This window comes from Entelurus aequoreus, linkage group LG13, assembly GCF_033978785.1.
Source record: "Entelurus aequoreus isolate RoL-2023_Sb linkage group LG13, RoL_Eaeq_v1.1, whole genome shotgun sequence".
In the NCBI taxonomy this organism is placed as follows: domain Eukaryota; kingdom Metazoa; phylum Chordata; class Actinopteri; order Syngnathiformes; family Syngnathidae; genus Entelurus; species Entelurus aequoreus.
In genome coordinates, this window is record NC_084743.1 from 69,925,135 (window position 1) to 70,042,159 (window position 117,025).

General features: G+C 38.7%; 5 protein-coding genes across 8 annotated transcripts in view; 2 read left to right on the forward strand and 3 right to left on the reverse strand.

The window, feature by feature from the left end:
- Window positions 1-1,210, forward strand: part of LOC133663042 (thiamine transporter 2-like) — a 14,167-nt gene extending 12,957 nt beyond the window's left edge. The window contains exon 7 of the mRNA XM_062067223.1: window positions 1,055-1,210. Within this exon, the coding sequence (XP_061923207.1) occupies window positions 1,055-1,210 (156 nt within the window). The remainder of the gene's footprint in view (window positions 1-1,054) is intronic.
- Window positions 1,211-11,220: 10,010 nt separating this feature from the next.
- On the reverse strand, window positions 11,221-75,041 carry LOC133663668 (arf-GAP domain and FG repeat-containing protein 1-like). 4 transcript variants are annotated; one of them, XM_062068350.1, is made up of 13 exons: window positions 74,909-75,041; window positions 74,610-74,784; window positions 36,983-37,076; window positions 29,863-29,978; window positions 29,071-29,236; window positions 27,443-27,599; window positions 25,206-25,325; window positions 16,059-16,209; window positions 15,898-15,977; window positions 15,593-15,700; window positions 12,307-12,459; window positions 12,067-12,161; window positions 11,221-11,999 (listed from the first exon to the last, which is right to left on the reverse strand). In XM_062068350.1, exons 2-13 carry the CDS (start codon window positions 74,774-74,776, stop codon window positions 11,940-11,942), a joined length of 1,467 nt encoding a protein of 488 aa, XP_061924334.1. In that variant the 5' UTR covers window positions 74,777-74,784; window positions 74,909-75,041; the 3' UTR covers window positions 11,221-11,939. The 4 variants fall into 4 exon arrangements, with proteins under 4 accessions (XP_061924334.1, XP_061924336.1, XP_061924333.1 ...); XM_062068352.1 differs by adding an exon at window positions 18,820-19,035 and having other exon boundaries at window positions 74,610-74,939; XM_062068349.1 differs by having other exon boundaries at window positions 74,610-74,937.
- A 3,444-nt stretch (window positions 75,042-78,485) lies between these two features.
- mrpl44 (mitochondrial ribosomal protein L44) lies at window positions 78,486-87,512 on the reverse strand. Its single transcript, XM_062068703.1, has 4 exons — window positions 86,945-87,512; window positions 82,324-82,792; window positions 79,005-79,183; window positions 78,486-78,929 (listed from the first exon to the last, which is right to left on the reverse strand). Exons 1-4 carry the CDS (start codon window positions 87,118-87,120, stop codon window positions 78,755-78,757), a joined length of 999 nt encoding a protein of 332 aa, XP_061924687.1. The 5' UTR covers window positions 87,121-87,512; the 3' UTR covers window positions 78,486-78,754.
- Window positions 87,513-87,973: 461 nt separating this feature from the next.
- LOC133663964 (dynein axonemal assembly factor 1-like) lies at window positions 87,974-98,705 on the forward strand. The gene is made up of 2 exons (XM_062068704.1): window positions 87,974-89,248; window positions 97,715-98,705. Exons 1-2 carry the CDS (start codon window positions 88,363-88,365, stop codon window positions 98,335-98,337), a joined length of 1,509 nt encoding a protein of 502 aa, XP_061924688.1. The 5' UTR covers window positions 87,974-88,362; the 3' UTR covers window positions 98,338-98,705.
- Window positions 98,706-100,743: 2,038 nt separating this feature from the next.
- LOC133663664 (tubulin alpha chain-like) lies at window positions 100,744-115,726 on the reverse strand. Its single transcript, XM_062068335.1, has 4 exons — window positions 115,568-115,726; window positions 107,913-108,135; window positions 107,652-107,800; window positions 100,744-101,927 (listed from the first exon to the last, which is right to left on the reverse strand). Exons 1-4 carry the CDS (start codon window positions 115,568-115,570, stop codon window positions 100,956-100,958), a joined length of 1,347 nt encoding a protein of 448 aa, XP_061924319.1. The 5' UTR covers window positions 115,571-115,726; the 3' UTR covers window positions 100,744-100,955.
- Window positions 115,727-117,025: the final 1,299 nt, after the last annotated feature.

Here is a 117,025-nt window from a genome sequence, read left to right on the forward strand (position 1 = left end):
TCAAATTAATGGGGTAATCGACGCTTTCTCGGTCCGAATAGCTCTAGATGCGTTGAAAACAATAGGAAAATATGACGGAGTGAACAACTGACAACGTCACGCTACTTCCGGTAGGGGCAAGGTTTTTTTTTATCAGAGACCAAAAGTTGCGAACTTTATCGACGTTGTTCTATACTAAATCCTTTCAGCAAAAATATGGCAATATCGCAAAATGATCAAGTATGACACATAGAATGGATCTGCTATCCCCGTTTAAATAAAACAATTTCATTTCAGTAGGCCTTTAAATTTGAGCAAAACAACTAAAAAAATAATCAGAATGTTTTTACGCCCTTCAAAAACTGACTTTTATGTCCTGTTTGACTTTGAAAAAAATTTATAAATATTTTTTGATGTATTAATATGACTTATTGTGCACTTTTTTCAGATTCATATTTATAATAGTTTTGTATTTTGTTTGGGTTTGAGGTTTAGTCTTTATTTAATTCCATTTTACTAGATTTTCTTTTTATTGGTTCTGTTGCTACAATAGCCCTTCAAATAAAGAGATTAATTCAGTTAGCTTTATCATGCAGCATATATAAATGTGTGTTTGATATTAACAACATGAATCATTTGGTAATCGTTTTAGGGCCAAATAGATAATGGAAATTGGACTTCGATCGGTAGGTCGTGAGTTGAAACCCCGGCCGAGTCATACCAAAGACTATAAAAAAATGTTACCCATTACCTCCCTGCTTGGCACTCAGAATCAAGGGTTGGAATTGGGGGTTAAATCACCAAAATGATTTCCGGGCGCGGCCACCGCTGCTGCTCACCTCACCTCCCAGGGGATGGTCAAATACAGAGTGTAATTTCACCACACCTAGTGTGTGTGTGTGACTATCAGTGGTACTTTAACTTTAATTCTAATATCTTGATAAAGAGATGCTTGGCTTCCCCAACCCAAAATGAAAGCAGTTGATGTGGACATAGTGACACCTAGCGGCTGTCATTCAGCATTGCACAGTGTGAAAACTGCAACACAAATGAATTCTTGTTCTTTTCTCTCCAGTTCATCATCTATGGGAGCTACCATGCTGCCATCTCTGCGCTCTTTATGATTCGAGGGGTCTACACCGTTTGTGCAACGCCTAGCTCTCCAGGACCATCAGATATGGAAAAAGAGCGTGATGACACTGCAGAGGTCATCTATGCTGAATCTTTCTGAGCAAGAACAAGCAGTATTTAATAAGTATACCTTGGACTTTGGGGTATCGTCATCAAAAGGGGTCGTATTATGATTTTTTTTTTCTACATTTGAAACACTTCATTGTGGTCTACTTAACATGCAATGGTGGTTCTTGGTGGACAATTTGCATAGATTTTGTTTTACAGACCTATTTGTAAGCCATATTTTTGCTCCCTATGAAAACAAGCTGTTTTGAGATGCAAATTGTCCTTGCACTTAGGCGTGGAGACTGTTTCTACAAACATTTGTGAAAGAATGACTTCCAGCATGGAACTGTCATAGGATGCCACCTGTGCAACCAATCCAGTCGTGAAATGTCCTCGCTCCTGAATATTCCAAAGTCAACTGTCGGCTTTATTATAAGAAAATGGAAGAGTTTGGGAACAACGGCAACTCAGCCACCAAGTGGTAGGCCACGTAAACTGACAGAGAGGGGTCAGCGGATGCTGAAGCTCATAGTGCAAAGACTTTCTGCACAGTCAGTTGCTACATAGCTCCAAACACAGCGAAAACACAGCTATAAAGGACACGCATACAGTACATGAGTACTGGGGTCCCTGCTCTATCCCTGTGTTAATTTGGGGGTCTTTGACCTGGAAAACTAACTGGACAAAACATGGTCATGAGTTGTATGCAGAGGTGGGTAGTAACACGCTACATTTACTCCGGTTACATCTACTTGAGAAATTTTGGGATAAATTGTACTTCGAAGAGTAGTTTTAATGCAACATACTTTTACTTGAGTATATTGATAGAGAAGAAACGCTACTTTTACTCCGCTCCATTTAACTACATTCAGCTCGCTACTCGCTACTGATTTTTATCGATCTGTTAACGCACGCTTTGTTTGTTTTGGTTTGTCAGACAGACCTTCAAAGTAGGATCTATGGCATGCCTGCGTTTCACCAATCAAATACAGTCACTGGTGACGTTTGACTCCGTTTCACCAATCAAACAGAGCGGTCATGTGACCGCCGCAGAAACAAAGTTTCAGCGGCAAAACAACAAGCTTAAAGGACTACTGAAACCCACTACTACCGACCACGCAGTCTGATAGTTTATATATCAATAATGAAATCTTAACATTGCAACACATGCCAATACGGCCGGGTTAACATATAAAGTGGAATTTTAAATTTCCAGCTTAACTTCCGGTTGAAAACGTCTATGTATGATGACGTATGTGCGTGACGTCAATCGTTGAAACGGAAGTATTCGGACACCATTGTATCCAATACAAAAAGCTCTGTTTTCATCTCAAAATTCCACAGTATTCTGGACATCTGCGTTGGTGAATCTTTTGCAATTTGTTTAATGAACAATGAAGACTGCAAAGAAGAAAGTTGTAGGTGGGATCGGTGTATTAGCGGCTGGCTGCAACAACACAACCAGGAGGACTTTGACTTGGATAGCAGACGCGCTATCCGACGACCGCATCGATGATTGGGTAAAGTCCTTCGTCGCTCCGTCGATCGCTGGAACGCAGGTGAGCACGGGTGTTGATGAGCAGATGAGGGCTGGCGTAGGTGGAGCGCTAATGTTTTTATCATAGCTCTGACGAGGTCCCGTAGCTAAGTTAGCTTCAATGGCGTCGTTAGCAACAGCATTGTTAAGCTTCGCCAGGCTGGAAAGCATTAACCGTGTAGTTACAGGTCCATGGTTTAATAGTATTGTTGATTTTCTGTCTATCCTTCCAGTCTGGGGTTTATTTCTTTTGTTTCTATCTGCAGTTAAGCCCGATGCTATCACGTTAGCTCCGTAGCTAAAGTGCTTCGCCGATGTATTGTCGTGGAGATAAAAGTCACTGTGAATGTCCATTTCGCGTTCTCGACTCTCATTTTCAAGAGGATATAGTATCCGAGGGGGTTTAAAATACAAATCCGTGATCCACAATAGAAAAAGGAGAAAGTGTGGAATCCAATGAGCCCTTGTACCTAAGTTACGGTCAGAGCGAAAAAAGATACGTCCTGCACTGCACTCTAGTCCTTCACTCTTACGTTCCTCATCCACGAATCTTTCATCCTCGCTCAAATTAATGGGGTAATCGTCGCTTTGTCGGTCCAAATCGCTCTCGCTGCTGGTGTAAACAATGAGGAAATGTGAGGAGCCTTTTAACCTGCGACGTCACGCTACTTCCGGTACAGGCAAGGCTTTTTTTATCAGCGACCAAAAGTTGCGAACTTTATCGTCGATGTTCTCTACTAAATCCTTTCAGCAAAAATATGGCAATATCGTGAAATGATCAAGTATGACACATAGAATGGATCTGCTATCCCTGTTTAAATAAAACATGTCATTTCAGTAGGCCTTTAAGCTTACATGAATTCAATGTCAAATTTGAGGAAGCACATTGCGGTAAGTAACATTAGTAGATATTTTGGCTGTCACCGTAGGCTGATGTTAGCTTCCTTGCTATGAATCACTGTCAAATGTACATCGTGTGGGGACATTTATTAACGCACTGCAGCCTCATAGACAGACAAGACACACACACACACACACACACACACACACACACACACACACACACGCATGCATAGAAACACCAATAGTGCACAGTGTGTTCCCAGGTGCAGCCCACACCTATCAGTTTATGGTTTGCGTAAAGGCTAACTTGTTATTTTCCTTTGTAATCTCTGCCTACTGAGCCTATGGTGCTTTTAAAGGCCTACTGAAACCCACTACTACCGACCACGCAGTCTGATAGTTTATATATCAATGATGAAATCTTAACATTATAACACATGCCAATACTGCCGGGTTAACTTATAAAGTGACATTTTAAATTTGCCGCTAAACTTCCGGTTCGAAACGCCTCTGAGGATGACGTATGCGTGTGACGTAGCCCGGCGAACACGGGTATGCCTTCCACATTGAAGCCAATACGAAAAAGCTCTGTTTTCATTTCATAATTCCACAGTATTCTGGACATCTGTGTTCGTGAATCTGTTTCAATCATGTTCATTGCATTATGAAGAAGGAAGCTGAGCAAGCAAAGAAGAAAGTTGTCGGTGCGAAATGGATGTATTTTTCGAACGTAGTCAGCCACAACAGTACACAGCCGGCGCTTCTTTGTTTACATTCCCGAAAGATGCAGTCAAGATGGAAGAACTCGGATAACAGAGACTCTAACCAGGAGGACATTTGACTTGGATACACAGACGCCTGTAGAGAACTGGGACAACACAGACTCTTACCAGGATTACTTTGATTTGGATGACAAAGACGCAGACGTGCTACTGTGAGTATGCAGCTTTGGCTTTTTTTTGCGTATGTACGTAACTTTTTAAAAATATATAAGCTTTATGAATCTTGGGTTAGGTGAACGGTCTTTTGGGCTGAGTGATTGTGTGTGTTGATCATGTGTTTGAATTGTATTGGCGTGTTCTATGGAGCTAGGAGCTAGCAGAGGAGCTAGCATAACACGTACCATACCTACGTGCGCGTCACGTACGTAACTTTTTAAAAATATATAAGCTTTATGAACCTTGGGTTAGGTGAACGGTCTTTTGGGCTGAGTGATTGTGTGTGTTGATCAGGTGTTTGAATTGTATTGGCGTGTTCTATGGAGCTAGGAGCTAGCAGAGGAGCTAGGAGCTAGCATAACAAACACGCAGGTGTTATTATGCAGGATTAATTTGTGGCATATTAAATATAAGCCTGGTTGTGTTGTGGCTAATAGAGTATATATATGTCTTGTGTTTATTTACTGTTGTAGTCATTCCCAGCTGAATATCAGGTACCGTGAGTATGCAGCCTTGGCTGCTAAACATTCGATAACTTGACCGTATGTGCGCGTCACGTACGTAACTTTTTAAAAATATATAAGCTTTATGAACCTTGGGTTAGGTAAACGGTCTTTTGGGCTGAGTGATTGTGTGTGTTGATCAGGTGTTTGAATTGTATTGGCGTGTTCTATGGAGCTAGGAGCTAGCATAACAAACACGCAGGTGTTTTTATGCAGGATTAATTTGTGGCATATTAAATATAAGCCTGGTTGTGTTGTGGCTAATAGAGTATATATAGGTCTTGTGTTTATTTACTGTTGTAGTCATTCCCAGCTGAATATCAGGTCACCCCCGGCTCTCACAGCATCTTCCCTATCTGAATAGCTTCAACTCCCCACTAGTCCTTCACTTGCACTTTACTCATCCACAAATCTTTCATCCTCGCTCAAATTAATGGGGAAATTGTCGCTTTCTCGGTCCGAATCTCTCTCACTTCATGCGGCCATCATTGTAAACAATAGGGAACTTTGCGTATATGTTCAACTGACTACGTCACGCTACTTCCGGTAGGTGCAAGCCTTTTTTTTATCAGATACCAAAAGTTGCAATCTTTATCGTCGTTGTTCTATACTAAATCCTTTCAGCAAAAATATGGCAATATCGCGAAATGATCAAGTATGACACATAGAATAGATCTGCTATCCCCGTTTAAATAAAAACAATTCATTTCAGTAGGCCTTTAAGTTATTGTGGCTCAATTTGCCTTAATTTTTTTATGTTAATGTATTATTATTTAATATATATTATTGTTTTAGTTGCTTAAGAGATATTCCTGGCTCTGAATTTGCTCATTGCTATTTTTATGTTTTTGTGCATTATTTAATAATAATAATAATGGATATTATATTTGTTGCCGTCATCATTAAACGAACAGGTTACTCATCAGTTACTCAGTACATGAGTAGTTTTTTCACAACATACTTTTTACTTTTACTAAAGTAAATATTTGGGTGACTACTCCTTACTTTTACTTGAGTAATACATCTCTAAAGTAACAGTACTCTTACTTGAGTACAATTTCTGGCTACTCTACCCACCTCTGGTTGTATGTTTTAGCTGCACATATGCTAACTTTAGCCCCGCTATAAATTCATAAGTGACCATAAAATGTGAATCGTTCGTGGTCCACAACATAATACCTTCATATATGAGAAATTACTCACCAGGTACTCATTACTTTAGTAAATGTTTCACTCTTACTCACAGAAAGTGAACAAATAAAAGTCCCACGCACCTTTAATGGCACAGCTAATCAGACGAGGTGGAGTCCAGGTGGTGCGTTCACGGGACTGCTGGCAGTGGGATATTTTTCATTTACTTAAATCTACCCTGTTACACAAAAATGCTCGTAAAAGAAGGTTACTTTGTGTAAGTGTCATATATTTCATATTTTCCTAGTATTATATTTGCAGCGATCTTGGGTGGTACACAACGATGCTCAGAGGCACTTTGGCTTGCAAGGAACCTGACCTGACGAACAATAAACTCAACACTAATGATGTGCGATACTACTGATTCTCTGGGTAAAATTCAAGCTGGTGTCGGCGATACCGATCCGATACCGGTACTTTGTGCAAATATGCGTAATGTGTCTGGTAAATTTTAATAAGTAGTGTATTTCAATTTTCTGCTCTTGGGGAATCATCGTCAAACGCTAAAAAAATAACAGGCAGAAACAAAAAATAGCATAATTCTGCACTGAATGTGGTATCTTAATGAAATTAAACTCTGTATGTAGTATCTCCAAATAGCCTACAATAAAAGTATACATTATAATAGAGTGACTCATTTTATTTGCCAGTAATTTTCTTGCTTGCGCATTAACTAGACTGAAGAAAAAGTAGTTCCCGCCAATTGTGTTTCATTTAGACAAGATCTGTTTCTTTACAATATGTACCTGTTAATGATATACAGCAGGGGTGTCAAACGTACGGCCCGCGGCCTGGATCATGCCCGCGAGCAGGTTTTATCTGGCCCGCGGGATGAGTTTGCCAAGAATAAAAATTTGCCTACATTTTTTAATAAAATAAACCTTTGTTCTAAATGTGTCCACTAGATGTCACAATAGCAATTCTTAGCATCTTTGTAGATTATGCTACATATGTAAAAACAAAAAAATAAACCACATGATGTTAGTGCACGAGTCGAGGAAAATGAGCAAACTACAAATAACATACTCTCATTTGATTTTGATTTTTTTTTTTTATCATGAGGTAGAATACTATTAACTACAACATGTAAGTGTAAAAAAACAAAACATTATGATTTGTACAAAATCCAAAACCAGTGAAGTTGGCACGTTGTTTAATTTGTAAATAAAAACAGAATACAATAATTTGCAAATCCTATGAAAACTTATATTCAATTGAATAAACTGCAAAGACAAGATATATGTTTGAACTCAGAAACGTAATTTTTTTTGCAAATAATTATTAACCTAGAATTTAATGGCAGCAAAACATTGCAAAAAAGTTGGCACAGGGGCAATTTTACCACTGTGTTACATGGCCTTTCCTTTTAAAAACACTCAGTAAACGTTTGGGAACTGAGGAGACCAATTTTTGAAACTTTTCAGGTGGAATTCTTTCCCATTCTTGCTTGATGTACAGCTAAAGTTGTTCAATAGTCCAGAGTCTCCGTTGTGGTATTTTAGAATTCATATTGTGCCACACATTTTCAATAGGAGACTGGTCTGGACTACAGGCAGGCCAGTCTAGTACCCGCACTCTTTTACTATGAAGCCACGTGGCTTGGCATTGTCTTCCGAAATAAGCAGGGGCGTCCATGATAACGTTGCTTGGATGGCAACATATGTTGCTCCAAAACCTGTATGTACCTTTCAGCATTAATGGTGCCTTCACAGATGTGTAAGTTACCCATGCCTTGGGCACTAATACACCCCTATACCATCACAGATGCTGGCTTTTGAACTTTGCACCTATAGCAATCCAGATGGTTCTTTTCTTCTTTGTTCCGGAGTACACGACATCCACAGTTTCCCCAAAAAATTTGAAATGTGGACTCGTCAGACTACAGAACAATTTTCCAATTTGCATCAGTCCATCTTAGATGAGCTCGGGCCCAGCGAAGCCGGCAGCGTTTCTGGGTGTTGTTGATAAATGGCTTTGGCATTCTATGCATAGTACAGTTTTAACTTGCACTTACAGATGTAGCGACAAACTGTAGTTACTGACAGTGGTTTTCTGAAGTGTTCCTGAGCCCATGTGGTGATATCCTTTACACACTGATGTTGGTTTTTAATGCAATACCGCCTGAGGGATTCAAGGTCACGGGCATTCAATGTTACGTGCAGTGATTTCTCCAGATTCTCTGAACCTTTTGATATTACGGATCGTAGATAAAGTTAAAGTACCAATGATTGTCACACACACACTAGGTGTGGCAAAATTATTCTCTGCATTTGACCCATCACCCTTGATCACCCCCTGGGAGGTTACGGGGCAGTGGGCAGCAGCGGCGGCCGCGCCCGGGAAGGGTGAAATCCCTAAATTCCTTGCAATAGCTCGTTGAGAAATGTTGTTCCTAAAATGTTTGACAATTTGCTCACGCATTTGTTGACAAAGTGGTGACCCTCGCTCCATCCTTGTTTGTGAATGACTGAGCATTTCATGGAAGCTGCTTTTATACCCAACCATGGCACGCACCTGTTCCCAATTAGCCTGTTCACCTGTGGGATGTTCCAAATAAGTGTTTGATGAGCATTCCTCAACTTTCTCAGTCTTTTTTTCCCACTTGTGCCAGCTTTTTTGAAAAAATAACGTTTTCCAGTTCGAACGTTAAGTATCTTGTCTTTGCGGTCTATTCAACTGAATATAGGTTGAAAAGGATTTGCAAATCATTGTATTCCGTTTTTATTTACGATTTACACAACGTGCCAACTTCACTGGTTTTGGGGTTTGTAAAACAAAAATTAAATCCGGAACATATCTTTGATTTTCCATTGCGTTTCTTTTTGGGTTTTTTAAGTCCTGCTATGTATCATAAACTAGTGGTCAATATAATAACAAGTAATGAGTCACTGCAACACTATTAAAAATGTTTTTTATATATATATTTATATAAACAGCACAAATATACAAGATAGTCGTACATCAATATAAATGACTGGTTTGGTCAAATCTTAAAATTCATTTTTATATATATATACACACCATATATTATATACTGTATATATATATATACACACACAAATTAACTTAAATTGTCTTCAAACCCAATGTTAAGTGGTTCATGAGCCACTTCGACACGGATGTAGAAGACATTGTGAAAAGGGCGGAGCCTGGCAGAAAGTCCATAGCACGTAATAATGCAGCATTGAATTATTCCTCGCTTCCATGTCTTCCCAAGAGAACATGCATTATATCTCTGGTTGGACTGAAAGTATTCTGCACAAATAATTTGGTTCTTACAAATACAGCAACTGGCAGTACCCCTTGGCTTCTCCGAGCAATGGTGCACTTATAACAAATCTTCCGTTCATTACAAATACTGATATGCACACAGAATGGATTTCCTGAAAGAAAGAATATCCCTAGATTCAGCATGAATAGTGACTATACTGCTTGCAATAACTTTTTCAGCCTTTGATGAGCCACTGTAGTGCGAATGAGGCGTACAGTATTCACAGGTTAAATAGAGAGCAGGGGTTCCAGTCTTCCTTTGTGCACTCACCGTCACATTGTACGTTAGCATACTGTACGTCAGAGGTGTCCAAAATTTTTAAAATTGGGGGCCGCATAGGGCTAAATTTGTTTTGCCAGGGGCCGGAAGCCGACTGCATGTAAAGTAACAATATATACACATACACATTCATGTATGTATATATATATTTATATATATATATACACACACGCGTGTGCTTGTGTATACATATACTGTACACACATACATGTATATATATACACACACACGCATATGTATATATACACACATACACATTTATATATACACACACAGGCATACATATACATGTATATATACATACATATACATGTATACGTATATACAAACATATACATGTGTATATACACATGTATAGATACATACATATACATGTATATATACATACATATATATATTCACATGTATGTATACATACATACATATATATACACATACATATACACTACCGTTCAAAAGTTTGGGGTCACCCAAACAATTTTGTGGAATAGCCTTCATTTCTAAGAACAACAATAGACTGTCGAGTTTCAGATGAAAGTTCTCTTTTTCTGGCCATTTTGAGCGTTTAATTGACCCCACAAATGTGTGCTCCAGAAACTCAATCTGCTCAAAGGAAGGTCAGTTTTGTAGCTTCTGTAATGAGCTCAACTGTTTTCAGATGTGTGAACATGATTGCACAAGGGTTTTCTAATCATCAATTAGCCTTCTGAGCCAATGAGCAAACACATTGTACCATTAGAACACTGGAGTGATAGTTGCTGGAAATGGGCCTCAATACACCTATGTAGATATTGCACCAAAAACCAGACATTTGCAGCTAGAATAGTCATTTACCACATTAGCAATGTATAGAGTGTATTTCTTTAAAGTTAAGACTAGTTTAAAGTTATTTTCATTGAAAAGTACAGTGCTTTTCCTTAAAAAATAAGGACATTTCAATGTGACCCCAAACTTTTGAACGGTAGTGTATATATACATATATATATATACATACATACATATATATAAATACATATACATTATTACACATATATATGTATATATATATATATACATACGTATATATATATATATACATATATATAAATAAATATACATATATATGTATATATATATATATACATACATATATACATATATATACATACATACATATATACATATATATATATATATATATACATATATACATACATACATACATATATATATACATATATACATACATACATACATATATACATACATACATACATATACATACATATATACATATATACATACATACATACATATATACATACATACATACATACATACATACATACATACATGTACATACATGTACATACATACATATATATATATATATATATATATATATATATATATATATATATATATATATATACATATATATATATATATATATATATATATATATATATATATATATATATATATATATATATATACATACACACATATACATATACATACACACATATACATATACATACATGCACATATTATATTAATGTAAATAATGAATATGGTCGGATATGAAGAGTATGTGAAAGTCGACTCCTACCTTGTTTACTTCCGTGGGGACCTCCTTTAAGTTTTGTAATCAATCAGAAATATCAAGCAGCTAAAAGGCGGCAAACATGGCTAAGTGTGGAGAGACTGTTTTGCATTATTTCCAACATGCATTGCAGGGGATTTAAATAGGTGTAAACTTTAATTATGTGTTGTGTTAGGACGTTTTTTATAATATCTACAAAGTTCCGTGTGTGTTGACTTTTTCTGTTACTTTATTTACGCCATGAGTGGGAAAGGTTGCTCAGATTGGGTCATATATAAAAATGCTGTGCTGTATACACTTCAACATGCAATTCATATTCATTAACCTGAATTACGCACGATGCCCACAAGATGGCAACACAGTGTTAACAATTATACTGTCAGATATTTAAAATTAAGTTGGAGGCACCCTGCGGGACAGATTCCTTATTAAACTATTGAAGTCTCGCGGGCCAAAATTAACACCGTCTGGCTGTGGTTTGGACACCCCTGCTGTACGCAGTGTCGCCTCATACCCGTCAATCTGTGTCAACCCTCCATGCAAACGTGTTTTTAAAGCTACCTGTGAAACAAAACAGTGAAGTAGCTGCAAGCCTCAGCAGTCGACCTTTAAAAAGAGCTAAGTGGATGGAACGCTATAAGAAGGGATTCGTTGAGGAACCTCCTGTTGGATATTGCGCAGTTGGACCTGCGCCCTGCAAGAGATACACAAGTCAGTAACTGTTTTTACGACAGGATGGATTCTTATGACTTTTCACTGACCAAAAAAGGGTTGCTGGACATCATAGGTGCAGCCATCGCCTGGCCAAAAGGAGTCCCCACTGGCTTGCCCTGGCCAAAGACTGAAAATCCTCCACCTGCAAAACACTCAGTTGTTGGATTTGCAAGTGCAGAATTTTGAAAAATAATATACACGTATAATAAATGTAAGCTGGAATGTGATGCGTCTTTTTTTATTCATGCAGCGATGGCTACTTGTGCACTGTGCGCACACGCACACACCATTGGTTTGCTGGGGATACGGCGGCGGTTGGGAGAAGGGCCCCTGGCCAGGAAAAGGCTGCTGAAAGGTTCCACTAAAACTGGTGGGGAGGTTGTAGGCTGCAGCGTTGCCAAATCCAGCAGGCATGCTCAAGGACGCTGTGCCAAATGCGGCTGCAAACACAGCAGGACAGCAGCAGGTTAAATGGGTATTCTGAGTTTATTTTATTTTATACACTTTTAAGGAACCTGGGAACTAAATGTCAGGTATAGACGGTTGGATTTTCAAAGCAGTTAAGGGTAGCTGCTACATGATTATGTGATAATTGGTTACTAGGGGTGTGCCAAACCAATATTGTTGTCCAGAAAAAAAATACAAATAAGTACCGTATTTTTCGGAGTATAAGTCGCTCCGGAGTATAAGTCGCACCGACCGAAAATGCATAATAAAGATGGAAAAAAACATATAAGTCGCACTGGAGTATAAGTCACATTTTTGGGGGAAATTTATTTGATAAAACCGAACACCAAGAATAGACATTTGAAAGGCAATTTTAAATAAATAAAGAATAGTGAACAACAGGCTGAATAAGTGTACGTTATATGACGCATAAATAACCAACTGAGAACATGCCTGGTATGTTAACGTAACATATTATGGTAAGAGTCATTCAAATAACTATAACATATAGAACATGTTATACGTTTACCAAACAATCTGTCACTCCTAATCGCTAAATCCCATGAAATCTTATACATCTAGTCTCTTACATGAATGAGCTAAATAATATTATTTGATATTTCACGGTAATGTGTTAATAATTTCACACATAAGTCGCTCCTGAGTAGAAGTTGCACCCCCGGCCAAACTATGAAAAAAACGGCGACTTAAGAGTCCGAAAAATACGGTAGCCGATTATATCAGCTTGCATGTAAAATCTCCTATAGAAGCACAAGCAATCTTGCAGCCTGTTTACTTGTGCAAAGCCAGTTAACATCTAAATGTACTGCAATAAGCACACAAAGTTGGTCTTTTCTTGTATTTTAGTCAAGTCATTTACAAAAATTTAAACATGATAGGCTATAAGTTACTAGGAGCTAGCAGATACACAACGGCTAAGCACACAGGCTAGACAATAAGTTTTTTTAATTGAATAATATTGTAGTCTAAAATAGAGGTGCACGTTTTTGAGAAAAAAACCTAATTGGGATTTTGGTCTCCAAAATTGTGATTGCTATTTAAATTTTTTTATACATAAAACTGCAAAAGTAGCGAGTGAAGGAAGACATCAATAAAGTACTATCTATCTATGTTAATTTTAGACTGTCAATCAACATATTCTTGTCTCAAGGTGCCACACATTAAAACAATACGCAATAATATACTTAAAAATGTTTTTGGCTTTATGCAGACAGACTCAGAGCTTTTGTCAACATCATGCTCTTAAACTGAAGAAATAACTGATAAAAAAATATACAATGTAATGTGATGTAATAGATGATATAAATTTGTATTTCTCATTACTGTACAATTGTTTATTATTGTACTGCAATTGGAAGGTAAGTAATATTGTCATTCTAAATAAATAAACAAAATAATAAAATAGACTATTTTCTGGAAGCAAAAATCTTAATCTTAAAGTGCACTTTTTTTCCTAGTTGAAAAAACAAAAAGTAACACGTTGTCTTTTTGTTTGTTGCTATCATACGATCACGGCATTCTCACTCTTCCGTTTGTGTTGATGGGCTCATATTGCCCATTTGATTTGAAGCTGAAATATTTTCACAACGAGGCATTTAGCTTTGTAATCAGATTTTTTTCCTCCTAATTTTTGTTACTTTGTGGAACTTCTCACTGGCGAGTCGCGAGTAGTGAGGCGGTCTGTACGAGCTTCCGGTGTGTGTAAAGTTGGTGCCCCACTCTCCGTACGCCAACACATAGATTGTGGATGACTGAAAAGAGGGCTCACTGCATTCAGTTAATTCTACTGTTCAATAAACACGCTCAGGTGCTGAGAGCAATGAAAAGAGCGAGACGTTTTGCTCCCTGTTTGGAGCGAAAGACGAACAAATGCGAGAGGCTCAAAAATTCTGATTCGCCACCAAGTCTGTCACTCAAATGCAGGTGACAGTGGAAGAAAATTAAAAAAAGAAAAAAATCCCCAGCCTCTTGTCGTTACGTTATCACACCAATTAAAACCTCGATGTTGATTAATCGTTCAGACCTAGTGTAAAACATGACATTTGTCAATATAAACAAGTATCAAATATTTATAGTTGCAGAACATCTAGTAACAAATGTGTCTGCATCGTTCAACTTACTGCTTCATGAGCTTAAACTAAATAAACTATTGTGACCATTTGGTGTAACAAAAAAAGCAAATTACCACTCCACTTCAACTTACAGAAAGCATTACTTCATTTCAGAGGGTTAATAATAAATAGGTTAGTGTTTGTACAGTAATTAAACTTGATCAAACATTTTTTAACATTCCACACTACAAAATAATATAATTGTGTATGATTAGTGCTAGTATTGGACCAATACTCAACGCTCCAATATCGGTATTGTATCGGTAGTGAAAAAGTTTGTATCGGGAATTCGGAAGACACCTACCGTTTACTTTTTTTAATACATCCGCCCAATGCAGTGTTCCTTACAGATCAAATAAAGGTTTCATTCACTGGAAATGTCAGCTGAAGGTAGAATTATAAAAGCTGATATTTTTGGACAACAATGTTTTTTGTTTTGGGGGTTTTTAAGCACAACAGCTAAAAGTTTCTGGCCAGTGACAGCCATGACTGGACGAGGGCTACGAAAATGCAAATTGGCACACATGTGAGGGCAACTTTATTCTAAAAGGGCATTTATCAAATTCAGGGCATGATCTCACTGCTGCATAGCTTACCATTAAAGTTCGCCAATTCTGCTGTGCAAAAAAAATAAAAACTGAGGTGGCATTAAAAGGATGGATGCAGCACGCAAAGCTCGAACTCGAACACACAACGGGCTTGTGCAAAATTCCAAATTTAATTGAGCAAAAGAGACAAGCGGTAGAAAATGGATGGATGGATAGATGTCCCGCAAATTCCAATTCAATGCCATGCATTGAATTGAGTTTACAAAATGGAAGTAGAATTGCAATTAAAATTTGAATTGAAGGACATTCCATAAATGACTGTTTTATATGTTTCACAGAAAAATAACTATGAACCTCATGTGTACATTATGTTTTTATCATTGGAAAAATTCAACATTTGGAATCTTGTACAATCCTGACACGCACACGAGCACACTTTGACAGACCTGCTGCGGCCACACTTGCGACTCTGCTGTTGATCTGGAATGGGTTGGCTGGTGCTGGTGCTGGTGCTGTGGCGACACCAGCCGCTACAAAGGGATTACTTGACTGGGCTGTTAGGACAGATAAAGTCACAACGACCTCAAAGGACAGAGTAAGGAGTATGTCCTATCACACAATCATACGGACTAACTATCTCCTTTATCGTAATATATCTGAATCTTTCTTACAGGATCACAAAGAGACTCCAATTTCAGAATATTTGTGCAGCATAAGTGTCTCAATAAAAAATGCTTGTAAGATCTCTCACCCCCAAATCCTTGAGCCATACCAGGTAGGACCTGTTGTGCTTGGGCTGTGGATACTCCAGGTTCGGAGCTAAAAGCAGCCCTGCAGTGAGACCAAACACCAATTAATGTTGTTAAAAATGTCCATAATGACAAGTGTGTTGCAGTAAGTATGGCCCCTCACCCTTGTGTGCTGCTGCTGTTGTTATTGTAAACACTAGAGGGGGCAGGCGGGCCAAAAACTGTATCCAGCTCAGCTAAAGCAGCGTAGCGGTCCCCTCCTGGTCCAAGCGCTCGATGGTTCTGAGGCACCCCGGGTGGAATAGTGGTACCTCCTGAGAAAGAAAGACATGAGTCGATTAGGACTCAATTCAACCACTCAAGGGTGTTTGTTTCCATGTTTAAGATCAAAAAGAAAAGTCTGGAAATACTTACTTACATATTTTGAAAAATCCAAAAATTTTCATCACAAAAGTCAACTTGCCAAATGAAATAAAGGAGCCGATGCAGATCTTTTTTAAAGCACCTTGTGCTCCAAGGCTTGATGTCCACCAACAGGGTGGTTTTGGGACTATTAGGTCCAAGCCAAGTCCCTCTAAAAGTGTGACCAAACCATGGCTGTGATGCAGAACAGAACTTGTCCAACATGGCAAATCAGCCTGACTTGCATGTTGCAAAATATTTGAATGGGGAACCTTAATTCTCTCTCCACTTTATTATTAGCCTACTTTTATTGTGTGGGATTTCTCCTTATATGAGCAATCTTAAACGGGAACTGCACTTTCTTTGGAATTTTGCCAATCATACACAACCCTTATGTAACACAAGACCGTAAACTGACCGTAGACTGGAAACTGTATCATGATATAAGTTTTTATATTGGTTGATATTGATAATTATTGTTATTTTTTATGACTTATTTAAGCCTGCCCATAAATACAGTAATACAATTTCCAACTTACCAACGGTGCTATTTATCAGTGGAGAAGGTAGGTGTCTAGTAGCCAGGTGGTAAAAGAATTGTAGTAAATTTGAAGGTAGTTGCAGTTTCGAGACACTACATGGCAGTAGTGTATAAACTATTGAACAATACACCGATTAATTTGGGAAGATGCTCATTAAACCGACACATTGGAAGTGTCAGGATGTTGCCACACTGTCTGCATTAAAACCAACAAACCTAAAGACAAGTTTCTGTCATTGAGTAGATACATCAAGATATTAGTTTTTCTCCTCACTCCATGCAGAGAATCCACAGCGAGACAGAAAGATGGCACAACCAAATTTGGTAGCTACTGTTACCTGATTGGCTGTTAGCGTGTCATTCCCATTGCTCAGACTTCCTGTTTAGCTGGGTTCCCAGAGCATGAGTGACTTCACTCATCTATCCATCTATCCATTTTCTACCGCTTGTCCCTTTCAGGGTCGTGGGGGGTGCTGGAGCCTATCTCAGCTGCATTCGGGGGTAAGGCGGGGTACACCCTGGACAAGTCGCCATCTCATCGCAGGGCCAACACATATTTCTGGTTTCCTCCGACCAAAAAATATACATACAGGCATATATATATATATATATATATATATATATATATATATATATATATATATATATATATATATATATATATATATATATATATATATATATATATATATATATATATATATATATATGTATATATATATATATATATATATATATATATATATATATATATATATGTATATATATATATATATATATATATATATATATATATATATATATATATATCGAATGTTTTATCAAACACATTTTTATTGATATCGATTAAGTGTCTATCGCAATATATTTTATCGTTTTATCGACCCGGCCCCAACAAGAGGACATGTTTTTTTATGTATTCAAACTCGTAAATAAACTAATGTTTATTTACGATTTAATGCAATTTACGAGCTAATGCAAAAGGCAGCTAACAAGGGAGTTTTAGGGGGGGTCATGACGTATATTCCGCCTATAAAGGGCTCCAAAAAAACATCCAAAAACCTTCAACGTTTTATATACATGCTGTAAGTATATATGTAAAGTAGTAACACGCACAATCATAATCACATGGAATACTTATGTTTTAGGTAATTTTAAGCATACAGTAGGGCATTCATTTCACAGAGGCATCACAAATTCAACAACAACGATTTCTTTAGGACAAATGATGATCCAGAACCTTATATTTTTGAGCCTGAATATAAGGAGGATGAGTTACATGTTTTAGAAGCTGCTTGCTGAACAGATCCAACAAAGTAGCGCTATTGCTAAGGGCTAAACAAATAATTACAAACTACGAACATAGTAAAACAACCACTTACTGTACAATGTCTGCTCTCACTGGAATACCAACTGATGGGATGTTCACATATTCCCGTTTAGATCAAGAATTAATTATTATCCTCCCGCATGTCAAAAAAGAAAAGAAAAGGAGGGAGCCAACAAGCATCCTTTCATGTCTTTCTTGCCATCTCCGGGTCTAAGTTGAATGTCAAAGTTGACCAACTTCTCGATTTATGGCCACAATCTTCTACTATACAGGTGAGACACATGATTTATCATCTAAAATTAACTATTACCAATTAAGAGGCGACGCAGCAGCTCACCGGCTCAATATGTTATAGGTGCACAAGCTAGTTAGCTATGAGATTACGGCGCCGCTAAAAGTACTTATAACAATATTGCTAATACTTGGTTAATATTCAGGTCAGGAGATGTAAATGGAGTATTGTTGGCGTTTTTTAAACGTTTTCTTTAGAGGGCTTTATGTGCCCAATAGATGACTCCTATTACCTGCATTGTAGCCACCTCGTACTTGCTGTATAGCATAAAAAGAGATTGTAAATTATTAATATAATTCTAAAAAAAAGTGCTGTTCCCCTTTAAGTTGCTAAAATTTAGGTGAGCATTAGAGGTTTACCTTGCTCTGTTTTGCCAGAGCTACACGTGTTATCCAGGTCAGCGAAGGCTGCATATCTATCGGCAGGGACGCTAGTACTCTGAACAGCGTCCCCGCTTGCTCCTGTGGAGTTACTCTGGGAGAACGAACTGAAGGATCCAAAGTCGGCACTACATGATTTGGGGAAGATGTCAAAATGTGCAAAGGAGGCATTTGCTAGTCCCCCTGAAGCACTACCTGCATGAGAGAGAGAAAGATTATAGCGTCATAAGGGGGCCTAGATTGTCGGTGCTGGGTGAAGACACACACACGCCAGAAGAGACTAGTCTAGTTAGGAGGGGAGTCAGGCTCTACAGGACAACGTAGACATCTATCTTCTGCGCTCAACCATGTGATGTAAGGAGCAGCACCTTTTATCCAATATGTGCACTGAACTTCAAATCATGTTTGCGTTACCCGCCAAAAAATGAAAGAAAATTAACATTATTAACCCTTCAGCTACACTGCAAAAACTTAAATCTAAGTAAGATTAAATATCTCAAATAAAGGTGATATTTACTTATTTTCTCTCTGATAAGATAATTCTTCTCACTAAGCAGATTTTATGTTAGGGTGTTTTACTTGTTTTAAGGGTTTTGGTCCTAAATGATCTCAGTAAGATATTACAGCTTGTTGCTGAGATTTTATGACCTATATTGAGTAAAACATGCTTGAAACAATTTTTGTCCAAATGTCCAAAACACACCCAGAAATGGTGCACAGGAAGGCGTGGAAGAAGAGGGGAAAAGGCAGCCAAAATGGTCAAAACTCCCAAAAATGTTCAAAATACCTACCCAGGTTCGAGTCCCACAAGTCCCGCCGCCGGCCGCACAAGTCCCGGGATGCAAAAAAATGTCCAAAACGCACCCAGCAAAGTCCCACGGGAAGTGAGGGAGAAAAGTCAAAAAAGTCTGCAAAAGTCCCAAAAATGTTCAAAATACCTACCCAGGTTCAAGTCCCACATGGAGTGCCACAAGTCTTAAGACTTGTGGCACTGGAATCCGGGTGTGATTTTTGAACATTTTACCGACTTTTCTACCCGCCTTAACATGGGACTTTGCTGGACGCGTTTTGGACATTTTGGGCATCCCGTCCGGCTGCGGGACTTGCGCGGCCGGCGGCGGGACTTGCGTGGCCGGCGGCGAGACTTGAGGGACTCGAACCCGGGTCAGTATTTTGAACATTTTTGGGACTTTTGCCGACTTTTCCAACTTTTATCCCCCCTCCCCGTGGGACTCGGCTGGGTGTGTTATGGACATTTTGAGCGGCCATACATAAGATTTTATGTTAGGGTGTTTTACTTGTTTTAAGGGTTTTGGTCCTAAATTATCTCAGTAAAATATTACAGCTTGTTTTTTTATATTTTATGACATTATATTGAGTAAAACATGCTTGAAACTAGAATATCAACTGTTGCAAAGCTGTGTCATCAACACTCACAAGTATAAAACTACTTTTTTTAAAGTAATCATTTCTTATTTCAAGCATAAACAAAAAAAATCATGACTTTGACACAATTGTGTCTCATATTAAAACAGATGACAGCCAAATGGACTTTGCTGTCTTATTTTCAATGAAACAATAGAAAATACGTACTCATATAATAGTACAGTTGTTATTAGTGAGAATATACTTACTTTAAGGTATTTTTGGGTTCATTGAGGTTAGCTAATTTTACTTGTTTTGGAAAGTCTTGACAAGCCAAATTTTCTTGTTCTATTGGCAGATTATTTTGCTTAGTTCAAATAAAATACCCCTAATTTTTGTTTCTTGTTTTTGAACACTGACTTTTTGCAGTGTATATTTCAAACCTTTTCAGCTTAAATCAGGGATGTCCAAAGCTAATTTTTAACACTCCACGGCACATTTTAAAAATAATGCTACAAAAAAAACATTAAAAAGTGAAATAAAGGAGCAAACAGGTGTAATGTAACAAGACAATATTGCCACATTGACACTATAAACAACACATTACAACTGTCTTTGCTCAAAAAATAAAAACGTATAATTGACAGATAGATCTGAAAATGATCTAGAGCAGGGTTTTCCAGAATAAGTAAGTATCCAAAAACAGTGAAAATCCAAGAAAAAATAGCAAAAATACATAATATAATTAGCAAAAAACTGAACATTTTATTCAAAAAGTGTAAGTATGCGTGGAATATTTATTTTTAAACGCTACACCCAGAAATTATACATAAAAAAAATAGTGGTAGCTCTGTGTCACAAGAGACAAATTGGATTATTAGTTATTAGTATCAACAGTTCAACTTTTTCTCATTACATTACATCTATTTTCCCATACTTACATAATTAGGGCCCTAAAAGCGGCGCAAGCCCCACTGGTGCGATGCAGAGCCCTTCAAGGATCCTATTGAAATTGCTGTTTTTTCTTGTATATGTTTGGATGCCTTTTTGAAGCCCTTGACATGCATGAAAATATTTTTATTTTTTTTCCGACAATATGTTGAGGGCCAACGAATCGCGAGATGCGGTCTGCAAATTGTCCCCTGGCCACACTTTGGACACTGCTAAACAAATTAATAATATAACACTTTTAACCTATAACACAACGCTGACACTAAGTTTTGTCTTCAAATATATGTAATGTCTGTTTTTAGCATTTGTTTTTACAAAATAAAAAAATATCAAAATGGCCCTCTAATACTTATGACTTTTTGTTATGCAGGCCTTGGTGGAACAAGTTTGGACACTCCTTGCTTACATTATTTAATGCTATGTCTGCTATGGTAATAATGAAAAAGCAGTGACTGTAATAATTAGGGGTGTCCTGATATTGATAGTGGATATAAGTCCAATATCAGCAAAACATACAAGTATTGGATGATATCGGCTTGCATGTTAAATCTTTGATAAACGCTCCGATACGAGAAGTTCTGCCGTGCATTTACTTGTGCAAAGCTGGACAGCCAGTTTAAATCTAAATGTCCTCCAATAAGCACCCAAGGTTGGTCTTTTCTTGTATTTTAGTCAAATCATTTACAAAAAGTAAACATGGTAGGATATAGGCTCTTAGGAGCTAGCAGCTACACAACAGCTAGGCACACAATATATACAAAATACAATAATACATCTCCTTAATTGAACATAATTGCAGTCTAAAACACCACATTTGTTAACATAAACAAGTATCTAATAATTCTAGTCGCATATTACTTACACATGCAAGTAACAAACGTGTCCGCATCTTTCAACTTAACTTTACACTAGACTTAAGCTTATCTTACTGAATTATTGTGACCACTAGGCGTCGCCGAAGCACATATTGATACTCCATTTCAAAAGTATAAATCTGTCAAAAGGTTGGTGTTTTCATACCTGCCATTGTTCTTGGAGTACTTTCATTTGTTTAAACATGTTCTGACATTCCACACTACAAAATAATTATAGTATGTACATTTATACCGTGGTTACAGAATAACAGAAGTGTGTGCTATGATTCCTGCCGATATCGTATTGGCCAACACTCAAGGCTCCAATATCAGTATCATATCGGAAGTGAAAAAGTTGTATCGAGACACCCCTAGTATTAATGCAGCTACATAAAAAGGTTACAAGCAGTGAAATTGTCAAACGCTATATAGGGTGACACACACACAAACGCACACACACACACACACACACACACACACACACACACACACACACACACGCACACACAAAGCGTCACGCTAAAACACACAAAGACAGGCGAAGGCGGGTGACGACACAATACACAAAGCCAGAAGGAGACTTACTGTATGCAGCCTGGAAAGGCAGATCACTTGCAAACTCACACATACTGCGACTGGATGACAGCACAGTGAATGCTAGCAGCCCAAAAAGAAGCGATTGATAAAAAAAAAAAATCAGAAAAGAAGGAAAGGGAAGGGAAAAAAATGAATAATGGAGCAATGTGTGATCAAAGATGGATAAACAGAAATGAAACCAAAGGCACACAATTAAAAAAAAGGTATAAAGTCAAAGTGAGCAGCACGATGGTGTGTGGTGTGTATGTCTGCCTCACAGCCAGGAGGCCTTAGTTTCAAATCTTGGCTCAGACATCTGTGTTTATTCTGAGTGTCCAAAAACACGAATGGTAGCGTCATTGCTCAGTGGTATAAACTACGGATGTTTTGATCAGGGATTAGGCTGCAATTCTGACACCGATTATTCATGAGTGAGATTAGCCAATACAAATATTCATCACATGTATTAACTCTAAATCTTCCTATTTACTTATGGTGAGTGCTAGTGACACTTTTAACAATATCAGCACAATATTTGAATTAGTTTCAAAGTACACAATAACTACAGACAAGCAAAAACTACCATATATTACTCATCAATCCTTTTTGCCCTCAAAGTCCTCCTGTGTCCAGGGAATTAGCACCTGCATTTGTAAACATACAAACAACAAACAAATATTTTGAAAAAATAAAGATATTAATCTAATCACTCTAGTATCAATCAATATATTTATACCACCTTTGGTGTCGATACCACCAATTTATGGATCAATTTAATCCTCCTCTTGTCGTGTAAGCACCTATTTTTTTCTGTTGCTTAAAGCTGTGTTACATTTTTAGCCTCGTCCTCCAGTAATAATATTTTTGACAATGGTACTTAAGATACTAATAGATGCAGTTTATTTGCTGTAATGATAATGCTAATTATTGGAGCGACTCCACACTGTGTATGAAGACAAGTTAGCTACGAGCTTGTCAGCCGGGGGACTAAAAATATGTTTAAATGTTTGTGATGCATTATTCGGCAACAGCCTACTTTTTCAAGAAAATACGCTGAGACTGATCAGTGGGAAATAAATCAGCACATCTCTGGTAAAACTGAAAAGGATAAATGATAGAAAATGTAAGGCTGGAATTAAGATTCTTAAAGGGCAACTGCACTTTTCTTTTTTTAATTTTGCCTGTCGTTCACAATCATTATGACAACAAAAATGTGTTTTCAAGAAAGCCATCAACAACCGTATCTTTCTTCTGCAAAGCTGCACAGTGACTATGTTTATACTGCAGGTTAAAGTGGCCCAGATTGGATTTTTTTTTTTTAAATCAGATTTTTTCCCAGCTGACTGTTTACACTGCAAGTAAAATGTAATTTTAATCAGACTCCAGTATAAACGCGAATGTGGCCTCGACGTCACTTGCATGCACAGTGCGATAAAGTGAAAACAATAGAAGTTAACCAGTAGGAAGTCGCTACAACAAAATAAAATAAAAGTCGCCACACTTTAAATAAAATGAGTGGGTTTTTTTTAATGTGAAAATAAATTTAAGTAATATAATGTATGAATGGATGTTTATAGTGTAATATATTTGGTAGGGTTGTAATATTTTAATGGCTGTCAAGTAGAGGAGACACGGACATCAGCGTGGATCTGTGTGAGCTTTATTTTTGAGTTCACATGTAAGCAAATGCGCCAAGGCGCCAATTGCGGTCCTTCAACTATCACTATTTCTTCGGAATCAAAATACATATTCATATATTACATATAGCCTATTATTTGTGCACTATTGACAAGTGATGCACCGAAAATTTGGTCGTCTTAAATAGACTTTGCTCACCGAAACCGGATGTTGTGATGAAATATTCACTTCCGCTGGCGACTGCGTCTTTCCCGGTGCACATGAGTGAAGTAGCTTGGCCAAAGCTGACAAAAAAGCCACCGTATGTGAAGTCACATTTGAAAAGATCAGATTCCAATCGGATTTGGACTGCCTCCTCCTGTGGTTGCCTGAATCTAATGCCAAAAGATCAGATTTGAAGCACTTTGGAGTGTTAAGACTGGCAAAAAAATCAGATTTGGGTCAATCGAGAGCAAAAAAAATCAGATTTGGTGAGCCCTGTAAACGAGGCCTATTGAGATACTGACAACTGTGTAACTTCCAGCAGAGGTTGCTGTTGTGCCTGCCATGACAAGGTCAAGGGTGGATGGTTTTAGCGGTCATGGTTCTCAAAGTACCACCTCATAAAACACTTGGCTCTCCAAGTACCACCATAATGACCCACATAAAAAATACAGTAGCGGAGTAAGCCTAAATATTCATAAAAAATAAGGCAGAAGGTTTATTTAACAAGTATATTAAATATTTTTGGCCACTGTAACACTACACACAGTTTGAACAGTAACACTGTTTCAATATGTAATTACCGGTAAGTGATTTTTTGGCATACCACAGTCTAAGAATTACTGCTTTACAACATTGTACAGGGCGTACACACTTTATAGACAGAAAATTAAACCATGAGGGGCCACACATGTATTAAGGCACCTTTCCACATAGTTGTGCAAGTAAATGAAGTGAGTGTGAATTAAGCATGTGTCTGGCAAGGGGGTGTTGCTCTACCTGCGTTCGAGGCTTGGAACGGGGCTTGGGGTGCTGAGGGGAACCCACACATCGACCCAGGGGTGCTCCCAAATGCATCAAAATTAGCAAAGTCTGCATTTGTGTTGCTATTCTGTGCCGCTGGAGGTGGTGCCAGGATGATGATGTGATGACAGACAGACCAACAAAAACAAGGAGAGGAAAATGGCATTTACGACAGTAAAGACTAAAACAAAAACACACACAACAATGGATTATGGGGTAAACATGAAAGATCATCAGGGATGGAATGTCATGTGATGCAGAGTCGCAATGAAAACTGAGAATGAATCTATTGTATACAAGGAATGATTATATGCTTTACGCAAAGCAAAGCATTATAATTATTGTTGGGAGGTATTCAGTATAGTGAAGATGTTCATTTGGTTTAATGACAACAAATTCATATAATCTGCAGCCTTCATAATGAAGGCTGCAGAGGCTAACAATTTTACTATTCAGGCTTTTATAGACAAACCTTGTTTATATAAATAGGCATTCAGTAGATTTGTTGTATGTATGCAAATTTTCGGGACTTATGCAGATCCCAAATACACAACAGCAGGAAAAGTTGGTTTTGCATAATAGGTCGAAACAAAACGCCAGATAATGTGTCTCCTAGTAGGTGCCATTTTGGGGTCCTTATACCCACACCATAATAATACCCGTATGTTAAAGCGCAGCAAGTCTGACTACTGAAGACGCAATGCGCTGTAGCTTACCAAAGTCGTACTAAATGATTTTTGAGCACCGTGTGTAATGTTCTATATTTTCAATGAAACATCAAAGTTTGAAGTTTGCTTCCTAAACTGTACTTGCTAGCATCATTTATTGAACAGGCGTCAGTTTGCAGTCCACACTGGCATCTACTGGTTACACTTAAGATTAAAGATTAAAGTACCAATGATTGTCACACACACACTAGATGTGGTGAAATTTGTCCTCTGCATTTGTCCCATCCCCTTGGGGAGCAGTGGGCAGCAGCGGCGCCGCGCCCGGGAATCATTTTGGTGATTTAACCCCCAACTCCAACCCTATGTTGCTGAGTGCCAAGCAGATTACACCATATACCAAATAAAATTCATTTGAGGTCGGTAAGCACAACCAGAATCAATCTGTACATTAGGAGCACCAGGTTATAAACCGCACTGTCAATTTTCGAAAATGACAAGGAGTGTGCCTTAGAGTCCTAAATACAGAACACAATAATTAAACAAAAACAAAAAATCTGCTACTCGTTTAAATCATTTGGTTTTTGCGCTCACAGTCATCCTGTGTCCAGGAACATACTTTCTGAATTTGTAAACATTAACAAAACAAAAAAATTTACGTCAAAAAAATAATTTTGTGAGAATAAGAATATTGATCTACTATCAAATATTTACTGATACTACCCTTGGTATTGGCACTAATATATTGATCCATTCTCCTTCCCCTTACGTGTACGCCTGGCTGCTCCACACCAAGAGAGCATGCTTATATTATCCTCTCTCTAAACTCTTAACAAACTTCCTGTTATTAGCTGCTTACTTTCTGCTGTGATGCAGTTCTTTCCATAGCGGCTAATTTAGCAATTGGCAAGGCATAAATTGTAGTCCCTCTTTTTGCCTATATTGGTTTTAGTGTAATTTATTCTTCTATTTATGGTGTTTTATACTGGCTTGTCCCAAATCTTATCTGATTGGGATTTCATTTTTTTAATCCTTTTTATGGGGAACTTTGAGTACATTTACTATTTTCTGATCTTGCCAATGTTTGTGATGCCTGTTATGTGGTGATTCTTTGTATTGCATGTTTAGGATTTTACTTTTATCTGTATGTTTTAACGGATGTCCTAATCTTGCTGGCTGCAAAACAAGTTTACCTTCGGGTGCAAATAAAGTAACCTAACCTAACCTTGTTATCTGCCCATGCCTGCTCTTACTACGTGTGTAAGACATTTAGCATGATCACATATTTCTTGTCAGTTTTTTTGTTGACATTACAGTGTCTAAAAAAAGCATCTATGGTCTGATAACTTTTACCTTGAATGAAAAACGAAGATGAAAAAAAAGAGAAATTTGTTTTTGCAAAGTCCCCAGCTACAGTTTTTTTTATAAATACATAATATATGTCAACGCCAATTTTTAATAAAATATTTTAGGAGGGATGTTGCAGCAGATAATTTGAGACTCCATGCCGGGACTCTATTAAGAGGTATGATTGCATCTATCACTTACTTGTGTGGCTGTTGAAATGTGCAAAGTTTGCAAAACCCGAGCCGGCGCCTGCGTTCATTTTTGGTGGGCCAGCAAAGATGTCTCCGCCCAGGTCACTGAGGAGGTCAAACTTCTTGTCATGCTGCTGGTGCGTTTGTCCACGGCTGGTCACGGGAGACTGGCAGAGACAAGAGAAGTATTTGTAGACACAGGTGAAACAGAAAGTAGTCTGACTGTACAGTAGATAGAAAACATACAACTACAATACTCAATGAGATCCAAAACAAGACTAAAAAAATGTCCGCTGTTAAGAAACTGTAATGCTCAGTTTGGTGAAAGGTGTCAATGTAGAATGATGTAAAGATGTTTATAATATTCTGTCACGCTCAAGTAGATTAGATTGGATGACCAAAATATTACAAACACTTCTAAGAATGTTCTTCTCTATTAGTGTCCCTTATTGTAAAACTTCATTCAAATTCAATTGTGTACATGTAAAACCCGGTATTCACTCTTGCGAACTTGTGTAAGAGACGCCGTCTTGCTGCTCCCCCTGCATATCGTCCCACAGACCCTGACGTGCACTAAGGCTAGACAATTAATCACATATTGATTTCGATTTAATTATTTTAAAATGTTGTAATAATTTTTAAAAAACTATTAATAGGCCGCACAACGTGCATGCAAATTCCCGACCTTATGACATGAAAAACGACGAAGAGCGAATGAGTGAAAAAAGAGCATGTCTACTAGAAGTTTGGGATGTCACAATGGTTGCTACTTTTTAAATGACACACCGCTAATATGCCTAATCAATAATCAATGAACTTGACAAAAAAAAGTAAGGTATACAATTTCTGCGTTCACCCTAACCTTAGTCACAATTGACTAAGGTTAGGGTGAAACATTACTGACTGGCCAATCTGAGGCAAGATAAGGCAGGTCATCGAAACTGGTAAGCAAAATCATAATAGTCACACAGTCATGTCACATGACGACGAGGGGGTCGGCGACAGAGGGAGGCTTCAAACTGACTGCAAAACAAAATACAAAATAAAAACCTTCCTTGAAAACGGCAGAGGATTTTTAGTAATGAAGACGACCTCCAGGAAACCCACAATAATGCGTGTCACATTCCCTGTCAATCAACTTTCAAGCACGGTGTGTTCACAAACGTGCGAGCTCTGAACATTAATAAGGCATTAACATAAAAAACATTAACAACAGAAGGTTGTTAGAATAGTTATTTACCAGTTTTGTTTATTTTCAATTACACAGCTTTCGCTCATCTCATGCCGAATATTGTTGCAAATTTACTGGTCTTTTGCCATGACTCGTTCAGGGGTTGCACAGATCAACTTCTCGAATGTCTTTTCCACTAGATTATGAGTAAAGCGTCCATTAAACTGATGTTTTTGAATTAGTTATTGTGCCAACAAAGATGTTGCAGTTGTCATTGCTCACTCTTTGCAAGAAGGCAAATAAATATCTAGACGACAACAGGTGTGGTGTCTCCCTTTTAAAAGAGAATTGCAAGTCATGCGCCAGTCCTTGCTGAAGAGTTATTCAAGACGCCATCAGAGGCGATGCAAGCTATGTGACCTGAGAAAATATTTCAGTCTTAATTGTACTGATTGTATGAAACTCACCTGATTAGGTGGGGTGTTCTTGTTGAGGTGCAGGGTAGGGGCCGAGTCCCCCAGGAGGGACTTAAGAGGTCTAACCTCCGGAGTACTGCTGTTGCTACTGTTTGAAGATCCAGAAACAGAAGCATGCACTGATGCCACCACCTTAGCCTGTTCAGGAGGTACATACCTAGAAAGCCATACACACAGCAAACCCACCAATGAACAAACAACCAGAACAATATAAACATTTGTTTTATCAATATTTATTAGCTATGATGGTGTCATGTATTTATTTACTTTTTATTAACAAGCATCACTTGTTATTCGACTATAAAAGTGCATTTTATTTTTAATCAAACATTAGGGCAGTCCTTCTCAAATAGTGGGGGGGCGCGTGCTACCTCGGGGAACATGTTTTTTTTGTTGTACCAGAATTTGACGAAGCATATGTAGAATTGGCTTAGCTGGAACCACAGTGGGAGACAAGAAAAGACCGGTGTGTTGTTTCCTTTAATGTTAATAAGCGCCAAATGTTGTGCAGAAGTATTGTTATAACAATGTTAAAAACAAATTACCGTATATTATTTTTAGTCACGGTGGAGAGTGTGGGGGGTGGGGCGCAAAATATTTTCTTCTTCCAAGGAGGGGCGTGAAATATTTTCTTCTTCCAAAGGGGGCCGTAACAGAAAATATTTGAGAAGCACTGCATTAGGGTAACACAGCAGCTTTGGGCAACCTCTTTATTCTTACTAATTCAAGTACAAGTCAAGTGAGGATAGGCGTTTCCATTTAAGGCATTTTAAATTCCCTTACCATCTCTTCTTCTCATATTTTTCTTGAAGAAACTCTTTGGCTTTCTGTGGTTCTCTAAAATCCGCCAATGAGGTGGTTTTCCCATCATAAAGGCCAAGCCAGATCTGTCTACATACCTGAAAGACACACAAGAACAAAACAATTGTACTTTATGAGGCTGTTTTAAGACCATAGGAAGTGTTTTAGTATCGTATGAAAGCTGTCTGGAGGGCTTATAAAGATGTTAAATACATATATAATATTTACATAAACCATAAAATAAATAGCACCCCTACATTGGACATAACCCCCGCAATAATCGAGGTAACACTGTATAGAGTATATATACGGTCCCTGACAAAGTTCTTGTCGCTTATCCAGGTTGTAGAAATAACAAATAACGTGACTTTTAGTCATACTTGCCAACCCTCCCGTTTTTAGCGGGAGAATCCCGATATTCAGCGCCTCTCCCGACAACCTCCCGACAGAGATTTTCTCCCGACAAACTCACGGTATTCAGCCGGAGCTGGAGGCCGCGCCCCAAAAAAAAAAGTCTGCCGCAGCTGCGATTGGACCTGACCAGCCTCCGGGTACAAGTGCTGGAGTACCAATTGCTTGCCAGGGAAGATCTTCCCCAGGAAGCAAGGATTGACCGGTTTTAGTTTAGTCTTTATTTGAAGGGACAATGTACAGAAACATTAAGCTCAAAGACAGATATGTTCTGTACCAGATTATAGCTAAATAGCTAATTTCCATCTGCAGTCCCTGGCTACCTAAATTAAAGGGATACAAAAATCATGCAATAAAATTATGACAATAAAATCATACACAAGTATTAAGAAAAAAGTCATAAAATGCCCTTTCATGGACACATACTTAATATACAATACAACCACACCTCATTTACATCATCACACAAAGACAATACATGCTTTTGTTCACATCTGTCATCATTTGTAAAAACAACCATGATTTTAACACACACACCTCACAATTTACAGTAAAAATGCTCTCATGGATAAATATAATACACATTAGGTTGATGTGTCAAACATAATGCCCATCTTAGTGACAGTGTGAGCAGCTTTGATTGCTCCAAAGCCACTTTTTAACTTCAATTGTGAATGAAGAGTAATCTGTTAGACTTTTCAAGTTTGTTGTGAGGTCATACCATTCCTTTATGGCTTTATATGAAAAGGCTGATTGTGCAAAAGAGGTTTTACATCTGGGTACGCTACACTGCCCCCTAGTGGAGGCTCGTGTGTTTCTAGTTGTCACAGCAGATGTAAACTGGACAAAGTTTTGGGCCATGCTAGGGAGAGATGGAAGATTCCACACTCTCGTGCATTTGATGAAAGCACTTTTGTGCGTGCCACACAGCAATGCATCATCAGAGAGGGTGTTCAGCATGGTTAGAAAAATAGTGACAGAGAATAGAAAGAGGATGGCCAATTCAACCCTTAACAAAGCATTGTACTTTCAAGTACAACAATGAGTAGATGAGTGTTGTGTGTGTGTGTGTGTGTGTATGTGTAAATAAATGAACACTAAAATTCAAGTATTTCTTTTATTTATATATATAATAAAATAAAAAAATAAAATAAAAAAATAATAAAATAAAAATAAAAAAAAATTTTTTTTTAAAAAAAAAAATATATATATATATATATATAGCTAGAATTCACTGAAAGTCAAGTATTTATTTATATATGTATATATATATATATATATATATATATATATATATATATATATATATATATATATATATATATATATATATATATCAAATACTTGAGTTGGTGAATTCTAGCTGTAAATATACTCTCCTCTTAACCACGCCCCTAACCACGCCCCCACCCAACCACGCCCCCCCCCCCCCCCACACCTCCTGATATTGGAGGTCTCAAGGTTGGCAAGTATGCTTTTAGTTGATCATTTGAAATCAGAAATGTCTTCTATAAAAAGGCAAAAGCCTCGAGAGTATGCTTAACAAGCAAAAATTAAGTAGTCTATCATTTCATTGAGGATAGAAAGGTCAGATTGTACTTGAATGAAAGTCTTGTCGCACACAAAAATTATGTACTGTAGAAATAATATATCATTTTGAAAACCCAAACATGCTACAATAACATCAGATAGGGCCTCTTGTATTTAGAGTTGCAACACTGAATATTTTCATTTCAATGGGCGACGCTGTTTGGCAATACAATTTTTGAGGCACAAGCTGCGTCAGAGAACTAATTAAACTTGTATCCCCTGATACCACTGTAGAAAGATATTTTACTGTGCTTAGTAGAGATTGACCAATTCTCTGCCCCGATATTTGGCATTTTGACATGTATTGGCCGTTTTTTTATTTCTTTTTATTGATAATGAATAGCAATCCTTCTATCACCATTACTATCATTTTAGATTATATTTTGATGTATGATTATTTTTTTAATCCGAGGTCTTTTGCAGGGTCCTTAAACACACAGCGGAGAAAGAGTAGGGTCACTATGGTGGATGGGTCGAAGGTGCGTAAACACAGAAAACTCTCCCAAAATTGTACCGTATTTTTCGGACTATAACTCGCAGTTTTTTTCATAGTTTGGCCGGGGGTGCGACTTATAGTCAGGAGCGACTTATGTGTGAAATTGTTAACACATTACCGTAAAATATCCAATAATATTATTTAGCTCATTCACGTAAGAGACTAGACGTATAAGATTTCATTGGATTTAGCGATTAGGAGTGACAGATTGTTTGGTAAACGTGTAGCATGTTCTATATGTTATGGTTATTTGAATGACTCTTACCATAATTTGTTACGTTAACATACCAGGCACGTTCTCAGTTGGTTATTTATGCGTCATATAACGTACACTTATTCAGCCTGTTGTCCACTATTCTTTATTTATTTTAAATTGCCTTTCAAATGTCTATTCTTGGTGTTGGGTTTTATCAAATAAATTTCCCCAAAAAATGCGACTTATATTCCAGTGCGACTTATATATGTTTTTTTCCTTCTTTATTATGCGACTTATACTCCGGAGGGACTTATACTCCGAAAAATACGGTAATAAACATCCCAGTCCTCTACATGCCACAACCACTTATAACATTACTATGAGCAGAATACCGTAAAAACTTCCTAAACATAAGCGGCAGCTGTTAGCTTGTAGTACCTCACTACGTGTCTGTGAATCACTTGAAACAAAACTGCTGAAAATATCGAAGTGGAAACAGTTAGTTAGAGTAAAATCATGTTTGTGTGATTGAGAGAAAGATGAAAAAACTCAAAACTAAATTTAGTCTAGTTTTATTGCAGAAACACGCAAAGAGGATAGAGAATAGTTTGTGCCACACAAGAAGCTGCAGAAACATTTTGAATATGCTGCCTAAGTATGTATGTGTGGTCTGCCGAATAATGCATAATACAAAATGTGTATTGTTACGATCATGCCTTGATAAAGATGTTAAATGGGTTATACTTGTATAGCGCTTTTCTACCTTCAAGGTACTCAAAGCGCTTTGACACTATTTCCACATTCACACATTCACACACACATTCACACACTGATGGCGGGAGCTGCCATGCAAGGCCCTAACCACGACGCATTAGGAGCAAGGGTGAAGTGTCTTGCTCAAGGACACAACGGACGTGATGAGGTTGGTAGAAGGTGGGGATCGAACCAGGAACCCTCAAGGCCACTCTCCCAACCGCGCCACGCCGTCCCCATGTTAATAATGTAACCTACAGTATGATAGTTGTACCTAAATAATGCATTTAATGATCTGTACATTATGTTTTGTATTTTTTTACCATTTTGTAACCCACTGTAATATTGCTAGATGATCAGCCTGCTAACAGTCTGTCAATATCAACACTTGTGAATTTGGAAACGTTTTATCAATCACAGTTGTTATTAAGGGATGCATATTTCAGCCTGTCTGTGTGGCAAGAGGTGCTGCTGTGCCAAGGAACTCTCTGCACTTTGTTTTTTGTTTGTTTTCTCAAAAAAACATACTTGTGTTAGAGTTTATAAATGTATAATTCTTAATTCTGAAGCCAATATGTCACTTTTACAATAATAAATATCGGCACAAAATATCGGATGTTGGCCTACTTCACTACTAATAATCGATATCGGCTCTGAAGAAAACATATCGGTCGATCTTTAGTACTTAGGTTGCAAAGACATTTTAATTCCACTAATGTCTTCCCTGCGGTTGGCTGCGCTGTATTTATTAGCAGTATATCATTACATTATATTTCTCCAACTCTAATCAACACTGCACATTTTACTTTGGAAAAATAATGTTTGACTAAATTGAACAGCATTCCAGTAGTAATTTAGCTAGTCCTGTAAAGTCAGATTTATAGGTTTGAAGTGCGTACGCCCTGACCCTTAGGGGCAAAACTAAGCATTTATATTTCGTATGGTGTTGGTGCGCTCACATGGACACTAGTCTGCATTATTTTCATCTATGTCAAATGTCTCTATGGACAGACAGAAGGCCACTTGAAGGCTAAAGTATTTATAAAACTGCTCTGGAGGATTGATGACCCTGCTCCAACCTTGAGTCTGCAATTTTGCTGTCGCTTTAAAATAGACTACCTTTAAAGTGGTAATGCAATGTTGTACTCATTTTTACTGGAAATTATTAGTCAATAATGATGCAATTTAGTCTCCCTGCCTAGTACAGTTGTTTGGGGTGAAGCTAAGACATTATTACCAGGCACTAGAGGTGGGGGAAATAACCGATTTTTAGATGTATCGCAATTCGGACATGAGCAATTATAGAATCGTTTAGTAAACATCAACAATGAATCGATTTATTTATTGTAAATAAAGTAATGCAGGCAGTTCTAAAATGTGGCTGACTGCAGCGAACCACCTCACCGAGAGATCTGACCAGTTCCTTTACTATCGGGCACTTATGGTCCAGTTTTGCACACATTTTCATTATTTACTAAACGTGGCAATTAATTTAACTGTTTCTTATTCTAAATTAATTGTTTCTTTGTTTTTTAAGATGCAAGTGATAGACGTTTATTTAGTGAAACGCAAAGAAATGTAAAACTGCATTAATATAATGTATATAAATTAAAGATGCATCAATAATCGATTTTTAATCGAATCGTAGCTCCTGAATCGTAATCGTAATCGAATCGTGAGGTGCCCAATGATACCCACCTCTACCAGACACTGTCAAAATAATGTCTATGCACTAAGACGCTTACTCCAAGACGATGGCTATTTGAGATAAGCAGTGAAAAACTGAATGTATAGACAGGCAGAGTCTAAGCTCAACTTCTTAATTTGTTTAACAAATAGAAATAAGAGTGTTCCAATATACAAAAGCAGGCAATGACAGTCCGCCCTGGCGCTGAAAACTCTTCAAACACACCGAGGCAACAGGTTTGCAGATAAATCAACAGTTAGTGATTGGGATCTTCACTTAACTTTCCATATGATTGTTTGTTATTAGGAATTGTATAAATAAAAATAAACTTTTTTATTTATAATATGGAAATGGCCCAACCCCAAACTATATCATTGCAATGACATGTTGCCATGGCTACAGAAATGTACTTATATTACATTCTGCTGCCAATGTATGAATGTGGTAAGGAACGCTGATTAGAAATGGGTATATTAACTTATTGTGAGACAAATTTCAGGAATTTATACTGTACAAGTCAATGTGTTAGCCCTTTTCTACAGCCTAACTGTATTACTGCCGTTGGATTTAATTCTGAGGTTATTAGAGCTCGCAATCACAGGGCAACTCACTATTCAATATGCAATACCATACGAAACTCACTAGAACACCTCGAACATTTTTTAAAGCAGGGGTTCTTAACCTTCTTGACCTTGGAGCCCAACTTTTCCACTACAGAGGGGGCCGGGACCCACTCAAATATTACCACTGAATTATTAATCTTACTCTTGATCATAATCATATTCAAAAATTACATCTAACCTACTTACAGTTTAACAACTTTGTCAAATGATAGGAAACCATGTGTTTTTAAGTATTTAGCACATAAACCTTTGGTTTAGGCAAGGCTGATTATGAAAATAAGCACTAACCAAATATAGAAGCAATACATGAAGTTAGGTGAAAAATGTCAACACAGCTAGATATATCTTGTGGTGTACCCCAGGGATCAATACCAGGACCACAATTGTTTAATCTTTGTATAAACAACATTTGTAAAGTTACAAAGGACCTAAAGTTAGTATTGTTTGCAGACGACACAACTGCTTTTTGTTCAGAAGAGAACACAGAGAAGCTAATACAAATAACAGAAAAAATTAATCAATTGAAAAGATGGTTTGACAAAAACAGACTATCTTTGAATCTCAGTAAATCTAAAATAATGCTATTTGGTAACAGTAGAAAAGACAAACACAAATAGATGGAGTAGACATTGAAAGGGTAAAAGAAACCAGATTTTTGGGTGTAATAATAGATGATAAAATTAACTGGAAATCTCATTTAAAAAAATATGTAACATAAGGTGGCAAGAAATATTTTAATAATGAACGAAGCAAAATATGTTCTGGACTAAAAATCTCTCCATATTCTCTACTGCTCGCTAGTGTTACCGCATCTGAGTTATTGTGCAGAAATATGGGGAAACAACTACAAATGTGCACTTTGTTCACTAACCGTGTTACAAAAAAGATTAGTTAGACTGATACATATTGTTGATATAGAGAACATACAAACCCTTTATTTATTGAATCAGAAATATTGAAATGTAACTATTTGGTTGATTTTCAAACAGCTAAAATTATGCACAAAGCAAACTATAACCTGCTACCTAAGAATGTACAACAACTCTTCTCAACGAAAGAGGACAATTATAACCTTAGAGGAAAAACTAATTAAAAACATTTGTATGCACATACAACACTTAACAACATATAACTAAAATCTCCGTTGTTTTTGTCCAGTGCAAATCAGACAGGATGTACACACAGCAATTTTTTAGTAGATACTAGCTGGTTTTCTATCAAAGTAATAATTATCAGATAACAATATTTGTATTTAAGTGCTCATTTAAGGGCCATGCCAATTGAAAAAACTAACACATAAAGTGGAAAGCTGACAACTTTTATTTACAATCAGTACCTGTACCTACCTCATTACCGTGTCTCTGAAGAAACTCTATTTCCTGTTGTGTGAAGGTTGTCATGGAGATGGACTTGACTCTGTTGGGTGGATTTAAACCCCGTCTGTGAAAGGAAAAACAACAAATACAGGGATCAATTTTATCTTGTGGTCTTTGACATGGATCCCAAAATTCTCAAAGAGGCTATAAAACCTCTAATAAAGAGCTAAGAGATTTCCTAATTGTTTGATTACAATGATGTAGACACTGTACTGTTGGTGTAAATTGGTCTCCGTGAATATAGACAGGAAGGGTGAAACAATTTCCAGAGTACCTCCATTACAAAAGATAATCAAGGATTTTTCTTTACCACAAGGAATCGTTTATTCAATGGTAAAGCTTAAAGCACGGTATCATTGGTAGCTAGCAGCTGAAGATAGGTTACTACCTGCGCTAGCTAAAACTTAACAACATAGCTCGTAGCATGTGTGTAAGAGACATACTCGCTAATTCAGTAAGATACACTCCTTCCAGTTAGGGGTCAAAGCGTACTTTTTACAAAAAAAAGTATGCTCTAGCGCAGTGATTCTCAAACTGTGGTACGTGCACCATTAGATGTACACGGGCTCCATCTAGTGGTAGGCCAAAGAATCACTTGACGAAAGTACAGTGTTTCATTTTCCTACATTCAAACACAGTGTTACTGTTTATTCTGCATGTAATGTTACAGCAGCCAACAATATTAAATATACTTGTTAAATAAAACCGCTGCCTTGTTTTTAATGAATACTTAGTCGTGCGACGCTACAGTATTTTAATCTTGGTCATTATGGTGGTAGTCGGAGAGCAAAGCGGTAGAAAATGGATGGATGTGTACTTGATGAAAAACGTTTTGAGAACCATTGCTTTAGTGTAGTGATGATCATAGTCAAGAACTGGCTATAAAATGCAAGTGAACGTGTTTGATGTTACAACCGGATACATTTGATGTTGTTTCTCAAGTGAAATCACAGACAATGAAATTGAAAGGTACGTTGTTTGTATTAGAAATAGAAGAGAGGTCAGATAACCACCAAAGAAGAAGTGGTCAGCAGTGCCTCTCATATGAGACGTGATGCAACAGACCATGAGCTCCAGCCTGTTCGTGTACCTGCAACATATTTTGGCTTAACTAGGTCACTCATTACAAATTTTAAATTTTTATTGTCTATTTATAATTGTTCTTTAACCAAACAAAAACCCTCATAACCCTCGGTTATTGCAAACTCGATTATTGAATCATTTAGAATCAAGTTGAATACTGGGTAAATCTGAATAATTCTCTTCTTGTCCAATATGCTCGGATTCCGCAGCCTTTTCCCCGATTAGCTAGTTTGCTTCCTTCGCCGTGAGCGCACAATGGCGTGTTATTGTTATTTATTGGAGCTGAATCTAATCCAGTAATTACAACAGTCCCTTTTGCTGCATACGTTTATCCGAAATCAGAGTGTCAACGCCAACATCAAGCCAGAAGGAGAGTTTGGGGGGTATTTGCAGCACCATAATCCATGCTAGAGTTGCGCGTTATACGATATAAATTATATTTATTTTGGCGACGATAAAACGTTTAATGCTATCGATGTATCGTAATAATGCATGTTGATGACACATTTCCATATTTGAAAGCAACAAGCAAACAAACGCTTTCTCCAGGCAATGTAGCATTCTCACTACCGGCTAATGTTCCCTCAGAGTGCAATGCCACTTTTAAGTTAGAAATCATCACCTTCAAGGCAGCAAATAAACTTTGTTTTTTATAAGTATCATCCCTGGAGGACGAGGAATAGCTAAACATGCCACTCTACACACCGTAAGAGGATATGCCGACTGTTAACTCCAAGCTAGAGCTCTTGAATGTAAACAAAAGTGGGCAGATCTATAAAAGTTTCCACAGTGACGATACAAAGCACAAAATCATTATTTTAGTCGATACCACAGTTATTAGATGGATATTTTTTATAACAAAATATATATATTTTGTCGTTTTTTTATTTACTTTTTAAACTCAGGAAATAAATCCCTAGAAACCAGATAGCTTTAATGGCAAAAATCAAATTATTTAAATCAGAGCAAATAGTAGGAAATCATTTTAATATTCAATTGATATTGCTACCATCATCATCCTGTGTTTTTGTCGGACTAGAATTGTGATCAAAAATAGAATCATTCAATGATCTTGAAAATTGTGAGTAACAGTATCAGCAATAATATGACCAATACTGCCCCTGTAACTACATGGCATTGGATTGAAACCCAAAGTTGTAGTATCGCCCAAAACTAATGTGAACTATCCCAACAACAGAAGAATACGTGCTTATTACATTTTAACAGAAGTGTAGATAAAACCATGTTACAACAGAAAGTAACCAGATATTAACAGTGTATTATCAAGTAGATTAATAATAGTTTTGAGAAAATAATACAACTAGAAATGTATGTTACTGCATTTGTCAGCAGTCAGATTAGGAGCTTTTGTAACCTGTTTTGAAATGTTTCTATTATAATTTACAGGGCTCGAATTTTACAACGACAACTGCGGCAAATGCTGCGACCGCCCTCGTCTTTCGCCGTAATGCCCAAAAAATTGACCAACATTTGCGGCAAGAACATGCCGTGACCGCCCTTGACTTTTTACTTGTTAATGGACGAGGGATGTAACAGCATAATGATAATTTCCGATAGTTAGTAATAAAGTTTAATTTTTTAATTACCGAAAATTTTATTTTATTAATGCATTTTTGGCAACAGGAAGTCAGGCGCACGCGCACTAGCGTCATTTGGCTTGATAATCATGGCGGACCAACGACACGGACTTTGCTGCGGAAATTTCCCCTCAGAGTAAACGGAGCCAAGCGCTTGGTTTAATATAATTTTCCCTCACTTCCCGGCGTGCGTTTAAGAGTGTACTGCTGTGTTTAGATGGAGACAGGTGTGGACAATATTGGAGACAGACGCACTTGTCCCCACACTTAAAGTATACAGCGAAGAAGAAAACTATTTGATGTTTTGCAGCAGGCGATGTGTCGTGAACGTTGTCACAACTTATTTATAAAGTCTTTACTTTGTTTACTGGGATTTTCACTCCTCCTTTATTTAACTGCAAACTGTATCAGTGTTCAAATAACATCAATACTGGCTATAATGTTTTGTCATCTCACCAAATTGAACGCAAGCTGTGAAGATTGTTTATTCAAGGTGAGAGGTATAAGTCCGTTTTTTTTGCTGTTGACCAAACTGTTGTACTGGAACACTAGGGAGGCGTTGGACAAGAACAAAGCTTGTTTATTAGACTTCATCTTCATTAGCCAAACTGCTCTGTGGTTTATTTTGATATCAAAAAGTAAACACAAGGTTTTTTTTTTACATTAATTGTGGGTTTTTTCAGGTCACTAAGGGGTTACTTCAAAAATCATTCATGTGACACATCATTTTGCTAATGTTTTATTGTGTATAGTTAATTCCTATAAGACATATTTCTACTCAAACTCTTAATGGATCTGTCCCCATCTAGCATCTACATCTACATATAAATGTACATCACTTAGAAAAAATAAAAACTCTATAAAAATGTAAAAATAAGAGATAAAGGCATCATGTAATGACAAAAAACTGACAAGTTGATGTTATTAAAGAATAAAAAAACTAGTATTTGTCTATAAATATATGGATAATGTTTATCTATAGTCTTTTCATTAGACATTACAAATGACATGATGGTATTACGTTCACACCCCAACACTGCTTTACCTAACAATCAGTAATCATGATTTCAATATTGATAACAATAATCTTAATTATTACTTTGGCCATAATTGGCAGCCCTAGATCTCATACATGAACACTATTTTTTTAATCTATTTATATATATATATATATATATATATATATATATATATATATATATATATATATATATATATATATATCCTGCCTCGAAAGAAAATAATGTTTGCCTTGGTGCCCTAAAATATGAGCCCTCCTTTAAGGCAACACTTGCCTTGACCTTAAAAAGTTAAAATTTGAGGCCTGAATTCACATACCAAATAATATAATGATATATACATCGTTATTATATTTATATTTATATTTATCTATATGATGTAAAAAATGTACATCTTTATGGGCATCTCAATTACTAGCGATTATTTACTATTCCACTGTCAACATTTACTTAAATCTTTTCTGCAAAATGTATGTCATTGTCACACATTTTTAATTCTCCTTCGATGTTTGTATTGTGCACTTCTGGAGTGATGGTATGCAATATACTATGAGCGCAAATGTACTTGTGTTCGCAAGCATACCGTGGGTTTTTAATTTGTAATTTGTCTTTCTATTCAGTTCTCTTATCACATATAATTAATGAAAAGCAAGTGCATTAGTCATTCTATGACTTGGCTGCGCTGCACGTGTGCATGTGTGCACCCCAACACCTGTTCCGGTCCCAAAGATGTCACCCCAGGTCAAACATTGGCCTGCATCAGATTAAAGCCATTTACTGTATACAGTATGTCAACAAAAATGCACATACATTGCTGCCAAATACGTGCCGAAACACATGTTTGCATACACAAGGGGGTAATTCATTGTGTAAAGGTAATCTGGTCAACTCTCAAAGGAATGAAATCCACACCGACTCACCACAAGCGTACGTTATACATAGCAGAGTCAGACTGTACGACGGTGAAAAACTAGAAGCGAATGTGATGAATTATTCACCGCAATTATATCACACAAGTTGCTCTCATCTTTACCTTTTATCAACATGACTGATGTGACGGTTGACATGTAAATTGTTAACACGACTGGGCAATATTTGCAACACTGAGAGACCAATTAGCTTTTAACACTTTCGTCACAAATGACAGCTGTTGGTAAATATATTTCTACCGAGTTCTGACCTATTTTTTATATGGAAAAAAAAAACACTTAAAGGGTAACTGCACATTTTCTAAAATTCTGCCTATATTTCACAATCCCTATGGAAGACAAGCACATATATGTTTTTGTTTTGCATTATAAGTCGTAAAATACAGCACATACAGTATGAGGTGGCTGACAATGCAGCTAACGGTAGTAGTCTACCCCCCCAAAAAAACGCCAACAATATTACATCTTGTGACCTGAATATAGACTAAGTATTAGCAATATTGTTAATATGTTCGCTAACATAGACAAACTATTTTTAGCAGCGTAGCTTATGCTGCTATATTGACATATTGAGCCGGTGAGCTACAGCATCGCCACTGAGTTGGTGAAAGTTAATTCTAGATTATGCATAATGCTTCTCACCTGGATAGTAGATGGCTGCGGCAATAAAGCGGGAAGTTGGTAAACATAGGCCCGGCGAAAGACAACAAAACCCCTTGTTAATTGCCGCCTTTGTTTTTAAACCTTCATGAGGATTATGATTGATTCTGAATCTAAATGGGAAGATATGAACATCCCATCAGTCAGCATCCTAGTGAGAGCAAACATTGTAAAGTAAGTGATTGTTTTATGATGTCTGTACTTTGTATTTCTTGTTTAGCCCTTAGCAATACTGCTACATGATGCTAAGTGTTTAACTACAGCTGGATCTGTTTTGCAACAAGCATCTAAAACGTGTATCATTGTCCTTATATTGAGGATCAAAAATATAAAGGTTCTGAAATCTCTGAATCGTCATTTGTCCTAAAGTTATAGTTGTTGGCTCTCATGAAGTCTGCATGAGTAGGAGTTGTTGAAGGAAAAAGTGACGTATGTTTGAAATGAGCAAAAATATGCAAATATTACATGTTATTATGAATGTGCCTGTTACTACATACTCATAGTATGTATATAAAACAGTGATGGAGGCTTATGGATGTTTTTAGAGCACTTTATAGACGTAATAGAGCGACTCTCATTGGCTCCATTGTTAGCTGACTTTTACTAGTGTTTATTTACCGTATTTTTCGGAGTATAAGTCGCACCTGCCGAAAATGCATAATAAAGAAGGAAAAAAACATATATAAGTCGCACTGGAGTATAAGTCGCATTTTTGGGGTAAATTTATTTGATAAAACCCAACACCAAGAATAGACATTTGAAAGGCAATTTAAAATAAATAAAGAATAGTTTACAACAGGCTGAATAAGTGTACGTTATATGAGGCATAAATAACCAACTGAGAACGTGCCTGGTATGTTAACGTAACATATTATGGTAAGAGTCATTCAAATAACTATAACATATAGAACATGCTATACGTTTACCAAACAATCTGTCACTCTTAATCGCTAAATCCCATGAAATCTTATCCGTCTAGTCCAGGGGTCGGCAACACGAGGCTCTAGAGCCGCATGCGGCTCTTTAGCGCCGCCCTAGTGGCTCTCTGGAGCTTTTTCATAAATGTATGAAAAATTGAAAAAGATGAGGGGAAAAAAGTATATTTTTTGTTTTAATATGGTTTCTGTAGGAGGACAAACATGACACAAACCTCCCTAATTGTTATAAAGCACACTGTTTATATTAAACATGCTTCACTGATTCGAGTATTTGGCGAGCACCGTTTTGTCCTACTAATTTTGGCGGTCCTTGAACTCACCGTAGTTTTGTTTACATGTATAACTTTCTCCGACTCTCTAGGACGTGTTTTACGCCACTTTTTTTTCTGTCTCATTTTGTCCACCAAACTTTTAACGTTGTGCGTGAATGCACAAAGGTCAGTTTTGTTGATGTTATTGACTTGTGTGGAGTGCTAATCAGACATATTTGGTCACTGCATGACTGCAAGCTAATCGATGCTAACATGCTATTTAGGCTAGCGATATGTACATATTGCATCATTATGCCTCATTTGTAGCTATATTTGAGCTCATTTAGTTTCCTTTAAGTCATCTTAATTCAATTTATATGTCATGACACACTATCTCTATGTAATATGGCTTTTAACTTTTTGCGGCTCCAGACAGATTTGTTTTTGTATTTTTGGTCCAATATGGCTCTTTCAACATTTTGGGTTGCCGACCCCTGGTCTAGTCTCTTACGTGAATGAGCTAAATAATATTATTTGATATTTTACGGTAATGTGTTAATAATTTCACACATAATTCGCTCCTGAGTATAAGTCGCACCCCCGGCCAAACAAACTGCGAGTTATAGTCCGAAAAATACGGTACTAGTTGGAGAGCAAAAAAAAAAATGCGTGCTTACATAAGGATTGTGAATAATAGGCAAAATTCCCCCAAAAAAGTGCAGTTTCCCTTTAAAAGGGGAACTAGCAAACCTTGCATAACAAGTGCATTGTTTTATGTCATGTGGACACACAATGGAAGCAGTATAGCTAAAGATTGTGTAATAAGTAGTTTTTTTTGTTCAAGGAAAGTGAACAGCGACGTGAGAGATGGTGCAGAACCTCTCTTTTGTGACTCGGCCAGTTTTTCCTCACCCTGGAGCGATGGCAATATGCAAATGAGTTGTATTCAATGGTCTATTGTGCAGTAGTGACTAAGTCATCATTATTTTATAGTGCAATATGTGCTTCTGCTACTGTTAGACTATACTACTCAACAGTGGTTTGCTAAAATGTATCTAATATGGACAATGGTAGGCTTTGAGTCGGGATGAAACAGTATGACAATTTCCAGTGATTAGAATTATAGTTAATGTTAGATGTGCCGATCCCGATCATTATCAGCCGATTTTTGCGAAAAAATATATGTGATCGCTAATGCCGATTTATACCCTTTTAACGCGGATCACAAACGTAGATTGCCTCTGCCAGAGACTGTATTTTATTTTTAGTCCCGTGGCTGACAACCGTCTTTATTATGTGTCTCCATATGCATTTGCATGCAAATAAACTGCATTTCTTAGTATCTTAAGTATCATATCAAGTATCATGATCACTGTAAAATTAGGCTGAACATGTTGCACACGAGAGCAAGCCAAGAGCAGGCTGAGCTAGCTTTAAACAACAGGAAATAAGTGCCTCGTAAAGTTTAAGAAGTGTAGATGGAAATACGTTTCGCAGAAAGTAAGCTGATATTAGCGCTGTGAATCTTGGGGCACAACATGATTGGATTCGATTCTTGGGGGTAACAATTCGATTCAGAATCGATTGTCAAATCAAAACAATACTCGATTCAAAATCAATACTTTAACAACACTGTTCTATGATTAACTACATTCCTCCATGAAATAGATAAACAGCACTGATATATTTCAAAATTACTTTGTTTTTAATATATTTCTACGCAAACAAAGTGGCTGGACGAAACAGATTTGAAAAATTAACACAAATATAAAATATAAGTATATTTTTTTAAATCGATTTTAATTTTTTTAAATTGATTAAGAATCCCTACAAATAAGAATCACGATTCATTCAAAAAAAATGTTTTACACTACTAGCAGATATTAACAGGAAATTAACAAGTAAATACATAAGAGTCTTAAGAGACGATAATATAACAACCGTTGGTGTGTAACTGGTAAGAGAAGGGCAGATTGATCCATAAATTGGTTGTCAATACTAGAGGTGGGAATCGTTGGGCACCTCACGATTCGATTACGATTCAGGAGATTCAAGTAAAATCGATTATTGATACATCTTTAATAAAGTTTACATTTCTTTTCGTTTCACTAGATAAGCATTTATTACTTGCAACTTTTAAAAACAGTGCTTTTGTAATAAGAAACTGTTATTAATTCCCATTACATTCATTAAATTAATGGAAATAGGTACCCTATAACTAAGGAACTGGTCAGATCTCTCGGTGAGGTGGCTCGCTGCAGTAAACAAATAAATCAATTATCAATTATTGACGTTTACTAATCGACATAATAATCGTTCATGTCCGAATTGCGATGCATCTAAAATCAATTACTTCCCCCATCTCTAGTCGATACCAAGGGTAGTATCAGTATATGATCAATACTAGAGTGATTAGCTAAAAAAAAAGTTTTCCTCAATATCTTTTTTTTTGTTAACGTTTACAAACGCAGGGAATAATTCCCTGGACACAGGAGGATTTTGAGGGCAAAAAATAATTAAATGATGTCTGTCAAAGCAATAATAATAGTTAACTATAAGTTCCTTTAACGTCACAAATTTTGTTTTACGCGCATGCATCCTGACTCCTTTTTGACCCTCGGGCCGTTGCGTAGCGTAGGAAAATGTGGCTGCTTTCACTATTTACTGATGAGCCACAAGCGGGAAAATAGTGATCAGAAATGAAAAAGGTAAAGTGTACTTTATGGAAATACTAGGTCAAAGCCATGACAAGTTGGACAGTTGTCCGTTTGGCCAAGCTGGCCGGGGACATTTCTAGTTGATTTGGGTAAGCACACTATATATTTCGGCATAGCTTGGCTCAAAATTCCACATTTACACCCTGTCCAAGTCACGCCGACCTCACTCTCTTGGCTTCCATCTGCTCCAACGTTTCAGCCTTTCTTCGTGCTCACTTCTATAACCAGCAGTTCATCCTCCGTATATTCAGCTTCAAAAAGATAAAGTTGTGAACCCTCACTTGTCCAAAAATAGTCGTCTTTGTTGTGTGTTACCAAGTCTGCCATGATTAGAAAACACACTCGCGTTTGTTTCCGGAAGTAGGAACACACATTTATTGCCAGAAGTGGGAAATGCTCTGCTATGGAAATGGAAATAAATGTGCTTAGGAGAGAAGTTCTGGTATTGCTTAAAATGACCAAAATACGGTAATTTTTTAGCATATTACATATTGTTATGAACATGTCTGTTACTACATTACTTGCAGAATGTATATAAAATGTTGATCGAGGGTTTTGAAGTTGTTTTAGAGGGTTTTGAAGGCTACAATAGTGAGTCTCATTAGCTGCATCTTGCAACACATTTTGTGTTATTAATGCGTGAAACTGGTATCTAAACATGGAAGTGTAGCTCCTCTCCTCTGAATGCAAGTGCTCCAACAGCACTTGCACTCATTCTGTATTCCTACAAAATGATTTTTTCGATCGTCATTAAAAGCAGTTATTGTTCAAATATTTATTTATAATCTAGAATTAACTTTCACCAGCTCAGAAGCAATGCACCAGCAGCAGAAGCTCAATATGTCAATATACTGTAGGAGCATAAGCTAGTTAGCTCTGTGTGATCAATGCTCCACTAAAAATAATTTGTCAGCGTTAGCACTTATAATAACAATATTGCTGATACTTGGTTAATATTCAGGTTATGACAAGTAAATTAAATATTGATTGCGGTTTTTTTGGGGTTTTTTTTAGAGAGTTTTAGGGGTGGAATAGTCTACTCCCATTAGCTGCACTGTTAGCCACCTTGATCTTGCCATATTTTACAACTTAGAATGCATTAAAAAGGAAAACATATGTGTTCTTGTCTTACATAGGGATTATAAATGGCAGGCAATATATTTTTTAAAGTGCATATCCAAATTAAAAAGGTGCAGCTCCCACATAATTCGTTTCACAGAGATGCTCAATAAAATAAAAAAATTTAAAACAAAAAGAGCGTAATAAAATAAACAAAACATAATGTTCTACAATCACTTAGTAACATTTTATTCAGGCTCATATTTGCTGCAAATATCTCTTCGCTGACCCTGGACTAGTCCAAATCAGTTTGATTACTGGCAATATTTGGAACAACTCCTAGGATGCTTACGTTCATGCTTATCTAACTGCTTTACAAAGAGTACATGTCGGCCCAGCGGTGCTACTTCCTGCAGAGTGCAAATGTCCAGAAAGCGACATTATGAGTGGAGTTCCTCCAGGGAAAGTCTCCACCTTCATAAGGAATGTGTTTACATAGCGAGTTCCAGCTCCACAGATTAAAAACTATTGCAACAAGGAAGGTAGGTCTACCCGTAAAATAGTCACTTAATGACCAAAAGAAACAATAAAAAAGTAACCTGGAAAAAACGTAGCAATGTAAAAATTGTCCAAACTGTAGTTATTTAAGCATTTTGACTGTGAATGTACATTTTAGTCCCCAAAAGTAGCTATCATTGGCAAACAAGCGCTCCTTGTGGTGTTACAGATGGTAAGATGGGTAAAAAAGACAGTGACCTCAGACAGACGATCAAGTTTGAGCATGCACAGGAACTCTTTCCGCTATGCAAGGGTGCTCAACGAGAAACCAACAACTTTCCGCCACTTCCTGTTGCACATGCACATCACATGCTTGTTATGGAGCAACACGGAAAGCTATTCCAGCTCCGGGCCTATACAGTCAGACCAGGCTCTATACAATCAGCAAACATTAGCAATGCACTTGACACTCAACAAATGTTTATTTTAGAAATAAATTAATAATTTAAACTGAAATGCTTGTTTGAATAAAATCTGAATTTGAGCCAAATGTTCTAAATAAAATTAAATAAAAAGATAAAATGAAACTTTTGCCCAAGGTACAGTACATATTTTGCCAGGAAAGCATATTCCACCAGTAAAAGTCTTATAGTCATATCTGGTTATTTTCTGTTGAAACATGTTTCTATCTGCACTTCTGCTAAAATGTGTGAGCACTTATTCTTCTGTTGTCCGGCTACTTTACATTAGTTGTGGGCAATGCAACAAATGTGTGTATCGATCCAACACCAAGTAGTTACAGGGGCAGTGCAGGTCATACCAATACTGATACAATAGAGCGTTGAATGATTCCATTTTTGATCACAATTATAATCAGACAAAATCACATGATGGCAGCGTTAATATGTCAATTATTTTTGGTTATTATTTCCTACTATTGGCTGTGATTTAAATGAGTGGTTCTCAAACATTTTTCACCAAGTACCACCTCAGAAAACACTTGGCTCTCCAAGTACCACCATAATGACCAACATTAAATTCCAGTAGCGTAGTAGGCCTAAATACTAAAAAAACCCAAGTATACTCAATATTTTCGGCCAATGTAACATTACACACAGTTTGAACAGTAACACTGTGTTTGAATATAGGAAATTAAAACTATACTTTAATCAAGTGATTCTTTGGCGTACCACTAGATTGAGCCTGCGTACCATAGTTTGAGAATCACTGATTTGGATATGGATCTAACCACTGTGGCCTCGACTTTGTACTATACTACCTGGTATCGTTAAGTGTCGATATTTGTATCCATCCCCCCACCTTTGTTCATTTACATTCAAGAGGTCTAGCTTGGGGTTAGCACATCCTCCTACAGTGTGTAGTGTAGCATGTTTAGCCATTCCTCGTCCTCAGGGATGAGACTTGTAAGAAACTTAGTTTATTTGCTGCCTTGCAGGCGGGAAATGTTGACTTAGAAGTGACTTTGCACTGTGGAGGGACATTAGCCGTGAGCAAGAATGCTACACTGCGTTGAGGACGGGTTTGTTCGCTTGTCGTTGTCAAATTTGCGGTACACAGCTAGAATGAGTCGTTATGCATTGTCACGATGTAATGATAGTATTAAAAGCTCTATCGTCGGCCAAATGTATATGATTTATATATTCTATACCCCGCAACCCTATTTTGAATGTGTCAATGTTATTGCTCCTATTGCTTTTTATATTAGTAGCAGCAGAGGGATTGTCAGTGTGTCAACTATGCTGCTCCACATTGTGCTTCTTAATAAATGTCATGTTTTTGCATTAAAGCTTATTACTAAAAGCAGCTGTTATGATGACATACAGATGTGCCAAGTGGCACTAGCTCTCAAATTGGTCCAGTAAAGATATGGAGGATGTTAAAAAGCACGCTGTAGCAGAACGGTGTCCTGGGCACCCCATGAGGTCCGAATTTTATAAATGTTTGTAGTTATTCCATCCATCCATCCATTTTCTAGGTGCTGGAGCCTTTCTCAGCCGCATTCGGGCGGAAGGCGGGGTACACCCTGGACAAGTCGCCACCTCATCACAGGGCCAACACAGATAGACAGACAACATTCACACACTAGGGCCATTTTAGTGTTGCCAATCAACCTATCCCCAGGTGCATGTCTTTGGAGATAGGAGGAAGCCGGAGTACCCGGAGGGAACCCACGCAGTCACGGGGAGAACATGCAAACTCCACACAGAAAGATCCCGAGCGCAGGATCAAACCCAGGACCTTTGTATTGTGAGGCAGACGCACTAACCCCTCTACCACCGGGTTACTCGTAACGGTTAATCAAAGCAACAGAATATGAATCAAAGCTTTTTTCTAATCAAAATAAACAATTTATCAAAGTAATAGTTGCAGCCCTTGTTGCTGTAGTCCAAGTTGATGACTTTGACGGCATCAAGTCTTTGTGAGTGCAACCTTTAATTCCTTTGTAGCTGAGATGACACAAACTCAAAATGTATCTCGTTCCTTGATGTCTGTGATATCAAGTGGGGGTGAGGAAATAGCCAATTCTCAGATGTGTCGCGATTAATAGACGTGGACCATTTTAAATCCACGGACAAACGTCCAAATGTCGATTATTTAAGTGTGTCAAATAAAGTAATAGACTGGTTCCAAAATGCAGAACTACACGGAGCAAAACACAGCAGGAAATGAGAAGCCATGCCAACAGCTTACCTATCTTGAATGGAAAGTAGTGAAACAAACACGTCAACAAAGAAGAAAATCAGATATAATTAAATAAGTTTATTTCGGTCATATAATCAACCATCAACCATTTTGTGTGACCTGTTTAACAGTTCAGATTATACATATTTAACAATCATACACATTTACACAAAAAGAAAAGAAAAAAGAATGACCGAAAAGGGAATAGGCTGTAGCCAAAGCTTATATTTGCCTATCCTATACATTCACTGAAAATTAGATTGCCTGGAACATCAACGTTAAAAAAAAAATCAATTGGATTAAAGTAATTGATACTATATTTTATAATTTTCAATTATTTCACCTTTCAAGGTTTTCTTAAACCTTAACAAAGAACTACATGTCTTTAGCTCATCACTGAGCTTGTTCCACCATTCAACTCCTAAAACTGAAATACATTTCTATTTTATATTCGTTCTTACTTTACCTATTTCAAAAATCAATATCCCCGTAAATTATAGTTTGCTCCTCTTAACTGAAATAACGTAAGAATACAAGCTGGAAGGCTGTTGTTCTTTGCTCGAAACATAATTTCCATTGTTTTTAAAAACACAGTATCTGAAAATTTTAACACATTAGAACTTATAAATAATGGATTGGTATGTTCATAGTAGCACGCTTTGTGTATTATTCTAATGACCCTTTTTTTAAGTTTAATTACTGGGTCTATGTTCTATAAACATTTCCCCAAACTTCAACACAATATGTTAAATATGGAAAAATAAAAGAATAATATAACATATGCAGACATTTCTTATTCAGCATGTGTCTTACTTTATAAAGAATAGCAATGGATTAATAATTATATAATAATTATTAATAATATATTATAATATATTATAATAATACATAAATAAATAGGAGAAAGATTAATATCCACAATAGGGATGGAACAATAAACAGTATTAATGATAACCGTTGTAAAACTCCCGAAAGTATACCCTTTTAAATTGAAATAATCAAATAACTGTGATGATGACGGCTTGACTGGCGACAGCTCGCTAGCGTAAATGCTAATATGAAAACAAGAGCTATTAACGTCTTTACCCATTAAGAAACGTCATACCCCAATCTAAACTTAAACTAACACATTGCTGTCTGAGCAACTAAGCTATTCAATTATGCACATTAAACCTACACTCTCTGCTCTCTTAGGCTATGTCTACAATAAGCCGGATAACTCCTTAAACGAATAATTACCTAGCCTAAGCCCCGTTTCAGCCAAACCAAACCAACGTTTAAGGTTCCCCTCCTCTGACATTTTTTTCACGGGTAAGTGCGCCGTGTATTTCCTGAATCTCCGGCTCTTAGCTTTGTATGAACTCATTGATCGTTTACAAACTTGAGTTCGGAGAGGAAGTGGCACCTGAAAGACCGCGCCCCACACCGGAAGTGACGTCAGAAAGAACGCGCCACAGCCAGCTCCATAATAAAGCGGTTTCGTAACTCGGAGCTAACCACTGGAAATATGAAGGCGAGTCATCCAGACATGCCCGTGTTTCTCATTCTTCTACATCAGACCTGGGCATTCTGCGGCCCGCGGGCCGCATCCGGCCCTTTGTGCGTCCCTGTCCGGCCCGCGTGAGGCCAATTATAAATTACAAAATAAATTTTAAAAAGTATCTATATCGAGTGTGCAATACAACGGTGCTGCTTTTGTTTTGAAAATCGTTATTTGTATTACTTCCGTGTGGACGTATGCGTGTGCGTGATTGTGAGTGAATGTGAACAGCTGCAATCATTAATTACAAAATAAAGTTGAAAAAACATCTATGCCGTGCGCGCAATACAACTGTGCTGCTTTTATTTTGAAAATTATTATTTATGGGCGTGTGTCCGTGTGTAACCTGTGAGTGAAGGTGCACATGCAGCGACAAGTGATGCACGGTTTACACCCGAGACGCTAAAAAGAGAAAAGTTGATGAAGAATGGCGTGTTTCCAACAAGACATGGACTGCCATGCAACGTTCCCTCTAAGGTGCGTGCCTGCGCAATTGCGCACTGCTCAAGCGTCTGCTGCGCGCAGCAAATATATGCCGCGCACCAAATCAAATCCCATCTGAATTCTAAACAAAATAAACATATTTATTCTATGTAATTTTGCAATGCAACTTTGAGTGACAGTGACAACAAGCGGCCCTAACGGTGTTCGTCAACACCGTTCAATTGAACACCGTTCAATTATTGTAACGTCTATCGAGATGCTTCGAGGCCAGGAATTATATCGATCACTTTATTGAGCAAAACTGTTTATATTCGGCCATAACCACACCAAAAACATAAGTAAAACACTTCTATCTCGAAAAACTAGTCATTTTCTGCCGTACAAACCAGGCCAAAACCAACTTGTCACCAACACGCATAGCACTAAACCACTGGTGCGTTTATGGCCACACAAAAAGTCGGACAACTCAAACACCACACAAAGTTACACTATGACTCCTCAGTCATACGTGTGCTTATTTTACTGTCATTTATTATTAATGTTAATTTATTTATATTAGTCATGGACTGCTGTTACACACACTATGTTGAAGTATTACTATTATTATTAATTATTATTATTATTATTTATCTTACGGTATATATCAAAAATAATATTGAGCAAAATTTAATTGAAATATTGTCGATGTGGCCCTCCAGCAGTGCTCGGGTTGCTCATGCGGCCCCCGGTAAAAATTAATTGCCCACCCCTGTTCTACATGTACAAACGCTTGTGGAAATCATACATGAATACCTTAAGAGAAAGCGATTGCAGTTATTTGGGACGGCGTGGCGAAGTTGGTAGAGTGGCCATGCCAGCAATCTGAGGGTTACTGGTTCAATCCCCAACTTCTACCATCCTAGTCACGTCCGTTGTGTCCTTGAGCAAGACACTTCACCCTTGCTCCTGATGGGACTGGTTAGCGCCGTGCATGGCAGCTCCCGCCATCAGTGTGTGAATGTGTGTGTGAATGGGTGAATGTGGAAATAGTGTCAAAGCGCTTTGAGTTCCTTAAAAAGGTAGAAAAGCGCTATACAAGTACAACCCATTTACCATTTACCATACAACACTTCTCAGACGGCAAGAGAACTTTCCAATGTCCAGGTCAGCTGTGATTCTACTTACCGAAAAACTCAGTCCATTTGTCGAAGGAGAGTTAACGAGAATGCGGGCTACCGTGGACGTGATAAAAAAAAGGTAGCGTGTGCTTTGTTGAGGGAAGACTAAATACGGAAAACGGCGAATGCTTTTGGACTGGCAAAGCAGATTGTATCAGTTATTGTCCGCCATTTATGTCGAGGACTCAACGTCTGGGTCTAGAGTATATAAAGTCACCAAAAACGAATGGACAATGAAGGTGAAGGTAAAAGAGTGAGGAGTGTCCTGACCAGATATCTAGATCCCTAGATTGATTGTTGTAAAATGTTCTTTATCACATTGTTTACGTGTCTAATAAAGATTTGATTACTTTATGATGGCTCAGGTGTGATTAACTAAAATAGGGCCCCACACAACACACTGGATTCCAGTTAATTGAAATACCACAACACTGGATATTGTTCATAGAAGTTAAATTTAATTTAAGAACACAAAGCAACACTGGAGGTGACTATGACGTTGCGCCGGCGGACGGAGGGGGTAGTGGGGAGGGGGTCTTAAACGACCATTGTGTGTGTGTAGACAAGGATAAAGTTAGGTGGGATTTACCCTGGATAACCTTAGCTGGCTTAGTGTAAACGGGGCCTCAGAACAGAGTGATCGTTCTATATGCAGAGGAATATGAGACAGAGGTTTGCTTACGGTGCATTTAAAGACCGCTGAACAAAGTAAGACGCCAAAACACCTGCCAGAAATAATAAATAATAATAGATTTTTTTGTTACACACTTTACACTTAAATAAACCAATATTTAAAACAATAAAAGCCTAGCCATTAAAACAGATACAATACTAAGACTTATCAGTGTACACCTGCCAGAAATAATAAATAATAATAGATTTTTTTGTTACACACTTTACACTTAAATAAACCAATATTTAAAACAATAAAAGCCTAGCCATTAAAACAGATACAATACTAAGACTTATCAGTGTAGCATCCATCCATTTTCTAACGCTTGTCCCTTTTGGGTTTGCGGGGAGTGCTGGAGCATATCTCAGCTGCATTCGGGCGGAAGGCGGGGTACACCCTGGACAAGTCGCCACCTCATCGCAGGGCCAACACAGATAGACAGATAACATTCACACTCACATTCACACACTAGGGCAGTGGTTCTTAACCTTGTTGGAGGTACCGAACCCCACCGGTTTCATATGCGCATTCACCGAACCCTTCAAATTCAAGACAAAGTTATATGTTTTTGGTAACACTTTAGTATGGGAACATATTCTAAGTAACAAAGACTTAATTTAGAGTTTTTTGGACACGAGGGGAACATACTCTTAAGTAACAAAGACTTAATTTAGAGTTATTTGGTTAGGGTTAGGGTTAGGGTTAGAGCCAGGGTTAGAGGGTTAGGGTTATAATAAGGCCAAGCCGAATAAGGCATTAATAAGTACTTAATAATGACGAGTTAAGAGCCAATATGTTACTAATTTGCAGGTTAATAAGCAACTAATCAATGGTGAATATGTTCCCCATACTAAAGTGTTACCATGTTTTTTTACTGGTGTACAAAATGAACCGTGCATGAACATCACCTTGTTCAAACAACAAAACCAACACAGAGCATAAACTCACAACAAATTACACACCTGCAAATCAGTCTGACTTCTGCTGTTGCCGTATCCGTAATACGCCGAGAGGAAGACGTTTTTAATTACACGATGAGTCGGGTGTGTTTTGACCTCCGCCGAACCCCTGAGGCCGACTCACTCGATCGAACCCAGGTTGAGAACCACTGCACTAGGGCCAATTTAGTGTTGCCAATCAACCTATCCCTAGGTGCATGTTTTTGGAGGTGGGAGGAACCCGGAGCACCCGGAGGGGACCCACGCAGTCACGGTGAGAACATGCAAACTCCACACAGAAAGATCCTGAGTCCGGGATCGAACCCAGGATCGAACCCAGGATCGAACCCAGGACCTTCGTATTGTGAGCATATGAAACGCAAAACATGCAAAATAGTGAGTTCTCAAACTTTGTCTATTTATTTTAGTTATATTGGGAAAAAAACTCTGTTAAAAGATTTCAATGTTTGTATAAGTACTTTTTGAGCACATTCAACAATACCGTGATAATAATAACCGTGATCATTTTGGGTCACGATAACCGTGATATGAAATGTTCCTATCGTTACATCCATAATCCGAACAGTGCGACAACACTGCAAGTCATACATATGAATGAGTATGAATGACACAATAAATTACCAGATACATCAGCAACCAAAGGAGAAGCCTTACATACATTTACATCAATTAAAGATGCATGAATATTCAAGTTATAATCGAATCTTAGCCCATGAATAGTAAATAGTCGCCAATATCCATATTATAAATAAAGTTGGTATGGTGTGGTATAGTATAAGTAATTATTTATTTGAGGTCAAATGAGTTTGACACCCCTCAGGATTTATCCAAAAACACTGACGGTCGCAAGAGATCACTGAGATAAATACCAGGACAAATACGTCCAGCATGATCTACCCCTACCAAGATGATTGCCATATTTACATTTCTGCTAAAATATTACATGTATGTAATATTTTAGGAGCAATTACAGCAATTGTAGCAATATAAAATAACATATACATATATGTTGTATTTTATATTGCTACTACAGTACATTTTTAGTCTATTTTATACCTGCATTGTCCTTTCCATCCTTTGTAACTGAGCTACTGTGTTGAACAATTTCCCTTGTGGAGCCTTAAAATTTGTCTAAGTCTGACTTCCGGTTAAGATGTGAAGGAGGGAGGACGCGTCCGAGCGACTCTCCGTGAATTTGACACTCAAATTGTATAAAAACCACATATTGTGAGGAAATTCGAGTTGAAAGGAGAACATAAGTGATTATAGGCACACTATGGCTTCGCGGGGCGGCAAAACTCCACAGCAGGGGATAAAGGCGCACTTTACTCGGCATAGTAAAACTACCACTACAAACAGTGGGACTAGCTTAGCCTCTCCAGCTAGTAGCTCTGTAGCTGCTAAAGAGGCTAATGCTGGTAGCATGACCGCAGCCAGCCTACCCCCAGAAATGGAGAGCCTACACCGACTCATGACCGCATCAATGGAGAATATAATAGCTCCGCTGAAGAGGACCATGGATGAAGTGAAGATAATTGTGGAGGATCAAGGCAAAAGGATCGTCGACTTGGAAGAAAACGCAACGCAGCTAACTGAACGAGTCACCGCTCTTGAGGCTATATGTGAGCAGCTCTTGACCCAGAACGAGTCACTGAACGAACGCATGGAAGACGCCTCTAACAGGTCTAGACGCTGCAACCTGCGCGTCACGAACGTACTACCGAGTCCTGGGGAAAGGAACGACTGTGTTCAATTCATGCAAAACTTTTTTGCCACAGTACTTGGGGACGTGTTCACCGAGCCACCCATACTAGACAGAGCGCACAGGATCGGCAAGGAAAATCCGGGGCCCAACCCGAGGCCTAGAGTGATGATTGTCCGCTTCCATTACTTTCAGGACAAGATGCGTGCACTACGGGCAGACAGGAGCCTGCTACAATGGAAGAGACAGAAAATTATGCTCTATCCAGATTATGCGCCAGCTACTGTGAAACTTCGTGCCACATTCACCAAGGTAAAAGCTCAAATGTGGAAGAAGAATGTCCGATTCCGCCTCGTCTTTCCAGCTGTTTTAAAGGTGGAATTTAAAAACAAAACGCATGCATTCAAGACCGCTGATGAAGCACAACGATTCTATGACCGGCGTATAGCCAGACTCCCGGACATGGAGAGAAACACAACTACCAAACCAGCGAGAAGAGGGCGCGCCACCACCCAGGAGAGAGGCGACACCGGCCGGGAGAGAGAGGAGGAGAACGGCGCTGGACTAGGCAACGAAGAGGATGGAACGCACGGGAAGAACGGTCCGGGAGGAGAGGACGAGGCGATGGGAGGCATCAGCGTGGAAGGAGAATATAACGACGAGGTGAACGACGGCGAAGAAGAAGACGGCGGCAGCGGCAGCGAGTCCGGAGACAACATGGGGGCTCTGGACGAGAATGACGGTACTGAGTAGCATTGATCCGAGAAATGGGGTAAGAACACCACTACAACTGACACTTATGTAACTTTTTGTTTTCTTATTGGAACATTGACTTTTCTCCTATATACCCTCTTAGGGGTTTTTGTTTATCTTTTCTTTTATTCTAACTCACAATGTTATGGTTGAGGGACCTGTGTAGAGGAGAGTCGCTCGCTGTGCGATAGAGATAGGAAATGGTTAAAGCTAGCCAGGTTGAGGATTGGAGAGGATCACGCGAGCGAGCCTCTGTACCTTGGGGGTCATCTTTTGTTTCTTGTTTTATTTTTATTTTTATTTTCTTCATTATTCAAAAAAATTTAACTGAAACATGCAACAGACGTGATACAGGGAAGACAGAAAAAGTACGAAAGGAAAACCTTTATGCAAAGTAATGAAGTAAGGGTGGTGTCATTGAATGTTAATGGGTTAAACAATCCGATTAAGAGAAGCAAAGTCTTGGCTAAATTCAAAAAGGAAAAGATGCAGGTAATATATTTACAGGAAACGCACTTATCTAAACAGGAACATGAAAAATTCAGGAAACTCGGGTACAACAATACATTTTACAGTACATTCTTAAAACAGAGTAATAGGAGGGGTGTCGCCATATTAATATCGAACTCAGTTAAATTTGAATTAATCAAGGAAATATGTGATAAAGAGGGGAGATATATAATAGTGAAAGGGAAATTGGAAAACCAAACAGTAACGTTAATTAATGTCTATGTCCCCCCAGATAGCGGTAAATCCACGTATGAGAAAATATTTGATGTTATTAACAAAGAAGCAGAGGGGGTTTGGCTGTGTGGAGGTGACATTAATCTGACTTTGAATTATAACTTAGACACGACAAGCACGATTAGAAGTAAGGAACACATTAGCAAATATGTGAACATAATGATGAAGGAATTGGGAATAATAGACATATGGAGAGAACTACACCCGTTGGAGAAGGACTATACTCATTACTCAGCACCACATCAAATGTACAGTAGAATAGATATGTATCTGATGAACAAAGAAGAAATACACAGAGTGAAGGAGTGCAACATAGGAGTAACGGATCTCTCAGACCATAGTGCCATATACTTGACAATTCATCTAAATAGTAGGAAGAAAAACACGTTATGGAGATTGAATGTGGGCATCCTGAATAGTGAAAGTGTGATAGAATCAACAAAAAAAGATATAACCTCATATTTAGAAGAGAATGATAACGGGGAGGTGGAGCCGACAATTTTATGGGATGCTCTGAAGGCGGTCTTAAGGGGGAAGTTGATAGCTCAAACATCTTTTATGAAAAAGGCAAGATTAGAATTATATCAAAAACGAATCGGAAAATTGAAAGATTTGGAACAACAACATAAAACAGTGGGAACCTCTGAGATAATGGATCAGATTAAAGACATGAGAAAAAAAGTAAACGAAATGCTTATGGATGAGGTCGAAAAAAAGACCAGGTTTGTGAAACAAACATACTACGAGGGAGGCTCTAAAGCAACAAAGATGTTAGCTAGGAGACTGAAAAAACAACAAACATTAAATAATATTCACAAAATAAGGGACCCCAAGACCAACAACCTATTATACGATCCAGAAGCGATTGAAAACGTATTTGAAAATTATTATCGAACACTATATACACAACCAGTTGCGGCAAGAGAGGAGGAAATGGAACTTCTCTTAAATTCATTGGACCTGCCTTCATTGGGAGTTAGCCAAAACAAGATGCTAAACGCTAATATAACAATTGGGGAAATTGAAGAAGCAATACAAAGGACCAAAAATAACAAATCCCCGGGGACAGATGGCTTTAGTGCCGAATTTTACAAGACATTTAAAGAAGAGTTGATTCCCTTATTACAGACCTCCTTTAATTACACCCTTAAAAAAGGAAAAATTCCCCCCTCATGGAAAGAAGCGATTATATCAGTAATACATAAAGAAGGTAAAGATAAAGAAGACTGTAACAATTACAGACCTATTTCGCTACTGAATGTGGACTACAAGTTGTATACATCTATTATTTCAAAAAGGTTTGAAAACTTTATGTCGGATCTAATAGAGGACTGCCAAACTGGATTTATTAGGGAAAGACAAACTCAGGATAACATAAGGAGAGCCTTACATTTAGTTGATGAAATACAGAAGACAAAAACAAGTGCTATGCTCGTGAGTGTTGATGCTCACAAAGCATTCGACAGTGTAAATTGGTTATACCTGTATAAAGTAATGGAAAGACTAGGCTTTAACAAAAAATCAGTACAGATAATAAAGTCACTATACCAAGAACCATCAGCTAGAGTCAAAATAAATGGAAGTCTTTCGAAAAGCTTCAAATTGGAGAGGTCTACCAGGCAGGGTTGCTGTTTATCCCCGACGTTATTCGCATTATTTATAGAACCATTAGCCCAACTGATTAGAGAAAACAAGGAAATTAAAGGTATACAGATTAGACATAATGAACACAAGGTGGGGCTTTTTGCAGACGATGTACTGATCTATCTCCGAGATCCAGAAGAAACATTCCCTAGATTAATGAGAACCCTCGAAGATTATGGACGATATTCGGGGTATAAGTTAAATGTCACAAAAACACAAATATTATTGTTAAACTATAACCCCTCATTAGAAATTAGAGAGACGTATAAACTAAATTGGGACCTGGAAATGGTCAAATATTTGGGAGTTAATATAACAAAGGAAAGAGATAAACTATATGAAGCCAACTATGGGTCGATAAATCTGAGGCTTAAAATGGATCTGGAGAGATGGTCAGTGCTGTGTCTGGACTTAAGCTCAAGAATAGAAATAATCAAGATGAATGTGTTGCCGAGACTCTTGTACTTGTTTCAATCCCTACCAGTAGCAGTACCACAAATACAATTTGATGAGTGGGATAAAAATATATCGAGATTCATATGGGGGGGTAAAGGACCCAGAATTAGGTTCGAAACTCTCCAGCTGCCCAAGGTAAAAGGGGGAATGGCATTGCCAAATCTGAAAGAATATTTCCATGCAGCCCAACTTCGGTATCTAGTATGCTGGTGTAGACCAGAATACGAAGCGAAATGGAAGGGAATTGAATTAGACCAGGGGAGAGATCTTATCCAAAACTTGTTGGCAAATAAAACAATAGAAAAGAGAGTAGAGGCAGAACTGAGTCCGATTACTAAATTTACAATTGGAATTTGGAATAATATCTCAAAAAAATACAAATTAGAGGATGAAAGAAAGATACTAGGATGGTTGACACGTGATCCCAATTTCAAGCCTGGGTTCGAAGATCATGGGTTTAAACAGTGGGAACGAAAAGGCTTGACGGCAATGTGCACACTGTTGGAAGATGGGCAGATGAGGAGTTTCGAAGACCTACGGGCGACATATGATCTAGACAAACATGAGTTCTTCCGGTATTTACAGATAAGGGACTACTATATTAAAAAAATTAAAAGGGCATCAATGAACCCGCTAATTAGAATAATGGTACAAGCTTATAATAATAAAAAATGTAGAGTGATCTCAGCTGTTTACCAGGGATTGATGACAAGCAAGGGGACTTCAACCATGTACATTAAAGAGAAATGGGAAAGAGGATTTGGGGAGCAGATCACTGAAAAGGACTGGTATAATATTTGTAAAACGCAGTGCACGGCCACGAGTTCTAGGGTATGGAGGGAGTTTTGCTGGAAAAACATGACTAGATACTTTATAACTCCAAAAATAAGCGGAAGAGTCGCAGCAAAGAAACAACCATGTTGGAGGCTATGTGGAAATATGGACGCTGACCACGAACATGTGTTCTGGAACTGTCCCAATATTGAAAAATATTGGTATGACGTGTGGTCAGTGATAAAAGAAGTACTACAATATGACATTCCAAAAACAAGTATGATACTATACTTGGGAAACTTGACGCAGGAATATATGCAATTCGATGATTTCTATTTAGTCAAGGTTTTGTTAGCAGCCAGCAAAAAGGCAATTACAAGACTGTGGCGTAGTAGCAGCTCACCGACCTGTGAACAGTGGCTGTGCATTGTGGAAGAACTATATGTAATGGAAAGATTTACACATAGACTCAGAATACAGGAGGAACTATTTCTTGAGAAATGGACAAAATGGACTGAATACAAAACTCAGGAAAATGACACCACAAATGCTTGATATGGAATATAAATTGACTATGTATATATTGTAAGATGTTGACCCTGTTGATATATGTATGCATGTGACAGAATAAAAATTTAAGTTTAAAAAAAAAAAAATTTGTCTAAGTCTAAGTCTAAGCTATCAAATTCAAACCCACAAAATAGAACCATAGAACAGAACAAGTGATAGTTGAAAACCGAACACTTTTCACAGAAAGGGAAGAAACGGAACACTTCACTAATCCTAAATCCCAGGCTGCAGATGCTGGATTACACAACTGCACTGTGAAGCTTAAACTCAAACATACCGTAGATGTTTTGTAGTCAACAGAGAGGCGGGATGTGGTGGACTTGCTTCCTGCACTGGTGTTGCATACAAAAGGTGGGCGATATCAGTATCAAATCGATACTAGCATGATGAGATTTATATTTTCAGGTTTTTTTTAAATGTTTTATTACATACAAACTCTGGGAAAAATGCAATTTTTTGTCTACATTTCACATGTATCTTATTTTTGTCTTATTTCGTATCTTATCTTATTTTTGTCACAGTGACAATTATATTGTCACTGTGATGTTTTATTTTCAAATTGTATCCAGGCCTCTTTCATATGTGGTCATTAGGATTGGAACCATATGGACGTTTTTAATCACGTTTATCCTGACCATAATTGTCATGGTTATTATTATCGTGGTATTGTTCAATGTGCTCAAAAAGTACAGCTTGTAGGTTCAATGTACACAATTCAATATCTTAGTTGTTCAAACATCAATGCGTTTATAGAAGTTTAGATTGGGGTATGTCCTTTTTTTAATGGGGAAAGACGGCCACGTTGCTGGTTTTCCTGTTAGCATTTAAGTTAGCGAGCTAGTGCCAGTCAGTCTATGAGTTTATCAAAGTGCAATTATCAATCACAGTCTTTAGATCATTTTAATCTAAAATGTAATACTGACCGTAGAGAGTTTTAGCTAAAACAAATACAATGTAACAAATGTGCTACTTTTAAATAATAATTTGGTCCAATAATATTTAAATAATATTTACTGCATAACAAATTAATTTACATCCCTAAATAAGAAAAAAATATTAAAAAATAAATGTTACACAGACTCTGTTTACATTTTCACACTTTGCACTATTTTGTTACACTTTACTAAGCATTACTTACATATTGCATTTTTTCTGCATCTTCATTTAAAAATGGCTTAGATTTGTTTAAACAACTGGTCAAACTAAGAAAGAATAAATGCAGATGTAAATGGTGCACTATGTAAAGTTGTTCATGAGTGTCTATATGACGTTATCTATGAATATACTGTACATCTGTACCGAGTTTGCTATATTATTGCAGGGACTTTAAAAATTAGCACTTAATTCTTACTATAGGTGGTTTGCATATGACGTGACATTCGTTTTTCTTCTTTTCGGCTTATTTCAAACGATGGTCAAGCAGCTTGAGCGTAGCACTGAAACAAGTGAGCGTAAGTGTAGAGTTTGAGCAGAAAATGCTGTATTACTGTTCTGTTCTTGGGTGTTCCAGTCGTTCCAAAAGTAATAAAAGTAAGGAAAAAAACAAAGTGCGTCGAAGGAAATGGCTCTTAAAAATATCACTTTCATCAATTGTACCGCTCGTGTCTGCAGCGATCACTTTGTAAAATGTTTGCTTGAACATTTGATGTGTTTGAGAAACTTTTTGTAATGCCTTTGAGTTTATTCTCTACTATATTAGTAGTGTTTGAGAGCAGAACTAAACATAAAGAAAAGACAATAGATTGCATAAGTTATTTTGTTCTTTTGTGGTTGCTATGCCTAAATATAACTACTTAAACCTGGTTGTGCAAATAAACTAACATTATGTTAAGTCTGAGTAATAAATATTGTGATTGTTGGTCCTATCCACCGTATTTTCATTGTCCATTTTCATAACAAAAATTAAAAGCTTAGTTGTTGTGCAGGAAAACCAAGTGCTTTATTCGACGCGGACATTATAGGGTCTTGGGTGATATTTGTTAGAATCAGAAAAATATCCTTAATAGTATTAATAAACCAGATGAATACATCTCGTACACTCAACAACATATACTATATCTTGATATCGCTATTAAAGATTCATGCTGAACAACATGGACATATACAGCTAAATAATGACACATAATATGAACTTCACAGCATAAAAACAAATGCAGACATGAATTGTAGATGAGACTAATATTTGTAGCAGGAAATCAATTGTAAACAAACGTATCCTTTTTCTCATTAGCGTCACTCATTGTGTCAATCAAATACATTACTTAGCGATGCACGAATAAGTACAACTTTGTTTTTACCATCCATCCATCTATCCATTTTCTACCGCTTGTCCCTTTCGGGGTCGCGGGGGGGGGGGGTGCTGAAGCCTATCTCAGCTGCATTCGGGCGGTAGGCGGGGTACACCCCGGACAAGTCGCCAGCTCATCGCAGGGCCAACACAGACAGACAGACAACATTCACACTCACATTCACACACTAGGGCCAATTTAGTGTTGCCAATCAACCTATCCTCAGGTGCTTGTCTTTGGAGGTGGGAGGAAGCCGGAGTACGTGGAGGGAACCCACCCAGTCACGGGGAGGACATGCAAACTCCACACAGAAAGATCCCGAGCCGGAACTCAGAACCTCTGTATTGTGAAGCACATGCACTAACCCCTGTTCCACCGTGCTGCCCATACTAATGCTTAATTTGTAGACCCCTCAGATGTAAAGACATGATGTGCCTCCAATAATTTCTTCTCTAAATACCGTAAGTGTCAAGTGAAGTGAGGTAACAATAACCTCTTGGTGATGATACATGGTAAAAAATATTTTTCTTAGGAACGTAAAAATCCACTCCATCCCATTTAAAATATTTTTTTCATGATCGCATTTATATTTGCCTCTAAACCTTTCAAAACAAGCCAAAATCTGCACTGATTCAGGTTAATAAACGGTAGCCTAATGGGGCTCAGATTATCGCCTGAAACCTGGAAGCGCCTCTAGGTCAGTGGTGTGCCGTCAGGTCTTCTCTGCTGGCCTAACATAACCAGAAATCATGATCATAATTAAAGATAAAAGTATTTTTCTATTTACTTTCCTAAATATCTAAAATTATTCATATTCTCTTCATGTCATATTATGCTCCTTCCAGCGCTGTTGTTTTTAGGTTATAGAGTTTTTATTCAATCAGAATTCTGCTAGCTTATGTTGCCATGCTGTAAGAAATCTGCCGGGGCCTTCAGAATCAACAATGCGGGGGTCCGTGCACTCTCAGTAAACGGACACAAACATTTGACAGACAGTTGCGATAGCCAATCAGATCACAAGTTGGTGTAAGTAAGGCCTTCCAGCTGGCCTAAGGCAGATATATATTGTGATGTTATGAGCTAGGTAACATAAGAACTCCATTACCAAGCATGCCACAGTAGTGAAGAGCATGCGCAGCAGCGCCGTTTAGGTTGTTGAATGTAGACATGCCGGCAGCTTAATGTTATTGATGAGCACGCTGTGGAGTAAACTTTAAGAACTCAGCCAACACGCCTCGTCTGCATCTTTTATGATTAGACAAGACAACACATATATTTGCAAGGCCATTTTCCAAAAGGATATGTAAAGATAAACTACATCTTGTGAGACGATGTCGGCCAAACCCTGGAAGCTAGCTCAGCTGTCGATGAAATGTGAGTTCAGATATTTTATTTCTTTATTTTTTCACATTTAATATGTTTTTTGCTATTTTAATTTTAACAGTACCACATAAGATATGTTTTAAATGTTGATGCATGTTTATTGATTTTTAAATGCGCCAGAAAATAACCCGTTTTGTACAATGCCTATTAGTGCGTAAATGTGTTTCTGTATAGTATTTCTCCAGCAGTGGTCATGTGGGGACATACATGATGGTATTTTGAGAGGTAATCATTGAAGTCTGACATCACTGAAGGCCTAGATGGGAAAGGCACGGCCCGCCACTGCTCGAGGTCAGGTAATTGCAACCCACCTATACTTGCTTTCACCAAGTTTTGAGTAAATCAATGACTAGCAGTTCAGTAAAACATTCCTGTATGACATTCTGACTACCAAATTGCATTTGTATCCAAATATTGGGGTATTCTCTTAAGCAATTGTTTATTTATGCAAGTAAATAATAGGTTCAAGAGTGTGATTAATCTGATTTAAAAAATGTTATCACTTGACAGCCCTGAATTAACATCGATTCGTAATTTTGAGGAAAACAATCACAATTAACTTTTTTTTTTTTAATCGTGCAGTCTTACTATACATGTTCGAAATAAACTCTTAAAAAACTCTTCCTGTATTTACTCAACTGTATCGGATCGATGTGTAGCATCGTCCACCTGTATCGGCGTCTATATTTGGCTAGCTCAGTTGGGTTGTCTTCCTAAGGCAGAGGTGTCAAAACGTACGGCCCACGAACAGGTTTTATCCGGCCTGCGGGATGAGTTTGCTAAGTATAAAAATTAACCTGAAATTTTTGAATGAAAGAAACAGCTATTCTAAATGTGTCCATGGGATGTCGCAATAGCAATTATTTGTATCTTTGTAACCCCGAACGGGACAAGTGGTAGAAAATGGATGGATGGATGTATCTTTGTAGATGATGCTACATATGTAAAAAATAAACCACATTATGTTAGTACATCAGTCGAGGTAAATGATCAAACTACATAAATAACATCCTGTAATTTGATTTTTACATAATTTTTTTTATCTTGATAGATTGAAATATAACACCAATGAGTTGACTGATGAACATTATAATTTATTCAGAAAGTATAAATAAAGACAAATAAAGGCGTTTCTCACTCTCTTGTCTCTACTTCTCACAGAGACATAAAACAAGCGCACCTTGTTACATACGTCACATACTGTCGCGCGTGCAACGTCATACGCTCTCGCAGAGCAGAGAGGTAGCAGAGAGGAATGTACCATAGGTAAAGTTAGCTGTGGCAGCTAACTTCTGTGGCAGGTGGTGCAAGCGGAGCGGTGGGAGTGGTAATACGAGAGAAAGAAGGTGCGAATCTGGTAACAAATGGAGGAAGAATAATTAATTCCCAAGCACGGGGTCCATCGTCTGCCGATGGTTTGGCTTCAAGCGGGAAGATGTTGAACAGACAACCGTTATATGTCAAGTATGCATCACTACTAATTTGTCGCATCATTTGAAAAGTCACCCGCTAAAGAATGAAGAGTGCTTGAAACTCCGCATGTCAACATCTCGGCCGGTGCCACACCCACAAAATGCCGAAGCAACCTGCACATCAACACTATTTCCACATCACCACCCTATGAAAAAAATAGTCAGAAACAGGAGATAGCGTCCGCAGTAACCTACCACATAGTGAAGGACATACACTATTTGATTTCCTATTATGCAGCTCATTTTTATTTGATAGTTATTGAAATATCTTGTGTGACATCATGCACAAAAGTGCACTTTGTTTTAAACTATTGTAGTGGCGTTCTGTACAATAAGTGCACTTTAATTTAGTGTTGTTTTGATATGTCATCTTAGTGACATCATGCACAAATGTGCAATTATAGCTTGTTTTAATATGTCTCTGACAATCTTGCGCTTTCTGTTTTGAAATGACATGAATGTTTGTGCCACTGTTTAATAACTGTTTAATAAATGCAGTTTTGGTAAATTGACTTAGTTGTGATTTCCGTCTCTGAATGAAATTTTTGAATTAGCATATATTAATGCAGTATGAACAAGAATGTTTTAATGTAGACACATAGAATCATCATACTGGTCTGATTATATGCATCAAGTGTTCATTCACGGCTAAGGCAAAATATCGAGATGTATATCGTTTATCATGACATGGCCTAAAAATATCGAGATATTAATAGAAGGCCATATCGCCCAGCCCTAGTTCCACATTGACAAAACATCAAACAACGTTCAGGTGTTTGAATTTATTTATGAATGTATTTATTTATTCATTCCGGCAGACAGACATATATAGCAACACTTCATCACTCTTTGTAATTTGACAGACATGCAACGGTACCCACCGAAAAGGGATATGGGAAAAAAGCAAGAATGCTTATCCATGTCCCGCCGCTAATTTACAATCAACTTATATGTTGGTTATATATGTTGGTTATATAGTCCAAGTTTCAACAGCAGATTTGATGGATACATGACAATTTCAGAACAAGTATAACATATGAGAATGGATGATAATGACAAGTCAGTATACATACACCAATATGGATATAATAGCATTGAGTGACCATGAGATTAGCTCCATCTTGCCTGGGTATCTTTTGTTTTCTGAAGCCTTGTATGGTGTGTTATGTCCCTTATTCCACATTGAGTTCTTTTGCACCTGTGTCCCACAGTTGAGATAGTCCAAACAACTAGTCATGTTTTTGATAGTTTCCCAAAAACACATTTTTTACCGCAAGGTTGAACACTCTTAGCCTAGAAGACAGTTTAATTTCTCCGCTCACATTGTCCCACAGTTTCACCCCCGCTATAGACAACGTTTGAGCCTTGAATGTGGAATTTACTAAATTATGTTTGAATTTCAGGACACCCCCTGAGTTCATGTGGACCATCTCTGAGTGAAAACAGACTCTGTATAATTGCAGGTAGAGCCCTTCGTTGTGAGGCCATAAACCTAACTTGAAGGCTACTGTATTGGATTATGTCATGTAATTTAAGAAAAGTACTCATTATGAACAGATTATTGGTATGAGCTCTTTATGGGGTATAATGTATAATTCTAATTGCCTTTTTCTGGAGCTTAAATGGCGGTTCAATAGTGTCCCTGTAGGTGTGCCCCCAAACTTCAGCGCAATACTGTAAATGCGGCAATAAAAGAGCTAAGTAAATTGTTCTAAGTTCATTTTGATTTAGTAATTTTTGCATTTTCCACAAAATGGAGACACCCTTAGCCAATTTAGACTGTACTGCTTTCACATGTGGTTTCCAAGTCAGTAGCGCGTCTATCTTAACCCCCAAGACCTTGTGTTCATTTACTCTTTTTATAGACGTCCCGCTAACTTCCATGTGTATGTTTTTATTTCAGTCCCCTCCTATCCGAAGAGGATATAGTTTGTTTTTGAGAGATTTTGTGATAGTTTATTTATTAAAACCCACAAATAAATTTTTGACAATTCACTGTTCACTGTGTTTACTAATTGAATTACATGTAACTTGCACACTTTGTGTAATTATAACAATAATAAAACATTATCAGATACATTATTTACATTACATAATTGACATAATTGATAATACACTTGTTCTATCTTTAAACAAAGAAAACAATTTTGATTTGATTTGATTCAAATATGCAAAAAAACAAGAGCAAGCCTGATCCAATATAGTGCTATAGCCTTAAAGGCCTACTGAAACCCACTACTAGCGACCACGCAGTCTGATAGTTTATATATCAATGATGAAATCTTAACATTGAAACACATGCCAATACGGCCGGGTTAACTTATAAAGTGCAATTTTAAAATTCCCGTCACACTTCCGGTTGAAAAACTCCTTTGGATATGATTTATGTGTGTGACGTCACAAAATCCACGGAAGTGATTGTACCCCATCTGACCCGATATAAAAACCTCTTGTTTTCTTCGACAAAATTCCACAGTATTCTGGACATCTGTGTTGGTGAATCTTTTGCAATTTGTTTAATGAACAATGGAGGCTGCAAAGAAGAAAGTTGTAGGTGGGATCGATCGGTGTATTAGCGGCTAAGTACAATACTTACAGCAACACAACAAGGACTACTTACTACGCCTAGCCGATGCTTGCCGCCAAACCCACGGATGAAGTCCTTCGTCGCGCCGTCGATCGCTGGAACGCAGGTGAGCACGGCTGTTGATGGGAAGATGAGGGCTGGCTGGCGTAGGTGGGGCGCTAATGTTTTTATCATAGTTCTGTGAGGTCCGGTTGCTAAGTTGCTAAATTAGCCTTAGCGTCGTTAGCAACAGCATTGTTAAGCCTTGCCAGGCTGAGAATTTTTAACCGTGTAGTTACATGTACATAGTTTAATAGTATTGTTGATCTTCTGTCTATCCTTCCAGTCAGGGGTTGTTTTTTTTTGTTTCTATCTTCATTTGAGAACGATGCTATCACGTTAGCTCAGTAGCTAAGTGTGTCACCGATGTATTGTCGTGGAGATAAAAGTCACTTTAAATGTCCATTTTGCGTGCTCGACTCTCATTTTCAAGAGGATATAGTATCCGAGGTGGTTTAAAATACAAATCCGTGATCCACAATAGAAAAAGGAGAGAGTGTGGAATCCAATGAGCCAGCTTGTACCTAAGTTACAGTCAGAGCGAAAAAAGATACGTCCATCACTGCCTCTCTAGTCATTCACTGTAACGTTCCTCATCTACGAATCTTTCATCCTCGCTCAAATTAATGGGGTAATCGTCGCTTTGTCGCTCCGAATCTCTCGCTCCATTGTAAACAACGGGGAATTGTGAGGAATACTAGCTCCTGTGACGTCTCGCTACTTCCGGTACAGGTAAGGCTTTTTTTATCAGCGAGCAAAAGTTGCGAACTTTATCGTCGATTTTCTCTACTAAATCCTTTCAGTAAAAATATGGCAATATCGCGAAATGATCAAGTATGACACATAGAATGGATCGGCTGTTCCCGTTTAAATAAAAAAAATTCATTTCAGTAGGCCTTTAACATGTCATGATCCGTAGCCCGGATCATGTTTTGGTATTTTCGGTTAGTTTTGGACTCCCTCAGTTCCTGTTTTGTGCACCCTTGAGTTCGTTTTACTTACCATGGTTGCCTATTATTTTCACCTGCCTCTGATTGGTGTTCGGGACACTCACCTGTTCCTCGAGCACTAATCAGAGGCATTATTTAAGCCTGTTTTTGCCGGTCAGTCGGCCTGGCTTCTTTCTGTTACGGCAGGGGGTTCGTAGCTTACTGCAAGGTTCGTTCCCCCGGGATACAAACGGGCCACTCCGGACAGGACATGCAGGTAGGAGCATGATTTATTCTTGAAAAAAAAAAGAGGTACAAAAAACAGAAAACAAGCCGAAGGGACAACGTGCCGATCGCACTCGACACTAGGGCTAACACTTAGCATGGACTAGAGACAGGCAATACTCGCGTAATAAAAGCTTGAAGCAAACAAAGAAGCCAGGCCGACTGACCGGCAAAGGCAGGCTTAAATAATGCCTCTGATTAGTGCTCGGGGAACAGGTGAGCATCCCGAACACCAATCAGAGGCAGGTGAAAATAATAAGCAACCATGGTTACTAAAACAAACTCAAGGGTGCACAAAACAGGAACTGAGGGAGTCCAAAACTAACCGAAATACCAAAACATGATGCGGGCTACGGATCATGACATAACAGCCATTATAACAAAATGAAAACTGGCGTATTCGCCATTGTTTTTATTTTGTTATAATGGCTGTTAAGGCTATAGCACTGTATAAAAACAGAAAAAATAAACAAAATGAGCAATGGACTTTCTACCTACTCAGTGGCCTAGTGGTTAGAGCAGTGGTTCTTAACCTTGTTGGAGGTACCGAACCCCACCAGTTTCATATGCGCATTCACCGAACCCTTATTTAGTGAAAAATAAAATGTTTTTTGTTTTTTTTTCAAATTCAAGACAAAGTTACAGTATATGTTTTTGGTAACACTTTAGTATGGGGAACACATTCTAAGTTACAAAGACTTAATTTAGAGTTATTTGGTTAGGGTTAGGGTCAGGGTTAGAGGGTTAGGGTTATAATAAGGCCATGCCGAATAAGGCATTAATAAGTACTTAATAATGACTAGTTAAGAGCCAAAATGTTACTAATTTGCATGTTAATAAGCAAGTAATTAATGGTGAATATGTTCCCCATACTAAAGTGTTACCATGGTTTTTTTTTACTGGGGCATAAAATGAACTGTGCATGAACATCACCTTGTTCAAATAACAAAACCAACACAGTACATAAACTCACAACAAATTACACACCTGCAAATCAGTCAGCTGTTGCCGTATCCGTAATACGCTGATAAGGAGAAGTTTGTATTTACACGATGAGTCAGGTGTGTTTTGACCTCCGCCGAACCCCTGAGGCCGACTCACCGAACCCCTAGGGTTCGATCGAACCCAGGTTGAGAACCACTGGATTAGAGTGTCCGCCCTGAGATCGGTAGGTTGTGAGTTCAAACCCCGGCCGAGTCATACCAAATACTATAAAAATGGAACCCATTACCTCCCTGCTTGGCACTCAGCATCAAGGGTTGGAATTGAATCACCAAAAAGGACTCCCGGGCGCGGCCAACGCTGCTGCTCACTGCTCCCCTCACCTCCCAGGGGATGATCAAGGGTGATGGGTCAAATGAGTCAAATTTCGCCACACCTAGTATGTGTGTGACAATCATTGGTACTATAACTTTAACTTTTTCTTTACATATTTGAAAAGGAGTGAGACAAAGTTAACGCTTAATCTAGACTACTGCAACGCACTTCTTGTCGGGATCCCCAGCAAAAATATCCAGAAGCTGCAATACATACAGAATAGTGCTGCTAGGATCCTGATGAGAGTGCGGAAATATGACCATATCACACCAACTCTCAAATCCCTTCACTGGCTTCCTGTTTCACTCAGGATTGAATTCAAAGTCTCCCTACTAACTCACCAGTGCCTCCATGGAAATGCCCCCCTCTACCTCAAAGAACTACTCACCCCCAAATCTTCCACACGACACCTTCGCTCCTGATAGGCTAACCTCCGAGGACAAAGCTACGAACAATGGGAGACAGGGCTTTCTGCTCCGCCGCTCCTGGTCTGTGGAACGCTCTCCCTGACCACCTGAGGGCACCACAGACTGTGGATGATTTTAAAAAAGGCTTAAAGGCCTACTGAAACCCACTACTACCGACCACGCAGTCTGTTCTTTATATATCAATGATGAAATCTTAACATTGAAACACATGCCAATACGGCCGGGTTAACTTATAAAGTGCAATTTTAAAATTCCTGCCACACTTCCGGTTGAAAAACTCCTTTGGATATGATTTATGCGCGTGACGTCACAAAATCCACGGAAGTGATTGTACCCCATCGACCCGATACAAAAACCTCTTGTTTTCTTCGACAAAATTCCACAGTATTCTGGACATCTGTGTTGGTGAATCTTTTGCAATTTGTTTAATGAACAATGGAGGCTGCAAAGAAGAACGTTGTAGGTGGAATCGATCGGGGTATTAGCGGCTAAGTACAATACTTACAGCAACACAACAAGGACTACTTACTACGCCTAGCCGATGCTTGCCGCCAAACCCACGGATGAAGTCCTTCGTCGCGCCGTCGATCGCTGGAACGCAGGTGAGCACGGCTGTTGATGGGAAGATGAGGGCTGGCTGGCGTAGGTGGAGCGCTAATGTTTTTATCATAGTTCTGTGAGGTCCGGTTGCTAAGTTGCTAAATTAGCCTTAGCGTCGTTAGCAACAGCATTGTTAAGCCTTACCAGGCTGAGAATTTTTAACCGTGTAGTTACATGTACATGGTTTAATAGTATTGTTGATCTTCTGTCTATCCTTCCAGTCAGGGGTTTATTTATTTTGTTTCTATCTTCATTTGAGAACGATGCTATCACGTTAGCTCAGTAGCTAAATGTGTCACCGATGTATTGTCGTGGAGATAAAAGTCACTTTAAATGTCCATTTCACGTGCTCGACTCTCATTTTCAAGAGGATATAGTATCAGAGGTGGTTTAAAATACAAATCCGTGATCCACAATAGAAAAAGGAGAGAGTGTGGAATCCAATGAGCCAGCTTGTACCTAAGTTACGGTCAGAGCGAAAAAAGATACGTCCATCACTGCCTCTCTAGTCATTCACTGTAACGTTCCTCATCTACGAATCTTTCATCCTCGCTCAAATTAATGGGGTAATCGTCGCTTTGTCGCTCCGAATCTCTCGCTCCATTGTAAACAACGGGGAATTGTGAGGAATACTAGCTCCTGTGACGTCACGCTACTTCCGGTACAGGCAAGGCTTTTTTATCAGCGAGCAAAAGTTGCAAACTTTATCGTCGATTTTCTCTACTCAATCCTTTCAGCAAAAATATGGCAATAATGATCAAGTACGACACATAAAATGGATCTGCTATTCCCGTTTAAATAAAAAAAATTCATTTCAGTAGGCCTTTAAAAACCCTTCTTTTTGGAAAGGCCTTTTTTCAGATATATGCATACTAGTTTTAGCTATTTGGCTGTTCTAGTTTGTATTTTTTGCTTTCTTTTTATTTTGATACGCTGTAGCACTTTGAGGTTGTTTGCTCAATGTAAAGTGCTTTTTACAAATAAAATCTATTATTATTATTATTATTATAATCTGAAGTTGTCTTTATTTTTAAGTTATCGCGCCGTGATTTTAGCAGTCCGGCCCACTTGGGAGTAGATTTTTCACCATGTGGCCCCCGATCTATGACGAGTTTGACACCCCTGTCCTAAGGCGACAAGCAACTGGTAGTAGCTGCCGTGTTTGTCCACCAGGCTTGTGTAAATGTCACCCACTGCCACGCGAAGAAAATTTAAAAAAATGGTAGAATTGTCAACAATGCTGTTACTCACAGGCTCAAAGTCTCACTGGCACATATAATACAGTACGTGCTTTAGCAGACAGCGTTAGCCGGTGCTAGCAAGCTAACTGCTGGTGTGTGCCATATGTAGCATTAGTGTGTGTGTGTGAGTGTGTGTGTCCACGCTAAGGTCACTCACAGGATGCCGGAGCAGGAGGTGCAGACGAAGGAGCCCACCGTCATGTTGGCATAGGTGGGACCGCGCTGGTCGCAGTCAAAGCACTTTCTGTTGGCAGGCAAACTCGTCATTTCCCTCAGCATCTTCAGGTGTTTCTCCTCTTGCTTTCGCTTCGCACTCGCCGCCATGATGAGGTCTACACAGAACGCGATTCGATTAGAAACAATTTTTTTTTTAAAAAGGCTAAGGCGACGTTTTTGTTATTTTTTAAAAAAGAGAACACAAATAAAAAGGTGTGTGCTTGTTTAGAGGTTGCTGACCCGTTTAGCAGACAAGGAGGGGAGGGGAAGGGCGGGTGGTTGCTCCAACAAGGAGTTCGATGGTGCGTTCAGGTTATCCTGGCAAGGCGGAATTTTCCATTTTTCGTTTGATATCCAACTCACAAGGTTGACCAGTCCCCCATTAAGTAGCAGCAATATTACCTCTGCTTAATACAACCACATTTTGCTCCGTGCCATGATTGTGACGTAATATGTACGCGGTAAACTAAACACAATGACACGGGCATTTAGAGATCTTCCGAGGTGCTAGAACGCAGCACAAGGACGTCAGCACAGGGCTGTACTCGGAGCAAGATAAGTATCCTGCTCGTTACTTCCGCGTTCGCTACCGTACGCGCTGTGATATCAAACGTGTCTAAATGTTGTCTAACTCGAGAATTTACTTCTTGAATGGTCACTTCATTATAGTGGGGTTATTTTTTTTTTTTAAAAAACAATACAGGTGACATGTACGAGTTTGAGTCTTTTGTTTTTCGCTCTTTCGAAATAAGCAGCGTCATCTTGCGGGTAAACTGTAATATAGACTGTTAATCAGCTTGTCAAAATCTCCCCCAACTTGTCCCAATCGGCATTGTTTGTCCAACTATTATAATTGTCATGTTATTAATATTTTATGAGTCATGACTAGCCCCATAAAATGTTAATGACGTAATTATAATAGTAAAGACAAAAAAAATGTGGCACATACAAATGGGACAGGATTGGCGGGCTGGATGACGTCACTAATCGGAAAATGTATTTTAAGAACCTTAATGGCGCAATTTTTTTGTGCCTTTAAAAAAGAATTAGAACTCTACGTTAAAACACTCTCTACCTCTAACAACCAAAAAGCTGTGAAAACGATGATGCTGTGTTCCAAATTTTTAATTATTTACTGAACTTGTGTGAGCCTATGGCTTAGCTTTAGCACTTTGTTATATATATATATATATATATATATATATATATATATATATATATATATATATATATATATATATATATATATATATATATATATATATATATATATATATATATGCATTCTATTTTAGTTACTTTATTGAGTTTACAACCCCCTGGTGCTGTTTTGTACTGTTTTTGTAATTATTATTATTTCTCAATTGTTTGTAAATGTTGCAATTTATAAATAAAGGTTTATCAAATTAAAAATAAATAAATAAAATAAAATTTAAAAAAACTCCGTAATGGCGCAAATGATTGGGACAAGCTTGGGGAGATTTTGACATGATAGATTGTTTAATCATGTATATTTTTTATTGAATTCATAGTCTACAACAGGGGTCCCCAAAATCCGGCCCGCAGGAAGTCCCAAGTTAAACTATTTAATATTATTATTATTACTATTTTTTTAAATCTGTCCTTTTTAATCCATTTTCTACCGCTTGTTACTCTCGGCGTCTCCTAGCCTCTCAGGCAAATTGTCTAAAAATGCATTTTCCCATCGATAACGTGACATCATCGCGCTCAGAATATATATATATATATATATATATATATATATATATATATATATATATATATATATATATATATATATATATATATATATATATATATATATATAGTTTGCAATTAAACCCAATTAGCAGTGGGGCTGGGGTAATTAGAACTGATTATATAATGGTATTTCAAAGGACATGCATATGACATTTGAGCGATGAAATAAAACATATCTAGACCAGTGATTCTCAAACTGTGGTACGCGTACCGGGCCCCTTCTCGTCGTACGCCAAATAATCACTTAAATATGTACCCCGCCTTCCGCCCGAATGCAGCTGAGATAGGCTCCAGCACCCACCGCGACCCCAAAAGGGACAAGCGGTAGAAAATGAATGAATGGATATTCAAACACAGTGTTACTGTTTAAACTGTGTGTAATGTTACAACGGCCAAAGTATTTAATATAGTCGTTAAAATAAAAACTCTGCCTTGTTTTTAATGAATATTTAGGCCTACTACTCTACTGTATTTTATTGTTGGTCATTATGGTGGTACTTGGGAGAGCAAGATCTTTCTGAGGTGGTACTTGGTAAAAAAAAAAGTTCAAGAAGCACTGATCTAGACATATCAAAATAATGCACATGGTGTATACAGTATGTACACATACTGTGCACCGTGTGTCGTCGTCCCCCCCCCGCCCCCACTCTCTCGGTGAGCTGTGGAGTCCCCCAAGGCAGTATATTGGGACCTTTACTGTTCCTAATATACATAAACGACATGTCATCGGCATGCGACTGTGAATTGTTTTTGTTTGCGGATGACTCTGACTTGCTGGTATCCGGCAAGGACAAGTCACAGGTGGAAAAAATCCTCAGTGCTGAGCTCTGTAGAACTTGCACCTGGCTCGCTGACAACAAGCTATCCATACACTTGGGTAAAACAGAATCCATCCTGTTTGGGTCCCACATCAACCTCAAGAAAGTCAATGACTTCACCATAAAAGTGGGTGACATTGTTATCACCAGGAAAGATGAGGTCACCTACCTAGGTTCCATTCTAGAGGCTAACCTTTCCTGTGATAAAATGGCAACATAGGTAATCAAAAAGGTTAACCAACGAACAAGATTTCTCTACAGAATCTCCTCTCTGGTCAACAAAAGCACCTTCAGGATTCTGGCGGGAACTCTCGTTCAACCCTTTTTCGATTACGCATGCACCTCCTGGTACCCTAGCACCTCCAAAACCCTCAAATCTAAACTCCAAACATCTCAGAACAAGCTAGTCAGGTTACTGCTAGACCTCCACCCCAGATCCCACCTCACTCCTACCCACTTCTCTAAAGTGGGCTGGCTCAAGGTGGAGGACAGAGTTAAACAACTTGCACTGAGCCTGGTCTATAAAATCCGCTACACCTCCCTGATACCGAAGTCAAACTACTTCCTTAACGTAAATGACCGCCATAACCACAACACCAGGGGGAGCTCCACTAACCACGTTAAACCCAAATTCCGAACTAACAAAGGTCTTAACTCATTCTCTTTCTATGCCACATCAATGTGGAATGCGCTCCCAACAGGTATAAAAGAAAGGGCATCTCTATCCTCCTTCAAAACCGCAATAAAAGTTCACCTCCAGGCAGCTACAACCCTAAACTAACACCCTCCCCGGATTGCTAACAATCAAATGTAAACAATCAAATGCAGATACTTTTTCTTATGCCTTCTGATCTCTCTCTCTCTCTCTCTCTGTCTCTATGTCCACTACTTGATGTCCATATCCTAACCCCCCCCCCTCCACACCCCTGATTGTAAATAATGTAAATAATTCATTGTGATTAACTTGTGTGATGACTGTATTATGATGATAGTATATATGATAGTATATATCTGTATCATGAATCAATTTAAGTGGACCACGACTTAAACAAGTTGAAAAACTTATTCGGGTGTTACCATTTAGTGGTCAATTGTACGGAATATGTACTTCACTGTGCAACCTACTAATAAAAGACTCAATCAATCAATCAAAAGTACTCATTATTGCTAAAATAGTGTTTTAAGTGTATTGCAGGCCCTATTAGGTTATGAAGGGAAGCTCATAGACATAGACAAAGTAGATGACACACATACTTTATTCCAAGTGAACAAAATTGCATCACGACTACCATTGCAATTCCAATTTATATTATGTACACTGGATATTCAATACAAAAATCAGGAGATTTTTTAAGTTTAAATATTTTCCCAAAATGTATATTAAACGTACAACTTGTTCAGGGTATATAGTGACATTTAAAGCCCACAAGGCAATGACTATGGTCCAAATAAGAAAAATTATTTGGCTAATATTGATAATGGAAGACAGTTTTTAGTTGAGGTTTTATTAACAGCTGCTGACAGACTGAAGTAAAGGCTGCTCATGCTGCGGTTTTGCGGTGAAGTCAAAGGGTCTGCGGTTCTCAGTGTAGCCGTAGAGTTTCCGCAGGGCCACGCGGGCTGCCTCCTCCTCTGCCGCAGCCAGTGTCTCGCCTGGACCATGCGCCAGGAGCTTCTTATCACTGAACGGAGGAGAGATAGAATAAATCAAATGAGCACTTCAACATGGTTGATAGAAAAACAAATCAGACACATACCTGTACAGACCAACAAAATACAGCGGCAGGACAGTGCTGGACCCAGCAGACCTAATGAGGCGGGGCTCTGGAAGAGGAATGTTCCTTTTATTCAGTTCCTCTACCAAAAGTCCCATGGGATTAATTACTGTCCACATATCGAACAGGTCTTTTCCTATCAGCTGGGAGACCAGGAAGTCCTAAGAACAAGGATAAAGGGGTGTGTGAGTAGATAAATAGATTTTTAGACAGTTGAAGTTCCGATCCGGGTTTGATGCTGCCGATAGCGATCATTTATTAATGAGTTCGATCACATGTATTAACTAAATTTTTTCCCCTAAAATGGCGCCGCTGTAGTGGCTGCTGGTTGCAGGAGCTCTTGTGTCCTCTTTTGTGTTATTGTTTACCTCTTGTTTTTGTGTGTGTTTTTTTGTTTTTGGTTTCAAGCCCTTTGAGGACTGCGCAACAAGCGGTTCCACTTTTGGGACTTTTTAGTGCTTTTGGATCTTCCTACAGGAGCCTTTTGGCCAAGTTTGCCCCGGAGACCAAAAGCTGGCTCTTTGCCACACCGAAGTCCACGTGGAGAGACTGGAGAAGATGGGGACCAAGCGACAGATGGGGCTGCAGGGCTAGCGTTGCGCGTCAGAATTGACAAGCTTCACAGAGTTGAATGTATCGGACCTTCGGTCTCCCTTGACCAGGGGTCGGCAACCCAAAATGTTGAAATAGCCATATTGGGCCAAAAAAATAAAAAATCTGTCTGGAGCCACAAAAAAATAATGAGTGTTATAATGAAGGCAATTCATGATATGTCCATATACATATTCGCTAAATATATATATATATATATATATATATATATATATATATATATACAGTATATGTGTGTATATACAGTATATATGTGTTTATATACAGTATATGTGTGTATATACAGTATATATGTGTGTATATACAGTATATATACATCCATCATCTTCCGCTTATCCGAGGTCGGGTCGCGGGGGCAGCAGCCTAAGCAGGGAAGCCCAGACTTCCCTCTCCCCAGCCACTTCGTCCAGCTCCTCCCGGTGGATCTCGAGGCGTTCCCAGGCCAGCCGGGAGACATAGTCTTCCCAACGTGTCCTGGGTCTTCCCTGTGGCATCCTACCGGTCGGACGTGCCCTAAACACCTCCCTAGGGAGGCGTTCGGGTGGCATCCTGACCAGATGCCCGAACCACCTCATCTGGGTCCTCTCGATGTGGGGGAGCAGCGGCTTTACTTTGAGCTCCCCCCGGATGGCAGAGCTTCTCACCCTATCTCTAAGGGAGAGCCCCGCCACCCGGCGGAGGAAACTCATTTCGGCTGCTTGTACACGTGATCTTGTTCTTTCGGTCATAACCCAAAGCTCATGACCATAGGTGAGGATGGGAACGTAGATCGACCGGTAAATTGATCTACGTATATATATATATATATATATATATAAAATGGGTTATAAATGGGTTATACTTGTATAGCGCTTTTCTACCTTCAAGGTACTCAAAGCGCTTTGACAGTATTTCCACATTCACCCATTCACACACACATTCACACACTGATGGAGGGAGCTGCCATGCAAGGCGCTACCAGCACCCATCAGGAGCAAGGGTGAAGTGTCTTGCCCAAGGACACAACGGACGTGACTAGGATGGTAGAAGGTGGGGATTGAACCCCAGTAACCAGCAACCCTCCGGTTGCTGGCACGGCCACTCTACCAACTTCGCCACGCCGTCCCACGTAGATCAATTGATATATATATATATATATATATATATATATATATATATTAGGGCTGCAACAACTAATCGATTAAATCGATTATTAAAATAGTTGCCGATTAATTTAGTCATCGATTCGTTGGATCCATGCTATGCGCAGAGGTTTTTTTTTTTTTTTTTTTTAATTCAGAATTTAAATTTTTTTTTTTTTAATAAACCTTTATTTATAAACTGCATTATAAACTGCTACATTTACAAACAGCTGAGAAACAATAATCAAAATAAGTAAGGTGCCAGTATGCTGTTTTTAAAAAAATAAAATACTGGATAGGATAGAAATGTAGTGTGTCTCTTTTGACCGATTATTAATCAATTAATCGAAGTAATAATCGACAGATTAATTGATTATCAAATTAATCGTTAGTTGCAGCCCTAATATATATATATATATATATATATATATATATATATACACACATCCATCCATCCATTTTCTACCGCTTATTCCCTTCGGGGTCGCGAGGGAAACTGGAGCCTATCTCAGCTACAATCGGGCGGAAAGCGGTGTACACCCTGGACAAGTCGCCACCTCATCGCAGGGCCAACACAGATAGACAGACAACATTCACACTCACATTCACACACTAGGGCCAATTTACTGTTGCCAATCAGCCTATCCCCAGGTGCATGTCTTTGGAGGTGGGAGGAAGCCGGAGTACCCAGAGGGAACCCACGCAGTCACGGAGAGAACATGCAAACTCCACACAGAAAGATCCCGAGGCCGGGATTGAACTCACGACTACTCAGGACCTTCGTATTATTGTGAGGCAACACACATATATAATCACATATTTAAAATATGTTTATGTTAAGGTGTTTAATAAAAATACAAGCATGTTTAACACAAAGATTCCCTTTTTTCATGAAGAAAATAATATAAGTTGGTATATTACCTGTACCGGTAGTGTTGATAAGTTCCAAAAATTCGAATTTACATTGTGGAGGGAAAAAAGATCTTCTCTCTCTCCAATGCAACATGAAAGTGGTTGTTTTTAGCTTCTTATTTGTACCGCTTCCATACTCGTTTTTTTTTACCCCTTACAAGAAATACATTGGAGTTAACTCCACTAGCTTTCGGAGACTCTTATTTTGTCAGCACAGGCAGGAGGAGGTGCACTTGTTTTGTGCGGAGAGAGTCTGTTGAAATAAAAAGTGCTTCTCACGTTCTGCAGGTCGTTTTTTTTCTTCTTCATACTGAGCATGCAGCAGCCGGCGTCATCTCACAAGATCTTTGAATGTCAATCAAGTGACGTTGTAGTGACGATTGATGATCGCTAATATTTAGGTCTATTTTTTTTTTAATGCCTCAGGTAACTCGCGATCGACCTAATGGGCAACCCTGGTTTAGGGGAGCGGCTCCACACTGCGTTTGGAGACACATAATTAGCTGCTGGTCAGCCAAGGGACTAAAAATAAATACAAAGTCAGACAGAGGGGAACAGCCTTTGTGATCGGCATTAATTGGCAATGGCGATCACATAGAAAATTGGCGCATCTCTCACTCTAACCTGAATATGTAAAGAGATTGATGAACTCTTACCCTGAGGAAATATCCAGTGCGCTCGGCTCCAGCACTTCCATGTAGCGCTCCAATCACTGCCATGAACGTAGAACAAAGCACCTCATCCGGGACAGGGAATTGTAAACTCAGGGTTAGATCTTCAATGCCGACATTTTGGGCTACTTCGCTGACGAGGTCCAGGCTCGAGAGGTGCCCCACGATACTCTCCACCCCTTTCGTCGGCAGCTCGGGGAAGCTGGCCCTGCACCAATCCGTCAGGAAGTCTATGGTGAAGGTTTCTCCCTGGGCGCTCAATTCCAGGTTATCTTTCAGAGCGAGAGCAGCGACCGCAGAGTCCATGCCCAGCTCCTGTCGCCTGTTCTGTTCCCCCTGCAGGTAACAGGGATTAACAAAAGCCGTTTTCAGCAGCTCCAGGGAAAAGTTCTCATGTAGGCGCGTGCTGAAAGCCTGGACCTCCGCATGATAATCCCAACTAGGCTTTTGAGATCTGGAAGAAATGCAGACATGAAGCTGATTAGCTTTGTATTTTTTCAGAGCTATAAATGACGTGACACTTTTTTTAGAGCTATACCGTTAACTTCCTGCTTTGCAAGACCGATAACAAATGTGTATCACCTACTCAGTGGCCTAGTGGTTAGAGCAGTGGTTCTTAACCTGGGTTCGATCGAACCCTAGGGGTTTGGTGAGTCGCCCTCAGGGGTTCGGCGGAACCTCCGCCGCGGAGGTCGAGACACACCCGACTCATTGTGTAAATAAAAACTTCTTCATATCGGCGTATTATGGATACGGCAACAGCAGAAGTCACACTGATTTGCAGGTGTGTAATTTAGTTATGAGTTCATGCACTGTGTTGGTTTTGTTCTTTGAACAAGGGGATGTTCATGCACAGGTAAAAAAACATATAACTTTGTCTTGAATTTGAAAAAATATATATATATATATTTTTTTTTCACTAAAGAAGGCTTCGGTGAACGCGCATATGAAACTGGTGGGGTTCGATACCTCCAACAAGGTTAAGAACCACTGGGTTAGAGTGTCCGCCCTGAGATCGGTAGGTTGTGAGTTCAAACCCCGGCCAAGTCATACCAAAGACCATAAAAATGGGACCCATTACCTCCCTGCTTGGCACTCAGCATCAAGGGTTGGAATTGGGGGTTAAATCACCAAAATGATTCCCGGGCGCGGCACCGCTGCTGCCCACTGCTCCCCTCATCTCCCAGGGGGTGATCAAGGGGATGGGTCAAATGCAGAGGACACATTTCACCACACTTGTGTGTGTGTAACAATCATTGGTACTTTAACTTAACAATTATTTTTTAAATGTAGATTTGACTATACTTTGTGCCCCCATGGAAGTAAGAAAGGCTACATTCACACAAAAGGGTCGGATGTCCAATTTAGACTTTTTCGTCAAATACCATCTTTTTATGCAGTCCTCATGCACATTAAAAAAAGATAGCAATGTCTAATTTGAGCGCAATCTGACCCGCATGCAGACATGACGTAATAAACATGTCTCCAATTCCGGTAGGTCTCATAGGCCCTGCGTATTTGTGGACATTTCAAGGATTTTGTGCAATCAAAGTTTTATGAACGGAATTATTGCACATAGAAGATTAAGAAGGAAGAGGAAAGCATTTTGGCTCTGGCAGTTTGTGGGACATTTGTTTCGACGTCTGCTCCGAAGAGCTTGTGGGCGAGCAGTTGAAGCCAGGAGTGGTGGAACTAGGGGCTGGGCGATATGGCGCAAAACCGTATCCCGTATTTTCCAGACCATAGGGTGCACCGGATTATAAGGCGCACTGCCGATGAATGGTCTATTTTTGATCTGTTTTCATATATTAGGCGCACCGGATTGTAGGGCGCATTAAAGGAGTCATTTTTTTTTCTTTCTAAATGTAAAACACTTCCTTGTGGTCTACATAACATATAATGGTGGTTCTTTGGTCAAAATGTTGCATAGATGATGTTTTACAGATCATCTTCAAGCCGCTTTCTGACAGTCGCCTCTGGATGCGCCGTTTTGTGGGCGGTCTCATTTACGTGGCTCACCTTCGGCAGCGTCTTCTACCCGTCACCTTTGTTGTAGCAGTGTAGCGTGCAAGGATGGGAGTGGAAGAAGTGTCAAAAGATGGAGCTAACTGTTTTAATGACATTCAGACTTTACTTCAATCAATAACGGAGCAGCATATCCTCATCCGGAAACAACCACACCGGAAATGTGTCCCGTGAAAAAACGTCCGACCGGAACTCTAATAACTAAAGTTCCTTGGGTGAATAATGCAAACTCACTATACCGGTATGTTTTAGCGCTTTCATTTGCAGATTATAATTACTGGTTTGCAAAAAATATTTTTAACCCAAATACCATATATTACCAAATAAATGCCCTTGGGCAAATAACCGGCCATGTCCTAATAGCCGCCCATGGGCTGTTATTTGCATAATTTAGATTTAAATGCTACTGGGGTTGCGTTTGCTGCAGTATTATTGTTTTGATGGTTTTATAGAGTACTTGGTACCATTATTTTATTTTTCCTGTATGCTGCTTTATTTAAAACGTGGAGTACTGTAGCCTTTATTTTATTTAAGTGACAGTATTATTGTTCTGTTTTGATGGTGGGTTTTATACTTGAGTACTTGGTACCATAATTTTATTTTTCCCGGTAGGCTGCTTTATTTAAAAAGTTAAGTTTATTTATTTTTAGTATTGGTATTCTATTTGACAATTGTTGTACTACTGCCATGTTGAGGCCTTGTTGATCTCTTGTCTTTTGATAGCCTACCTCATGTTGGTCTCTTGTTTTTTTGTTTGTATGTTTACAATAGCTTTTACATTTAAAGTTTTTTGTACGAAAAAAAAAATACTGGACAGTAACCATTGTAACCAAATAATGGCCTGGTGTAGGCTGGTGCAAAAATAAATAAAAGCCTTGTGCAAATAACCGCCTGCTTCTTTTAAACGCCTGTCTCCAAATCGATTTTGCGAAATAGGTGAGGGCCGACATCCGGGCAACTGAGCTACATACGGGTTCTTCGAGCCATAGCAACCAGACTGGGGTTGAAAACAAACCGTTGCCATTACTCTTTAACCTGTCGACCTACGCTGGTTAATCCTGTCATTCTGCCTCCAAAATGCCGAAAAACTGTGTTGTTTTTGGTTGTGCTAACCACAACTGGAAACAGGGAAAACAAAGGTTGTATTTTGTTCTGCCAAAGCGTGATAAAAGCCCCCAGAGACGAGACAAATGGCTCGCAGCTTTACACCGGGAAAACGAGGACGGTTCTCACTGGAGTCCCCCAAAGTCCCGGGTCGTGTGTTCGGATCACTTCGTTTCTGGTAAATATAAGGAACAAAAATCCACCTTCTTAACCACAACTTGGCTATACCGTTCGTGCTAACGTTGTACTTGTTGAATTTGTACCTTATAACGTTCGACAGCTGAAGTTGTTGTTGTACAAAAATAACATGCGGTATATACTATATAGTCTATAGCCTACCTAGCTATTTTCGAAAACCGGTTTCGTTTAAATTTGCACTTAACAGTTGGGTTTTTAAAAACCAATAAACCCTATAATTTTCATGTTGCCATTTAATCAACTTTTCAAGACAGTCGCAAAATGCTGTCTGCAAGACTTTTCAATACAAAGACATATATTTTGTACATTATTCGCCTGCTGTACTGCGCCTTCATAAGGCTACAACTTACAAGGACCAGGCTACTAGGGGTCAGTCTGCTTTCTTTTGGGTTTTTTTGCCGGACATTCCAGTATTATTTACCCGTAATCTTGGTATTACTTTCCTTATTATGTTATTTTGCCACCTCCCCCTTCTCTGTTTAAACTCTCCTTTGTTGTACTTAAACAATACATGTAGCCCTCAAATCTCTCAATATTTTATACACTAACACTTGATCTTGTTGTTGATAACTTCCGCGTCTCTTTCTTAGTAGCGCGCAGGCTAAGCTAACTAGCAAGCTAAGCTAAGCCTGAGAAGCTTTAAAGTTCACTGAGACGAGTCTGACGCAAATAATACATTTTCTTTTTTTTCACGCGATATGCGAATAAGTAAAAAGGCGTAAATGAAGGATTTTACGCCGACTTCCAAGCCACAACGCTCGTTAAATGCTTTTTCTGTCAATGCTGTGTTCGCTGTGAGCTGGTTTGTTTTCAACGAACTCCCGGTTGCTAGGGGATTGGTAGGCGGAAGTGACGTAGGTCCGCCCTCACCTATAAACGCCCGGGCTACTATTTGGTAATGTACTGTGACCAGTGTGCCGCGGCACAGTGGTTGAAAAACACTGCTCTAAGGGGCACATGCTTCTCAACAATGGGCCCCGGCCTAATGGTTCAGAAACACTGCACTAGAAGAACTTCAGACCAGAATGTGTGGGAAAGTTATCTTTTTTTTTTCTCAATTTGTACCACAAAAAATATGCAAATGTAACTAATTTAGTAGAATGTTTATTCTGAGTTGTTTCAGACCTGTTCGGGACGTCCACATCTCAACACGAATTAGTTAACAATGATTATTTTAGCATACGTTTACACGCCACTATAAAATGTAAACAAACACAAAATGTTAAATGAGTCCAAAACATGAATCCCCTTGAGATGATGACTAGCATGTTAGCCTCACCTTGGTTTGGGCGGCGGAGGACCTTCAATCTTGAGCTTCAGTGCCATCAAACGCGTGTAGGCTCTCATCCATCGCTTCATCCCTCGGACCTGCGTCACTGTCACATTCCAACTCAAACGTTGGCAGCGCATTCCCAGCGTCACCGCACCACTTTTGAGGAGAAGCCCCGACGCCATGTTGCTACTGACGTGCGTCACACTCCACCAAGTCCGGGTGGGAAACAAGTGACAATATCCGGTTGTTGGCGCGTTACCGTGGCAACAAAAACATCCCAATATCCAGCTCTGGAACGGGTGGTTAAAACACGTTGGTAGCGTATTGCAAAAGCCGACGTGGCACTTTTAAGTTCCCTAACGCCGTGCTGCTACTTTGACAGAGGCGTGCCTAAATTAAACCAGTATGGTGGGACACGAGTGACAACTTCCGGCTGCCAAAGAGCTTTAAAGTAACAATATCCGGCCATTCGAACCTGCATTAATGCTACATTGCGAGTTAAACATTGGAAGCGTTGTCCAAAAGTCAAGTCGCCACTGTAGAGGATACACTCTGACGCCATTTTGCTACTTTGACTGAGGTGTGCGTCGGTTAAACCAGTCCGATGGAAAAAATGTTGATTGATTGGAAACTTTTATTAGTAGATTGCACAGTACAGTACATATTCCGTACAATTGACCACTAAACGGTAACACCAGAATACGTTTTTCCACTTGTTTAAATCGGGGTATAATAATATGGTAATAAATAATAATGTGTTGCCACATTCTTTAAAAAAACACAAACACTAATATCCATCTACTATATCCGAACCAAAACGTTAACGCATTATTTTTTTAATATAATCCCTGACGTCATGTTGCTATTTTACAGGGATGTGTTTCATGTATACTAGTCCAGTAAAAAAACAAGTGACAACTTCCGGTAGTTGCAGCGTTACCATAATAGCAAAATACCAATATCCTGCCCTTTGAACATGCGTAACTCTTACTTTTCGAATAAAACGTTGACGCACTACTTGTAAATAAGAATCCCTGACGTCATGTTGCTATTTTACAGGGATGCGTTTCATGTATACTCGTCCGGTAAAAAACAAGTAACAGCTTCCGGTAGTTGCAGCGTTACCATACTAGCAAAATATCAATATCCTGACCTTTAAACATGCGTAACTCTTTTTCGAATAAAACGTTGACGCACTACTTGTAAATATAATCCCTGACTCCATGTAGCTATTTTTAAAGGGATGCGTGTCAGTTAACTAGTCCGGTAGGAAGCAAAGGACATATCCGGTAGTCGAAGCGTTACCATAGTGACAAAAACACCAACTAACATTGAGCTCTTTGCTGATCGAGGACTAGCAGGTGGAGTCTCTCTTTTTGGGCAAGTACACTCAAATAGAAACCTAAACACTCCTTTTTTTAACAATGTCTCTGGTTGAGATGACTGAAACGTCAAATAAGAAAACAACAGGAACTCAAATTGGATGTGCAGATACTCAAGAAACACCCGTTGAAGAAGAAAAGAAGCTTCCTGGGCCGCGGATAACCAAGACCTTTTTAAGGGACCACTGTAAGCAGAACAAACTCTATTCCACGCCATTCCTGAATGACACCTTGTATCTGCACTACAAGGGTTTCTCCACAATTGAAAACCTGGAGGAGTACACAGGACTCAAATGTCTATGGTTGGAAAGCAACGGGTTGCAACAGATCGGGAACTTGGACGCGCAGGTCGATCTCCGCTGCTTGTTCCTCCAGCAGAACCTTATCCACAAACTGGAAAACCTGGGTGCTCTAAAAAGGTTACGCACTCTGAACGTCTCCAACAATTACATAAACACCATCGAGAACATCTCCAGCCTTCCTGAGCTGAGTACCCTGCAGATGGCTCATAACAAACTGGAGGGCGTGAAGGCCATAGAACACTTGAGTCAGTGTCCATCCATCAGTGTGCTGGATCTGGCCCACAACCTCTTACAGGACCCTGAGATCCTTCCTGTACTTGAAGCCATGCCGGAATTACGCGTCCTCACCCTGACGGGCAACGAAGTGGTGAGAAGGATCCCCGACTACAGGAAGACTCTGACCGTGCGCCTCAAGCAACTGACTTTCCTCGACGACAGGCCTGTGTTCCCCAGAGACAGAGCATGTGCAGAAGCGTGGGCGCTCGGCGGGGTGGAGGCGGAGCGCGAGGAGAGGGAACGATGGAACACTCGAGAAAGGAGGAAAATCCAGGAAGGCTTGGAGGCCTTGGCTGCCGTTCGACAGAAAGCCCAGGAGAGACAACGCCTGAAAGAGAAGGTGGTGAAAGGTGAGTGACTCCGTCACTTTATACTCTCACAGTGCATCCGGAAAGTAGACACTTTCCTCAATACTTTGATGATGCACCTTTGGCAGGAATTACAGCTCCATCAGATTGGATGGGAAGCGTTGGTTTTCATCCAGGATGTCTATGTACGTTATATACATACAGTGCAATCCAAAAGTATTGGAACAGTGAGGCCAGTTCCTTTATTTTTGTTGTCGACTGAAAACATTTGGGTGTGACATCAAAAGATGAATATGAGACAAGAGAGCAACATTTCAGCTTTCATTTCAAGGTATTTACATCTGGATCTGATACACAACTTAGAAGATAGCATTATTTGTAATGGAACACAAAATTTGTAGGTGAGCAAAAGTATTGGAACCAAGCCTGGCCCTAACCAATCTGGCGCCCTAGGCAAGATTTTAGGTGGCGCCCCCCCACATCGGTAGTGAAGTGTATATACTCACAAGAAACCGAATAGCTTTGTCTTTGACCTTTTTTTTTTACTTAAAGAAAGCAAAATAACATATTATATGAGAATGTTATGTTATGATTATCTTTAACCGAATCACAGCAGTGCTCAAATTAAAAAACAGCATTCCCTCTCATGTGATATTGCTTAATTAACATTAATGATGTGCACTTTAACAACTAGGCTTACAACTATGCCTAATATATAAAGTGACTATTACCTGCAGGGCAAACATTAGCTAACCAGAAGGAAATAACAATGTAAACAAAAAACACCTGCTTAAAAGAGCTAATACAAATGTCCCTGAGGAATGTAAGGTGGGAGTACTGTAATTACCTAACGTTACATTATTATTTTCCATAACAATTTAGCCCCCTCCACAATATTAACCCGACGTTAAAACAGAATTGATTAGCAATTGCCGAATCATGTAACATTAGCTTATGCTAAAAGCCAGCTGACACACACTAGGTTACTATCACATTCTGTAACAGACAAATAATTTCATGTAGGCTAACGTTACCTACCTGCTACCTCTGTCTTTTTCTCGTTTCTCCTCCTCTTCTTTTCTATTTTTTCTTCCCTGGGCACCTGACAGTTTTGGCCGTTTTGACATCTTGTGTTGACTTTTTTATGTGGTGACGTCCAAAAAGAGTCATGATACGGGAAGGGAGGGGGCGCAATGTTGTAACAAATAATATTTCCATTAAATAGGCTTAACTTTGCATTTTAATTAGCGTGGGATTATTTTTTGTATTTAGAAATAATAGTACCAACTTTTTTTTTTTTTCTTCAACATTTGTGGCACTGGCGTGGCGCCCCCTGATGGACGGCGCCCTTAGCATTTGCCTATACGGCCTATGCCACGGGCCGGCCCTGATTGGAACATATAAACTTAAAGGCCTACTGAAACCCACTACTACCGACCACGCAGTCTGATAGTTTATACATCAATGATGAAATCTTAACATTGCAACACATGCCAATACGGCCGGGTTAACTTATAAAGTGCAATTTTAAAATTCCCGCCACACTTCCGGTTGAAAAACTCCTTTGGATATGATTTATGCGCGTGACGTCACAAAATCCACGGAAGTGGTTGTACCCCATCTGACCCGATATAAAAACCTCTTGTTTTCTTCGACAAAATTCCACAGTATTCTGGACATCTGTGTTGGTGAATCTTTTGCAATTTGTTTAATGAACAATGGAGGCTGCAAAGAAGAACGTTGTAGGTGGGATCGATCGGTGTATTAGCGGCTAAGTACAATACTTACAGCAACACAACAAGGACTACTTACTACGCCTAGCCGATGCTTGCCGCCAAACCCACGGATGAAGTCCTTCGTCGCGCCGTCGATCGCTGGAATGCAGGTGAGCACGGCTGTTGATGGGAAGATGAGGGCTGGCTGGCGTAGGTGGAGCGCTAATGTTTTTATCATAGTTCTGTGAGGTCCGGTTGCTAAGTTGCTAAATTAGCCTTAGCGTCGTTAGCAACAGCATTGTTAAGCCTTACCAGGCTGAGAATTTTTAACAGTGTAGTTACATGTACATGGTTTAATAGTATTGTTGATCTTCTGTCTATCCTTCCAGTCAGGGGTTTATTTCTTTTGTTTCTATCTTCATTTGAGAACGATGCTATCACGTTAGCTCAGTAGCTAAGTGGGTCACCGATGTATTGTCGTGGAGATAAAAGTCACTTTAAATGTCCATTTCGCGTGCTCGACTCTCATTTTCAAGAGGATATAGTATCCGAGGTGGTTTAAAATAGAAATCCGTGATCCACAATAGAAAAAGGAGAGAGTGTGGAATCCAATGAGCCAGCTTGTACCTAAGTTACGGTCAGAGCGAAAAAAGATACATCCATCGCTGCCTCTCCAGTCCTTCACTGTAACGTTCCTCATCTACGAATATTTCATCCTCGCTCAAATTAATGGGGTAATCGTCGCTTTGTCGCTCCGAATCTCTCTCGCTCCATTGTAAACAGAGGAAAATTGTGAGGAATATTACCTCCTGTGGCGTCACGCTACTTCCGGTATAGGCAAGGCTTATTTTATCAGCGAGCAAAAGTTGCGAACTTTATCGTCGATTTTCTCTACTAAATCCTTTCAGCAAAAATATGGCAATATCGCGAAATGATCAAGTATGACACCTAGAATGGATCTGCTATTCCCGTTTAAATAAAAAAAATTCATTTCAGTAGGCCTTTAAAATAGATTAAAGTGAATAAGACTTGATATTTATTTGCAAATCCTTCGCTTTCAATAACTACACCAAGCCTGTGAGCCACTGACATCACCAACCTTTTGCATTCTTCTTTTGTGATGATTTTCCAGGCTTTCACCACAGCCTCTTTCAGTTGTTTGTTTTGGGGGGTTACTCCCTTCAGTCTCCCCTTCAGCAGGTCAAATGCATGCTCTTTTGGAGGCTGACTTGGCCAGTCTAAAACCTTCCACTTCTTGCCCCTGATCAACTCCTTTCTTGTTTTGGTCGTTATCTTGCTGCATGATGAAGGATCTCCCAATCAGTTTGGTTGCATCTTCCTTTAAATTAGCAGACAAAATGTTTCTGTAGGCTTCTGAGTTCATTTTGCTGCTGCCATCATGTGTTGCATCATCAATGAAGATGACGTCCCAGAAGAAGCCATGCAAGCCCAAGTCATGACATGATGTTTTACAGATGAGCTTGTATGTTTGGGATCATGAACAGATCCTTTCTTTCTCCAAACGTTCGCTTTTCCATCACTTTGAAATAAGTTAATCTTTGTCTCATCAGTGCCATAAAACTTTTTTCCAGCATTTTTGAGGCTCATCTCTGTACCTTTTGGCAAATTCCAGCCTGGCCTTCCCGTTCTTCTTGCTAATAAGTGGTTTGCATCTTCTGGTGTAGCCTCTGTACTTCTGTTCATTAAGTCTTCTGCCAACAGTAGATTGTGATACCTTCACTCCTGCCCTCTGGAGGTTGTTGCTGAAGTCACTAACAGTTGTTCTTTATAGCTCTCACAATGTTTCTGTCATCAACTCCTAATGTTTTCCTTGGTCTACCCGTTCCACGTCTGTTGCTTAGTACACCAGTGGGTTCTTTCTTCTTCAGGACATTCCGAATGGTTGAACTGGTTATGGCCAATGTTTGTGCAATGGCTCTGATTGATTGTCCATCTTCTCTCAAATTCACAATTGCTTCTTTTTCACCCATAGACAGCTCTCTGGTTTTCATGTTGGTTCTACCTCTAAATGCAGTCTGCACAGGCAAAACCTAGCCTACCCAATCTGAAACTGAGCTCAGACATTCAGTGCAATGTCATTTGGAGACACCTGGGCAACAAAACACACCTGTCAGTCACATGTTCCAATACTTTTGCTCTCCTGAAAAATGGGTAGGTTCAAACAAAAGGTGCTATCTTCTAAGTTGTGAATCAGATCCAGATGTAAATACCTGGAAATGAAAGCTGAAATGTTGATCTCTTGTCCCATATTCATCTTTTGATGTCAAACCCAAATGTTTTCAGTCTACAATAAAAATAAACAAATTGGACTCACTGTTCCAATACTTTTGGAGGGCAAAAGGGCTGGGCGATATATCGATATACTTGATATATCGCGGGTTTGTCTCTGTGGGATATAGGAAATAACTATATCGTAGGGGTGTAACGGTACGTGTATTTGTATTGAACCGTTTCGGTACAGGGGTTCCGGTTCGGAGGTGTACCGAACGAGTTTCCACACGGACATATTAAGTAGCGTAACGCACGTTGTGTAAACAATGCACACCGAGGCACAACACACGGCATGCTAGCAGCTAACGGGCTACGATAGACTGACCATACGTCCTCTTTTCACCGGACATGTCCTCTTTTGCGGAGCTGTCAGGGCGGAGTTTCTTAAATGCCTCAAATGTCCGGCATTTTGAGTTAGGGTTGCGTGTATTTTCAATGTACGTTCAGGGTTAAGAAGGGGTTAAAAACAAAACAAATTGTGCGTGCAGCAGCATTCGTGAGGGAGGGGCAGAGACAGAGAGAGCGAGAGAGTTATGATAAACGCGCATGCGTCGCCAGGCTCTGCTTTTTATCCATAGATTTATCAGATTTAATTTTTTATTACCTAAAGCAGGGGTGTCAAAAGTGTGCCCCGGAGGCCATTTGCGGCCCACAGCTAATGTTTTAAAGGCCCACGGCACATTCTAAAAATACTATTAAAATAAACAAAAACATAACAAAAGTGAAATTAAAAAGCTTAAAGGATAAATGTAATTTAGAAAAAGCTGCAATGTTGACTAATAAAACAAAGCTGTTTTTTTTTCTTTCAAACTGTCATTGCTCAAAACATAATATTGAATCAAAATCAATTTTATTATGAATTATTGACCTATCCAAGGTTCCAATTACTTCACATCAAATATTCCACTAAGAAAAATATTTTTGGTGGAAGATTTTACAAATTTGGTAAATAAATAACCTAAAAATTTATATTTTGTTGTTTTCTTACTGTACCGAAAATGAACCGAACCGTGACCTCTAAACCGAGGTCAACCAACATTTTTGTGTACCGTTACACCCCTAGTATATTGTGATATTCGAGTATACGTTCTCACGCAGTTGCTTTTAGTTCCTGGCATTACACTACAGGCTCTTCTCACTCTTTCTTGTCTGTCCTTCTCACAGAGACATAAAACAAGCGCACCTTCTGACATACGTCACATACGTATACGCCCTCGCGGAGCAGAGAGGTAGGGGCATGGGTAATGTTAGCTGTGGTGCGGGTGGTAATACGAGAGAGAGAAGGTGCCAATCTGGTAACAAATGAAGGAAGAATTAATTCCCAAGAAAAACAGCAGGGGGTCCATCGTCTGGCGGTGGTTTGGCTTCAAGCGGGAAGATGTCGAACAGACAACCGTAATTTTTCAAGTGTGGGGCAAAAGCGTTGCTACAAAAAGTAGCATCACTGCTAATATGTAGCATCATTTGAAAAGTCACCCACTAGAGAATGAAGAGTGTTTGAAACTCCGCATGTCAAGATCTCCGTTCGGTGCCACACCCACAAAATGCCGAGGCAACCATTTCCAGATCAACACCGTATGAAAAAACTAGTCAACAACAGAAGGAGATAACGTCCACAGTAACCTACCACATAAAGAAGGATTTGATTTCCTATTATGCAGCTCATTTTTATTTGACACTTATTGAAATATCTTGTGTGACATCATGCACAAAAGTGCACTTTATTTGTTTTAAACTATTGTAGTGGCGTTCTGTACAAAAAGTGCACTTTAATTTAGTGTTGTTATATGTCATCTTAGTGACATCATGCACAAAAGTGCACTAATAGCTTGTTTTAAAATGTCTGACAATTTTGCACTTTCTGTTTTGGAAATGACATGAATGTTTGTGCCATTGCTTAATAACTGTTTAGTAAATACAGTGTTGGTCAATTGACTTAGTTGTGGTTTCCCTCTCTGCATGAAAGTTTAAAATGAGCATATATTAATGCAGTATGAACAAGAATGTTTTAATGTAGACACATAGAATCATCATACTGCTGTGATTATATGCATCAAGTGTTCATTCAAGGCTAAGGCAAAATATCGACATATATATCGTGTATCGTGACATGGCCTAAAAATATTGAGATATCAAAAAAAGGCCATATCGCCCAGCCCTACACACACATATATATATATATATATATATATATATATATATATATATATATATATATATATATATATATATATATATATGTATATATGTATATATATATATATATATATATATATATATGTATATATATATATATATATATATATATATATATATATATATATATATATATATATATATATATATATATATATATATATATATATATATATATATTGTTCCGCCCTCACTATATGTGTTGAGGCTATACAGCTTGGCAGACAGCTAACAAACAATCCAAGACGTTCTAATAAAATTCCAAAGCAGATGAATCCATTTAGGCTCTTTATTGTTGTTTATCTTGCTTTGTCTTTTTTTTGTATCTTTACTTTTGTCTCGCACTTTACTTTTTTGTAAAACTGAAATACACACAGTTCCAAATGTATAAGCTATGTGATTCAATTTACATACTGAAATGTAATACACAATATGTAAATATTAGCTTCACACAAATATACGGTACTATCATCAAACAAATACTGCTGAGTGGTGAAACTATTTCGATGGTGGAAATATACGACTGGCAGCCATTTTAAGTCCTCAAAACATCCATTTAAAACAGTGCACAAAAATCGTTTTTCAATAAACATCTTACTATCAAATGAACCAATTTCCACCTTAATATTGAGTTATATAAACAAGTTAAACAGTTTACTTACAGACTTATCTTTTCCAAGGCTTGTAAGAGCGAACACAACTTGTCTGCTTCTCCATTGTCTCATGAACTGAACTGACATCGTCAACCCGGAAGTGCCCAAACAAATCAAGCGTAGTATTTCCCTATCGCCACAAGGTGTCAGTAAGAGTCTACAATCAAATGGGCATAACACACACACACAAGGTGTCAGTAAGAGTCTACAATCAAATGGGCATAACACACACACACACACACACACACACACACACACACACACACACACACACACACATATATATATATATATATATATATATATATATATATATATATATATATATATATATATATATATATATATATATATTATAGTGGTCAAAAGTTTACATACACTTGTAAAGAACTTAATGTCACGGCTGTCTTGAGTTTACAATACTTTCTACAACTCTTATTTTTTTGTGATAGAGTGATTGGAGCACATACTTGTTGGTCACAAAAAACATTCATGAAGTTTGGTTCTTTTGTGTATGTATCATGGGTCTACTGAAAATGTGACCAAATCTGCTGGGTCAAAAGTATACATACAGCAATGTTAATATTTGGTTACATGTCCCTTGGCAAGTTTCACTGCAATAAGGCGCTTTTGGTAGCCATCCACAAGCTTCTGGTAGAATTTTTGACCACTACTCTTGACAAAATTGGTGCAATTCAGCTAAATGTGTTGGTTTTCTGACATGGACTTGTTTCTTCAGCATTGTCCACATGTTTAAGTCAGAACTTTGGGAAGGCCGTTCTAAAACCTTATTTCTAGCCTGATTTAGCCATTCCTTTACCACTTTTGGCGTGTGTTTGGGGTCATCGTCCTGTTGGACCACCCAACTGCACCCAAGACCCAACCTCCGGGCTGATGATTTTAGGTTGTCCTGAAGAATTTAGAGGATAATCCTCCTTTTTCATTGTCCCATTTACTCTCTGTAAAGCACCATTTCCATTAGCAACAAAACAGGCCCAGAGTACAATACTACCACCACCATGCTTGACGGTAGGATTGGTGTTCCTGGGATTAAAAGCTTCACCTTTTCTTCTCCAAACATATTGCTGGGTATTGTGGCCAAACAGCTCAATTTTTGTTTCATCTGACCACAGAACTTTCCTCCAGAAGGTCTTATCTTTGTCCATGTATTGTTAGGTTGTCCTGAAGAATTAGTGGCCTTGTGGTTAGTGTCCGCTCTGAGATCAGTAGGTTGTGAGTTCAAACCCCGGCTGAGTCCCACCAAAGACTATTAAAAAAAAAAAGTGCCCCATTACCTCCCTGCTTGGCACTCCACATCAAGGGTTGGAATTGGGGGTTAAATCACCAAAAATGATTTCCGGGCGCGGCCACCGCTGCTGCTCACTTCTCTCCTCACCTCCCAGGGAGTGATCAAGGGTGATGGGTCAAATGCAAAGAATAATTTCGTCACACCTAGTGTGTGTGACAATCATGGGTACTTTAACTTTTTTATTGTCCCATTTAAAGCACCAATTTATTCACAATTTACACAACATGCCGACTTCACTGGTTTTGGGTTTTGTACATTAACCCCCCCCAAAGGTGCAGGCAGAAGAAGAGCTAACAAAGACCTCCGGGTACCACTCCTACTCTAACAGTGCGGTCTCTTTCAGGTGAGACTTCCTTCAATCCAGAAGCTTCTCATCAGGATGCCGTCACTGAGAAAATCCAAGGGTTTGTGCAGGATACTCTGGATGCTCAAGAAGAGTTCACACAAAACCAAATAAATCTGCAGCTCTGCAAAGAAGATCCGGAGAAACACGGAGAAAAGTCCGAGGAGGAAGATGAGAAACAGTCAGAAAGAGATGAGCTTGACGTTGAAGCTCCTGGTGAAACTGGACATGGTCCTGGACCACTGGTGACTGAACTGGTGGATGCAGAACAGCTGGAAAGTATTCCTCTGACCGAGCCGCGGCTTGTTGATGACCTGCCCGATCTGGAGGATGTGGACTCAGAAGACCTGGCGAATTTGTTCTCCTTGGACCAGGAGTTCAAACCCAAGATAGAAGTCATCTCAGGGGATGGCAATGACGATGTGGAGGCAGTCTGGAGTGAGAGCATCCACTCTGGCCCAGATAAGTCCTGGCTTTTTATTGGCGACAGTAAGACAACCGAAGCGCCTCAGGATTCAGCGCTGATATATTCAGGTGATACAAATGAGCTTGAAACCGATGCAAAGTCTGATACGAGTCTGATATCATGTCCACCACGCTGCCTGATCGAGGAGCTGGAATGACATTTGTTTTGTTTTTTGGCATCTCAAGAAATATAGTTCATAGTTTGTTGGCGGTTCAGTGTTTACAACTTTATTTTTATTGACTAATCAGTGTGAAAAGGTAGTTTAAAAAGAAAGTGGTTTGATGGCGCTATCTGCTGTCAATTCGGCAAAAGGTGTCTTAACGTTTTCCAGCATCAACATGCTTTGACGAAAGGGTTTGGTATAAAAAAAATCGGAAACTATAGGGATTTTTTTGAGTGATTTGTCCAATTTTGATGGCACTATCCAATGGGGAAAAAAGATCCAGCAGATGGTGCCATCCCACACATTTATTCACTCAACTTTTTCCAGCTTAAAGATGCTTTGCCACTAGGGTTTGGTATCAAAAAATAGGAATTTTAGGGATTTTTTTTAGTGCTGGGTCCAATTTTGATGGCACTATCCAATGGGGGGAAAAAAAGATCCAGCAGATGGTGCCATCCCACACATTTATTCACTCAACTTTTTCCAGCTTAAAGATGCTTTGCCACTAGGGTTTGGTATAAAAAAAATAGGAATTTTAGGGATTTTTTTTAGTGCTGGGTCCAATTTTGATGGCACTATCCAATGGGGAAAAAAAAGATCCAGCAGATGGTGCCATCCCACACATTTATTCACTCAACTTTTTCCAGCCTAAAGATGCTTTGACACTAGGGTTTGGTATAAAAAAATAGGAATTTTAGGGATTTTTTTTTAGTGCTGGGTCCAATTTTGATGGCACTATCCAATGGGGGGAAAAAGATCCAGCAGATGGTGCCATCCCACACATTTATTCACTCAACTTTTTCCAGCTTAAAGATGCTTTGCCACTAGGGTTTGGTATCAAAAAATAGGAATTTTAGGGATTTTTTTTAGTGCTCGGTCCAATTTTGATGGCACTATCCAATGGGGGGAAAAAGATCCAGCAGATGGTGCCATCCCACACATTTATTCACTCAACTTTTTCCAGCCTAAAGATGCTTTGACACTAGGGTTTGGTATCAAAAAATAGGAATTTTAGGGATTTTTTTTAGTGCTGGGTCCAATTTTGATGGCACTATCCAATGGGGGGGGGGAAAGATCCAGCAGATGGTGCAATCCCACATTTATTCACTCAACTTTTTCCAGCCTAAAGATGCTTTGACACTAGGGTTTGGTATCAAAAAATGGGAATTTTAGGGATTTTTTTTAGTGCCGTGTCCAATTTTGATGGCACTATCCAATGGGGGGGAAAAAGATCCAGCAGATGGTGCCATCCCACACATTTATTCACTCAACTTTTTCCATCTTAAAGATGCTTTGCCACTAGGGTTTGGTATCAAAAAAATAGGAATTTTAGGGATTTTTTTTAGTGCTGGGTCCAATTTTGATGGCACTATCCAATGGGGGGAAAAAAGATCCAGCAGATGGTGCAATCCCACATTTATTCACTCAACTTTTTCCAGCCTAAAGATGCTTTGACACTAGGGTTTGGTATCAAAAAATAGGAATTTTAGGGATTTTTTTTAGTGCTGGGTCCAATTTTGATGGCACTATCCAATGGGGGGAAAAGATCCAGCAGATGGTGCCATCCCACACATTTATTCACTCAACTTTTTCCAGCCTAAAGGTGCTTTGACACTAGGGTTTGGTATCAAAAAATAGGAATTTTAGGGATTTTTTTTTAGTGCTGGGTCCAATTTTGATGGCACTATCCAATGGGGGGAAAAAGATCCAGCAGATGGTGCCATCCCACACATTTATTCACTCAACTTTGTCCAGCTTAAAGATGCTTTGCCACTAGGGTTTGGTATAAAAAAAATAGGAATTTTAGGGATTTTTTTTAGTGCTGGGTCCAATTTTGATGGCACTATCCAATGGGGGGGGAAAAAGATCCAGCAGATGTTGCCATCCCACACATTTATTCACTCAACTTTTTCCAGCCTAAAGATGCTTTGACACTAGGGGTTGGTATCAAAAAATAGGTATTTTAGGGATTTTTTTTTTTTAGTTGCCTGCCCAGTTGTGATGGCGCTATCCAATGCGGGGAAGAGTGCTGTAGCTGTGAATCCAGCAAAGGGTGCCATCTCACAAGTTAATTCAGTCAATATTTTCTAGCTTGAAGATGCTTTGACGAAAAGGGTTTGGTATCAAAAATAGGAAACAAAAGGAATTTTGTAGTGATGTGGCCAATTTTGATGGCACTTATTTCATGAAACTACTGTGGTTTGTAGTACATTGTATTTTTATACAATATCTTAATTTTTCTTTAAAAACACTTTGTTGGGGGGGGGCGGGTCAATTACCAATTGACTTCATACCAATGGGAGACAAGGATTTAAGATGCAAGTGTTTTGAGTTAAGGTCTGTCACCGATTTAGCTTGTAAAAGGTTAAAATTACTGTACTAAAAAAAAAAAAACATGCAATAGTTCCATCATGGATTTATTAACATTTTATTAAATTTCTTTGGTTTGACATGGTATCTTTGGTAAAAATATAAGTTACCACATTGCAGCAATTTGGGATTGCAGTGTACTAAGCAGTCAACTATCAACTTTTTAAAAGCCAACAACAACAACAACAACAACAACACAAGTAATATCTTGGTAACCCAAACATTAAGTGCATTTGTGCCACTTAATATTCTTCCTCTTCCTCGTCATCTACGGAGTCCACTCCGACCTCCTCGTAATCCTTCTCCAGAGCGGCCATGTCCTCCCTGGCTTCTGAGAACTCCCCTTCCTCCATGCCCTCGCCCACGTACCAGTGGACGAAGGCGCGCTTGGCGTACATGAGGTCAAACTTGTGGTCCAGCCGCGCCCAGGCCTCTGCGATGGCGGTGGTGTTGCTCAGCATGCACACGGCCCTCTGGACCTTGGCCAGGTCTCCACCGGGGACCACGGTGGGCGGCTGGTAGTTGATGCCCACCTTGAAGCCGGTGGGGCACCAGTCCACGAACTGGACGGCGCGCTTGGATTTGATGGTGATGATTGCCGAGTTGACGTCTTTGGGCACCACGTCGCCGCGGTACAGGAGGCAGCACGCCATGTACTTCCCGTAGCGAGGGTTACATTTCACCATCTGGTTGGCCGGCTCGAAGCAGGAATTGGTGATTTCCGAGACTGTTAATTGCTCATGGTAGGCCTTCTCGACAGAGATGATGGGCGCGTAGGTGACCAGGGGGAAGTGGATACGAGGATACGGCACCAGGTTGGTCTGGAACTCCGTCAGATCGACGTTGAGGGCGCCGTCGAAGCGGAGGGACGCGGTTACCGAGGAAACAATCTGACTGACTAACCTGTTCAGGTTGGTGTAAGACGGACGCTCGATGTCGAGGTTCCTGCGGCAGATGTCGTAGATGGCCTCGTTATCCACCATAAAGGCGCAGTCTGAGTGCTCCAAGGTGGTGTGTGTGGTCAGGATGGAGTTGTAGGGCTCCACCACAGCAGTGGACACCTGGGGAGCCGGGTAGACAGAGAACTCCAGCTTGGACTTCTTGCCGTAGTCCACGGACAGGCGCTCCATCAACAGGGAGGTGAAACCAGAACCGGTACCGCCACCGAAGCTGTGGAAAATCAGAAAGCCTTGAAGACCCGTGCACTGGTCCGCCTGACAAAACAGGAGAATATTGTTAGAATATTAAATTCAGCAAATATACACACTTTGTCTATTTAACTTCATACTATTTGGTCAGGCCTTCTGATACTGGTTCTTTTGATTGACTGAGACTTTTATTAGTAGATTGCACAGTACAGTACATATTCCGTACAATTTACCACTAAATGGTAACACCCGGATATGTTTTTCAACTTGTTTAAGTCGGGGTCCACGTTAATCAATTCATGGTATAAATATATACTATCAGCATAATGCAGTCATCACACAAGTTAATCATCAGAGTATATACATTGAATTATTTACAATCTGGGAGGTGGGATGTGGAGGGGGTTGGGTTTGGTTGATATCAGCACTTCAGTCGTCAACAATATCATCTGAGAAATGGACATTGAAACAGTGTAGGTCTGACTTGGTAGGATATGTACAGCAAGCAGAGAACATAGTGGGCTCAGAAAGCATAAGAACAAGTATATACATTTGATTATTTACAATCCGGGGAGGTGGGATGTGGTGGGGGGGGAGGGTCTTCATACTTCCAATAACTGGTGCAAGGCTGAAAGAATGAGGACTAAGGCCTTGTTCAATTCAGATTATTTTGCCCATATGTGACCTGTATCGCAAATCCACTCATAAATACATAAACATAGGTATGTGGAGTAAAATCAGGAGTATGTCGACGTTATTTCTGGTATATAGATTTTATTTGTAAAAAGCACTTTACATTGAGTAAACAACCTCAAAGTGCTACAGTGTATTTAAAAAAAATTGAAAAAAATAAAAATAAAAACTAGAACAGCCAAATAGCTAGAACTAGTATGCATATATCTAAAAAAAAAAAAAAAAAAAAAAGGCTTTTTTTTTTTTAAATAAGGGTTTTTAAGCCTTTTTTTTTTTAAAAAGCATCCACAGTCTGTGGTGCCCTCAGGTGGTCAGGGAGAGCGTTCCACAGATAGAGACATGTGAGTGGTCAAAATGTGGACTAAAATCCGGAGTCTAGTGACACTCTTTGGAGTGAGTGATCTGGCTCCAAATTAGGAGTGTGTTTGTCCTGCTAAAGCAACATATTGGTTGGTCAAAATGTGGATTAAAATCAGGAGTCTAGTGACAGGTTCTGTGAAATTGGCTCCCAATCAGGAGTCATGGTTCATGTGGATACTGATGACATTTTCAAAAACATTAAAGAGCACTAGCCAAGCGGTCAGCAAGGCGTACGGTTTCCTCCCACCGTGTGAAGGGTAGCACGTTTACCTATTAATGTCCATTTTTCCAAGTCCAATCCAGGCTTCTTTCATACGCGGATATAAATAGGATATGCATGTGATTGCAGTGTGAACATTTGAATTCATCCGACCGGAACGTCTTCAAAAAGCGGTAATTGGATGGACCTTGGACCGCATATACTGTAAGCCACCGCTCAACTCCGGATGGGCTGCAACTTGGTCAGCGGAAGTCTTATGGCGTCGTAACATATATGCAGTACTGGCCAAAAGTTTGGACACCTCCTCATTCAATGAGTTTTCTTTATATTTAAAGATTGTCACTTAAGTTAATTCACTCGACATTTTCCAGCTTGAAAATGCTTTGACAAAAAGGGTTTGGTATCAAAAATTATGAATTTTAGGGATTTTTTTTTTTTTAGTGGCCTGCCCAATTGTGATGGCGCTATCCAATGCGGGAAAGAGCGCTGTAGCTGTGAATCCAGCAAAGGGTGCCATCTCACAAGTTAATTCAGTCAACATTTTCTAGCTTGAAGATGCTTTGACGAAAGGGTTTGGTATCAAAAATAGGAAACAGAAGGAATTTTGTAGTGATGTGGCCAATTTTGATGGCACTATCCAATGGGGGAAAAAAAGATCCAGCAGATGGTGCCATCTCACAAGTTAATTCACTCAACTTTTTCCAGCTTGAAGATGCTTTGACATAAGGGATTTTTTAACGTGCCCAAATTTGATGGCACTATCCTATGAGAAAAAGTGTGCTGTAGCTGTGAATCCAGCAGAGGGAGCTGTCGCACAAGTTATTTCAGTCAACGTTTTCTAGCTTGAAGATGCTTTGACAAAAGGGTTTGGTATCGGAAACAGAAGGAATTTTGTAGTGATGCGGCCAATTACGATGGCACTATCCAATGGGGAAAAAAAAGATCCAGCAGATGAGTGAATTAACTTGTGAGATGGCACCAACTTTTTCCAGCTCGAAGATGCTATGACATAAGTGATTTTTTTAACGTGCCCAAATTTGATGGCACTATCCTATGAGAATAAGTGTGCTGTAGCTGTGAATCCAGCAGAGGATGCTGTCACACAAGTTAATTCAGTCAACATTTTCCAGCTTGAAAATGCTTTGACAAAAAGGGTTTGGTATCAAAAATTATGAATTTTAGGGATTTTTTTTTTTTAGTGGCCTGCCCAATTGTGATGGCGCTATCCAATGCGGGAAAGAGCGCTGTAGCTGTGAATCCAGCAAAGGGTGCCATCTCACAAGTTAATTCAGTCAACATTTTCTAGCTTGAAGATGCTTTGACGAAAGGGTTTGGTATCAAAAATAGGAAACAGAAGGAATTTTGTAGTGATGTGGCCAATTTTGATGGCACTATCCAATGGGGGGAAAAAAGATCCAGCAGATGGTGCCATCTCACAAGTTAATTCAGTCAACATTTTCTAGCTTGAAGATGCTTTGACAAAAGGGTTTGGTATCAAAAATAGGAAACAGAAGGAATTTTGTAGTGATGTGGCCAATTTTGATGGCACTATCCAATGGGGGAAAAAAAGATCCAGCAGATGGTGCCATCTCACAAGTTAATTCACTCAACTTTTTCCAGCTTGAAGATGCTTTGACATAAGTGATTTTTTTAACGTGCCCAAATTTGATGGCACTATCCTATGAGAATATGTGTGCTGTAGCTGTGAATCCAGCAGAGGATGCTGTCACACAAGTTAATTCAGTCAACATTTTCCAGCTTGAAGATGCTTTGACAAAAAGGGTTTGGTATCAAAAATTATGAATTTTAGGGATTTTTTTTTTTTAGTGGCCTGCCCAATTGTGATGGCGCTATCCAATGCGGGAAAGAGCGCTGTAGCTGTGAATCCAGCAAAGGGTGCCATCTCACAAGTTAATTCAGTCAACATTTTCTAGCTTGAAGATGCTTTGACGAAAGGGTTTGGTATCAAAAATAGGAAACAGAAGGAATTTTGTAGTGATGTGGCCAATTTTGATGGCACTATCCAATGGGGGGGAAAAAGATCCAGCAGATGGTGCCATCTCACAAGTTAATTTACTCAACTTTTTCCAGCTTGAAGATGCTTTGACATAAGGGATTTTTTAACGTGCCCAAATTTGATGGCACTATCCTATGAGAAAAAGTGTGCTGTAGCTGTGAATCCAGCAGAGGGAGCTGTCGCACAAGTTATTTCAGTCAACGTTTTGTAGCTTGAAGATGCTTTGACAAAAGGGTTTGGTATCAAAAATAGGAAACAGAAGGAATTTTGTAGTGATGCGGCCAATTACGATGGCACTATCCAATGGGGAAAAAAAAGATCCAGCAGATGAGTGAATTAACTTGTGAGATGGCACCAACTTTTTCCAGCTTGAAGATGCTATGACATAAGTGATTTTTTTAACGTGCCCAAATTTGATGGCACTATCCTATGAGAATAAGTGTGCTGTAGCTGTGAATCCAGCAGAGGATGCTGTCACACAAGTTAATTCAGTCAACATTTTCCAGCTTGAAGATGCTTTGACAAAAGGGTTTGGTATCAAAAATTATGAATTTTAGGGATTTTTTTTTTTAGTGGCCTGCCCAATTGTGATGGCGCTATCCAATGCGGAAAATAGCGCTGTAGCTGTGAATCCAGCAAAGGGTGCCATCTCACAAGTTAATTCAGTCAACGTTTTCTAGCTTGAAGATGCTTTGACGAAAGGGTTTGGTATCAAAAATAGGAAACAGAAGGAATTTTGTAGTGATGTGGCCAATTTTGATGGCACTATCCAATGGGGGAAAAAAGATCCAGCAGATGATGCCATCTCACAAGTTAATTCACTCAACTTTTACCAGCTTGAAGATGCTTTGACATAAGGGATTTTTTAACGTGCCCAAATTTGATGGCACTATCCTATGAGAAAAAGTGTGCTGTAGCTGTGAATCCAGCAGAGGGAGCTGTCGCACAAGTTATTTCAGTCAACGTTTTCTAGCTTGAAGATGCTTTGACAAAAGGGTTTGGTATCAAAAATTATGAATTTTAGGGATTTTTTTTTTTAGTGGCCTGCCCAATTGTGATGGCGCTATCCAATGCGGAAAATAGCGCTGTAGCTGTGAATCCAGCAAAGGGTGCCATCTCACAAGTTAATTCAGTCAACGTTTTCTAGCTTGAAGATGCTTTGACGAAAGGGTTTGGTATCAAAAATAGGAAACAGAAGGAATTTTGTAGTGATGTGGCCAATTTTGATGGCACTATCCAATGGGGGAAAAAAGATCCAGCAGATGGTGCCATCTCACAAGTTAATTCACTCAACTTTTACCAGCTTGAAGATGCTTTGACAAGGGATTTTTTAACGTGCCCAAATTTGATGGCACTATCTTATGAGAAAAAGTGTGCCGTAGCTGTGAATCCAGCAGAGGGTGCTGTCGCACAAGTTAATTCAGTCAACATTTTCCAGCATCAGGATGCTTTGACAAAAAGGTTTGCGGTCAAAAATAGTAATTTTGGGGATTTTTGTAGTGGTGTGCCCAATTGTGATGGCGCTATCCAATGCGGAAAAGAGCGCTGTAGCTTTGAATCCATTAAAAAAAAAAAAGGGTGCCATCTCACAAGTTAATTCACTCAACATTTTCCAGCATCAGGATGCTTTGACAAAAAGGTTTGCGGTCAAAAATAGTAATTTTATGGGATTTTTGTAGTGGTGTGCCCAATTGTGATGGCGCTATCCAATGTGGAAAAGAGCGCTGTAGCTTTGAATCCATAAAAAAAAAAAAAAAGGGTGCCATCTCACAAGTTAATTCACTCAACATTTTCCAGCATCAGGATGCTTTGACAAAAAGGTTTGCTGTCAAAAATAGAAATTTTAGGGATTTCTTAGTGGTGTGCCCAATTATGATGGCGCTATCCAATGCGGAAAGGAGCGCTGTAGCTGTGAATCCAGCCAAGGGTGCCATATCCAAGTGATTTCACTCAATTTCCCAGCATCAGGATTCTTTGACGTGAGGGTTTGGTCCAAGGCATCAAAACTATGAATGACCACATGGAGTTATGTACTTAAAGCTGAAATAACTGAAAACATGTTTTATATTCTAGTTTCTTCAAAATAGCCACCCTTTGCTCTGATTACTGCTTTGCACACTCTTGGGATTCTCTCCATGAGCATCAAGAGGTGGTCACCTGAAATGGTTGTCACCTCACAGGTGTCATAGTTTTGATGCCTCCATAGTGATAAAAATAAAGAAAATGCATTGAAATGAGGTGTGTCCAAACTTTTGGCCTGTACTGTATGTGTGCTTATTATGGATATCCAGTTCTTTTCCTGGCCCCAGACTGAGGCCCGAATAGAATAGAGCAGCTCCATTGTTACCTGACTTTTGCTAACATTTATTTACTAGTTAGAATGCATAAAAAAAACAAAAAAAACAAACATGTTGTCTTACATAAGGATTGTGAATGATAGGCAAAATAAAATAAAAAAAGTCAAGTTCCCCTTTAAGAGAGATGCTTTGATATTTCTCACCAGTTTACGGATTCTGTCCAGCACCAGCTCAATGATCTCTTTGCCAATTGTGTAGTGACCACGGGCGTAGTTGTTCGCGGCATCTTCTTTTCCAGTGATCAGCTGATCAGGGTGGAAGAGTTCCCGATAGGTTCCTGTACGAACCTCATCTAAAAAAAAAAACGGGGGATAAACAGAATCAACATAATTAATCTCAATTCATCCGCATGTTATTTTTTCAATGCACAGGCGACTGAAGTGATGTTTTTTTTTTTTTTTTACCAATGACCGTAGACTCCAAGTCCACAAAAACTGCTCTGGGGACATGTTTTCCAGCGCCGGTCTGACTAAAAAAGGTGGTGAAGGAATCATCTGCCTCCGCAATTGTCTTATCACTGGGCAACTGTCCGTTTGCCTGAATTCCATGTTCCAGACAGTAGAGCTCCCAACAGGCATTTCCTATCTGGACACCTGCTTGACCAACGTGCACAGAGATACACTCGCGCTGTGATGGGGGGGGGGGGGGGGGGGGGGGGGGGGGGGGGGGAAGGCACCAGGGTTAGGTCGTCACACATTTTTCTGACAAAAATCCACTCATAAATACATAACATAGGTAGGTGGAGTAAAATCAGAATAATAATGACGGGCTGAGTGAGTTGGCTCACAATCAGGAGTATGTGGGTGTTTTTTCTGGTATAATAATAATAATAATAATAATAGATGTCCGATAATGGCTTTCTGACGATATCCCGATATTGTCCAACTCTTAATTACCGATACGATATACTGTCATGGAATTAACACAATATTATGCCTACTTTGGACAACAGGTATGGTGAAGATAAGGTCCTTTTTAAAAAAATAAAATAAGATAAATAAATTTAAAACATTTTCTTGAATAAAAAAGAAAGCAAAACAATATAAAAACAGTTACATAGAAACCAGTAATTAATGAAAATGAGTCAAATTAACTGTTAAAGGTTAGTACTATTAGTGGACCAGCAGCACGCACAATCATGTGTGCTTACGGACTGTATCCCTTGCAGACTGTATTGATATATAACGTAAGAACCAGAATATTAATAACAGAAAGAAACAGCCCTTGTGTGAATGAGTGTAAATGGGGGATGGAGGTTTTTTGGGTTGGTGCACTAATTGTAAGTGTATCTTGTGTTTGTTATGTTGACTTAATAAAATAAATTAAAAAAAAAAAAAAAAGATACCGATAAAAAAAAACGATACCGATAATTTCCGATATTACATTTTAAAGCATTTATCGGCCGATATTAGACATCTCTAAGTGTTTGTCTTGGTAAAGCAACATATTGGTTGGTCAAAATGTGGATTAAAATCAGGAGTCTAGTGACAGGTGCTGTGAAATTGGCTCCCAATCAGGAGTCATGGTTCATGTGGATACTGATAACATTTTCAAAAACATTAAAGAGCACTAGCCAAGCGGTCAGCAAGGCGTACGGTTTCCTCCCACCGTGTGAAGGGTAGCATGTTTACCTATTAAATCGTCCTCCAGGGATAATACTTGTGAGAAACAGTTTATTTGCTTTCATAGGAGGAGAGCATGGCCGACTTCAAAGTGACACTGTGGAGAGATATTAGCCACCAGTGAGGACGCGACATTGCATTTAGGAAGCGTGCGTTCGCTTGTCATTGTCAAATTTACAGAACAAAGCTAGAGCGTGTATGTAATCAACAGATCAGGATAGGAAGCTCTACACTGTAAAAAAAAAAAAAGTTGAGAAAACGCAAATTTTCAAGGCAACATGATGCTACAAGATTTTTGCGTTTTCTCAACTTTTGACTACTGCTGGCCAGACACTGTTTTGGTATAGTTAAACGTAGTGAAACCTTATTTCTGAGTCTGACTAACTTGAAAACTATAATTAGTCCAACAATTGCAAATCATATTTTTTACAGTGTACCAAAACAGTGTCTGAGAAAACGCAAAAATCTTGTTGCCTTGAAAATTTGCGTATTCTCAACTTTTTTTCTTTTTTACAGTGTATCGTCGGCCAAATTGATATAATTTATATTGTCTATAATTGTGCAACCCTAGGCATGTTACATATTCAAATGGTGGCGTTTTTGGAGGAAGAGGGGAAAACACAAATCAAAATGATTGTTTATTCACTTTAATGGATCACAATTTGAGATAAGTCTTTAAGAGTTACAACTTGGCCATTTAAACCAAATATGATCATAAATGCTCAAAGTACCACAGTATTTGATAACTTTATGACAGTGAATTACTGTTCTTATATTCATGCGCAACCTGTATTAATGATTAGAGCAGGGGTGTCCAAAGTGTGGCCCGGGGACTATTTGTAGCCCATAACTCGTTTTTTTTTAATTCCGCGACACATTCTACAGGTGTACAGCTCCACTAAATGGACATTGAGTGTTACTTTCAAAGGCAAAATTAGAGTATTGCTAGAAACATAATTTTATATGGGACTTTATTGTATTATATGTATAGTACATGTTCCAAAAAGAAAAAAGTATAAAACACCACCAGAATTAGAGATATTACAAGTCAAAGTGATGAAGCTTAGTGTTACGCTCATGACTTGGTGTAACTAAACATTACCCTATAAGATGAAGGCAATTGCATTTTACTGGTATTTGAAATTTATTCAATGTTTATAAATGAATATTTAAATATACTAAATGTAAAAAAAAAAGAATAAATATTCAAAATAAGATCATTAAATGAAATCTAGTTTGGTTACGCCATCATGAGCGCAACACAAGGTTGTAAAAGTTTCAACTACAATTCTAAAGATGTCAAAAGCAAACTGAAATCAAATACACAGCTTAAAGGCCTACTGAAATGAATTTTTTTTATTTAAACGGGGATAGCAGATCTATTCTATGTGTCATACTTGATCATTTCGCGATATTGCCATATTTTTGCTGAAAGGATTTAGTATAGAACAACGACGATAAAGATTGCAACTTTTGGTATCTGATAAAAAAAAGGCTTGCCCCTACCGGAAGTAACGTGACGTAGTCAGTTGAACATATATGCAAAGTTCCCTATTGTTTACAATGATGGCCGCATGAAGTGAGAGAGATTCGGACCGAGAAAGCGACAATTTCCCCATTAATTTGAGCGAGGATGAAAGATTTGTGGATGAGTAAAGTGCAAGTGAAGGACTAGTGGGGAGTTGAAGCTATTCAGATAGGGAAGATGCTGTGAGAGCCGGGGGTGACCTGATATTCAGCTGGGAATGACTACAACAGTAAATAAACACAAGACATATATATACTCTATTAGCCACAACACAACCAGGCTTATATTTAATATGCCACAAATTAATCCTGCATAAAAACACCTGCGTGTTTGTTATGCTAGCTCCTAGCTCCTCTGCTAGCTCCTAGCTCCATAGAACACACCAATACAATTCAAACACCTGATCAACACACACAATCACTCAGCCCAAAAGACCGTTCACCTAACCCAAGGTTCATAAAGCTTATATATTTTAAAAAAGTTACGTACGTGACGCGCACATACGGTCAAGTTATCAAATGTTTAGCAGCCAAGGCTGCATACTCACGGTACCTGATATTCAGCTGGGAATGACTACAACAGTAAATAAACACAAGACATATATATACTCTATTAGCCACAACACAACCAGGCTTATATTTAATATGCCACAAATTAATCCTGCATAATAACACCTGCGTGTTTGTTATGCTAGCTCCTAGCTCCTCTGCTAGCTCCTAGCTCCATAGAACACGCCAATACAATTCAAACACCTGATCAACACACACAATCACTCAGCCCAAAAGACCGTTCACCTAACCCAAGGTTCATAAAGCTTATATATTTTTAAAAAGTTACGTACGTGACGCGCACGTACGGTACGTGTTATGCTAGCTCCTAGCTCGTATGCTAGCTCCATAGAACACGCCAATACAATTCAAACACCTGATCAACACACACAATCACTCAGCCCAAAAGACCGTTCACCTAACCCAAGGTTCATAAAGCTTATATATTTTTAAAAAGTTACGTACGTGACGCGCACGTACGGTACGGTACGTGTTATGCTAGCTCCTAGCTCCTATGCTAGCTCCTAGCTCCATAGAACACGCCAATACAATTCAAACACCTGATCAACACACACAATCACTCAGCCCAAAAGACCGTTCACCTAACCCAAGGTTCATAAAGCTTATATATTTTAACAAAGTTACGTACATACGCAAAAAAAAGTTGCGCACATACGGTCAAGCGATCAAATGTTTAGAAGCCAAAGCTGCATACTCACAGTAGCACGTCTGCGTCTTTGTCATCCAAATCAAAGTAATCCTGGTAAGAGTCTGTGTTGTCCCAGTTCTCTACAGGCGTCTGTGTATCGAAGTCAAAAGTCCTCCTGGTTAGAGTCTCTGTTATCCGAGTTCTTCCATCTTGACTGCATCTTTCGGGAATGTAAACTAAGAAGCGCCGGCTGTGTACTGTTGTGGCTGACTACGTTCGAAAAATACGTCCATTTCGCACCGACAACTTTCTTCTTTGCTTGCCCAGCTTCCTTCTCCATAATGCAATGAACATGATTGAAACAGATTCACGAACACAGATGTCCAGAATACTGTGGAATTATGAAATGAAAACAGAGCTTTTTCGTATTGGCTTCAATGTGGAAGGCATACCCGTGTTCGCCGGTCTACGTCACGCGCATACGTCATCCTCAGAGGCGTTTCGAACCGGAAGTTTAGCGGCAAATTTAAAATGTCACTTTATAAGTTAACCCGGCCGTATTGGCATGCGTTATAATGTTAAGATTTCATCATTGATATATAAACTATCAGACTGCGTGGTCGGTAGTAGTGGGTTTCAGTAGGCCTTTAAAGATTGATCAATATTTAAATTTAGTAATACATAAATATGATGATTTGTCAAAATATAAAAGAAATATACCTGAACAGAACGCTCATGATGGTTACACCATAAAGTAACACTATGAATCGCGTTTTTCCAAGCTTTTGGGGCATTTTTATGCTATTTCCAAGCATCTCCTTTTTATTATCGTTGATTTTAAATGGTCAAACTAATGCATATTATATATGAATGCCCTAGTAAACAAAAACAAAAAAGTCATTTATTTCGATTGTTACATTTTAAAGTACATTTGTGCAGGTGGGTGCGAATGTACCCATTACCAGAGCTGTACACACAGACAAAATAAATGATTAGAAAAACAAAAACTGAGGAAAAATGGAATCAGCCCAATATCTTCCAAAAATTGGACCTGAAAACCAAAATGGCATCTTCTACATGGAGTTTAAAGAACATATGTACATATTTCTTGCAAGATATGGTATGATTTTGAGTGGGCAAAAGCCCTGGTGCGATGATAATATTAATAAAGAATGCAAATAATTGTATAAACCCCACGCTATTGCTTTTTTGTTACGTTTTGGTGTATGTGTGGACCCTGAGATGCAGAGAGGGCAAGCAAGTGCAGAAAAATAAATAAAATAAGTGTTTCCTTTTACTAGGGAAACGCAAGATAACACAAAAACAAAAGTGCACAGATTGAATACAGGCGTATGAAGCGCAAAGTAAGGAAAGGTACAAAGTTGATTTACATACTACAAAGCAAGAATAATGCAGCTCCGAAAAGCATCCTGATTGGAAACCAGGGATAGGTGTTCTGATTACCAATCAGGGACAGGTGACAGAGCAAACGCAGACCAGAGGAGTGGTGGGAAATGGAGGCAAACAGGATGAAGAACGAAAAATAAGAGCGCTGGACAGGAAGTGACAAAATACAAACTATAAAAACGGTCATGTGGGCTCATGACAGGTTTTAGGCCTTCAACTTTTATGTACACGGCCCTCGCTGGAAAAAACCTGAAGGTATTAATGTCTCCTTTCTTTGTATCTGTCAATTAAGAGATGTGACATTCGCAAACCAATCAAGCCTTCAATGTCTTTAAGTGAAAGATGAAAACCGATCGCAGCTGGGAGACATTTTTTTACCCACATGCATGCCCAGTAGTGATGGGTCCGGCAACACCGATGCATCGGCGCATGCGTCGAGCTCATAGAGCAAAGCCCTGTGTCGGTGCGCGTACCGCTTTTAGAAAGTCACGCGACCGATCATGAGCTGATTCGGTCACGTGACCGATACGCGAACTGTGTCGAACTGACGCCTGCGCGCCAAACTGTTTATAAGGAAACGCATCTGTCAACGAGATGCTGCTGCCAACAGAATCGCCGCACTTCTGTCGTTGGTCATTTGTAATTTATCGTCGTCGGAGATCATGGAGCAGCCTCAGGCAAAAAGAAAGATCTCCGCCATGTGGGAATATTTTGATCATATATCGGGAAAAAAAAAGGTATGTGTGTTCATTTCCTTGTCGTTTCATCCTGTTCTCTCAAAGTTTCCACTTGATCTATTAGAATTCAAAATCTCTTCAAAATGATTTAGTTTACTATTCATCAATCAATCAATCAATTCATATTTTTTGCGGGTTAAATGTCGCATTTGTACGAGTCGTACATTAACAAATCCACCTCCTCAATGCTGTCAGTCGGAGAAATAATAACTAAGAAGAGAAATCGCCTAAAATTTAATACGTTGGAAAAACTGTTTTTTAGGACTAAAAATGTGTAAAAAAAACCAAAAAAAACATTCCCAGTCCACAAGCATCCTCATTCACAACACGTTCTCTTAGATTTCCGTGTTATGATACATGTTCACATTGACTGTATCAAAAAGATAAAAAATATATTTTTATTTAAATGAAGATATGAAATAATCCTAAATTAAATACAATGACTTGGTTTATATTATTGTATATACTAGGTCATAAAATCAGTGTCAGTTGAGTCGGTCCATAGGTTGCCTGTAGGGATTTTTCATGTCCAGCAGATGTCAGTATTTAGTGACAGTATCAATACAGTTTTGCAATGTATCGAAACACTTCATGAAGCCTCATCAACCCATCACTAATGCCCAGTATCCATCCATCTTCTACCGGTTGTAAATGGTAAACACACTCTCGGCAGGGTAGTCCAGTTTGTTTTCACATTTTTGTCACGTCCCATTTTTTCCTTCTAGTTCTATTTACACTTGTTATATATACAGACACATTACATTCTTACGTGTGTATTTTTCTGTACTATTAAATTTGCTCTTGTGCTACAAAGTTTTTTAGGTGAGGGAAAACTCAAAATAATGTGTGATATATCACCACCTTATGGAATGTTTACAAAAATAAGGTACATATTTGAAAATAATACCCACCACTTTAGTAATATTGGTGATTATTCAGATCAACATCGTATCTTTTAACCACGACCAGTGATTGTTTCCTTGAAAAAAAAAAAAAAACTTTAATAACTAACATTTTTGAAAGGCTCTTTGAAAGGAACGGCTCCCTTCAAAGACCCAAAATCCCATCATGTTAGCATGAGGCGTTCAAGCGCACTCGGTAACTTGAGCGTTGGGGAACTCTGTAACTTCAGTGTTGGCGAATAGGTTTTCAGACATCAATGTATGAAGCCACGCTATTTTTCGTTTTTATTTCTACATACTCCCTTTGAAAGTGTGTATTACACTTTGGGAACATACATTCCGTGCGGGACGCGTTCAAAGACCGAGGACAACGTGTGCACTTCTGACTTCAAAATATAAGTCCACATCCGTCATTAGTGTTATTTGATGTCTACGCGAAAACTCGAAAAGGTTTTACCATTGAGGCCCAGTAATCAAAGACATTTGATGTAAATTCGAGGCTACTTTTTTTGCGACGAAATACGTTGATATTCCAAGTAAAACACTGATGTTCGACAAATATGCATTGTAATACTAAATCAATGGACTTCATTACGAATGAGTGGTTAACAAAAAATACCAGTTCAAACGCATGAATGTACGTAAAAAAGTTAAATATGTACTTACCATGTTTCCTGAAGCACAACTTTGTGAGAGAGGAAAGGTATATAAAGTTTGAAGAGTTAAACCGCGGCCGACGTCGTCTGAACTTTAAGTGAACCCTCGAGCGGAGACCTTTTAAATAGAGCAAGGCGGAAGTCTGTTCTTCACTCTGATTGGTCGACATGTCACGTGATGAAATATCCACATTGGAATTCAACAAAAAGGCGAAAGTCCGCTCTTCACTCTGATTGGTCGACATGTCACGTGGTGAAATATCCACATTGAATAAAACAAGTCTCTTATGGTAACATTGGTTCGTTAATCTGGTTCATATTTGGTTTGACTTCAATATATACCTTAATTGTGTCACCATAGCAACTTTAACTTGTGTTTTAAAAAATCATGTATTTACATAAACTTTTTTTTTTTCCAATCAAAACATTTTTAAGCAAGTATATAAACACTTTTCTGCAAGTAAAACTGCTAATCACAAGTATAAATATAATTGTATTCAAGTTAAAACTTTTGGTAGTAATATTCCACCATGCGGAATCCACACACCTGCACTCAGAACACATGTAATTCACACTCCACAACGACAGGTGGTGCTGCTGAGTCGATTGAAGACCATCAGAGTTACTGTTTGCGCAAAAATAACAAAGAGGCAGGTTGCTGAGTGAAATGGCGGACAGAAGAAAGGGGAAACAAGCTAAACCTGTAAGTTTCCTGTTATTAAATCGCGCAGGGTGGAATATTACTGCCAAAAGTTTTAACTCGAAGAAAATAGTTTTTAATCTTGCAAGTCGTTTTTTAATTGAATAAAATAGATTTCATACTTGCAAATGTTTTTTTTCATTAAAGAAAATAGTTTTTATATTTGCACATTTTTAATGTACAAAATAGTTTTTATACTTGCAAATCATTTTTGTTTTTATATTTGTGAATTTTTTTTATTTTGTTTTTAAAAAAAAAAAGGGTTTTATACTTACTAATCATATTATTAATTGAAGACTTTTTTTTTTATACCTGTGAATCGTATTTTAATAAAATAAAATTGTTTCTATACTTGCAAATGTTTTTTCTACTTGCAGAAAATCATTTGTTTATTTGCAAAAACAATTTTTTATTTAAAGAAAAACTGTTTTTACAATTGTAAATCATTTTCATTCATCTATTTATTTATTTCGGGCAATGACAGAAAAAAGAACAAAGTTGACAACACATAATAATATAAATTAATATAGTGCAAAAGGTAATGTATAGCATGTAATGCATGATTGTCCAGTTTTGCCTGAAAGGGAGTGGGAAGAAGATCATTTATTTAATCCCACCCCCAGTTCTCCATTCAGTGATTATTCACATGAGTTTCACTCTTACTTTGTTCAAGGATTATAATACAGATGTTGTATCATAGTGGCATTACCACAGGTAACAATAATTATTACACTGTAGCAATAATTTGTATCAACAATGTAGGAATAA

What these genes read in the sequence shown, in the direction of transcription:
- LOC133663668 (XM_062068352.1), bottom strand. Translation starts at nt 74,776, where the DNA reads ATGGCGGCGAGTGCGAAGCGAAAGCAAGAGGAGAAACACCTGAAGATG. An exon ending in TTCAGAGACACGGTAATGAG is followed by an intron (nt 29,979 to 36,982) that starts GTAGGTACAGGT and finishes TGTGTCTTTCAG; the next exon opens with GTATGTAGACAGATCTGGCT. An exon ending in GTATCCCCAGCAAACCAATG is followed by an intron (nt 12,162 to 12,306) that starts GTGTGTGCGTGT and finishes AGTGTTTTGCAG; the next exon opens with GTGGAGGATTTTCAGTCTTT.
- mrpl44 (XM_062068703.1), bottom strand. Translation starts at nt 87,120, where the DNA reads ATGGCGTCGGGGCTTCTCCTCAAAAGTGGTGCGGTGACGCTGGGAATG. An exon ending in GCACTGGATATTTCCTCAGG is followed by an intron (nt 79,184 to 82,323) that starts GTAAGAGTTCAT and finishes CCTTGTTCTTAG; the next exon opens with GACTTCCTGGTCTCCCAGCT. An exon ending in TATTTTGTTGGTCTGTACAG is followed by an intron (nt 78,930 to 79,004) that starts GTATGTGTCTGA and finishes TCCTCCGTTCAG; the next exon opens with TGATAAGAAGCTCCTGGCGC.
- LOC133663964 (XM_062068704.1), top strand. Translation starts at nt 88,363, where the DNA reads ATGTCTCTGGTTGAGATGACTGAAACGTCAAATAAGAAAACAACAGGA. An exon ending in GAAAGAGAAGGTGGTGAAAG is followed by an intron (nt 89,249 to 97,714) that starts GTGAGTGACTCC and finishes GGTCTCTTTCAG; the next exon opens with GTGAGACTTCCTTCAATCCA.
- LOC133663664 (XM_062068335.1), bottom strand. An exon ending in CTTGGAGTCTACGGTCATTG is followed by an intron (nt 107,801 to 107,912) that starts GTAAAAAAAAAA and finishes TTTTTTTTTTAG; the next exon opens with ATGAGGTTCGTACAGGAACC. An exon ending in TGGACAGAATCCGTAAACTG is followed by an intron (nt 101,928 to 107,651) that starts GTGAGAAATATC and finishes CTGTTTTGTCAG; the next exon opens with GCGGACCAGTGCACGGGTCT.